Source organism: Balearica regulorum, chromosome 1 (assembly GCF_011004875.1).
Source record: "Balearica regulorum gibbericeps isolate bBalReg1 chromosome 1, bBalReg1.pri, whole genome shotgun sequence".
Taxonomy (NCBI): domain Eukaryota; kingdom Metazoa; phylum Chordata; class Aves; order Gruiformes; family Gruidae; genus Balearica; species Balearica regulorum.
The window spans coordinates 209166369-209288264 of record NC_046184.1 but is presented as its reverse complement, the minus strand read 5'-3'; the positions used below and the strand labels follow the sequence as shown (position 1 = coordinate 209288264).

The 121896-nt window shown below is 40.8% G+C and overlaps 1 protein-coding gene across 3 annotated transcripts; it reads right to left on the bottom strand.

Moving 5' to 3' along the window:
• Positions 1-1000: 1000 nt before the first annotated feature.
• On the bottom strand, positions 1001-111809 carry NOX4 (NADPH oxidase 4). 3 transcript variants are annotated; one of them, XM_075742490.1, is made up of 18 exons: positions 111645-111809; positions 110791-110886; positions 100861-100971; positions 99790-99874; positions 99030-99127; positions 96928-96955; positions 93721-93793; positions 89351-89431; positions 84281-84509; positions 82054-82218; positions 81842-81904; positions 63829-63889; positions 39051-39132; positions 13632-13751; positions 10138-10246; positions 9501-9569; positions 7343-7443; positions 1001-1622 (listed from the first exon to the last, which is right to left on the bottom strand). In XM_075742490.1, exons 1-18 carry the CDS (start codon positions 111699-111701, stop codon positions 1502-1504), a joined length of 1749 nt encoding a protein of 582 aa, XP_075598605.1. In that variant the 5' UTR covers positions 111702-111809; the 3' UTR covers positions 1001-1501. The 3 variants fall into 3 exon arrangements, with proteins under 3 accessions (XP_075598605.1, XP_075598608.1, XP_075598607.1); XM_075742493.1 differs by having other exon boundaries at positions 100861-100967; positions 111645-111786; XM_075742492.1 differs by lacking the exon at positions 89351-89431.
• Between the last annotated feature and the right edge of the window lie 10087 nt (positions 111810-121896).

The window sequence follows — 121896 nt, the reverse complement described above, 5'->3', positions numbered from 1 at the left end:
TCCCAAGCTTCTGCTGGAGATTAAGGGCCAAGTTTTCAGCAAGTGGAAAGTGATGCTGCTCTATTAAGATGCACTAGAAGGATGCCTATCTATGGCAGCTAAGTGTGTGACTCCTGCTTAAATGTCCTCTTCTCAGCAAAACGAGGTAAAGGGGGTAAAGAAGAAATAAAAGGAGTTGGACTGGCTATCAGATGGAGGAAAAAAATAGTTGCTCCTCAGAACCCAAAAGTTTTAAAGTGCCTGTTTCAACCTCTAGCCCTCCATGGCAACTATGAGCAGACTGGAAAATGGCTGTGGAGACAAGAAGGGAAGGAGAGCTTCAATTTGGATGTTTCAGATCCTCCCCTTTGGAACGTACTGAAACCACACTGCAGCTCCTGCAAGGTTTCAACAAAGAGTCACAGTAATGAGGGATTTGTTCTTACTCTGCTGTAGACCTGGCCTGATCCTGCTTTTAGTGACATCAGTGCAATCAAGTGTGACTCCAGGGAAAGTACCCAACAGATCACAGTCAACCAAACATACTCTGGAACCTCTAAAACTGGATTTCAACCTGTTGCGTTGCAAAATAATTGGTAAGAGCATCTGAAAGCTTGAAGTATTTGACATTCAAGGCATGTGAGTGCAGAATGAGTGCAACTTCCACGTCGAGTGTGTGGTGTAATAAAACACCATATCCTGTCTGCTCCTGTTAATCGCTTTTCTTGGTCCATCTTTCTGGCTGCATAAATCACACTTATTTTGCAAACTTACTGAATGCTGAATTGATGCAAGACAGAGAGTTCTCCACATGCGGGTGTTTGCTTGTCAGAAGGCTGTGATTTACATCACGGCGGAGTCTGCCCACAGGTACTACACAGTTGTGCTCACTTTTCCATAGGTTAACTTACATCTTTCCTCATATTCCACCCTCTCTTCCATTCAGGGTGGGAATATTTACATCTGTTACAGAAGTAGACTAGCAAGAGTAACACTCTACATTTTAAATACAGAATCCCAATTCTGCAATGTATAAAATCTTTAATATGGAGTGTTTCCACCCTAAAGCCATGAGATTTGTATACCAACAAAAGCAATAGGTCTTTGTAATACACAGTATTTTGTCATTTGGATTAATCTGGGGTTTGATTTACTGATCCAGCTTCAGAGGACTGAAGTGGAAGAAGTTTAAACATTCCGCAGATTCTTCTTTCATCAGCTTTTAAAGCAACTGTGTCTCTCCCTAGCTTCTGTGCTTTTTAATTAACAGAAGCAACTCCGAAGAATCATCGGTGACACAACTATTGTGCGAGTGCATTTGGCTTTGAGCATAAGCACTTATTATTTGTTGGTATACTGCTGCATCCATCATTTTCCAAAGTCTTAAATAATCATAAATAAGAAAATATGTGCTATTCTTTGGTACATTTCTGTCTGTTTAAACCACAGATGAACTTTTAAGTTGTACAAACAAAAAATTGCACTTTTATCTTCCAGAGAGCCTTGCTAGTCCAACAGACTTTCAGCTGAAGGATTCTTTATTATACTCAAACCTTGTCCCGTAAGAGTTGCTGCTGTTGCTCAGTTTATGAAGTATCTTAGAGATTTTGTTTGGTCCACAACAGAAAACTCCAATGGTCTTCCTGTTTAAAAAAAAAAAAAAAAAAAAAAAAAAAAAGTTATGACATTGCAGATAGATAAACAGTAACTTCTAATGATAGACACAACTGGATTCTGGCCTCACTATATTATACATAAGCCAACTACACATAGATTTTAAGGTGAGAACAGCTCACTACATCACCTAGTTAGTATAAATAGTTAGTATTACTGAAGCCACCAGATCTCTCCCAAGTATCCCCACAATAAGTCCTATTACTTACTTGACTAAGACAACTCTTAGAAAACAACACCTCATCTTAGTCTCAACACACCAAGTAATGAAAAATTACTGCTTCCCACTCTAATTTTTCCATGATTAATCACTTTTTTTTTTGGTTAAAAATGTGTCTCACTGTAACGACTTCATTAGTGTAACTCGTGATTTACACCGGCAGGAGATCTAGTCACTAACGGTGATTCGCTACACTAATGAAAACAAAGCACTACTAACCCATGATTATTTCTGGCAGGAACAGAATAACTTTACTGCTGTAGCTTCACATTAGCATGCAATCTTTCCTTCAGCAGCTGTATCAGAAAGCCTTATAAAAAGCCAAACACTGAATATGATCCTTGTTCATCACCCACAGCTATCAGCCCGGGTTCATTAGTTAACCTGACTTTCGTACCACTCCACCGACAACAGCGCTTTGATCTCTGGTCACCTTAAACCCAGGCTTTAAGTCAGACTTAGGGTCATACAGCACCTAAGGGCTCAGAACAGTAAGCCAGCATCAGAACAGAGCACATCCACAACACGGGGACTGAAGCACTCATGATATTCATCATCTCCCTTTTTTTGAAAGATGAGGAGAAGGGGAAGGAAGGAGCAGGGAAAGAGTATGTGGTGCTGTCTCTTCTGTATCATGAAAATAAAATTTCTTATCTTCCTGCTGAAATTGTGCCACTATAGAGAATGATCTTAAAGATTGACTGGGATGGAGAGAGGGCACTCAAGAGGGGACGTGGCTCTAACTGTTGTGATCTACAGCACTCACCAAGAGGCTGGAGACTTGACTTCTGGTCCCTGCCTCCAGGACTGCTTCAGTATTTTATCCAGTAACTATTTAATATAAAATATCTTAGCACATGCAGGATAATCAAATGGACAGTTCAAAGCTGCCTGGGTATGTGTTTGGTGAGAGAAGGGAACTAACACATATGAGAAGAAATCTCTGATGCATACGGTCAAGTGCATGTGCCAGATGTTAGGCAGCAGCTCACACAGCATGGCAGCACACGCTGTACCTCTGCACAGCACTGGCGTGGCATAACTGAGGACTCAAACATCAAAAAGCATCACAAAGTTATGCAGGTAACTGCAACAGTGTCCTTGTGCAGGCATCTAACAACATCGACATCATTAATTGCCTTCAGTTACATCACATCACATATCAATCCATAGCAAGTATTTGTAACTGTGCTGGTTTGGGCTGGGATAGAGTCAGTTTTCTTCATCCTAGGCCTATGGGGCTGCGTTTTGGATTTGTGCTGAAAACAGTGTTGATGACACAGGGTTGTTTTAGTGACTGCTGAGCAGTGCTCAGACAGAGCCAAGGCCTTTTCCGCTTCTCACCCCACCCCACCAGTGAGTAGGCTGGGGGTGCACGAGTTGGGAGGGGACACAGCTGGGACAGCTGACCCCAACCAACCAAAGGGATATTCCATACCATATGACGTCATGCTCAGCCTATAAAGCTGGGGGAAGAAGGAGGAAGGGGGGGGACATTTGGAGCGATGGTGTCTGTCTTCCCAAGTAACCATTACACGTGACGGAGCCCTGCTTTCCTGGAGATGGCTGAACACCTGCCTGCCCATGGGAAGTGGGGAATGAATTCCTTGGTTTGCTTTGCTTGCGTGCACGGCTTTTGCTTTACCTATTAAACTGTCTTTATCTCAACTGACGAGTTTTCTCACTTTCATTCTTCCAATTCTCTCCCCCATCCCACCGGGAGGGAGGGGGTGAGCGGCTGTGTGCTGTGTGGGGCTCAGTTGTTGGCTGGGGTTAAACCATGACAATAACTCGTAATTTTCTCACCCTTATGTATATCTATTAAACTTTCCTATCCTGGCAGTATTCCTTTTAATGGTAAGGGCTGTTGTGTTGGTAGCTGGATTTGCAGAAATAATGAGAACACTATTGCTTGTTGCTCTCAAGTAAGATTCCTCAGCACTTGCAGAACCTGAACACCATCTTATCTTTGCACAGTGGAGAAAAATGGTACATGAGCTGCCAGCAAGAATCTGTCTTCTACTGTGTATTTAATTGACAGAATTAATGTTGTTGGGTTTTTTATTAGTCTAATTAGTACAGACAACTGATAAATAAAACCCAAAGAGTTCGTCTGTCTCTTTCCCTTTCATTACATATATATAGCCCTCAAAGCACAGACATGTCTAAGAAGCATATACTGCCAATGTGCTCCCATCCCAGCAACATTCTCCCAAGGTACACAGAATTTTTGGCTAGAAAACAGAATCACAGAAAGGTTAAATGATTTGCCTAAGGTCACACAAGAGACCTAAGAAGATCTCCTAAAACCCAGCTGAGCCACTGCCCTGTGTGGTGAGCCAGCGGCTCTTAAACTTCCTTCCTGGGATACCCACCACCAGCACCTATTCTGGACACCCTTCCACGTACCACTCACCTCCCATGGTTCACACCCTACCATCTTCCCTCAGCTATCCCCCCACTTCCCTGCTGGCAGATACCTTCCTCCCTGCCTCACTTGGCTCCTGCCTGGTTGCTGTGATATGAGCAGGCAGAAGGCTGAAAGCAGCTACTACACCCAGCAACACACTACTACCCTGAGCTGATGGGCTTTAATTGAGTATCTCTTGTTTAGGTCAATGGCTCACCTTTTATCCTGCACAGATGAAAACAGGCAGCTAGGTATTGCTGAGGCTAATGCCTGAAAATCTTTTAAATACTACTAACATGTTTACAGTTAGGGAAACTGTGTTATAGGCCATTCTTTGTAATAATTATAAACATTGAGATAGGATTTTACTCATTCAGAGCACTAAGCAAATAGCTCCTCAGTGTTCCTATGGGATGAGTAGGTCAGCACGTATTCTTATATCCATTTTATGAACAGCGAGAGGTGAGGGAGAAGTGAAATATTTTGCTACCTAGAGAGAACAGAGTCAGGACTTGAAATGTTCCAGTTTTAAATCCCACATTCATTCCTAGAGGGAGGTTCCTCCTTTACGGTACATGAGAAATGTATCATGGTGCTCCATGCCTTTCTCTCCTACAGATAGTCATGTCTTTTTCTAGGTCAGTCTCCATCTGGAAAAAAGCACGTGTCTATGTGACCTAAGCAAAACTGAGAAAGCGTGGCAGCCAAGGCATGGTGTAAGCTTCTCATCCAGGAGACAGCTGAACAGAAACAAAGCTGCTGCTCCCCAAAGAGAGCGCATGAAAAACAAGACCAATAATTTATTATATAAACTGTCCCAGTGCACATCCTTGGGGCTGCCGGTGTCATATAAAATATCAACAGTAGATGGCACGCGTCTGCTCCTATTAGTCCAGAAGAAAGAATCAGGAACCTGATGCTGGGTTGTCCCATGTCACACTCGGAAGGTCTGGCAAAGCTCAGACACTTACAAATGCACTTTGCTTATTTGGGACCCAAACAGCAACAACAGCCACAATTCACAAACCACAAACCACAAACCAATCAGATGGCTAAACCGAGGAGAGGTTTGCCAGCTGCGTGTTTATTTATGTGCAGCTTTTACTAAAATCATAAGATAAAAAGTGGAAAATATCTTGGCTGCCCATAAACAAGCCCAAGGGGATTGCAAATACATGTGAAAGCCTGAACACTGGCACCAGATGTTGGAAACAACTTTGTTGCTCTGCTTTGTTTTGGGTTTTTTGTTGGGTTTTTTTGGGTCTCCATATTGTAGCAGGGTTGTTTAGGTGGAAAGTTACTCAGAAATAAGAACTGAAATAAAGTTAGTAGGAGATCAGGAAAGTGGGCTATAGAGAAAAATGGAAGTTCCCGTCTCATCCTGGGAAACAGGGAGAGTATTATTTACCTACAACAGTTAAGTTTCTGTGGGATAGCTGAGTTACAGGTTGCACTACTGTCTATCATGTAACATGTAACTATGTCTGTAGATATAGACTTGTATCTATAAACCTGGATAAAGTGGTGACAAAGGGTGAGGAAGCCTACATCTTAGCAACTGCAGGATAATCAAAAGAGTCTGAACATTATTTAGGTACTAAAAGATACCTTTTTTGGAAATGGTGGCACAATTTAAAGACCTGATGTGGAAATGCAGAGGAAATGGTACTTGAAGTCTAATTAGGAGTAATGTGATGGAAAGCAGCACAAAAGAAAAAGCAAGCATGACTACCACTATAGCTTCATCTATATTATGTGCACTTAGAGCCATGCAAGGAAGTGGCAAAAACCTCATCATTTTCATCTTTTAAAACTGGATTCACACAGTTAAACAAAAAAGACATTAGAATGGAGCATAAAAGGTCAACAAGTCCTCTATGCAGAGGAGTCTAAGCCACAGAGTCAACTTGCTTCTTTGACCTGTTTCCCTTTCTTTCCCATGATTCTTTACTACAAAACCAACCCTTCTCTAAGTGATACCCATTTGCACAGCGTGAGAATCCTACTAGGGATGTGTCTCTGTAGCAGCCTTTGGGGCATCCTGGCAAGGCACTCTGTCTACAACACCCTCTAGGACCTGAACCCAAGATACATACTGCCAGCAGCTTACACTTACTAGTGCTCAATATTTCTCAAGAGGCAGGGCTCAGTGTCCCCTAGTCATATCCAGCCTCAGAAGAGAAGCGTCAATAAACCATGTGCAGATGTTCACTTTGCAAGTGCAACAGAGGACAAAAAGTTCTTGAGGGAACATTCTGCAGGTGACCATGAGAGCACCTCTCAACCTGGTGCACCCAGATTACTATCAACAGCTACTGAAGGTGGTTTGCTACCACCCTGCTGACTTTGCCAGAAGTGGATTAGGGAAGATTCACACAATTCATTCTACCAGATCAGCTTTTGAGGCATTAAACTGCCAGTGGAGCGTAAAACATTCAACCAACAAAGCTGGATCTGGACAAAGACATTCCATAGTCTAATTGCGTATCCTTGGTTTACAACTTCTTGTTTCAGACCATACTACTTGCCTAGCACAGTAAAAAGGCATTGCCAGGTCTTAACAAAAAATGGAAAAGTGCCAGGAATCTCAAAAGACAATATATCCTCAGAATAAAGACAATGCAGGACAGTCAGATTCTTCCTTGTGCATTCTGTTTATAAACCAGCACTATAAATCATGAAAATTATAGCAGATGACAACAATTTTAAAAAATGCAACTTTATATATAAAACCAGCATATATTGCAAGCAAGATATTGCCACGGACAAAAACATATGCAATCTCTGTGCAGTGAGATGGAAATCTATTACTTTTATTTTCTGGGCCACTGAACATCCTAGCTGCATGAAAAGATGAACTGTTCCGAGTGTAAAAAAAAAAAAGCGTCAGTATGTACAGGCTATCTCTCACAGCAAAATATTACCTAATTTCAACATCAGTAGCTTAAACATTATGCTCTAAGATAAACCTCAAAAATATTTTCATGTAAACATAGCTGGAAACAGATAGTATCCCCACCGTTCAAACTGTGGCATCCTTCAAGCAGACTGGTACTTACCGCCGGTTACACTTCGCTATTTCATCAAAAAGAAGTTTCCACCGGGGTCGTCCAATCAAAAGCCTTGAGTTTAAAGCCTGATATTTTTCACCAATTATTTTCTGCAAGAAACAAAAAATTGCATTCTGCCTGATTTGCAAATTGCCTCATATCACCCAGGGCTCCCATTTCCAACATTGGCTGACTTACCATATCGCTGAGGTGTAAAACCTGAGCACAAGTATCAGACAGTTGTGATTAAAACTGCAGCCATTTCATGCACCAATACCTCCACCAATGGCTCTCCTTGGTGTTCGTTATACATTGTTCCTCATGCAGCTGCTCATTAATCTCCCCATTACTTTTAAACCAACTCATTTAAGCCATAAAACAATAACCACACTCCTATTATTCATTCCCTCATTGGCTTTTAATGCTAAGTTAAAAGAAACACTACTTATGCAAAAATCATATTTCTGTCTGAAGTCTTTTTTTTAACTTTGTACAAGTAACTATTAAGATGACTACATCTGAAAAAGTAACAAGGCAAATTTTACATTTCTCCCTGAGAGTAGTTTGCCAGCTGTTTTGAGCTGCTGTAACAGCAGAAAGCAGCCAAAACTGCTCCCCAGATGGATCCCAACCCCTTCCAGCAGTGCTAACTCACCAGAATTTTGATAAGGTCAAATGCCCTTCCATGGCAGGGCATTCCCTTTCTCTGGTTTTCTGTCCTAATGTGATAGAAAGGCAGAGAGAAGTTTCATCTTATCTAGGTTCCCACATTCTCTCCACTGCTGAATGACCTGAGCCATTGCTCGTACCAGTGCCAACACAGAGCCTTGGCTAACTCATCCTCCGTTGGCCTTTTGTATTCAAGAGGCATTTGCTGAAGGACGGGCTTGGGTCCCTGTTGTCACACAGGCATGCTACTTCTGAGCAAAGGGAGCATGAAGTGAAAATGCCCTAATTTTGGTAGTAGTCAGCACTTTGGACTAACATCAGTGAACACAGAAGCTGTATGGCAATGGAGAGTTGACTTTGACTCCCCCTGGAGAAATCACGAGGTATGGTTCATGCCAGTTTTGTTCAGTAGCCACAAAAGAAAAGTAACCTTAAAGAAAGACTTTAAACAAAGTTGACTTAAATAAATTCAGTAGCTGCTTGATACACAGTATTAGAAAACTTGCTTTGAATTGTCTATTATTACAATCTTGCTGTGTCATTGCAATGCATTCCTGTTTCGGGTTTTAATTTTAACCTAGCAATTACATACCAGGCTCATCAATTAGGTGTTTTCAAGCAGCCCATTCCAATCGACATATGTCATCCAGGCATTAAATCTGTGGAGTACTGTTCATAACTACCGTAGCTATCACATCATTTAGACTATTGGATAGTGTTCCTACCAGAGCTGTGACTGTTATGCTATCTCCACCTGGTACCAGGCACATCAAAATCCTTTGGGCATGGTTTCTCACTGCATTTCATGTTTTGTAGTAATTGTTAGGCTTGGTTCTGGGCCCACTGCAGTCAATGGAAAGCTTCCAGACGCAGTGGGGTAAAGAATCAGGCCTAGGCTCCTGTGCTAAATAATGTAAAATGAAGATTGTAAGCGTAAATAGCTATGGGAGATGCCAAGAGTTGGGGAACTGGCCCAGCTTTGGGGTTGCTAATACATGGCAATCGACAGTTCAGTATAATTTCCAGTCTCATACATCAAGAAATTTGTAACTTTTGTGTGTATTTGAAGTAAAAAAATAATAAAAAAATTAAAAATAGCTAGTTTCTCTCAAAATATTAATTTGAAAAGAGGATTTGAGCTTGCAAGCTCCTAGTCTTATTCTATTTTGATTCTTAGCCCAGAAATGATGCAGATTTCCCATCGAACACGGCCAACTGTCTGGTCTGTGGCCTGGCCTGGAAGAACCTCTTTCCTAGAAAAGGAAGATATGGATTTTTGCCCACATCTAATCAAGTTAAGGCTACTAGACTAGATTCTCTTAACGCTGTGGGGATGGACTTGCTCTCTTGCCCTAGTAATGAATCAGTCATTTGAGTTTATGGCCTCATTTCCTGTTTTTACCATCTGCAGTAATTCCCTTTTGCCTTTGACTGACAGTTTGCATTGTCTACTACTCCAACGTCTAGTTCGGTTTACAAACAGCATTTAGCCACGTACCTGTATTCCATCTGTTTGACTGAGGTACAGCTGGATATTTATATAGTCTGGTCGATTCTCCTGCCAAAGCTGGGAGGATGATAAAAACAGCTAGTGAAATAATATCCCTTCTCTTAATGTAAGCGTAAAGTCACTTCTGCCTACTATCCCGAGGGACATGGGTTTCAGCATCAGTGAAGTAAGCTTTTTAATGAAGAAGATACGCTTGCATAGCACCCCTTTGTGCACTCCAGAATGTTGTGCATCATGCTGTTTACAAAATATTATTTTAGGAAGCTACGCTGCTTTTAAAATCCACTTGAAATTCTAAGTTCCCCTCCGTTCTCAATCTGTCTACTGGCCAAATGGCTAAAGGCCACTCAGACTCCCCAACCTGCATGTTCTTCTTCCATCTCATAAATTTCACAGATAAATGTACAGACTACTCTGTGCAATGAAATACCAGTGAGAGATACTCAAACTGTTTTGTGCAGCTACAAGCACAAAAGGAGTCTGGGTCAGGTAGCCCAAGGAGAGGTGCTGCTGAAGCTCGCTTGCTTTGGGTACGGCTGCCTTTCTCTATAGCATGCCAGTTACGTGGTGTGGACATACCCTGCATTTATTAAGCTGTCAGTATCCCTCCAGAAACACCCATTACCTTGTTATGCAACGTACAGAGCAGATCTGCAAACCAGCGGAAAGATTCAATGTCCCTGCACACCCAAATGAAGTAGAGTCTTCTGAGCTTGTAGCATTTCCAGCCGTCACTTGAAAATAAAACGTTTGCATAATCAAAAATTATCATTTAAAAAGGAAACATTAATTAAGATGCTTTATATTCATTAGCAGAAATGTGAGTTTCCATTAGAAGCCAACTGCTAAGTTGTTCTTCATCCTATGACACATCAGACACTGAAATGACCAACACAACCCATTAGGCTGATCCTGAGAATATTAAATCTCTAGCACAGAGCTAACAGCCTTCACAGATACTGTTTCTGCATTAGGAAGTTGTCAGCTATACAGATGATTTTGGTTGCAAATATGGATTCGTGCATCATCATCAAAATTTTATTTCAAAGCAAATCAGACATTCTAAGTTCAAGTGTATTATGTCAATTCTTTATTAGGTTTACAAAGCGACCCCTAAGAGAAAAATATTGACAAATGCAATAATGTCAGGACTTAATTCTGCCTTTATATGTGAAAGGCTCTGGTTGATTATAATTAATACTCCAGCAAAATCACAAAGACTAAATCAAATCAGAGCGCCATTGTGTTAGGGAACTGTGTGATATATTACAGTCCTCAGAAAATGCTGGTGGGGAAAATGCAGTCATCGGCAGATTCTGGCATTGCATTTAGAAAAACAGGACTCTCGTGTCAGATTTTTAATGCAAATAAAACACAAATATAGCACAAAGGAAGGATTGGAATGAACTGGGACAAAACAGAAATGAAAAAAATCCTGATGATTAATGAGTTCAAACAAAGCACAAATATCTAGGAAATGTCGTCTTAGCTGGCCAAAGCTGTTTTCTGTTGTTCTGATTACTGAAATAGCCACTGCACAGATTGTTTCCTCCTTTTCCTCCCAAAATAATTTTCAGATAAAGAAGGCTACAGTCAAACGCTAGTCCCTGGAGCCAACCCCAGTAGAAAAGTTTCATGATACATCTCACCATATCCGTTGTGCATTATTTCAAAGTCCAGGGTTGCTGGCATATCCATCAAGGTTATTGTACTAACAGATCTACATAAGTGATGGCTCCAACCACCATCTTGCCTCAACATACCCCTAAGTCTCACTGCAAATCTGAGGAGGAAGGATGGAGACATTCTCAGCAGCTTGCAGGGGCTGAGAACTCACCTTCTGTGTAACCTACCCACAGAGAGAAAAAAAGTGCTTTAAGACTCGAGAGTACAGTGTCTTTCAAGTCCTGATTTCAGCTTTTTTATTTGTAAACTGTTGACCCGCAGAGTAGGATTTCCTCCATCTTTTTCCGACTGCCTATACTAAGACAAGCCCTGAGGAAGGGTCACAATCTGGTCAGATGTGACAAGATGATAAGTAGGAGCAGTAGCAAGGAAAATAAGTGCCCTTCACCATAAAAAAAGGATAAAAGAAGAGAAAAATGCAAGGCATTTTGTATTGAACTCCTGTGGCTCAGTAACAAAACACCACTCTTGGTGTTTTCATGAAACAAGTCAAGCATAGATTTAAAATAGCACCTCAGATACATATGCCAGCAGTATATATTATGCAATAAAGGTGCTATCCCCCATTACAACCAAACCCACATGTATATAACACTTCTTTTGTGTTTCTATGTTACCACTGCCAATAATATCACGCTTCTGCATGACAGCCAGTAGCTTTCCTTAATCTATTTTCTTAAAAATAGGGCATAGGGCTCAACGGTTAAGTGGAGGGAAGGGTAGGAGCAGGAATTAAATTGCGTACATGCAACAGGAACACAATTGAGCAGGAAACAAATGACTACGTTGACAGGCTTCTCATCTCCCCCAGACCTGCATGTCTGTGACAAACAGGACTGGCCCCGCTGCTCTGCAGCACTGGCATCGCAAGGCAGTTTGTGTGTTCATACCTGCCAATTTCTGCTTCTCAGCCAGGGCAAAGACAACAGGCAGAGCATCCACTAACCCGGGGCTTTGTTGATGTTTAAACACTGAGAAGGAAAGCAGGCTAAGGCTGTTACTTTCTCCCAGAATCACAGAATGATTCTCCTGTATATTGTACAGGGGAAGACTGGATACAAAGGCAGGTTATGGGATGGGCGGCTTGGAAGCCAATTTATGGCTTTATCCAGATAAATGGATATTGCAAAAGCTTTTGGACACTAACCTTCTATGGCAATGTCTGTGCAAGTTCCTACAGCCTCTGATAACACACTGGTAGAGGCAAACATCTCATTACCCGCTGCTGGCCCATCATTATGATCGGTGACATTTTTGCTAAACTCTGTCAAGGATAATCCATCACAAGGAAAATGGTCATCTCATCCACCTGGGCCCCAGGCTTTCAGCAAAACTGTACCTGTTTTTCACATTCTTTCAGGAAAAGAAAATGAAGGAGCCCAAGATGGTCTTTGAGGAGTGCAGCACTATGAGATAGGTGGGGCTGACAATTTTCAGAAGTGCTCAGCACTGTCAAATCCAGCCCAGATCAAGGACAGAGCATGCACAGCATCTAAATTCCAGGCTTTAACTTCACTTTGGAGTTAGAGCTGGCCATTGGCATGCTCATCTTCGAACAAATGCTTTAGTTATGCTTTGTAAAACCCTCCCAAAGCCAGCTAGCCTTTCAACACTTCAAGGAAGGCCTGCTGCTTTGGTTGGCTCTTTATACGGTGCCTATGAAACAGGGGTGCTTATCTGTGAATGGAGCTCTTAGAAATACTTTAGCAAACAAAAAAAAACAAAACCCCACAATAAAAAAATCAATAGCAATCATAAAAGCAAGCCTATTTCATACAGTGAAAAATTTGGTGGAAACCATGTTGCCAACGTGACAGAGAAATAAGAGGTGAAAGGTTTAGTCTGAATAGAACGTCAAATGCTTTAAATAAAAAAAAAAGCAAAACAAAAAAAAAGAAAAAGGCATACCTATAATTTAAATTTTCAAATGGAGTTAAACATCCAAATGCTATCTGAATGCAAGTCAATCCCTTTCCTTTAAAACCTTAAGCTTACACATTTACCAAAGTCAAACAGACCAGGAGAGACGGCCTGCATTTCCAGCAGAAAGACTATCACAACTTCCTAACTTTCAAAAACTCACTATCATAGTCCATAGCCTCATCTAAGCTGGGACTAGGGGAACAAGTCTAGCTGAAGGGCTGTGACCATATTAACCACAGGCTAAGCTGGTGGCAGGATATAAAGGCTAGTGACATTGCCCCAGCCCTTACGGGCACAACTCTGCCACAACTCCTTGGGTTACAGAGCCTTCATGAGATGATTTATGCTCTTCAGGGGACATCCCGGTCCCTCTCTTCTACCTCTCTCCAAGGAATCATTCATTTATGTTATGGTAATGGGAGTTTTTAAATACTCTGAAAGTCTTTCTGACACGCACTACTATAGTAAATTGGGGGGGGGGATAGCTTTAAAAGGCTTAAGCACACTTACAGCAGTGTGTTGAGTATTGATGCAAATGGTGTAACTCCAATACCTCCAGCCACACAGAGGCTGACCTCGTAGTTCAGGGATTCCTCAAAGGGACTTCCAAAAGGTCCATCCACATACAGTCTGCAAAAAAAGAAAAAAAGAACACTTTCAGAGAAAGCTTCTAAACTCAGAAAGAGGAAAAGAAAAGCGAGCTGGAATTAAAACCATACAAAGAATTTATTTCAATTTTTTATTAGTCTTGGGATGCAGAATGTGAAAATCTTTTCCCTGGAAAGGTTTATGTGGAGAGAAAAAAACGTACAGGTGGTATGAAAAACTGTTATATAAAATCTCTTGGCACATTCCATGATTATACAAGCTATTTTTTAATCAAACAAGTGGAGGTGACTAAATTATGACTGTCCTTTGTGTCTGGTATTAGAGGGCAAACAAAGTGTGGCACTTCAAACAATAACAATTCGATGGGTCATACACAGGAAGAAAAAGAGTTTGGCTAGGCCTGCCAAGGAGGTTTATCTCTTGAACATCAGAAACAGCTGAGATGGACGAAGGGTTAAAAAAAATCTCTTTCCTGGCTTCTCATAATGCTTTTCAAGGGCCTCCAGAAAAGGAAGGTGACACATATCCATCCTGCAGAAGAACAAATTAACATCTGTCTACTCCACATCCAGGCCCTTGGGAACGCGATCTACCCCAATCATACTGAATATCTGAAGAGGAGGAAAACCACTGTGTTATACCCCTTTGACTCTTACAGTCTCTTACAGACTCTTACAACAGTTCTGTGTACCTGTTTTTAAAGATCACTTAGGAGACTATTTCAGAGACCGCCAGAAAGTCAGTTGACTATAATTTAAAAATGGGCTTTTAGGCATCTTCAAAGGTTTGATCTCCAAATTTTTCCTACACTGCTGAAAGTCTCACCAAGGTCATCCATAGATAGCTCAAAATTTATGGACTGTAATTTTTCTAATAAGATTCACATAGCCCCTATTGTACCTATGGAATACCAACTGCCTATCTTAAATTCAGCAATAGATGCACCTTTAAAAACTATTATGAAGAGAACTTGAACAGTACATTTAGTCAAGGTCCATTCTGTGTATGAGTGGCTCACTGGATCAGCAGATTTTAGGTAATCTGTGAATATAGCAAACTGTGGTGGAACCAGCAGCTCAGTGACTAGATATTTACTCACTGTGAGGCTGGCTGAGATCAACCTTCGGCCTGAGTTCACAAAAAAAGCTCCAATATGTATTAGTTTTATACACACACATAATGGTACTATTACGCAACTATGCTAGGCATGCTCTACATCTAATGAAAGGGCATAAGCTTCTCCTTTATAACATCAGCCAGAGAACAAAAGGCAGAGGAGACGTCTCTTTTCGCAGACAAAGTCTCCCAACCCTCATCTGATTCTTTCCTTTTGAGGACTGGATCTTAGCCATAACTTAGTATCTCAGTCTGATTTCATTTCTTTCAGTTTTGTGGTTTGACCTTTGGCATCTTACCACTCAATACAACATCTTGTCTGGGTGTCCTTGACCAATATGGTCCTTTCTAGGAAATGTCTTCCAGACCTCTGCTATTGCTGACATCTTGATGCCTCATATGTTGGGCTCCTTATTCTACAGCGTCTTACCTAAACACAGATAAGTACCTACTTTCTGATGGATCTGGAGGCAAACAGGCTGATGCTTAACTATGCTCTGTCTAATAAACTCCTTTGGTGGCTCTTGGTGTCCTACCTGGAGAGAAAGGGAGAAGACACTGGGCCAGTGACAGCCATCATCAGAGGGCACTGGAAGTGCTGGCAGTAGATGGTTTTAATTAACCAAAATTCCTCACTGATATTCATAACTAATCAAACTGCAGCCTAAATATGCATATTCTTATTTCTGTCTTTGTATTCTGAACTCACTACAGTATACTACAAATGTTGTCTTGGAGAATCTCAAAGCTTTCAGTGTCAGGTATGTTAATACCAGCATGACGAGAATACTAAACCAACTTCACTCCTTACTTAGGACAGATAAATTCTTTTGCACAATGGGGCCAATAAAAACTTAACTGGACATGTGTATACAATATAAACAGAACTTTAAGTATCTTATCATTAAATGTTTCCCGTTACATAACGCTTTATACCCCATTTGCTTAATAAGGGTTTATTTTCCATTAATGAAACAATACCACTGCTGGCGCAGAGTGCAGCAGCAGCTGCTTTAAGAGATCGTCTACACGTTGCACTATCATTTGGCTGAGGAGGTAAAGGAGCATCTCTTATTTACATAAGCAACAGGGGAAATATAGAGAAGTAGGTCATTACTCTGAAAGAAATCTCGTCCAGGGGACATTTTGAGAGAAGTCCACGAATGTTATGGGTCTTAGATATATATGTCAACAGAGATCTAATTTCGGGATATCAATGTAGGGGAAAAAAAAAAAAAAAATTACTGGATAATGAAGACCAGCAAATGAAGCCCACTGTCATTCCTGGCATATCTCTTATACATATGTTACCCTAATCAGATCCTGCCCAGCTGGTAAAATATAGAGAACCGCTCGTAAAGGTATTAAGGGCGTAAGCACAGGCCTGAGGGAAATTCCTTGCATTCTGCACCAGCAGCAGTAACTTTCATTTGGATATACAAACTTAAAGCCACCATTTTGGGGGAAAAACACAAGCAAACAAAGAAAGCAAACTAGCAAAGCAGATTTTTCCAGAAATGACCACAGTGGATGTGACAATGGTCATATACTGTAGGGGTGCCACTTAGCAGAACTGCACTTAAGCCTACTTGAGGACTCTCTGAAGTATGTACGTATGTCTGATCTCCGAAGGGACTAAGAAATTCCTGGAAAGTCTGAGTGCCACCGAATACCACTGACATGATCAGGAGTTGAAACATGCAAAACTAGATCTGGTCACCGCAAACCAGTCAAGCAAAGTGCATAATTCCATGCCAGAAATTCAAGAAACAATCTTTAATTAAATATGTATTTTGTTCAGATTGCTCCAGTTTGTGGCCCATTAGCCCCATCTGGCCTGCAAAATATTTCTGTCTGCCCACTGCATCTTCCTCTGAGGGAGTAAGGAGCAGTTGTTAGGACAGCAAAATGCAGCGAGAGCAGCCAAGAGCCTCCTGCTGTGCCTGCATGTGGCCCAGCAGAGAACAGCCAGAAGTCACCGCTTCCAAGTGTGAGAAAGAGAAATGGGGTAAAAGCTGAAGTAATATTGCTACCGCGTTAACCCACTCCACAATACTGCCTGAAAAGACTGATTCCAAGGATGTGATCTCCCTGGAAGATTTTGTTGGATGTCATAAACAGGCAATATTTAATCCCATTAAGGGGATAATTTATAATTAAAAGAAATGTGGCTCTGATGCCTTGATGGAAGTGGTTATTTAGGAACTGATCTTTCTTTTATTCAAGTCAGTGGAAGAAAGAAACCTCCTGATGCTGTATCAAATAGGGCTGTGATGAACAGAGCAGCGATTCAGTCATGGACTTTTGCAGAGATTGTGCAACTTTCACTTCCTGTCAACATGTTCCTGCTTTCATTTGGTAGTACTGAAAAGTTCTTGCATAAAAGCAGTTCATTATTGCAAATGAAATCTCACAGCGTTCAATAAAAAGACAGACAAGCCAAGGGGGGTAAATGACTTTTTGTTTCTTGAGTTGTGCCCCAGATATATCATACTACCATGCTACGCTCTCCTATCCCCCCAGCTTTAATTTAATTAACATAAAGGAAGGGAATGGAATTTTACTAAAAGTTTAGAAATTCCCCCTTCAGGCAAACTTATTCAAATAACGAGTTGTTCTTTTCACATGTATTCATTTCTAGTCTTAGGAGTGCTCTCAGTTATTCTGGCAAAATTTCTTAGCTCACAAGCAGAAAAAAAGCTCCTCAAAGCAGAATATATCACAAAAAATAGCAGAGCACACAATTAAAAAGCATCTTACAGATAGATGGTGAACATATTTTCTATTTAAAGCACACTTACATTCTACAGCACAGTGGTAGAGAAATATTCCAGCAAGCACCAAGGCAGCTTGTTCCAGCATTGAGCAATACAAGTGCACTAACATGGGGCTGTCCCTAAACCAAGGGACACTGTCTCAGGGACACAGGCAGCTGTACTGCTTTTGAAACCCAAGTTACTATCTTCCATAAGGAGCTGCACAACGATGTGTGGAGACACCTGCCCACACCTCTGTCAGACTTGGACCTCTGTGCCATGCTTTACTGCAGGGTGTAGGTGCCCTTAAAAAAGTTTAATGCTTATGTTGTACTTCACTACCCAACTGTAAATACTGATATTACATTGTCGCTTTTTCCCCCAGGCTCTTTGGGAGCCACTGTGAGACATTATATCAGGGATATTAGTGGAATAACAGATGGGTAGGGGAGTTAATTCAAGAGCTGGTAGGAAATTTTAATTAAAGAAGTATCAGCATTTGCAAGCTGAACAAAATGCTTGGATATGAAATACTGCATAGAGCGCAGGAAGTTAAGTCCTAGTCTGACTGAAGTTTGTGGCAGAACTCTTACCAATGCCAACAGAGTAAGGATTTCACTCAGCAACATGAGATTTTATATCCTCGGAGCAGTATTCAGTTTGTTACTGAGACCCAGGTGTAAGTATCTTTGTGTGAGCACACCCAGTAAGTCCCCGATACAGTCAAAAGAGATGCAGTCAATACAGTTAATGGAGCCTAGAGAGAGTTTCCGGATGTGATCAATTGCTCTCTATGTCTACAGACTGCACTGACTCAATCAACAGGACCTTAGAGATCGGTGTCCCTCTGGAACAGCTGAAGGCCAAGCAGAATTGAAGTGGCATTAGAAACTAGCCTGAGGCATCCGAATCCAGACCCATATCTCCACTGTGAAAACAGAACCTCAGTTACTTAGCTCACACACAGACACCTACGTTTACACATCTTTGGCTGGAGCTGAATCCCGCCCCTGATATCCTATGAAAAGCCCATGTCATTGACTTCAATAGGTTTTGGATAAAGTTCTCCAAAATCAAAACAGAATCAAGTAAACAACCCTCCTCCCACACTTGTTCTTCTCTTTAACTTGTCCTACTAAAACCACAGCTCAGTACTGCCATGATGGATGCAGTCCGAGAACTCCAAGGAACCGACTGTCTGATGGCTGCAACCGTCTCCTTACACTCTTCTGCTGCTGTAACTCTTATGCACCAGAGATTCCATCACCTCCCTCCGATAACCCACAACACCACCCTCCACCCCCATGTGATAAATATTCAAACAAGTGCCTTCATGTTCCTCCCACACTGCCCTTCATGCCTGGGAAGAAATCTCTGTAAACATCTGCAGAGCTATTTCATTATCTCCCTTCAAATTCCTTCTTAAGACTCCTTTTTCCTCTAATATCTAAAAAACCAATAAACCACAAGTTGACAGTAATTAGGCTGCCAACGTGCTCACCGTAGCTCAGTCATATTCTGGCCCAGTACTGTCTCACTGTTTCCTTGAATTTTGCTGTCTAATTGTATCCGTCTGTTATCTCCTGTTCTTTTAGTTTAGGTTGGTTTGGCCAGGACAGTCCCTGTGCTGTGTGACTGTGCGTATCAGGTTGGCTTCCTGATGCATGACTGGTTCTTCAGGGCACTAGGATAATACAGATGAATAAAGAATTACTGGAAACAATCCAAATCTGAAACTTATATCAAAGGCAATCTTTCATATGGTAGGCTTGCAAAAAGTAAAACTGATTGCAGAAGTGTTCCAGACCACTTTGGAGTCCAAGGCTCAATTCACAGTTTTCAATAAAAACCTAGCTACAACAAATGACATGATTTTATTTTTCAAAGAAGCTGCATTTGGTACTACTGAAGATTTTCAACTATTTTCTGCAGCAAAAATCAAGACAGTTGCTTCATCTTTTGAAGTCAACATATGACACTTCATGTCATTATTTAAACCTCAATTAGTAAGTGCACGTTCTGACACTATTTTTCCAGAAGGCTTGTGATTATTGACAGCATTTCAGTACCAATAGCCTTTTACAGACAAAGAACCACCACTGAACAAAGCACATCATCCTCCATTTGTATGGATTTCCGAAACTGCAATGGCTTTCAAGGTTTAAAAGTCTAACAAAATGTGACATCTGGCATGTGAGACCAGAGATTCCCATGTGTTCTCCTGACATTGTGAAGGATGATGTTTTCATTAAAGAAAACAGCAGCCCCTTAGATGAGTAAGCTTGCAAAACCCAGTGTGTCCAATTAACTTTATACACTGTTTTACACAAGATCGCAAAGTGTTATGATTCTAATTCAGATTTCATTAGGTATTGTCTCCTTTTTAAAGAGCCTGAGTTTAATTTCTGATTGATTACTCATATTTTTTCCTTTCAACTTCAAACATATTCCTACAGTATGTACCAGAGCTTGTAAAGTTTCCTTCTCTCTTCTACAGAAGTTGCTTCCTTCATCAGTTGGTGAAACATCCAATTATACCAATGTTGATGGCTCAAACCCCCATAAAATCAATTAGCATCAGATTTTCTTCTCATAGAAACATGCCAAGTTACCATTATTTTTAACATTCTAGAGAAGTCATTGGTTTTAGTACATCTCAGTTCCATTTATTTCTGCCTGGCTGGGCAAAACAAACCAAAATGACCCGTTCTTCAGCATGTTGTACTTTCAAGGGCCCAGCGATAACTGAAGAAGAATTTCCATTTCTACAACATCCTTAGCAAGAGAAAATATGTTGAAGGCACGATGACAAGGGCAAGAAAGCGGAAAAGCAGAGCAGGCAACTGTATTTTCATAGATAAGGTTCCTTCTGTAAACCCTGAACTGAGATCCATGGTTTTCTATGAGACACAGTACAGGTTCAAGAAGATCCCACTGGAGTAGGCCGGAACACTACAGCAGCAGAAGTTGTACAGCTACCTATGGGGAGTTGGACTTGTAACAGAGGAGTAGGGAGGATGGTGGAGGAGGAGAAAAGGAGAAAAAAAACCCCAAAACACAACTATGTGAAAACTTCAAAAAAGCATAGTGACAATTTCCACTGAAAGTGACAGAAAACAGACTTGTACAACTGACGGACACCCTTGTAAATATGACTTTTCCTTGAGCAATCTGAAGGTAATCTCTCAGACCAAGTTAATTTTCCTCAGAACTGAATAAAACTGTCTAAATACTATCTAAAGTACTCACGGAGAGCCCATACTTCTTATTTCTCATTGCTGATTATCATAGCAGAGAAGTAACAGTTTAGACCATTCACTTCATTTTAAAAGTCTGTAAAACCACTATGAGAACTACAATCAAGTACAATTACGCATTCAGACAACCTTGTTCTCTGAAAGTAGGTGTACTTTCAGAGGTGAATATACTTAATTAATACTTTATTAATTCTTCTCCATGGCAGCCTTTTTGTTGTCATTTTTATAAAATGTTTCCAAAATGTATTTCTTTGATTAAAGATCATACATGATTTAATTTTCTCATAACAAAAAATCAAATTTTCCACTTATTTCCTTACCAATTACGGTATCTATTTTGCAAAGTGCCTTGCCTCCCTGTAAACTTGTCTCCTACCAATTTTGCCTCAGCTAATAAAGTAAAACAAAAATATTTGTAATGATTGCACCACCCATTGTAACTCAACTTTTCAAAATTCAGTTTGTTACATCATTAAATGATGCTGCAGATCAGCAACCACAAGTAGGTTGAGTGTGTCGGCCATGTTTCTCCACAACTCATTCACTGGCACAGTGGTTATCTGTCCATCTCACTGCAAAGAGTATTTCTGCTTTAGAATAATCCACTTGCATATTTGAATTTTTGTATCTTTGAATATTTACAGGAAGCTTTTTCTTGCCTACACTGTTCCCTTTGGTGGTCACACATTTGCCATCTAGCAGACAGCATGCATCCTTCTCAAAAGCAGTGCTGATATTAGCACTGAGTCCTCTTCCTCACTTGGTAAATTATACTCACTAAGACAGGATATCCCACGTCGCCATGCCAGTGGAAATACCTGCAGCATCAGTATTTCAGGGTACTACGGGATACCTGAAGCAACTGAAGCATACTGAAGCATACTGATGCAACATATTAACCAGCACTGGAGGTCTGATGCAGTTCCCTCAGCCAGGGTTTGGGTATTTTCAAGGTAAATAAAAAGTCTACATGAGAGTTTAGGATTCAGGAAAGCCTGACAGGTAGTACATGTATGAGATGTAGTAGTCCCCCACCCCTGGCAGCTGCTTTGCACTTACCAATATACTTGGGGAGCATATTATACCAAAGGTCATAATATTTTTTTTTAGTAAGAGTAGACTGGAGGAAGAAGACAACCACTCTAACTAGACATCCACAATCCACACTGCCAGTAGGCTTTTCCGGTCAAGCTTCAATACACCTTAGGGCTCGGGAAAGAAAAGTTGGCTCCTACTGACAAATACCAAGAATGACAATTGCGGAAATTAAAATCCCAGCTAGGTATCTGCAGAAATAAAAGGGGAGGGGAGAAAAAGCTGACAAGAGTGCTGAAAGATGTAATTGGCAGTAGATCAATCCGCTCCAAAAGCAACCCTTTCAGGCCTTTTGCACTAGACTAAGTAGCGATGAAGAATTCAAAATGAAAAGAATAAGAAGAAAAAACCAAAGAAGGACAAATTGCACAACAAATTATGCAGCTGGAATGAAGTAGTCAATCCTACAATAAAATGAGATCCTCAATATATAGCAAAGCTAAGCATAAATACGCTATTTAAAATGTAATAAACCTCCAAGAAAAAATTTGTCACGTCTCATTGCTGACTCTTCTGTCTTAAGGTGTACATTTGAGTAAAAGGAAAGTGACTGAGTCCAGTCACAAGCCCATCTTTTCTCTGGAAAACTCTCTTTGTAAGGAAAGGTCTCTCACCACTTCCTTTAAGGAAGGGTGCTTGCCATGAGCTTCACATCCTATACAGGCCAGTGAATGTGCCTATAGGAGTAGGTTCCCTTCAGGACAGCTTCATGAAGCAAATAATTACTGCTCTTGGGGCTTGTAAAATATCTTTGCTTGAACTTAGCTGCCAGGGAGCCTAGAAAGAAATTCTCTAAAAATTGCTCAGACAGTTGAGGAGTGATGTCTGCAAGATAGTGCGAAGGCAACTTCAAATGGCTTCCAGATGTTCAGTGATGGTCAGACGAGCTCATTTCCTTAGGCAGACAGCCTCTTATCTGGAAGGGGATAAAGAAAATTGGCAAGGCCAAAATGGAAAGAAAGAAAGAAAGAACACCTGCCAAACGCTAGAGTAAACCATACATAGTTGCAGTAAAATGGCAGATTAAGAATGAGATCATTCAACTTGGAGCAGGAATTTCTGAAGTCAACATAAACCTATAGATGAGCCTGCATATAGATTCACAGGCAGAATCTTATCAAGCTACCAGAGAATACACTGCATTACATCATAAATGAGCTCAATCCAGCCATGATCATTTTGACCTCTTCATTGTTTTTCTCTGAATATGGTCCAACTTCTTATTTCAAGTTCTGGTTTTTAGAGAGAATGAATCATTATTGTCTGCAGTGTTGCAATTTCAGTCCTGCCAAGGCTCTATATAATGGCATCATTATTCATAGGTGATGGTGTAATTATTATTACCTTTCTAGGCATGCAAAGATGCCTCTGTACAGCACTCCAGCTTCTTGGGTTATTCAAAATGAAGAATTTTTCATACCTAGATTTTTTTAATTCCTTCAAGTTCTTGCCTTTCTATGTGCTGTAAGAGTATCCATGATAACAGAGAGAGTCTTATTTTTTACATTTCTATGAGTTTTAAGAAGCTGCGAGAGAAAAGATGAACCCGAACAAGAGAGATGAGCAAGCGACTTGGTGAGAGACAGAAAAGAGAGAGAAAGGACTGGTGTTTAAGTACTTCAGATATATAATTCCGCTCACTACCCTTCTACCCTTACTTTTCATAAATATCCTGAGGGTTACAGCCCACTGGGTGCGAAACACTGCTGTAGGGCAAGGTGACTGTAAGGCACCGAAAGGAACAGAGGCTGGGTATCAGAGCAGAACAGATCTGGCACAGCGTCAGGGTCTAACCCAAAGGGACTTTTGCTCTATGTCCAATACTGGTTCCTATTGACCAGGCATCCTGAAGTTGCTCTGTGAATATACAGAGAAACCACACTGCGTATGACGGGTCTCATCGCTCTAGAGAGACACAGTAAATCCAACTCATGAGACTTCTTGTATAAAATCAGTGTCCTGCAGCTCCACACTGGTCAGGCTGATCCCCGTCGTGTTCGTTGTCATTGTGAAATGCAGATCACAGGACTGCGCCCCAGGTCTAACCTCAAATGCCAGTTTTGACGGGGCAGAGAGGAAGAGAAGCCCTCCCTTTTAATCCCGTCTCCTTCATGCTGATCCACTGTCATTTCCCGAATGTCATTTACATCCTCACCTATGCTCTTCCTTTTGGTGAAAACAGGTAGCAACACCTTCTCAGACCCCTCCATAGTATTGCGAATCCTTAATTCAACAGGTTTAATACTCTGATACACGCAGACAAAAGGCTGTTATAAAGTGCTAAGTATGGTCCCAGCATTTCCCTCCCAGCCAGCCCCATGTCACTGTTTCTTCTTTGATGATGATAATGTCTCTCTTGGTGAATTGTCTGACAGTTCTGCTATTCCAACTCATCTTCCTTTTCTTCCACCCACCTCCTGAATATTGCCAGATCATTCAGAAATTTCAATCCATCTGCTCTGAAATACACTATCCTCCCTGACCCACTACCATTCAAGGATTTAATTAACTTGGTGTTTACATCTCCCTCCTTGTCATTTATTACTTGATACATTGAAAAGAACAAATCCCAAGATGAATTGCTGCGCATTTGATACCTCACCCCTTTTAAAACTGTCTACTTAGCAACTATTTGCTGCTTGCCACCTGTCAGCACTGACTTTTTTAATTTTTATTTTTTTTAATACACTGTGCTGTATTCTTATTTAGACAATACTCTGCTAAATTCTCTATGGGGAAAAAAAATAATCTGATTCCAGGAAAAATCAAATGGCAAAAATGCCACTGAATTCCACAATACCAGGATTTAGTTCTGCAGGACTGAAAGGTATATTGTCAAACAGATATCCACTATACAAGCGGATATATATACCAAATCACTTTTTACTATTTATCCTACTGTGGTACCTATATTTGCAAGTAAACACACGAGAACATGGGCAGTACATGATGGATGAAATCCCAGTTCTCTAGATTTTGTGTACCTACCAAACCTTATTTTTTTAAGAGCTCACTCTGTATCCATCAGCTGTGATCAGTGGTTTGGGTGTTCCACATACCATGTACTTACTTTCTATTTAAAAGTTCCCTTAACAATTGTACTTTAAACAAATTCTAAAGTAAAAATTGGACTGACAGGTGAATACTTTCTGGTTGTTCCTTTATGAGATTCTGAAAACTGCATTTTTGTTTTTCCTAATGATTGCACTCATCAACCATTCGCTAAAGCACCACCACACGTTTCTAATGTTATTACTGCTACATCTGTTGTGGGAGTGCTCAAAGGTCCCGAACCAAAAGGTACTTTCCCCCTTGGAGTAGGAACTTTACAAAGAGCACAAAGAGGAAGGATGAATGCTCAGGTGCTGTGCTGGGATCCAGCCCGCTCTCTGCCATACCTTCCTTAAGAGAACATGAGCAAGTCAGTTTGACACCGTGTGAGAGCGTTTACCTGTTACACAGGAACAGTTATAGTTCTCAAACATAGGAGAGCATTGCAACAATGACTTCATTAAAAGGCTATAAGGCCCACAGATACAACTATAATGGTGGTCATAAACACCATCAATATATGGATCACAGTCCTTAATGAGCAAATAAAAGGAAGGATAACATTACACAAAGGAGTGTTTCCAGAGATATATTGTTTTATGGTTTAATCTGTCTAACTGATGGCTTTTATCCACAGACCTGCCTGATATACAGTTTAAAAAAGGGTAAGCAATAGCATCATATCTCATTGGAGAAGTCTTGCCAAGACAAACAAGTGAAAGAAAGGGTAAAGATGACTGTGGATAAGGGCACCAGCGCTATTATTTCCTGGTTAATTCTATTTCATCAGTTTGTTTAACCTTACATGACAGTGTTCAAATATTGGCTGCACAGGATTTTTTTTTACCACCAGTGACCCAATGATAATAAAACCATACATGATTCAGAAGCATTTTTGATATTTTTTTCCTGTAAAGAAGTTTTATGGTGCAATGTCCCTTGAACTTTCATTCATCCTCCAAGGGATCTTCAACTCCAGAGAAAAACAGACCGCCAGACTCAGCAAAATAAAGACACCCTGTGATGAACTACATATTTCACTCAAGACTCGTCTCCTCGGACACGATAAGAAGGATAGAACAGGGGAAGAAGCCAAATTTAATTGGCTCTTAATTGCCAAAACATTTCCACATGATGCAGACCGTATTGGGTTTGCATGGCAAGGTTTTCTGGGGGTGGTGGTGGGGCAGCTACAGAGGTAGCTTCTGTGAGAAGCTGCCAGAAGCTTCCCCTATGTCCAACAGAGCCAATGCCAGCCGGCTCCAAGACGGACCCACCGCTGGGCAAGGCCAAGCCCATCAGTGATAGTGGTAGTGCTTCTGGGGTAACAGAGTTCAGAAGGGGGAAAAAAAAAAAACACCAAGAGCAATTGCAGCCAGAGAGAGGAGTGAGAAGCTGTGAGAGGAACAACTCTGCAGACAGTGAAGAAGGAGGGGCAGGAGGTGCTCCAGGCACCAGAGAATAGATTCCCCTGCAGCCCCTGGAGAAGACCATGGTGAGGCAGGCTGTCAACCTGCAGCCCATGGAGGATAATACTGGAGCAGATATCCACCTGCAGCCCATGGAGGACCCCACACCAGAGCAGCTGGAGGCACCTGAAGGAGGCTGTGACCCCGTGGGAAGCCTGTGCTGGAGCAGGTTTGCTGGCAGAACTTGTGACCCCGTGGGGGACCCACGCTGGAGCAGTCTGCTCCATGGAAGGAATCCACACTGGAGCAGTTGGTGAAGAACTGCAGCCCATGGGAAGGACTCATGTTGGAGAAATCCATGGAGGACTGTCTCCCATGAGAGGGACCCCACACTGGAGCAGGGGCAGAGTGTGAGGAGTCCTCCCCCTGAGGAGGAAGGAGCGGCAGAGACACCGTGTGATGAACTGACCACAACCCCCATTCCCCGTCCCCCTGTGCCACTGAGGGGGGAGGAGGGAGAGAAATGGGGAGTGAAGTTGGGCCTGGGAAGAAGGGAGGGGCGGGGGGAAGGGGTTTTAAGATTTGGTTTTATATCTCATCACTCGACTCTGATTTGATTGGTAAGAAATGAAATCAATTTTCCCCAAGTCAAGTCTGTTTTGCCCGTGACAGTAACTGGTGAGTGATCTCTCCCTGCCCTTATCTCGACCCAGGAGCCTTTAATTATGTTTCCTCTCCCCTGCCCAGCTGAGGAGGGCAGTGACAGAGCGGCTTTGGGGGGCACCTGCACCTGACCTGTGGTCAGCCCACCACACAGATGCTATTCACTGGTGCCACAATCTGAGCGCAGGGCAAAATAACTAACAACAAAGTTAATCCAGTGAGGGGGGTTCATCCTACCATGTGTAGCTGGCCTAGCCAATGCAGAGATAAATGGATTTCCTAACCTCCAGTGATGCTCTTTAGAGTTGCGTGCAGCCAACCTGCTCTATTTTGCTATGAAATTACTTGAGAGAGCAAGCTCAAATTTTGATAACCACTGTTTGCACCAATCCCTTAAAGTGGATTCCTTAACTGTAGTGCAAATCTGCACGAAGAAGAAAAGTTGACCATCAACCACTGCACAGCTAGTTACCGCCTTCTAATAATGTGAAGGCAAAATGCATATAGACACACACAAAAATGCATTCCAACAGCAAAGCACTGCTGCAGATGGGGCAGTGAAAGCTAGGAAAGTTCCCCATCTCAGAAGTGCTCCTTGTGCTGACTCGGAAAGAGGGAAGTCCCCGTGGGACAGCACTTCTGCTGCACTTAGAGCTTGAAATTAGATGCTCAAGTGCATGCTTATGGCACCATGGGTGAAAGCAGCCTTGGAGACGCCAGACTCACAGCCTGCTTTCTCCTGGGGACACAGTGATCCACAAATAAATTAGCAAGACACTCCTTAAACCCTCCTCCCCAACACAAGACAGAAGGAGCTCAAGTTGTCCATCAGTACCACCATCACCTGCCTGTCAGAGAACTGCAGTGCCCAGAGGCTCTCATTACAATCAGAGCCCTGTGCAGCTGAACAAGCTCCGTTTATTTTGCTCTGCTGATCCCGTAAGGTAAACCTGTTCTTTTGAATTAAGGTATCTTTCTCCATGTAATGTGTGGACTGTGCACAAACCAGAAAGCTACATCTGTCTTTTCTTCCTCCCTGCTCTCGTTCCCTCCCTCCATCCTCCCAATCAGACCACACAATATTCGCCATCACTGCTCCCTTCCAAGCCGTTCGGAAACCAAACTTAAGAGAGTTTTTGTTTCAGTTCACCAGCAAGTTTGACATATGTGAGCTGAAGCAAAATTTCATGTCCTCTCCTTGAAACAAAACTGAGCCGACAGAGATGCTGGCACGTAATGATTGCCCTTCACAGAAAGTTTGTTCTTTCTGGAGGGGAAGCGGCATAGCGTTTCACTCGGATAGAACTGAAATATGTAAACAAGGACTTTTAAACTCTTCGGACCAGCTGTGATCCTTCAGGACAGCAGCCCCTGCCCTCCCCACTCGGAAACACTGGCAGAGCCAGTGAATTGACTACTGTATCACCCTAACTAATGGATTTTGGTACTTTCTAGTCCTTCTTGCAGCTTATACTAAAAAATTATGGAAAGCCTGAGTTCGGTTCACAACTCTGCCAGATTTTATCTTATACCAGCTTGAACAAAGTGCCAGTTTCCCAGATTTGAGCAAAGTGAGTGGGATCTCTCCAACAGACTTCAAACTCTTACTGATGGTGCAATTAGTTGAAATCCTAGAACAGCTTCCCTTGAAAACTGTAGGGGCAGGAGATACTTTTGGTATATTATTTAGACCACAGAGTTTCATTGTCACAGTGCCCAAATGCCCAGAACAGCACGCTTATGACTCCTTCACAAAATAACATTACATCTATGTGATTTGCCTCATCCAAGTTGAAAATACATCTGGAGATGAAGCACAAGAAAATGTATGGCCCAGTTCTGCCACCATTTCTTTGGCCTTGCTCTGGTAATAATAGTACCATGCAACGGAAACATTGTCACCAACCACTTTCATTGCTCTATTTTCTCTAACAGCATAAAAAGTATGGCACCAAAAATAAACTACAAAGAGCTTTCAAAGTCTTTTGAGAGGGGATGCAAATACTTTTATTTTGGAGAAAACACTGGAAATAAATGCCCGCATTTCAAATATTGTTTAGGAAGCTTCAGCTATCCATTCAAAAATGACAATTTAATCTATTTTAAGACCTTCAGAATTGGTTTAGCAGAGGGAAATCAATATAATAAAGAAATTCAATCTTTTATGATGATTTGTCTAAAAAGAGGAATTAATTATACCTTAAACATTCCAATATTAGAAATCACCAACAGTAATGTATCTAAAAAACTATTTTATGTCTTAAAGACATGGTATACAGTGAATGGAAATACAAAGGTGTAATATCCTTAGTAAAGATCACGACGCACCATGCAGAGGAAAGCAAGACCCCAGTCCTCAGAAGCGCTCAGGCATTTGGCTTTCGTTCGACACTTTTGAGTACTTTTTGAAGCCAGAGAGAATACAGAGAAAACTTACACTGACAACTGTATAGGTTGTAGTATAGGTTACCATTTCCATACTGGTCATGTGGATTTGGGGTAGGAGGACTGTCCCTGCTCCCATGTGGATTTTTGGAGCATGCAGCAATTTTGCCTTATACAAGCTCCCAGAGGAACGAGGAAAGCTCCTTGCAGAGCTTTGTTCTAAATGAGTTTCAACCACACACAAACTTAATTTAAACCTCGTATTACAAAGATACCTTGACAGCAGTGGATAATTAAGTCATAAAGTGTTACCTGAAAGCTATTAGGCTCTAAAGCCAATGATCTTAGTATCCTTTCTTTCTGGTCAGTGCCTATAACATAGCTTCTGTCATTGCTTTGGGGAGAGAAAAAATGTCACTACATACATGATACCAAGGAAAAGCACTGCTAGTCACCTCAGTTGACACATGTAATGCCTCACTTTAGGTGCAGATGCTTAGATTGGTAATTTTCTGACAAATCTGTAACCCACAAAATTTTTCTATTAAAAAAAACCAGCCAGGAACGCTGAATATCACCCAATATATTTTCACCATCCAACAACTCAGTACATATCTTTTATTCAAACAGCTTTTGTGTCATAATTTATCATCTACTTTAGTCCCTAATTCTGCTCATGAACAGCCTGAGCTAGCTGATTAGGCAACACCCAGAAAGGACTTGGCAGCCACTACCATGGGCCATCGCTGCTCTGCAGCTGCTAGCTGTCTGGCTGTTCAAAAGCACTTGTGATTCTCACAGACCACTTGATGTGGTCATAGGAGAACTTTCCTTGAGGCTAGGCTTGGGCCACTGGGTACAATTTCCCAGCACCCAACTCCCATCCCCGTGACTGATGATAATTAACAGCTGCACAAAGGTACTATAGGACGAGATGGATTTTCTGCCACTGCCAGTTTTTAAGACTTGATAGTTACTTCTGAGGTATTGTCTAGCCTAGATGCTGAGATAGCTTCCTCCATGAAATGCGGCTGACGTACATGTTTACCTGGGGATGCTCAATTCAGGGTAGTCCAGTTGGCATCTCACAGCCCAGATCTCCCATCCATTTCTCAGAAGAGACGGGGACAGCTGTTAGATTAACATGGGCCTCTTGGTACCTCTGATTAGCACCAAGATCTTAAAGCCCAACTTATTGCATGAAAAAGAAATGTGAAGTATCTCCCTCAGACATACTAAAGAGCCTGGCACTCGGAATTGAACAACTCCACCAGTGCCACCCACCGAAAGGTTGCTAAAACTGAAATCTAGGCTCATGTCCTGATGAGAACAAGTCATCCTCGCCCATTTTATGCAAAACTACATCATCATAACTGTCTCCTTTGGCTTGAAGGTTCATGCTCCCCTCTGCTCTTACACAGAACATACACCTGCTCTGCTACCCCAGGGGCAGCAGCAGTGCATGCTGTTTTCGGGGCTATAAAACGGCATGAACAGGGACGTGTGGTACAGCTCAGATATTTACCCAACAGTTTTCCTGCTTCCTCAAATCTTGTTTGGGGAAGGGCCAGAACAGCTATGAGTGTTGCTAGATTTCTGCCCTCTTAGAGACCAGGAAATATAGGTTTTGCTTATGTCTTACATGAAATATAAAGGAAGACATGGTAGGCAACTCCTTTTTCTCTCCCAGTTTCTTTCACATGTTTAGGGGTATAATATTGTCCATTTCCCCTTTATACTAGCTGGAATCTTTCTTTTCTCCCTTTTTCACCAAGACTCACTAACAAAACACCAAAGATACTGCCTCCTTTAACCGGTTCTATGAAAGACAACAGCCTCTGGGGTCCCACACTGAAAGCATGGGGTCAAAAACTAAATTGCTAATGTGCAGGTAGGCGAACAGGAAAGAATGAATGATGCTGTTCCCTTTTATCCTTAGAGTCAAGGAGGAAGTCACTACTGTCAACAACCACAACTCTTCAGCACTTCTTTCTTTCTCCTTTTCTTTTCTTCTCTTTTTCTTTTTCTTTTTCAAGAGGCTGGTGCTTGGATTTCTGTAACTATGGTGCTTGTGAAACTATTTTTTTAACTAACATAAGCCATTATTTTTAAAATTATGTTAAAACTGGATATAAGGCCAGACGGGATCATTGTAACTCTCTCTTGCATAGTGAATCAAAGAAAGAACTTCACTAAAAATTTCTGCATCAAACTACTAGAAGTTCTGTTTGAGATGTTTAAAAAAACATCCTTCAAGACATTTCATAGCCAATAACTTCCCACAGTCTCACACTGCTGCTCAGTAGTAGACAGGTATATATCAATTAAATCAACAGGCTTTATCAAGAACCGTGCTCCTGCTCCCAAATAGCAGAATGAAAACCAGCTGTAATGTTTTGTCTTATACCGTTCACTTTGAACAAAGCAATGATTTCATCTCCCAAATATTTTGAAAGGTTTAGGCATCTTTTATTTTCAGTCAGCCCTTTCCCCTTCTCAATCGGGAGTATCGCAATGCTTTGCATAAAACCGTTCATGACTGCTAATGAGCCACAACTATGCTATGATAAACAGAGCTAAGTTAAACTTGCATTCTAGATTGCTTGGTACTTAAAAGGGAATATATATGCACACAGAGCTTCAATTTTGCATGTATGTTGCTGCACAAATCTCTCAGAGGATACAGGTTTCCCCCCACCTCTCTCTACAACTGAAAGATTTGTACTGGTTTCTTCATACTTTCTCAGATTTCAGGTCGGAGCCCTGTTGAAGTTAGCAGCAAAATTCCCGTCAACTTCAAGGGGGCTGGTTCACTCCATGTTGTCAGTACTGCAACTCGAGGCCTTTGAAACACAACAAAAGTGTCTTTATGTTGCGCTAGAAGTTACTGGGGTATTGTACTGATACTCTAAACAAATATAGCCTCTGTCTCGAGGAATCTATGACCCCATTTGAGTTTAATGTGCAGTCCTAAATATTTCAAGATATTGACTTGGCCTTGTTTGACTGTCCACATGAGTCTTTGTAGGATCTGAACCCAAATAGGTAGTTACTGTCCACTTTCTTCCTGTTTTTATTATGGTTTCAACAAAATCTAGATCCAATACTTGCATTTTTAGTGACGTGATTACTCCTATAACATGATTGTTGTTTTTCATAAACAGCTACCAGCCTTTACCCCATTGCCACTGTTGTTCTTACCACTTGGTAAAAACCCCACACGACAGGAAAATGCCCTTTACCTACAGTGGAAGTTTTACTGTCATGGAGTTCAACCCCGCACTAGTCTGCAAATTCTACAGGATAACCTGATATCACTGCAAGTCACATTTAAAAAAAAAAAGAGAACAAGAAAAAAAGAATGAAAAATAAGAGACAAAAATCCCAAACAACTAAAAAAAACCTATAAACATTCTTCTCTATAAACAGTTTGAGTTTCTTTTAAATGTCATTACCGATTCCTTAAGCAGGTATCTCTTTTTTTACCAAGTAATCAAGACTCTCTGAGACTCAGGTTTTCTGGGGGTTCAGTGCTGCTGGTGAGATAGTTAGCTTCTAGCCTGCATTTTGAAATAAATCTTGGAGCATTTCAAAACCAGTAATTTTCATGCTTAATGTAGAATGCTACACAAAGCATTTAAAGTGCTTGTGTGGGCACTTCTGAAAGGCTCCTTCATTTGGCACTTTCCCATCTGACTTCAGCAATATGGGCAGGCCACATGTTTTTGCAGTGGAAAACAGGATAGATGTTATTTTAGATGAGAGAGCCAGTTGCACACAATTGAAAGCATTGCGGAAGACCTAATTTCTATTTCTGGCCTTGTCCCCAGGAGAGTTGCTCCTGGGTGACACTGGTAACTCACATCAGAGTCCCGTGCCTCAGTTTCTTCTCCGTAACAAGAGAACATCTTTTGTAAAGCACTTCACAGAAAGCCTTTTATAGGAAATCACTCCACGAAATTCTCCACCTCTTTTTAAAATTAAAAATTTCCTTGCCTTTACAATGAAGACTGCGTGAAAAGCGCATAAGTCATGATTTTCCACCTTGTTGAACACCAAGGAGGATGTTGCCTTTGTTCCTAATGTAAACTGAATTGGGTTTCTAGGGCACGATCCTGCTAGCTGCTCTCCTGCATGCTTAAATCTGGGATTCAGGGGGAATCTCAGCGGAGGCACTGTCTGAGCATCCTCACTTCCAGAAGCCACAACTCACTAGTTAGACACAAAACATTTTCCTCCCAAAAGAAAAACGTTCTCAAGACAGTTACAAATAAGATACGAGTTTTGTTACTGGGGTATTATTTATGAAATATTATCAGTTTCTTGGCTTGCCTTTCAAGCTGTAGTAAATTGGCATGGATCCATTACAGATCCATTATCATTAAAATGAGTAGCAATTGGGAACCAGATGGCACAATGGTTTAGGGCACTAACTTTCTGCTGCCTATTTGTCTAGACTACTCCATGATGAGAATTGAATAACACCATTTGGTTTTGTTTGAGCTGAAACTTTCAGCAGCTTTTCAAAGATGACCTTCAAAAATATGTATTTGAAGATTCATATATATATATAAAAAAATCAAGATCCTGTATTTCCTGGATTTTTGCGACATGAAAATGACAGCATTTTTGTGCATACACAAAAAGTCTACCTTAATTTACTAAGAATATACGCCAAAGAAAGGTTTGTAAATTTATGACTGATGGAAAGCAAATTTTTGGAATACTCTGTTATCTCATTACACCTGCTAGCTTCTAAGTTAATTTTTTTTCTCCTAAGTTCAAAACTTTGTCACTCCATTTAAATAATAAGATAGTGCTCAATTTTCATTGTCTCCTTATTTGACTACAAAGAATTGCTGTTATTTCTCTATAGGCACATTATGGAAACAGTTACTAAATATTTTCTTAAATCCTGCCCACACTGTTAAAAAGAAAAAAAAAAAAAGAAAAAATGGAAAAAAAGAAAACTTTGGCAAGGTTTTAGACAGAAAAATCAAATTATTAGAGAGAGACCTTTTAAGTAAGTCTTACTCTTCAATAAAGTTTTATTTATTTAATTTGTCGAAGAGAAGGGCAAGTTTTCAAATGACCTCTAACCTCTTGTATGGAGGTGTCATTTCAGATGGTACAGGACTCTCTTGCTTAGCAGAAAATGGTATAGTGAGATGGCAGATACTGGAAACTGAAGCTAAAAAATTTAATGTTAAACACAGGTGAAGTAATTAACAATTGAAACAAGCTGATCTAAAGGCTTGTGAATTTTCCAGTTTTTAACATCTCAATTTAAAGACTGGATGTCTTTCTAAATTCATGCTCCAGTTGAACCAGAAGCTTGCTGCAGGGATTATCAGGTAATGCTCTATGGCTTATGTTAAGCAGGGACTCAAATTAGCTGGAACATAACAGCTCCTTCTGTTCTTAAAATCTGTGAATCATCCAAGAACTTTTCCACCAAACCCACAGAAGATAAGAATGAAGACTGCAAATATTTCTGAAGGAGAAAAAAAAAAAAAAAAAGAAGCAAATAATCCATCTAAGAAACCCACATACGTATTTGAGGATTTCAGCAATATCGTGAAAATATAAAGTACAGCTCAACTCTCAAGTCATTTCTACACAGAGAAATTTGCTAAAAAGCTGTAACACCAGCATCATTTCTGGTACATCCCTCTCAAGCGTTTTTTCGTGCAGTCAGCCTCCTTCCTGCCTTTTTCACCCACCAGCCTAATTCCTCACTCTCGCACTTCTTTTATCCCTTTCCTTATCATTCCGTTCTTTTGGGGTTTGTTTTTTTTTTTTTCTTTTGACATGATCAGGCCCAGCTACAAGAGACACTTTTCTCTGGTGTTGCAAGGCAATTGCACATCCTTCCCTCGCGCGCACAGCACAGGCAGTCAGGAGTGGAGTGGAGTCAGCATCAGCGAAGAGGGCAAGCAAGGAAAGCATGAGCCTGACACCAAAGTGAGAAAAGCTCCTGCAGAAATGTGCTAAGAGCAAAACTCCAAAAAAATTTTATGAGATACAGGAGCCCTAATGCTCATTGTCAAAATAGAGTTGGGATAAGACTCATTGCAACAAGTTTAGTTTGTTGACAGGCCTGATCACGCTGGCATAACTCACCTCGGTGACTCCAGCACACTCATGGAGTGAGGGAGAGAATGAACAAGCTGCAAGTATGTCTGTGATTTGGTTCACGTGCAGAGGCACTTCCCAGGCAGGCACGCTCGGTGGCTGCTATGCACCCCAACCCATCTGGCTGCCCACAGCTGCAGGTTTATTCTTAGTTTCAGGAATGCGAATCCTCACGGACATGGCGATGGCTTCATGTCAGCTAGGAGACAGATTTTCTCCTCAAAACATCTCTCTCTGTGGATGGATGGATGGATTTTCTGCTGAGGTGGACAAGGTGGGGGGTCTAGTGATGTCTGATTTCTGCACCACACGTTTCATCCTCTGATAATCATTTGTGATATCAGAAAGACTTGCCTGGATTAGAGTGGTCAGCTAGTTCGGTAACCTGTGACTGTGCGGTGCCATATGTTTCCTTAACAAGTTCCACTGTAGACATTTATGGGAGAACATACTTCCACATTATTTCCCCAGTAACTCTAATTTTTCCAAGACACAGTTACATTGTCATGTGAGTAAAGCGTAAGATAATGCCAAGCTCCTTCTGCTCTGCAACCTTGTAAAGAAAAGTGAGAGGATGCATATTGCAGGTTGGGCTGACTGGACAGATGCTGTACCGATGTGCTGGCATAGTATTGCATCTCAGACCACGTGTGAACTGGTGCTCCTGATGCCATGCTATTTGTGGACACACAGTGATAAGTCAAGGAAGCACTGTGATATGCTGTGTGGCTTTACAAGGCTGAATTTTTGTAAGCTCTGGCCTCTCTATGATCTCTTCCATGTGTCAGACCAGGTATTTGCTCCTTGGCTAAGGCAAGTCCAGCAGAATAAACTCAGGCAAACACAAGGACCATGAAAAGATCCTGCATTTCTCCCTTCATCAACCAGGATTGCAAAGCATGTTTCTTTGACACGTTTACCCCAGCAAATCCAGAACAATGTGCATGCATAGTCTAGGAAGTTCCTTCCAATCATTCCAGCACACAGACATCTTCTCTGAGAACAAGAACATACTCAAAATTATCCTGCTGTTCCATAGGAAGGAGTTCAGGTCTTAATATAACAAATGTATAAGAACATAATTCAAGCCAGAACATCAAGGTTTCTATGTTTCAAAAATTGATGGATTACAGTTTGGTCATTTAGCCTTTAATATTTATTACTATGACTGAATACCCTGAGGGATGCTGAACATCTTCCTTTCCAGTCTCCTTCCTTTGGATATATGTCTCTTAAACACATGCAAACTTTCGTCCTTTCTACCTACTAAGCCCTGCTTAGTCAAGCTATTCATGTAAGTCATCACTAAAATTTCTCGATTTTTAATCTTCCATATTCTTAGGATTTCCTTAAGCATTACAAGCTCCAGCTTGTGCACCATGACATCTTATTAAAATGACCTTACTCCTCAGATCTTTATGTAGTATAACCAGCCATTGCTCAGCTGAAGTCAATGAAGGGTCACTGATTTGTGAGATCTGTCTGTTCATTATCTTCATTTCTGTTAACTGACCTTTCAATGAAAACGAGCATAGGGAAGGGAAAAAAATTGATATGGGAATAAGATAAAATATATTATGAAGATGAACAGGTTTTCTACCTTGCTGAACAAAAATATTTCACTTGAAAGACAACGCTTAGGGAAATTAGGACATGTCAATAGTCTTCAACCAGTTTCTAGATCACAGAGTCATACATTGGAAAAGACCTTTAAGATCATTGAGTCCAAATGTTAACCTAGCACTGCCAAGTCCACTACTAAACCATGTCCCTAAGCTATAATAAATGATAAATTTCTGTAACAAGCATAAATTTGCACCAATTAATGATGCTATAAACAGAAAGTTTTTAAGTACAAACGCAAAGTTCTCTTTCAATTAGGTGCCAAAGTTTGGCTGATTTTGTATATTAGAGGGATCAGTTAATCTTGCCAAGTAATGTGGCTGACGTATCATTTTGTGATACAAGGCCACTGTAACTTCAAATAGCAATAGAGCTCCACACTACAAGCTATTCGTTGTACGATCTTCAAAGAGCTGAAGCTTCCATTGAACAGAAGACAGCAAGCACTCATTCACTCATGAATGTGACAATGTGTACCACTGCTAGTAGACTGTACTTGCCAAGAATGCTAGCAATAAATTGAATGTAAAAATGGAAAGGCACACACCTTAGGAATGATTTACATACAGATAAGTTTGTTCTTTGAAGAAGGACAATAAACTAGTTTCTCAGACCAGTCTGACAGTGTCCATACCATAAGTGAAAACATCTAAGCCAAGCAAAGCATTCTACTACCGTGGAAAAGTAACTGTTCCAGTGCTCCAAAGGGTGAGGACAAAGGTAGTAATTCATGGAAGTCCTAGTGAAACAAATAAACCAGTCCATCAACTTAAGGTGTAAAACAGTGACAATGGATAATGCAAACAATAAAGTCAGGGGGATAAAACCCTGTCTCCCTTGAAGTCAATGCAAAATGTCACCATTTTCAGAATCAGGATTTCACCCTTGAGTGCTTCTATTTTTGAGTATTCACAGTAAGGAGGTGACTGCTTTTCAGCACTCGGCCCCTCTATTTGTTGCCTGCTCTTAAAAAAAATATTGTATTATTGGAATTTAAAAGCTGTATCTAAAACTTAGGCTTATGTATTTCAGGAACCTGCTAACAATAATAATTAAAATAAATAACTTTGCTTATTTCCATCATCATTGCTGGATTGGCTCCAGACATTCTTTCTTCCTTCTCCTCCCTCTGTCCATCCTGCTCTAGCCTTCTTTCATTGCTCATTCTGGTCATGGTTAACATGAGGACTATTTCTTTTTCTTCTTTCCCCTTCACTGCCTCTTTTCAAGACCTAGCTGAATGTGACTGTTTCTTTTACCCAATATTATAACAAGGAGCATTTATTGTTTCATTCAGGTATGTCACTTGGGAGAAGAAGTTGTGGCCAGGATACTCAATACATGCAAGACCTCCTAAACACACAACACTACTCTTTTGGTTTGCCTGTGCATATATCTCTAAAAAGGGCAGGAAAAAAGTGTGTTTTCTAGTGCTTGCAGGCTTCCAGAGGGGAGCCTGTTAAAATCCAAGGGAATCTGTCACCATGAATGATGGAATCCCACAAGACAAGAGTGAGGATTAGCCTGACAAAACATCTGCCTATGTCAACACAGCGTCAAGTGAAACAAAGCTCCACCAGACACTGATCCAGGCAACTTAACGTCTGCACTCCGCCACCACCTCCCCGCTGACAGCTGGGCACGCTTGCAAAGCACGTCTGCTTCTTCCTGACACCGCTGAAAGACTGCAAAGCTCAGCGTAAGTGTGGCTCCCTGACACCTCTGCCTTAGGACTTCACACCAAAAGCATGTAGTGCTATAAATGCTTAACTCTCCCTCACTGCAAATAGGTAAAGATTTCATTTCTCCCAAGAAGACAATCTTACTTACTTGGGATAGCGCCTCTGCTGAAAGATGGGCAGAATCTCTGTATCTTGATTTGAATGTAGAAGCAGTAAATCCCGAAATCTTTCTGTCAGGACAAAGAAAAAAAGAAGAAAAGAAAAAGAAAAAAAAAACAAACCCAGACTGTGACTCTGCGTTATAAGTTCAGGCCACAAGTAAGCAATCAGTAATATCAGTGAATTCTCTTCTCCAGCAATATTTACCAGAAGACAAAGCTAAGCGTATAGAGAATAAAATCTATATATTCATACACAACTGCTGCTAAGACTAGAAATCACTGTTTCCTATAAACTCTTTTATTAATATTTTAAAATGTCATTTTTTTTCATGCAATATATTGAATTCTAGTGGTGATTACAAGTTTCTGAGGTCTGCATACAGGTCTTCTGGGTATCATACACAGACAGCCATAAACAGTCCCTGCCTTGATAAGCTTAGTCTAAACAGAAAGGAGGAGCAAGTAAGAATTCACCAGCCACTCAAGGATTACAGTGGTCTAAACAAACATAGATTAATTAATCTAAATTAAATTGTGGTATGAGTCCTTGGGTAACTGATTCATTGATATTTTGAAGGATGGTTGGAAGACTGGATTGCTTTTTGTTCACTACTATGTATTTTTAAAACCGCATTACAGGATCATCTGTGGTAGGTAAGGTAAGGAACTTAGCTTCACCGACCACCAAGTGAAGGAAGGGGTGGTTGTGATTAGTATAGCTGCCTTTCTCTGACGCCTTTCTCTAGAGATGGTTAGACACAACACATAAGTGGGATCTGCAGGAGCTTCTATCAGCATCAATTTCTCAGTTTCTGGAAGATAGGAATCTCCTCAAAATTCACTTGATACCCAGATTCAGAGATAGAAGGGCATTTCCCACCCAAGTCAAATCCCCTTAGCACACCCTGTATGGTGCATGCTCTGTTTCCTTTTTTCCTTCATTCACTTGCTACTTTCACTTAACCACCCCTCCAGTGGCAGAGAAACCTAGGATACTGGTGATGCCTTTCCCACCTTCACATCTCCTACTCTTCCTGCAATACCTTATAACTTGCTTGAAGTTTTCAGCTACAGGTCTTATCCTTCATTTGCTATACCGTAGTTTGCAGCCTGTGTTGTGGGTAGTAGCTGCACTATGGGTTTATCTAAACTAGCTATCTTTCCCATATAAGTTTCTCATTCTGGGAACTGGACCTGAGGATAAGGGTAGTCCCCCTTCCCCTCACATCCCTGTGTACCTCAAAACAGCCTCTAACACTGGGTTTACAGATACAGAAATAAAGGGACAGAAAACCAGTGGAGAAAAAAATCTGAATCTTCCAGCTCCAAAAATGAACCGTAGCAGCTTTCTCACCTCTTACAGGTAACTATATGATGGTTTTCTTAACATTCAGTTTTATGTAACGTTATGTCTTTGTAACTAAACTTAATTTGGATACAATTCTGCTATGTAACCTCTAAAATGAAAAAACCCACCCAAACCCATAGTTCATAAATTTATAATATTTTGAAGAAAGCATAATAAATTCAGAAGAAAAACTCTCTTGTAAGGGCTCAGTTTTAAAGGTCAGTTGTCTCAGATGGTCTGATCCTGTCTTTCATCAGCTGGCTAAGATGTATTGCAAACATCTCAGAGAAGATACCAGGATCTGCCAGTGAAGAAACAAGGGCTGATACTTAGTACCTTCATTCCTTTATTTCTACACTTCTTCAGATTCCATTTTGAAAGAAATAAGCCCTTGTACCTCCAAAATTCTTATCGTATCTTCAAAATGTAACGTAGCTTTCCCTGCATCTAACCAGGACAGAGACTGGATGCGTCCAACAATAAATTTAACGCTGTAAAGATGGAAGTGAAACTCAATGAGCATCTTTCAGGGAATAGCCTGCTCATTGTCTTGACAAAACACTTGCTGTTACAGCTACTTCTTGACCTCTTCTTGACTTTTTAGGAAGACGCAGAGATTTTCTTTTTTCTCAGTCCTCTGGTACATGGCAATATGCTGTATGTGGGCAAGTCCTGTCATCCTTGAAGATGATACAATATGATCTTCAAAAGTCACAAGAACTGAAAGGCATCAGGAAGCTTTCACTGGTGCAAAATACCCAACTGTATATGTGTCAGAACAAGCATATTAACTGCCAACCCCACCTCGGGAATCTCCCAACACAACTCAAGCTACTGGAACCTTTTATAAAAAGGCTTCGTATGAACAACAACAGCTTTTATGAGTGCCTGGTGGATGAATGAGAGGAAGTTTTCAGTGGCAAACACTGAATGACAGCACTTCCGTGACTTGAGGGTTTTGACCTCCAGAACATGGTGCGTGTAACCGTGATTAAGGATGTCATAGAGTCATAGAATGGTTTGTATTGGAAGGGACCTTAAAGATCATCTAGTTCCAACCCCCCTGCCACGGGCAGGGACACCCTCCACTAGACCAGGTTGCCCAAAGCCCCATCCAACCTGGCCTTGAACACTTCCAGGGATGGGGCATCCACAACCTCTCTGGGCAACCTGTTCCAGTGCCTCTCCACCCTCAAAGTGAAGAATTTCTTCCTAGTATCTAATCTAAATCTACACTCTTATAGTTTAAAACTATTACCCCTCATCTTATCACTCCATGCCCTTATAAAAAGTCCCTCTCCAGCTTACTCATAGGCGCCCTTCAGGCACTGGAAGGCTGCTCTAAGGTCTCCCCGGAGCCTTCTCTTCTCCAGGCTGAACAACCCCAACTCTCTCAGTCTGTCTTCATAGGAGAGGTGCTCCAGCCCTCCCATCATCTTCATAGCCCTCCTCTGGACAGCTCCATGTCCTTCTTATGTTGGGGGCCCCAGAGCTGGATGCAGTACTCCAGGTGGGGTCTCACAAGAGCAGAGGGGCAGAATCACCTCCCTCGACCTGCTGGTCATGCTTCTTTTGATGCAGCCCAGGATACCATTGGCTTTCTGGGCTGCAAGCAGACATTGCCAGGTCATGTTGAGCTTCTAATCCAACACCACCCTCAAGTCCTTCTCCTTGGGGCCGCTCTCAATCCATTCTCCACCCAGCCTATAACTGTGGTTGGGATTGCCCCGACCCATGTGCAGGACATTGCACTTGGCCTTGTTGAACTTCTTGAGATTTGCACAGGCCCACCTGTCAAGCCTGTCAAGGTCCCTCTGGATGGCATCCCTTCTCTCTACTGTGTCAACTATGCCACACAACTTGGTGTCGTCAGCGAACTTGCTGAGGGTGCACTCGATGTTATCTTTGGGGTGGCCTGATTTATTTATTTTTTAGAGCCTATAACCAGGTGCAACAATAATGCAAAGCATGGAGAGACGTGCTTTTCATCAGTGCAATACCGTGCAACACCACATTACATGTAAGTGAGTGAGGCTGGTTTGGCAGACCTTGCAACAGGCCTGTGATTCTCTGAGAGAGACAAAACACATCGTGGGGAGGGTGCAGATCTGTCCCGCTCCATTGTTCTGCCTGAGACAGACAACACCCAGGCAGACAGCCATATTCCATCTCTAACCGCTACTCCGTGACTCTTTTTCTTGTGCCGCTGCCCTTTCCCATTGATCCAGGCCACCTGGCTGCACTCCAGGACTCAATTCAACAAGCCGTGATCTTGAAAATATTTTGAATAGTAATGTGACAGGGCTGGCCAGTACTAGAGTGAAAGCAGCCAAGTTATGGCATCTGAAATTGGCCCAAACAGCTTCACTACTGGATCTTGTTTTAGTTAAAGTCAACTTTTATTTTTTTCCCCATGCTATGGCAAATTTCCCAGGCAGATGTATTTTCTTTTCACCATATGACTTTACTCATTTTTCCATGGCAACACTTAGCTATATGGTAGCGTTCCACCTCATCTCACATACATCCTACGACTTCCTCCAGCACACGTAGCCTCCACGTCCTGTAAATCCTCTTAAGGGAAATGGCACACTGAACAGAAGCCTTTAGGATTAATTTGTCCCATAGGACCATTATGTACACGCTTCACCCTTCAGGTCTATAATATTCTCCTATTCCACGTATTCGTGCACAGTACAAAAGTCACACTGGTGCAAATGACACTATTGACTTTAAGGACTATCCAGCAAAGTGATGAGGGAGGTGATGAGAGCTTTGGCAGCTACTGACAGAACACAGGTAATTTTAGTGCTCTTACAAAAGTGCCTGTCAGAAGCCTAATGCTTGACAAAGGTTTTCAAATTGCAAGAAAAAAAATCACAATGATACCTTCAAAGGGGGTGAATATTTAAAAAAAAAAATTTTTTCTTCTAAACAATGCTACAACAACAAATGAAAGACTTGGGAAGTGATGAAACTAATAACTAGAGCAATTTTACATTATTTTGATTTGCAATCACTACTTGATCAACAGAACCAAACCAAGTCACAATCTTATCATTACTTGGATCATTTTAGAGAGACATCTCCCAAAATTGAGTCTTTTCCATCACTTCTTATAGTTTAGTATCTAAAATATGATGCTTTTCGGCTAGGTGTTGGTCTGGTTTGTTAACGAAACATGAATAACATTTACTTAACCAAGTGTTAAAAGGCTTACTTCTGAAAATCTGCAATTATCTTCTCTGCCCCTCATTCTATCCATGCAATCTGCATTAGTTTAAGTCTGTACTAGCTAGTCTCTCAGTGAGTTTTTACATTGTTCTGAGCTCAAGTATGTCATTGATTGTTTTGTCACTCTGCTGAGTGTGACACTGCAGACATCGTCTGATGTCTGACTCTCTCATAAGTCTACCCACGGGACGAAGTTCTCACAGACAGCACAAATGGTTGAATAGTCACTTCTTATGCTCAAACTTATCTTTTCAACAGGCTGAGTGTCTCCACTTCCTCCTGGCTTTCAAGTATATGGTTCCTTCCAAATCCTTGATCAGTGAGAAGTCATCAGTTGAATTTAGGCAGTCTCACTGGGATCATGTACGTTCAGCTAAATGTGTAGCATAGTTACCTGTGATGACTAGGGGATTGTAATAACACAAGCTTATGCCCTGTCCTCTTAAATCAGGAAGGTTGTAGACTACAAAGGAGAAGAGAAAGTTTGTCATGGATAGCTTTAGAGATTTAATCTGTCCTCTTACATAAATCTCTCTTCCCTATCTCTCATCTGATTCTTCTTCCCTCTTTTTTCACCCTTTATTCCTCTTTCCCCCTCCCAGCTCAACATATTCACATGTTAGCTACCAGAATCTCAGTATAAATGCCCACTAACATCTTTATAATACCTGTTCTGACAAACCAATTACTAATTTACACGGACAGAAGTATGCATATCAAGAGAGACTTTTCCCTTTAAAATATTGAGATATATGTCATTGTCATCCTCAAGTAAGAATGGGTTAATGCTCGGTATAGTGAGTAAATGGTAATGCCAGAAAAACATGAGGAAGAATGGGTGCATGCTCTGAAGCCCACTCAAAGTGGTTAGCAATCAAGTTTCCTTTTTTCCAGGATATGCTATTAGAGAGATGGAAAGAGAGACAAAAGGAAATCTTATTATAATAGAACCACAGAATCACAGAATCTTAAGGTCGGAAAAGACCTCTAAGATCATCAAGTCCAATCATCAACCCAACATCACCATGCCTACCTAAACCATGTCCTGAAGTGCCACCTCTACAGGTTTTTTGAACACGTCCAGGGATGGTGACTCCACCACCTCTCCAGGCAGCCTGTTCCAATGGTTGATCACTCTTTTGGTGAAGACATTTTTCCTAATATTCAGTCTAAACCTGCCCTGATGCAACTTGAGGCCATTTCCTCTTCTCCTTTTGCTAGTTACTTGGGAGAAGAGACCAACACCCACCTGGATACAACCTCCTTTCAGGGAGTTGTAGAGAGCGAGAAGGTCTCCCCTCAGCCTCCTCTTCTCCAGGCTGAACAACCCCAGTTCCCTCAGCTGCTCCTCATCAGATTTGTGCTCTAGACCCTTCACCAGCTTCATTGCCCTTCTCTGGACACACTCCAGCACCTCAATGCCCTTCTTGTAGTGAGGGGCCCAAAACTGAACACAGTACTTGAGGTGTGGCCTCACCAGGGCCGAGTACAGGGGGACCATCACTTCCTTGGTCCTGCTGGCCACACTATTGCTGATACAAGCCAGGATGCTGTTGGCTGTGTTAGCCACCTGGGCACACTGCTGGCTCATGTTCAGTCGGCTGCCAACCATAAATAATTTAATGTCTGGTGCTCTGAAAGCAAAGAAAAATATTTTGCATAGAAGATCCTTGTGTATTAAAAAAAACATTATTATTCACCCACTGTAAAGAGAGATACTATGGCACAGCGAGCACTGGCCTTGTTTTTTGAAGCTGTCGCACCCCTGAAGCTCTTACTGCTTTAGCACTTCAAAGATGATGCCAAAATGTCACACACTGTAGTTGTGTCAGGTTTGACTTTAAAAGTCAGGTCTTGGGATTCTTGTGTCCTTGCTCCTTCTTGTTATAAAATACTTTACAGAAAACAACAGCAAGTCACTCTATTGAGTTCCAAGGGTCTTGAGAAATCAAATTCCTGCTCTTTCAGAGTTTGATGGGTCTGTACCTATGAGGCCGTAGCAGTATATAACTGAAGTCTGAGATACTACTGCTTTATTAATCCCAACCACCTTTTGCCCAGCAGCGTCAGACTACTCTGAACCTCTAATAAAAACAGGTTGAATTGCATACAATCAACTCAATTAAGAACACCGTAAAACTAGTAATAATTGCTTTTTATAGGATAAGGATTTTTTATATGAGTTTTATGGATTATTTTTTACATCAAGGTTCATAAGAATAAACACAACTGTGATTAGAAAGTAATCAGACAATGGGAGTTATAAAGTTATAACTCATCAGTTATAAAGTACAGAACACTGTGGTCCAGAAGCCTAGCTGTCTACCAAAAAGTCTTCTCTAATGCGTTTGGGTATTTTGCAATCATGTTTCTGTAATTACCTGTAGCACTTCTGCATTCATTGAGACACAAATCTCAGTTCCATCTTTCACCACATGGCCACTTGCAAGCCCCGCAATTTCAAACTAAAAAAAACCTGCCTGGTTTTATGCAAAATGCAGACTGGTCTGGAGTAACTTCTGTGTCTTTAATTGCTCCTCAGCACCTTGCTATAATTTAAAAAATAAAATAAAAATTTAAGTGAGCTTTCTTAAAAATGCAACAACTTTTAAAAGGATTTGAGACCCACTAATCTGACTTGTTTTCAAGCTCTGTAAATTTGGAAATGCTGTCATAAGTGGTTCCTTGGTGCCCTGTAAAAAGAAAAGGCATGTAGGAAGAAATCTTTGCCAGTTAAAGGCTATAGAACTATGATGAGCAACAAGATGGTACAAAACTGAAATGTCCAATATTTTAGTTTGACCTGTGGCTTATTAACGGCCAAAGTTTCTGAAGTTAAGGAAGTGTCACTCCTCTTGAAGAGTCAGTGCTACAAATATTCTCCATCACATTAAAAGGGGAGGAAACAAAACAATGATCAGGTAATGTTGATGAGCTAAAGGTTCCAAAATTATTACATCATAAGCCTTGGAATTCCCCTAAAACATACATATTTTGCTGATACAAAGAGACAGGCTTTTTGCCCAGCTTGACCTTCCAAGATTCTCAGTCCATTAAGCCTCACAGAGTTTAATTCTCCTGATCAGTCATCTGAAAGACTAATTAGAGCCCATCATTTACACAGCTACTAAAAAAAAAATTAAAAGCTAGTAAAAAGCCAGAAAGTTGAAAATTATATAAAACTCCCTGCTGTTTATATTTATTTAAGGGAAACGGAGAAGCTTTTACAAAAAGGCAACTGGTCTCTTCATTTTCTAGTCTAGGTGAATAAACAGTGATCATCCTCCTGTTCAACATTTTCTTTTACAGGATTTTAGTTTATTTAAGCCGAAGGGAAAAACTAAGGAAATCAACTAATCATTACACAGCTCAGCAGTGAACCTTCCAGTCACTCCGGGCCTGCAGAACAGTCCTCCTTTCTTTGGAGAAGGGCTCTGTACGCCCTGCTTTCCCTCCTAACCTGCACTGGCTTCCTAAAAAGTAGTCAGCTCCTTCTCTTTCTCTAGCTGTGTGCTTACCAGCTGGAAATCATTCTCCCTCCCTGATTCTGGCATCAGCACATCCTTTCCCTGCTGGAACTCTAGGTGCTTGCTTATGTTTTTAAAATGTTCCACCTACTATGTCAAAATTAGCTTGGACAGATTTATATCTAACTAGACCTCCCTCATTTACACTATAATCACACATATTGCATGATTTATGTGCGTATACCCACATGTTAGCCAATGTAGAAACACAGTAAAAGGCAGTTCTTGTACAAGGAACCTTAAAAGTTCGGTAGACAAATGATGGGAAGGAAAAAGCATCACTTGCTTTGTTTCAAAACAGGGAGGGGAGCAGCTAGACTGCTGGAGTTCAAAACCAATGGCTTAATCAAGAAACTTCTTTTTTTCTCAGAGGTCCTTAATACACTGAAGACTATTTCTGCCATAACAGTAGAGTTCATTCCACAACTCGACACTTACAAAGTGCAACAGTAAAACAGGGTTTTAGAAACAACAAAAAATGGTAACTTTTACTTGAAAAAATTATCTCTATAAATACATGCTCTAAAGCAAATGTTATTTATGTAGATTTTTTCAGCACTGAGTTCTACAATTGCTCCCTTTGGCCATGAAGGGCCGTACTTTGCTGTTTGAACTCTCCATGAGGCAATGCAGGGAGGCTCAACTACCATTTTCTTCACTTGTGGCGCGCCTTCCTTTTTCACAACATGCTGGAAGAAATGATGAGGACTTTTTGGTTTTAAGGTAAAGTTGCGACACTTCATCTAAAAAGTCCTTACATTCACAAAAAAAAAAAAAAAAAAAGAAACATATTACACAAGGAGGGGGATGCAACTGGTTCTCTCTTTGTAACTTGTAATCTGATATAGAAACCAGAGAAAGCCCAACCTTTCAAAAGCTACATGGGATTTTAACACTGAAATGGAGCTACTATTCAGCTGTGCAATTACTGCAATACTATCCAGCACTGCAAAGCTCCAGAGGGCATGCCCTTAAAAAGCTGAGCAAAGGCACAATTCGTCAGGCTGTACTGATTCACACCAAGGGCCCCCCTACCCCAGTATCTTGCTTCACATGCAGACACCTATGGAAGAATCAGTGCAGGGCAAGTCCCTCCTGCTGGCACTTTCCCAGCCTCCAACCGTTTCTATCTCAGCGGATCTCCTGAGATGGTTTGTCCATTAAGAAATGCCTTGAATTCTCTTTAAAGTACTTGCCCAGTCCCCCATGTACACCTCTTAATCTATCCCACATCCTCTGACAAGGAGTTCCATGTGTCCCTTACCTACTACGTGAAGATCCATCATCTTATGTTTGCTCTGAAATAGCGTCTTACTGACTGTGTTTGATGGCCAAAAGTTCTAATATTGGCAGAAACCATTAATAATCAAGGCCCTACCCACTCACTCTTCCAGTGTTATGCATGATTTTGTAAACCACTGCTATATTCCCTTAAATTATCTCTTTTCCAGGCTAAAGAGTCCCTCCATACTCAGTTGTCTCATGTCTGGAAGCCTTTCCATGCTTTTGATCATCTTTGTCATTCCTTTCTGAACACTGTCCAGTATCCTGTCTGAGAGATGACGACCAGACCTGCACGCAGGATTCAAGTCCTGGGAGCACCACAGAAATACCCAGCTGCACAGTGACCTCCTCTGCTTTATTCTCTATTCTTCTCCTAATAACTTTTTATTGCTGCTGAGCACAGAGCTGACGTCTTCATGGAAATAATTATCATGACTCCAAAGTGTTATTCTTGGGCTGTCACGGTCACATCATCTCCAGCCATGTGTATTAGTTTGTCACCAAATATATCAAACATCAGTATGTACCCACATGCGTACATGCACTGGTATTTTTAGCCAGGTCTATAAATAGGTTCGTAACTGTAATATATTTTATACATTTGAACAAGCTACAAGAACGTTTCATTAAACATATTTAAATGGCAGCCACAAAATAATGGCGTTAATCCCATCCAAGGCTAAAATTCTGTATCATAACAAAACCACCACCAGTCATTGGGAACTCATTCGTGGGCTTTTGTCTATTTGTATTTGGTCTCAGTTTGCTCCCATAAGCATGGGATCATTTCACGCTCCTACTAATACAGACACAGCTTCATTATTACACTCAAATACGTGAATAAATTACTGTATAATAACTTTGCAGAATCTCAGAATAGTTGAGGGTGGAAGGGCTCTCTGGCTATTGTCTAGTTAATCCCCTTGCTCTGAACAGGGTCAGCAAGAATAGGTTGCTCCTGGCCATGTTCAGTTGGGTTTTCAATATCTCCAGGGATGGAGACTCCACAACCTCCCTGAGAAACCTGTTCCTGTGCCTTGACCACCCTCCAAGTGGAAAAGTTTTTTCTTACAAAGAATTTCCTGTATTTCACATTGCACCCACTGCCTCTTGTTCTGTCACTGAGAAGAGTCTGGCTCTGTCTGCTTTACTCGCTGTGGCAGATGCACCCGCTCCGACAAAGCCCATGGGAAAACCTTCCCGCCACAGTTTGAATTATGCCCGCAGGGCATTGGCAGTTTCAGTTCAGAGGAGACAAAGCTGAGGTCTTTGGCCAATAGGGACCTACGTGACCATATACGACCACAGGTCAGATTCGAATTGGGTATAAATGGAGTCCCGCGAGGGGGGCCATCTTGAGTTGGTCTCCCTCAGGGCAGCGGGTCTGCAGTCGGAGGCTCTCCCCGTGGGTTGGGATGCCACCTGCGGTTCATCTTCTGTACAGATTGAGAGACCTCATCTTACACGGGTGAGTGATTTTGTGTATTTTGGGTCATCAACCATAAACCTTAGGAGCTCTTAAGTCGGTGGTGTAGTACTAATTTCCCGACCAACATCCTGAACCTGTTAATGTCTGTTGGAGCCAGAGTGGTTTCAGTTAGAACAAAACTTAGCTTTTCCCCTTCCATCTTATAAAATAAATACTTTTTTGTTTGATTGTTTGTTAACTGGACTGGCCTAGTTTGGGTGGTTCCGTGACACTCCCTCCCAGGTAAAAGCAGATAGGACAAAAGATTTTGGGGGGAACAATCACATGCCATGAGACTTGGATTCAAGATCTAATGAACCTTTCCTTGTGCAACATAAGGAGCAATTTAAGGCTGATAAGATTATATTTTACCTTCAGCCATTGTTTTTGGGGGTAGGTGATGCACAAAATGCTTTGCATACCCAAAAACACACAACAGGCCAGCCTTGTACAAAGCACTCCTACACCAGAACAGGAGGGAAACACTGGCAGATTTTGGCCTAGCGAAAAAGGATGCACCTATAGAGACTTCACTGCCAAGCACGTTCCACTTCTTTGTGCCAGGTCCTTTCTTAAAAGTCACTAACTGATATAATCAGCAGGTCTGCTTATAGGGAAAAAATAACAATATCAATGTTTTGGGCTGTTTCCACTGATTGCCACCTTTGGATAAAACTGCAAACCCACATCTGTTTGAGGAGAGGGACACAGCAGGTTAGGAGGAACTCCCAGAGCTGATAAACACGCAGGCAAATCAAGACGCTGCCCTGCCACAGGCTTCGTACATGCTGGGCAGGTGAGATGCTGGCTTCTCTTAGTTGGGACAGGGATGGAAGTGGAACAGAAAACGCCAAGGAAAAAAAAGAGTTCGTAAAAGGGAACGGGAGTTTCCATGTTAATGCACACTCGCTCCCTGCCTTGTAATATAAGGTAGCAATGAGACTGCCCAGCCCTCGTCCTTCCAACTGCAGCTGTGAATGATGCTGCTAATCACTGAGGCTTAACTGATGTTAGTAAGGTCACGAAGCATGACTTTTACTTCCTCACAGCTAAGTTATATGAATACCTACACTGAAGGCGCTAAGTTGTTCGGAGAGTCCGTGCTGAGGGCCAGAGGAAGAGCTGAAATATGCCGAATATGCTCAGACAAAACAGCGCTGATAGATTCTCCCTGTGGGAGAAATGCCTGTCCAGCCAACCACTTAGCTAAAATAAAATGCTAGAAATAACAGTAACAAGTCTCCAAATAAGAAACAAAGGAAGAAATAGGGTATTAAGGGACTCCATTTATATATAAAAATCCTTTCTTCTGTGTTTGCAGCTGCCTGTGTCTTTCAGAGAACATATACAAATCCTTCTCTAAAAGCACTCCTAGCACTAGCTGCGCTGAAGCATAACACAGGATAAAGTGATCAGAGCTCAGCTGGATCCTATTTTCTATATAAATTTTGCTAGTCAACTGGGGATGATCCATCCAAAAATGCACACATTTTTCCAAAGAGCTAATCATATCCTAAGCTCCATCTCTTATAACATCTCTCAAAGGGCAATATCAAAACCTTAGCAGGAAATCATTTGAATGACTGGCAAATGAAATGAGTCATTAGATACTATTTTTCTCTTTTTTTTTTGATTGGTGATAAAAAGTAGTGCACATGAGTGTATCAAGAAATGTATCAAAAGTTTGGTTTAATTTCACCCTGCTGTGAGCAATTCTGTTATTTCTTCTTACATCTGAATTAGAGAAGTCATTCTTGAGAACTTAAGCCAGCCCACTTCCTGAATATAAGCTGCTATATACAACCTAATCTGGGCAGTTTTCATTTACTCTTAATTAATAATTTCTTAAAAATACATATGTTTGCTGACTTAGCACTAGCTCTCCGTAAAATATGCCACAGGATTTTCTACCGGATTGTCATCTCCATCTTTCAACTATCATGATGTTATGAATGTAAAGAAATACTAAACAGACGTCTTTAAATGACAGAAAGCCTGTTAGTACTCAAGTCAACAGAAAAAGTATTCCCAGTATTCTTGAATGGAAGAGAAAAGCTTGAAAACATTATTGTGTAATACTACATTGATAATTATTTTCCAGAACAAAGAACCAGTGGTTTAACATGATTTAGATCACACAGATCCTCACATTATTTTAAGGAAATGGTTTGGCATGTACTTTTCTGAAAAAGTGATTTTGCCAATTCTTATCACTATAAGCTGTCATTAGACATCTATCTTTTGATTCTTTTTAGTCACGACCTGGCATATAGCAATGCATCGATGTACCATCACAAATCCAGTAATACAAAATGGCACAGAAATGATAAAAAACCTCTTCATGTAGAAATGGCACATGCTGGTACATATGTGTTGAGAATTATGGGAGACTTTTGAAGAAATATTATTTCTAAACAAATTTTTTGAATAATGAAATGCTGCTTTATTTGGAAACTGCACTGAGAAACTTTCATTTGCCATGCTTGTTAATAATTAGCGCACAATTAGCATAATCCCCTCAACCCATTAAAAAAATGCAAACATCAAATAACAGAAATTATAAAAATGTCTTCCTTTAATTATAAATTTTGCCTTTTTCAAACCACTCACGGCTAAGCTCAAGAGACACTCAGCTAACACAGTGTTAGTGAAATCCTTGAGGGAAAGCCCTGTGCCATCAGGCTGGCACCAGCCACTTGGCAAAGCACAGCAAACCATCACAGCTTCGTCTTTGAAAACACACGTGGGTGTCTCTGGCATTTTCCTTGAGGATATGGCACTTACAGAGTGCTTAATGAGTAAGGGAATATGTTAAATTTATGGGAAGATACAGTCCTTAGAACTGCTTATCGCAATGAAGAGCACAAACTGCCCACTGATTTATTTTCATTTCACATAACACGAGGAGGCTTCTCGGAGGCTGTAGGTGTGCTAGTTATCACCGACAGTAAAGTAAAATCATCACAGCAGCCACTTCAGCAAAACTCAAAATAACCAATAATCTCTGCAACTCCTCCTCTCCCCAAAATCCCCCTTCAACACTGAAAAATGTGTCAACAACCCTCGGTAAATGCCACCCTCCACTGAGTCCCGCCTTGTCCGACACACATAAAAACACAAATGCGCCCATTTGGATCCACAGACCTTCTCCCCAGCAGAGAAGCATTCTCTCTTACTCATGATTGTGGTATTTACTACAGCATAACTTAAATTTTTCTGGTTCCAGGTAAGTGACAAAGCTAAGCAGTCATCCACTGTTTATCAGCTTCTACATACAGAACAGGGTCCCTTCAAATTACTAAAAACACAGTGAAGCACTGTCCAGATTTTAATCTCTACAGAGGGTCAAACCTTTTCAATCAAAATGTTGTTTAGATAGGAGATTTTAAGAGAAAAAAAATTTAAAACCACACCCAAATGCTTTAAAGTCAAGGGATGTATGTGGGCACATACATATAAATAAAATGCAGCACTTCATATAAGTCAGAGTGGAGGTTTCTCACGTGCTCATCTCTTTTCCCAGTTCGAGTTGCCAGCCGGACTGTATCTGCCATGGTGCAAGTGTTTTCCAGGAGAGAGAGACCATGGCATATTACAGCAAAGAGACCCTAAACTGGGACCCCAGCCAAGAGAAGTTAAAGAAAGCTGGAGACATACAAATCCTAAGAGGCAGTGGGGAGAGCATTTACTAGTGATATTTTTGGCTTTCAGACAGTATTTTTCACCATATGATTTTTTTGAGAGATAAATAATATTGCTCATGGAAAAGGTAAATCTTTTTTAAAAAAAAAAACAAAAAACGGAGGGACAGATCTTCTATTCATTTATTATGAGTGATAAAATTGCCTATTTCTCAAGGAAAAAATGCTTTAAAAAGTAACAGGGAATGTTATTTCATTCCCTGCTCTTTGTTTTGACTTTGCTGCCTCTTTGTCAAACCTGCTGAAGGCACTGCATGCCTGAAAGACTGCCTGTTTTTTCCAGCTGTTTCAGCTGATCTAATAAAAGATATTTACCTCTCCTTATAAAATTTGCCTCTCATGGAACATTATTTCATTACAGTGTACTTTGGTCTAATCTGCTACAAATGTCACAAACTATATAAATAAGAAGTATCATGAGATCCTTTTTGAAACAAGTTTTATCCCCATTCTGAACAAAAAGCACTTTAAATAAAGAAGAAAAAGAGGAAGAGCAAGAACATGCCTGAGCTGCGGAAATGTGGGTTATAATGTCAGTGAAACCAAATACAGGCTGCACCCTGCCCATCAGCTGCTGCACTTCATACCAAAGTGCCGTTTATGACTGATGGGGCAGACTCCACTCCGCGTACCACAACGCGCCAGGCAGCAATCCCATTCACATTTTGGAAAGTGATTTCCAGCCTATGAATTCCCTCCTACAGTTTCTCCTCACAGCACTTTAGTTAATACTGAGCTAATCGAGTCATTTATCTTAATAAGAAATGCCACGTTCAGCAGGTAGCAACTGCCATTTCAAAATTTTGCTCAAATTTCGGACGCACTAGCAATTAATTTACCTTGCCGCAAAGATAAATAGAGTATTTAAGGCATTTCTGCCTCGCCACCTTCTGAAATTTCAAAACCTGATAAAAAGAAAAAAATTGGGGTTTAATTAGAAATTAATTTAGTGGATTGACCCTCACAAAAGGACGCCTTTATATTAAAAAATAGATTACACTGGCAGTCTGACTCAATTTCCATTAGGAACTTGCCCCCACACCTGTGTTCTGCACTGAGGTATCCACTCTTTTGAAGCATGGGACCACAAGGTTTATAGTCGAGTACAGAGCTGTGATTAGCACGCAGTTTCATGTGTGATTTAAGTTTGCATAAAATGCGTAGCCATAAACATTTTAAATTAAACTTTTCTATTCTGTTTATAGCAGATACCTAAATACCTATTTTGACAAGTTGTGGAAACCTGCTCTTGGCCCTTTGTCACGACCTGGTGCGTTCAGTGCAAGTTCTGAGGTTTGGTTTTGTTTGGTTTGTTTATTTACAGGAAGAAGTAACACTTTCAGGCTGCCACACACTTCCTCCCCCCAGGAATCCTGTTTGGCAGTCAATAACTACAGAGTTGGTTGGTGGCAGATTTTTATTGATAATGTTTATGATTTCAGGGGACAGATCTCCAGGAGAGGACTGGGAGAGAGAAGAGCTGTGGCTGCAAGATGCCCCTCAAAAATACTTGGATCACAGACTGGCTATATTTCCTCATGGTGAAACCCAAATTCTCCAGCTAGTGCTTGATGCATTGGAGAAACAATGCATATACAAAAGTCAAGGGACTGGATGGAGCAACAGGAAGGTGCATGTGGTACATGAATGCAAAGCTGAAAAAATCTGCATACTATTTCAACCCCCAGTTTTTGTTTTGGCTTACATTAACTTCTATCTAGAAATTATTCTAAGAAATTCTAAAGCATTATGCGGGATTTGGGAGCACATAAAGATAACTGTCCCTTCTGGTCATAAAGTTTATAAATATCAACAGTTCCTAGAGAAGTTTTTCCTATTTTTTTTTTAATGTTCCAAATTTGAAATACATTTTCCCTAATCAAGTACAGCATTTTTACAATCCGTTAGAAAATGATCCCAAAAAGAAAACGTTCAAATCTACTTTTAAGATATTTTAACTAGCAATTGTTAGTTAAACTGTGGTAACTCATAATTCCAAGTCTGAATTGTGTCTGCTTTTTTCTTCTGTCCTTGAGGAAGAAGTTTCAATGAACTGGGAACAAAACAAGATGTTTTGGTAAGGATTCTTCAGCAAAACTTGAGTGGCATCTAGGGGTGTCCACTATTGTCCCCAGGGAAGTGCAGGCATGCATGAAGAGCTGGCATGTTGATGTGAACTCTCCCATTTCTCTAGAAACCATTACACACCTGAGCTTGTTAAAGGTGCTCACACAAAGGAACCAGAAAGTCCAGCCAGCCTTTATATATTCATAGAATCATAGAATGGTTTGGGTAAAAGACCATCTAGTTCCAACCCCCCTGCCATGGGCAGGGACACCCTCCACTAGACCAGGTTGCCCAAAGCCCCATCCAACCTGGCCTTGAACACTGCCAGGGATGGGGCCTCCACAGCTTCTCTGGGCAACCTGTTCCAGTGCCTCACCACACTAATCTAAATCAATCCTCCTTCAGCTTGAACCCATTACCCCTTGTCCTGTCACTACACTCCCTGATTAACAGTCCTTCACCACCTTTCCTGTAAGGCCCCTTCAGGTACTGGAGGGCTGTTATAAGGTCTCCTCGCAGCCTTCTCTTCTCCAGGCTGAACAACCCCAACTCTCTCAGCCTGTCCTCTGCCTGAAGCAGTTGTGTAGCTCTGCACAGAAACTACCACAAGAATGAGACTTCCCTAAGCATCCCTAAGCAAAGATTAACAGAAAAATGGTGAAACTAAGCAAAAATTTGCTTCCCTAAGCAAAGATTAACAGACGGTAAAACACAGTGAAAATGCCAAAACATAGGCAACACCAGAACAGCAACTTTGTCTTCTTAAATAGGCAAACACAGCATATAAATAGCTATTACAAAACCAGAAATTTGCCTGGCAGTCCACTTAAATACATGTCCTAGAGCTTTTCTACCTTGTGACTCGACTTTCAAAGTAGAGAGTAGCTTTCTTCTTTTTTTCACTACATTCATTTAGATCCCATCAGCTGCTACATGTTAATGTGCTCCACAGGTTTCATTCCTGTAGTTCATAAGGGTACTGAAAACATCCAAGGCACGGCAAGGAATCCTTCAACCTTGTATCCTTGGATCAGTTCTTAGCTACAACAACATCTGCACATCCTGTGCATATTATATTGAAGGATAAAAATAATTTAAGTCATTCAGCCTTGTCATTTTCTATAATCATTACATGATTAAAAAGACGATGGGATATGCAAAAAGGTGGAATTTTACAAATAACATAGGAGAAAATTCCCTTCAAGGCAACGTTCTCACCTAAAAAATCTTTGTTCTCTGTAGAGGTAAAACTCATTATCTGTTCAAATCAGAGTTGATTCAAGTTATGCTGGTTTTGGTACTAAATCAGCTGGAGTTCAACTCCAGTCAGCTGGAGTTTACTAATGTAAAACAAGCCAAATCTGGAGCCAAAAATTCAGATGTGTTCACCTTCAGCATTAATTCTTTAATCAGAGGAAAGGGGCTTGCAGCATTGACCCAGTAAACTAAATCTTTTCTCCTTCTTTTTCTCCATTCTCTTAATCCTGCCTTTTATTGAGCTTGTTTGCAGTCATAAATGTAATAATTAATTAATGTTAATGGCAATGAAGAATAAAACTAGTATTCCTTACGGCACACTTCGGCTAATTATATTGTTAAGGTATTTAAACCTCCCAGTAATGTAACAGTATTACTTTCATTACTAATGTCAAATTATATAAAAAGAAACACAATTAAAACCTTTTTAGCACTCAATTCTGATATCTTCCTCAGAAGTGTAAGTAGGATTCACTGACAGTGTAAGAATTGGTAGTCATAAAATCTAACAGGGGAAAATAACACCTATCCCATCTCTGTCTTCTGCTTCCAAAACCACACATTGATTTTGCTGGAACAACCGACAGTACAACGTCATGAACGCCTTTACACCCTGCCAGGAATCTCCTGGAATAATTAAACGCAACAAAATACATGTTACCATGGAATGAAAAAGGCCCAAATCAAACAGAGGTTGAGGTAACAGCAAAAGAGTTGACCAACTGTTCATCACCAGTGACTAGATATTTTTAAAGAAACTCAGTAGCAGTGATAGTGATCCTGGGACAACCTCGTCACATCCTGAGGGAACACTTCATGGTGTTATTATTCCTACTTGTCAACTTCTGCTTCACACATTCCTCCAGTCTGAATCAAGATCTACTAAGAATATAGTAGATACTGACTGAATGATCCACTACTTCAATATCTCTAAAACTCTCCCCGGGGTTACTGAAAATAAAATATTGTTTCTCTGCTAGCTCCTACGCGTGCTGATACATTCCAGCTAAGCACAGCAACACACAGAGAGCCTCGGGATGCTTCAGGTATTCTCTAAACCAGGAGCTGCAAGGGCTTAACAAGGTCACGTAGACACTCCTGAACAATTTGACAAACTCTCCCAGCCCAGCAAGTTTGGATCATTCTTCCCTCAGAGTCACTCAAAAGGTATACTTATTTTCTTCTGGAAAGCATGCAAAAAACTCTTAGTCAGCCTCCAAAACCCCAAACAACTGCCTTAAAATTTTTTGTCTGTTTAAAAATAAGAAATCTGGGGTGGTACTCTTTGCTGTCTCAGGTTTTAGCCCATAGGGAATTAAACAAGATCCATGCTTTCATACATTTGCCATGTTCTGGAAAGTTGTTGCCTTTAACTGAAAAATGTGGGGTTTTTTTCCCCTGAAACTTTCTGCTCCGGATCTGTACCTTCCAGAAAAAAAAAGGACTATGACAATATCTGACAAAAAATTCCCATCATACCACATCAGATTCAAAATAAGGTAGTCAGTACCTAAATAACCTAGTGATCATGTATATCCTTATCTCTAGCAGGAAGAATTAAGCAAAGATACCTATTTTCTGACGAGACCTAGAGTTTACTAGGGTGATGCAGATTGGTACCCCATGATCTGTTCTGGCTTTAGCTGGAGAGTTCCCACACACATCAATACCTCCTGCTGCCTATAGTAACCTATAGGACAGAAGTCTCAGATTCAACGGGTCGTATTAGATACCATGCTGCTCAGAATAGTGGACAGGCCTTGCAAACATCTCTAGGATCACATGCAACTACACAGCAGGATGATCTCATGACAAGATAAAAATTACTGTAAAGCGCAGAATAGCAGCAGTGTTTTAAACATGGTCTCACATCAATTTGTACCAGCAACACAGTGGAACTTAACAGCAATGTTTTATTGCCTTAAGGCATGCAGTTCACCTTAAGACCTCTGAGTGCTGTGTATTTGTTTTACAAAAAAACATGCTGCATGGCTTCAGAAGTCTGTTATTTTGGCATCATCAATATCACTTTCTGTCTCGCACTCTGAAGTCTGTCTAGTGAATGAGACACATCGTCTTGATACACTGCCATGGGTTTTTTTCACTGCTGTCAAGTGGTTGGACACGAGGCATGGCCCGTGGCCTCTCTTTTTCCCTCTGGAGGTGCCAGATGAAATGTCAGCTTTAAAACTAAACAAGCAGTAGTACTTGAGGCAGCAGCAAGGACAGAGGAAGCATAAGGCTGATAGATGACAACGCTGAGGACAAACTAGACAGTGAGACAAAAACAACCCTTCAAAACACTCTTCTGTAAATACTGAGCCAACAATTTTTTCAAAGCTGAAGGAGAAACAGGTGACCACAGAGATATGAGAAAAGCAGAACAGAACAGGTGTTTAGAGGGGAGGCTAGTAACAAGATCAGCTTATTAGGTAATCCATGGATCTCACAGCTCTGATCTGCGCACGTGTTACTGCAGGAACTTCAGTGTTACTGTAGGGTTTGAAGTTGTCACCCACCAGCTCACCTGCAGTAACTGCCAGGCAGCTGCAGAGGACAACACGCTGACTTAGCTCTGAGCCACAGGGCTAACGCAACCTGCAGGGCTTCGCGTTTGCAATTACCACAGATCAGCCACTGCAAATTCTCTGTAACTTGCATGTCTAAGTCACGACAGGCTAACTACACTGTGGTCTACAGCCATAGGTACCACCCCTGTAATATGACAAAATAATTGCAGTAATAGTACAAACCACCACGATGCCACAAAATGTTTTCTTAATACAATGGGTGCAGACTTGAGTCACATGTCAGCACAAAGACAGTAATTACATTATCACAAAACATTCTTTAGGGAGGTCTATAAAAGCTGTTCCACTATTCACTATACCCAGTGCACATGACAAAAGATGGAAAAATGTATTCGGTTTGTGTGGCAAGGTTTTGATAGCAGGGGGGCTACAGGGGTGGCTTCTGTGAGAAGCTGCTAGAAGCTTCCCCCATGTCCAACAGAGCCAATGCCAGCCAGCTCCAAGACAGACCCACCGCTGGCCAAGGCCGAGCCTGTCAGTGATGGTGCTAGTGCTTCTGGGGTAACAGAGTTCAGAAGGGGGGAAAAAAAACCCAAAAACCAACACCACCAGGAGAAATTGCAGCTAGAGACAGAAGTGAGAAGATGTGAGAGGAACAACTCTGCAGACACCAAGGTCAGTGCAGAAGGAGGGGCAGGAGGTGCTCCAGGCGCTGGAGCAGAGATTCCCCTGCAGCCCCTGGAGAAGACCATGGTGAGGCAGGCTGTCCCCCTGCAGCTCATGGAGGAAGGATGACGGTGGAGCAGATATCCATCTGTAGCCCATGGAGGACCCCACACCAGAGCAGCTGGAGGCACCTGAAGGAGGCTGTGACCCCGTGGGAAACCCGTGTTGGAGCAGGCTCCTGGCAGGACCTGTGGCCCCATGGAGAGAGGAGCCCACGCCAGAGCAGGTTTGCTGACAGGACTTGTGACCCCGTGGGGGACCCACGCTGGAGCAGTCTGTTCCTGAAGGTCTGCACCCCGTGGGAGAGACCCACGCTGGAGCAGTTGGTGAAGAACTGCAGCCCATGGGAAGGACTCATGTTGGAGAAGTCCATGGAGGACTGTCTCCCGTGAGAGGGACCCCACACTGGAGCAGGGGCAGAGTGTGAGGAGTCCTCCCCCTGAGGAGGAAGGAGAGGCAGAGACACCATGTGATGAACTGACCACAACCCCCATTCCCCGTCCCCCTGTGCCGCTGAGGGGGAGGAGGGAGAGAAATGAGGAGTGAAGTTGGGCCTGGGATGAAGGGAGGGGCAGGGGGAGGTGTTTTAAGATTTGGGTTTATATCTCATTACCCTACTCTGATTTGCTTGGTTACAGATTCAATTAATTTTTCCCCAAATCAAGTCTGTTTTACCCGTGACAGTACCAGGTGAGTGATCTCTCCCTGCCCTTATCTCGACCCAGGAGCCTTTCATTATATTTCCTCTCCCCTGCCCAGCTGAGGAGGGCAGTGACAGAGCGGCTTTGGGGGGCACCTGGCCTCCAGCCTGGGTCAGCCCACCACAAAAAATCACATTAGGAACCTTTACATGGGAAAAATCACAACTAATTGTCAATTAAGTAACTACCTCTAAGGTAGTGAGATATATATATATCTTTACAATGAATGAAGAGAAAAAGGCATGCTTGGGGCCTTGCTCGTCTTATCCTAAACTAGACACATAAACAGGTCAGAGGTCTGCAGAGGGAGCCAGGTGAAAGTATCTGCTACACAGGCACCTGAGAGCACGTTACAGCAGTAACAGTGCCCGTGTGTCTCCGTTTTCTGTGATGATCATGAAAGCTAAGCACAGTACAGTTACACCACCATGACACAGATGAGAAATGAAAGAGCTCAGATTTGTACTGGAGATTTATCTAAAGGATGCCACTGCCTACCTAATGGGAGGGGATGTTGTGCCTTTATCCAAATCTGCTTCTCAGAAGGGTAGGTTTTCAGCTGCTCTAAGCCATTTGATTTCAATGGAGCAAGAAATACATCACTTAGGGGTCTGGATTGCTGTTTGGTTTGCAAAGGTCTCAGAGCTACCGTTTCTGAGGTTTCTTCCACTCTTACCTACTTTTTCTGTCCGATGTTTTTCATTATTCAAATCATTGCTTTAAAAAGAAAATAAGAGTATTGCCTGAAAATCTACTAAATATCTTCTCCTATGCAAAAAATTATTTCTAAAGTGACTGCCTTTTTCAGAAGCCGCATCTTGCAGCTTCTTCTATTGGATATCTAAAATGATATGTAGTGGGATATTACCAATAAATGACTTTCCATTAACAGCAGCTTCTCATTAGAAGCTGATAATTCTATTACCCCTTATCTTTCCTCTTGACATGCAGTTGCTTTCCCAACCTACAAAACGAAGTCACTAAGGCCACGAGGTATTCTATTAAATTTTTAGAATATAAGACTCAGTACCAGAGATTTGACCCAAAACATAACTTGTAGAATTGGTTTGCCAGCAATGTGTATCCCCCATCAAGTCCTTAAAGCTAATGGCAGGAAATTGTTCCTTCACCACATCTCCCAGGTGCAGGCAGCAGAAGCTGAAGCCAGTGAGAGGAGAAATGTCTCAAACTAACCGGTTCTTCTCTGCACTTCACAACCTATCTGCACTCTTCTTGCATCCTTTTAAATTTAGGCTTGTAATTGAGTTCTCCGAAATAAATTGTTAACTCTCTTTGGTGTCAGGCATAAACTGTCAGGAATGTGAAAATACGATACAAAAGAGAATTTTAATAAATAGGATAAATGCTGAGAGAATAGGTCGTGAGCAGAGCTCAAATGACAGTATGTCGCATAAAAACTCCTCCAGCCCAATATCCTGTCTGTAGAAGCGGCCATTAAAGCACGCTTAAGAAAGATTATAAGGAACATGGCAAATATAATAATCCTTCCTCAAACAGTCAGCGGATTAGAGACCATTAATTGTCACAGGGCTTAAGGGACCAAGTGAGAACAGGGCTCCGTGGTACAGATGTGGCATAAAGAGTTGGGTAAACTGCCTGCTTCTCGACAGCACATTCGACCCCGGGGAGAGATAGCCCTGTTAGCAAAACTAATACAACAAATGGTCTCTGTTATGTGACAGTGTCCTGAATCTCATACAGTCCTACCTCTCAGTGGAGAATACAGATACTGAGTTGGGAGAATAACATTTAAATGCTAATAGAGAGCAATTCATGCCACAGAGACAATCAGAAAACTTCAAAGATGCCACTTATTTTGGAAAACTCATTTAGCTACTATTTCTCCACCTCACTTGTCCCAATCACCTAGTGTCCTCTCCCAGGTAGGAATGAAGCTTAACAACAAAAGAGCCATCATACTGGGGCAGACCAGAAGCTAATTAGGCCCATAATCTGCCTCTGTCTGGCCAACATCCTATACTTCAAGCAAGAACAGAAAATCAGAGTGATTGTGGAGCACAGGTGCATATGGCATTGCCCTCCCAATCTTTGCCTATTAAAGTTTCAGCAACTTCCACAGCCAAGTATGCAGCCAGACCAACAAGTTCAACAGATATTCATGGACTTATTCTCCCTGAATTGGTCTAATCCCTTTTAGGGTGACAAGCTCATTTGATTCAGTTCCACAAACACACAAGCCGATACAAATTAACATGGAAAACATTTCTTCATGAGAAATGAACAAGATGGTGTTGTGTATTTGTCTTCCTTACAAGGAAATGCTATGCTACAGAAGAAGAAAGCCAGCCGCCAAGGAATAACGACAACTATCACTTGAGTATACAACTGTCACAGGGAGCAGCAAATTACCATTCTCCTCCGCGGGGAATCCTGGCTTACACCCCTGGTCTGGAGGACATTCAGGGAGCAATGGAAGAGCATGGAAGAACATGAAAGCAACCTGTAATCTCAATGTACCATAGGCGTTAATTAACCTGGCAGCCATCCAAACTGCTGGCATAAAAAACCGCTTATCTGGGAGCTGCACATTTCAGCATTTCTGCAGACCCTACTCCGCACACAGGCACGGCACTGCACAGGGGCAGCAGGGTACCGAAAAACAAGAAAAAAGAGGCAAAAACGGAGGAACACTGAACATTACTGCATTGCAATCATAAGATCTGTTAGTAGCTGGAAAAACATGTTATTTGAAGAAAAGTAGATCTGAATAAAGCAGAGGCTGCATCAGGAATGTAATAAAAACAACTCTGGGAGAACAAGCATGAACAATCTCTAGTGAGAATACACCACAATCAAGGTACAATCATGCTGAAGCCAGAAAGGGGTAACAGTTCAAGTAAAGGTATTTGTCTCGGAAAAGGAATTGTTTTTCTACATACCTGTCCAGTCTCCTACTACTTTAAGGTGGACCCCAAACGTTGCTTTGGTATCTGTAGGGCACTAAAAATATTAAATATATTAAGGACTACTTCTGAGTAACAAGAAAATAACAAAATGCATTCAAAGTACAGTTGTTAAGACAGAATCCAGTGTAAATAGGTCATTCCTGAGCAGCCGTATCAGCAGCTATACCCTTTAAAAAGCAAGTCTAGCATCAGTTCAGGAAGCCAAGCATAGCTAGTCTCCACGCAGCCTTAACCCTTTCTTCTGGTCGCAGAGTAGTTTGGAATGGGCTTCTCTGGGAGTGTGGTTTGGAACAGCCACTTCACTAAGCATTACTCAGCAATGATACCAACTGGAGATACAACAGTACAGAAATACTCCCTCTACTATTGACAGTTCTCAGTCAAAATCAGGAACTGCCCCATCAGTTCTATATCAAGGCATTGAATAGACTTCTGGTTCTTGAATGTCAGGGCAGACGTTTTCAAGCTGATCATTCTCACACAAGTGACGCTTTCTTCTAAATGCAATCTGAGATTTTGCTGCACTTCAGAGAGCTTAGAGTTTGCAGAGGAAAAACACTAGATTGCGTGGCCTATCATAAAAATCACTTTGCAGCCACCATTCTCTCTCTCTGCACCTATGCCCTTACCTCAGGTCTGTTTACTTGTGACTATCAACACAGGAACGGTATTATTTACAGTCTTATCCACACCATGGTATCTAAAAACCTCCAAGCAAGCCATGTTAAAGGTCTAAGGAGCCCCCTCAGTTTCATTCCTTGTTAGCTACAGGGAGATTTCAAATGCACTGTCTGGACAGCTTTTGCAGGTACACCAAATGATTTCACACTTAAACAAGACAACTATTCCTCAAGAAAAGATTCTTCACTTCCCTTCTATAAATCACTGTCATTGGTTTATTTATGATAGAAAATATTACTACTGAGTTTTGATGCCTTTCTTAGAACCTGTTAACGATTGATCCAAGCTCCATCATGAGTCCAACACCCAACAGATGACACTCCTGTCTCTCTACTGCTACAGACAAATATGAGTTCTGAGGAGAGGGCTTAAATTCAAGGAACGCATCTATATTATAAATAAAAGAGGCCCAGATAGTGAATCCAAGCACCAAATACTCAAACATCCACCACACTTGTGAGGACACTTCTTGGCTCTGTTCTGGACCATTGCCATTAGCGTTCCCAAGATAACCTGTTGTGGAGGGGAAACCACTGGCCTCAGGGCTGAGGATCAGTTCCTATCCGTTCCTTATTTAGCAGTAGACACAGATAAAAGTATTCTCTACATCTTGGCAAACCTAGAACAGGGAATACAATGTTCTGGCTAATCATTCCATTTTCCTAAAGGGGAAGAGCATTCTTGTTAAGAGTACTGATTACTAGACAGACTCACATTTAAATCACTGTCATCTTTCAAGTTTTCCTATAAAAATTTGGTACAGAAACTTAGAATTATTTCAGCAAGTCTTAGCCTTCAAACAAATGGCATCAAGGGAGGGATGCAGTCAAACCTCACACAATGAGGCCAGTATTTGCTGTAGCTAGCTGCAATGTCTTCCAAAAAAAATATCAAAAACAATTCTCCATATAAAAGTAGGTAAGCAGCCTCTTGGCCAGAAAAGATGCTTATTGGCCGCAAAAAGATCTGTTCTCCTGGGAGCTTCTGTAAGAGCCTTTAGCAGAGTTCATTTTTCAGTCTGGGCTGTCCCAGGCCTCTCTGTTTCACAGGAGGTTGTGTGATTTTCTTAGTCCAACTATACACAGTCCCAGTTCAGCACATCTTCTATAAAATTGTCTGTCATTCCCTCCTTCCATTAAAGTTAACGGCAGATACCACTTGTCTCCAGCCAGAATAAGTTCAAACCTGTTATCCTTTACATTACCCTTGTGACCATCTCCTTTCTGCACTACTTTGAAAAATTATCCAATAAAAAAGAGATTTATTTCTCTTTAGACTTTAGTAAGCCTATTTTGATACCTATAACTGGTATGAGAGTTCCTCAGAGAGTTCTGGAAAAATCTTTTTGTGCTGCCAAATCTTACCAGAAGAAATATGCCCATCATCTGGGCTACACGGAGTGAATTTCCCCCAGTTCAAGAGAGAGAAAGATTGTGGATGGTCCAGCAAAGGGCCACCAACATGATGAGAGGAATGCAGAACCTGACATACAAAGAGAGGTCAAAAAGGGAATTTGCTTGTGTAATCCACAGAAGAGAAGGCTCAGGGAGATCACTATCTGCCTAAAAAAAAGTTATAGAGAAGATGAAGGTGCTCTCTTCACCACCATGCATGGTGACAGGACAAGAGAGGCACAAGTTACTTTAGGGGAAATTTCTTCTGAATATAAGAAAAATATTCTTCACCATGGAACAGATAGCCAGAGAAATAGTGCAATTTCTCTTGCTAATTCAGCTTCACAGCTCCCCGGATAACCTCATCTGTGGCCTTTGCTCCAGAAGGCTGAACCAGACAATCTCCAGACGCCTCTTCTGACGTAAGACTTTCCTATGGATCTGTAATTTTAACTTTGGAAATTGTATTTATGTTTTTACTGCACAGAACACTTATTTTACCTCTCTCATCTCTGTAAACACAATTAAGTTTCTAAATCGTGGCTTCTTCCAGACTGTTAGGGAATATATTCTAGGAGCTTAAGAAAATATTCAAAGACAGTTTTTCAGAAGTTTAATCATGAAAGTGGGTAAACTTTCCCATGTTATTAACAGATCACTGGGCATGTGTCATGAAGTGCAATGAAAATATTCTTTAACCTTCCTCATGAAATCACAGAATCGTAGGACAGCTGAGAATAGAAAGCGCCTCTGGAGACTGGCTACTTCAACCCTACTGCTCAAGCAGGGTCTGCAAGAGCAGGTGGCCCAGGACAGTGTCCAGATGTACTTTGAATGGCTCCAAGGATGGAGACTCCACAGCCTCTCTGGGCAACCTGTGCCACCCTCACAGAAAAAGTGATTTTTTTTTTTTTTCTTATGTTCAGATGGAACCTCCTATATTTCAATTTATGTTGTCCTGTCACTGGGTGCCACTGAGAAAAGTCTGGCTCTGTTTTCTTCACTCCTCCATCATACGACAGATGACAGCCTCTCCTCATATGACAGATGCTCCAGTTCCTTAATCATCTTCATGGCCCTTTGTGCTCAAATATGACAATGTGCCCATGTCTCTGTCTCTCTTGTACTGGGGAGCCCAGAATGGGACACAGAGCTCCAGATGTATCTCACCAGTACTGAGCAAAAGAAAAAGGTCACCTTCCTTGACCTGTTGGCAATGCTCTGCCTAATACAACTCAGGAGACTGTTGGCCCCCTTTGCTGCAATGGCACATTGCTGGCTCATGGTCAACTTGGTGTCCACCAGGATACCCTGGTCATTCTCTGCTGAGCTGCTTTCCAGCCAGTCAGTTCCCGTCATGCACTAGCACCTGGGGTTATTGCTCATCAGAGACAGGATTCGGCAATTCCCTCTCATGATCTTCATGAGGTTACTGTCAGCCCATTTTTCCAGTTTCTAAAGGTCCCTCAAATGGCAGCACAATCACCTAGTGTATCAACCACTCTTCCCAGCTTTGTATCACTTGCAAACCAGTACTGACCCCTGAGGTACACCACTACTGACTGGGCTCCAGCTGGTCTTTGTGCTACTGATCACAGTCCTTTCAGCCCAGGAGTTCAGCCAGTTTTCCACCTACCTCCCTGCCTATTCATCTACTCCGCACTTCATCAACTCTGTATGAGGGTTCTATGAAAAACAGCATCAAAAATCTTGTGAATTATGATGCTCTTGTCCATTTTACATATCTACGTCTCTGATCACCTATTCTACTTTTAATTTGCCATTATCTCATCTTTAAAACACTGCACAGCTAAACACTCTTTCAAGATCCTTCTTATATTCAGCTCATACTCACATTTAAACTGACATCTATTTATGTTCTATGAAGATAAGCACCAGCTGAAGCACCCTCTTGAATTGGAAATCAAGAGAATAAGCACATGAGCCTTGGTCAAATAAAGGCATATCACAGTGGCCTCAGCAATGCATGATGTCCTCTCTGCAGCTTGTGAAAAAAAACAACTAAAACTGGTTTTCAAATGTGTTTTGGCAAATAGTATTTGGATTTCCTCCTGCTCCTTTTAATTTAGGAGCCCTAAGAAAAAATCTGGTGATTATTAACTGTACTGTGGCAAGAGCTGCCTGCAGCCCCTTGTTTTTTCCCTATTGCCCAGTACACTGCCCAAGGGAAAATTGTAAAGATTAGCCAATCTTAAAATAAGAAAAAAAAAATAAAATACTTTCTCTTAGTTCCTTTTCCTTAAATAAACAATGTTTTCCAAACAGGTAAATCACTAACTTGAATAGTTTGTAATGAGAAGGGGCATTAGACACTGTTAAAGAAAAGGTCACAAGTGGTAAGTTTTTCAGCAGTTCCTTCCACATTTTGAAGAGTTAAATGAACTCCGTTTGCCACATTCATTTGATTAAAATGCTATGGTACAGAAATTATCTGTGGCAGATATGTTAATCTTATTCTAACCTCAAGCTATCTATACCTTTAAAAAGCGTACAGGTAGGAACATCTACGCTAATCAGGTTATCTGCCAGCATTTGGCCATCCTCCAAAACCAAATGAAAAACAAAGGAATTCTGTTAAATTTAATAGACCTGTGCAGATTTACACCCCCGGAGAAACCAAACTATGTTCTTAGCATTGGAAAGTTGGTAGATTTCTTCAGAGCTATTAATCACTTGTGAGCAAGTTTACAATGCCTATTTTTATTTTATTTTTGTATGTATTTTCACATTCAAAGCAGTGAGAATAGTATTTTATATGCAGATAAAACTTTTGGAATACAGATTATTCTAAATCTTGATGAAAAAACACCTTTCAATATAGTTTTTTTTTTTTTTTCAAGCTAACTTGAAATAAAAATGCAAATTATCTCTTGGGGAATTTGCAACAATCCCTGGAGAAATTTACGCTTATAAACCACCAAATTAATTACACTCACCAGTAGCTGTAGCTCTACTATTTATCTCTATGCTGAGATAAAATATAGATGATAATTTTTAATAATCTTAATAATTTATTTAATGTTTAATGCACTACTAGATTAATACATACATGAAATGTATTTTATTTATCAGTTTTACATTGTGAACACGATTCTCAGTTGTCTTCTATGCCTTGCTTTTATATGAACACCAAGTGAGTGAACTGTTAGATCATAGTGGTAACGCTTTACGCCTGCTTTATATTGGTATAAAAAATCTACTGAAGGCAATGAGCAGTGGAGAAATCTGTGAGTATGAGCGCACAACATATAGCAAATGAAAACTATGTTATCAGCATCTGTGTTTGCAGCAAAAAATACCCCAAATATTTAACATCATTAGTATCTATTCCCAGTCAATAATCCTGCCCTGAACAAGAAACAGGACAAATCCTATTAAAGTAATTTTAATGGTATTAAATTCTGCTGAAATACTATAAAACACTCTTTTTAGACCTTGGGGTGCAGCGATTCAAGGTGAGTCAACAGCAGCAAACTAGCAAGAAAATCGATTATTAATTTCAGTTAATTCCTGAAAAGTTTCCAGTTCTTCTGTACATCTCTATCATAAGAATTGCAAGACTCTTTAGAGAGATGTTAGGTTTTGATTACGTCACTGTCTCGGAAGCGGTGATGCATACACCAGCATAAAACTGCAGAATATCTATTACCAGAAAAAAGGAGATGAAAGGGATGCCCAAGCTATTTATTCCCATGTGGCTCTGCAAATAAAGCTCCTTACAAATTCCGGGGGAAATACCGCTCCCAAGCTGATGCACCACAGTGAACACCAACTTCTGTGTTAGGTGGCCTGAATAGTGCCCAAAGGTGCACAGAAAATCTGTGCCACAGCTGGAAGAACAAAGCGAAACCTCATCTTAGCCTGATTTTCGGGAACTAAAAAGCTCATTGCGGTTTGTTTAAATAAAGGGAAACTCCTTCAAAGAAGGCTTTCACTTTTGGGAAAAAAGCCACAGTATGATCCTAATATGGATTTGCAGATATCCTGGCAGGGACTGTAAACACCGCTGAGCCCCTGCTCTGCTTCCAGGCCTCTGCCTGCCTGCCAGCATGAACCAGCTGCACCACGAGCCCCCACCATCACCCCATCCTTGCTCCAGACTCAGACAAACCCTTACACAGGTCAAGAAGAGCACGTTAAAGACAGCACATTAGGGAAAGAGGCAGAATTGGTGGGGAGGGGAAGAGAAGAACTAAACCCAACCAACTTATTTTCCCTCCTATACAGGGGAAAAAAAATAAAAAGGCTTTCAACTTGGTCAACTGACAAGAAAATGTGAACCTTGGAAGCTCAGTAAGCTGTAGCTTGTCTGGTTTCATACAGAACTGATATAAACATTCCTAAAATGATTCATCCCAACATTAGAAAATGAAGAGGAGTGATGACAAACACAGGCATGCTATATAAAGGTAGCCAAAAAATAGTAGCTAGACTTTAGTCTGACTCACAGGAGGTGAACTCTGTTGCACTGGGCTACCCGTGTTTTAACTAATGAATCCCATAAGAAGCAAATTTCAGAGGAAAAAAACTTGATCTTTTAAACACATCTCTGCCTGAAAGGCTATGAGATACCCTAAAATGGCTCTGTGTATTTTTCTGTTTCGTGTTACTTCACAGATAGAATTTTGGCTAAAAGCTCTCCCTGCTAGAGCCTTGGCCTTACGGTTATCCTAATTTAACTGGCAGACATCAGCAGACATTATAACATCTCTGAATGTGGGGAAATCCTAACGACGGAACACGATTTAAGTATCAAGGGTGTCTGGATGATGAAGGCGAGACCACCATGCCTTGAATACTCATTGCTTCAGCCAGAACGCTCCCACTGCGGAGCTGACACCTTGCAAGCAGCCCAGCTGCAGAAACATATCCCAAACACTTTTCCCTTTCTCTTTCTATTCCCCTATACTCCTTGCTGTACAATTCCAAACACCTGCAGTCTAGCTAGTGGAAAAAACACACCATAACACTGCGGGATGCTCAGGATGCATCACTGGTCAGCTGCAGTGTCAAGTAGGATCATTCTGGTCATCTGGGGTCTAACTTCTGTAATATAAAACACAAACCCACACCCACTAATTCCTGTGAGTCCGTAGTTCAGCATTTGCTACTTCAGTCCCTGCAGCCTCAGTTATTAAATTACTCTCAGTGTTCAAAACAATCTTTTTTTCTTTTGGTCTCAATCTATGAGCGTTTGTTCCTTGATTTCACTCTTGCACCACAAGAAAACACAAATCTTTACTCTAATAGATGTCTTAGGATTGTAAATAGACCAATAGTTGGAAGTGTAAAATAGTGTTGAATAAAATATCTACAATGTTGAATAAATAATATAAAATTACTTTATTTGTTTTCTAGTAAGGCTGTAGTAGCCTGACCCCATAAAATTTTCCTGCTACAGATGCATTACAAAGCTACACTTCTACAGACCAGTCAGTATTTCTTCGCCTCGGCAGCTTAACCAAGGTCAAAAACTTGCTGACCACCCTTTCAGCCCAACAGACACGTTACATTTCACAGAATCACAGAATATCTCAAGTTAGAAGGGACTTATAAGGATCATCAAATCCAACTCCCTAGAACACAGTAAAAATGTCCTAGCAACATTCAGTCCATATAGTTTATGCATTTCAAGTTGCTACCTAGTGAAAAAAACAAACCACAACCTTATGGGATGCTCAGGATGCAAACTTTTGTCCCTGAAGGAGTAAAAGGCAGCAGAGCAATGTTTCTGCCCAGCGCTGCCTCTCCAAGTCCTCCAAGGGTATGCAGACACATTGTCAAGCAACGCCGTGATGAGCTGAGAAATGCATGAACAAGGAAACTGAATGGCACAAAAGGCTCCATCTTCATTATCCTTGAGAAAAAAAATAAACTATGGGCCATGTCCGGGCTCATGCTAACCCGCTTGCAGTGCTGTGAGGTGCTCGTAGAAAGAACCATCAAAGGATCGTTAGAATTTCTAGTCAGATCACCAACATGTTGAAGAACACCGTGTCCCTCCAAACTCTACAAGCACACACAGTATTTTGCCAGGCTAAAGCACAGATCCCAGCCAGTCAGCTGGTCTTCATTTTAGGGCTGGGCGCTTCATTTCCTCTAATACTTTGTCCACATGTTAATTGTATTCATGCTTAAAAAGTTGTGCTTGGTTGGTTTGGTTCAGGGTTTTGGTTTTTTTTTTTTTTCATTTCGACATTCTCCTGCACTTCCTAGACCTTTCTCTAACTTGACCTAGCAGTTAGCCTGGAAGCACTACCTCTGACGGGAGAAAACACGCTTCTCTGCTAATGTCAGTATGTGCTTGTTATATATTCTAAATTCACTTTCGTAGTATCAGGAAGAAAAAAAAGAAACAAAACAAACAAAAAACCCCCCAGAAAACAAAAAAACAAACACTTGCTCACAAAAGATCTGATGCCTTCTGTTTAAAGTATCTGCTGAAGGAGGACTCAGGATTTAGTGAATTTGAACGTAACAATTTCTGTGTTCCCTTGATCCAAAAGAGTCAAATTTGTAAGTTTAAATGAAAGTGAAGGTTTTCTTAGGGCTTTTATACAGACCCCAAAACTATTAAGCCCAAAACCAAAACAAACAAGTCTAAGGAAATACTAAAGACATCTGAAATATTAATCTATTCTATTTTTGTTTTACTTAAATTCTTTTTCAAACAGCTGCTAGATTTTCTACTTCTACGAAGAGCAGACAAGCTCTAGGGATTTCTTTAGTTTGCCAACAAGATACTTCACAATATCTGCATTTCTCTGAATGCTCTGTAAATCATCTCATAAAGACAAGTTTCACAACCATTTGCACAAGATATTTAACAAATCTTACTAGAATGTCATCATGTTAGATTTTGTTTTTATTGTATTTATCTGTCAGTATGAACTTAGCTCTTGTCCTTACATACTTTTTACTGAGGCAAACTTCCAATAATTTTTTCAATTTTTTTTATGCAGTATTTCAGAATTTGGCCCTAGGGTTTTGCTGTTGTGGATAGTTTGTTTCTCAAGTTTACAGTATGGGGCATCTGTTTCTCCATCATCTCCAGCTCTGCTCCTTGCGCAGTACAAAATTTCTTGCTTAAAAGAAGCTCAGAGCTAAAACTTCACTGCTAGACTGTTAATACCTTCACTGATTTTAAATGAACTCTGGCTTATCCAGGGATAAAGACAACGCTGGCTCTACAAAAAACTGTTTTTCTTTTACAAAAGCAGATGTGTTACTTGTGACATTGTTTATACTCATGTATTAGATATCAGAAATATCAACATATTTCAACATATTACTATTTAACGGTTGGACTTCATGATCTTTAAGATCTTTTCCAACCAAAATGATTCTATGATTATTTGCTGAGACTTTTCTGACAAGGCATCAAGCCCAAAAATGTAAATGTACAGGTCAGGGCCATCAGCTTGTAACCCCATCATGCCTAAAGCCAGATACCAAATGGACTTCAATAGAGGTGCGGAGGTAACAAGGAAAACTCAGTCTACAAAAAAACCCAGATCAAACCTAAAGTCTTAAAGGTAGAAAATGTATGAATAAGTAGTAGCTTTGAGACATTTAGGTACAGTACTATAATTTTTCATGTACATCCAGAAACTTCTTTCAGGTACTTCTACCTACTCTGAGATAATTAATAGACCTAAGAGTTTCTCTCCCTGGGGTTCAGTAATTACTACTTTATAGAATTTTTATTTGGATATTGATCCAACAATGTATTCTTCCTCAACAGTATATATTTGGATTTTGTCTGCGGATCTGAGTATCTGCATATGCAAACGTCCTCCTCCTTCCTCAAAACTCAGCATTGACTTATTAAAAAAACGCACACATGCTGTCTCCCTAACTGGCTACGTGCTGTAAATGTGATGGCAAAGATTTGACCATCCACATATATGAGCAGAGACTTCTTTACTTACTCATACAGAACTGTATGGGGAAGAGAAGGGAAGGAAGGAAGACGTCGCACTACAAATCCTCTTGATGTGATCTGCTTCAAATTAACCATCTGCACAAAAAGGTGGAGAGCCAGCAAAAGAGCAGAAGTTCTTGGAGCTTTTTATTACCAGACTCTTCCAGCTTCTACTTCAATGGGATTTAAAAGCAGATTTGTTATGTAGCACTTAAGTAGGGGAGGTCAGAGTACATTGTAACACAGTAGAAAATTTCTAGTCTCAAAGAAAGTTTCAAACTACCTGTTGCAGGTAGTTAATCTCTGCTGACCTGCTACCAGAACTAGGATCTAGACATCGAATGAAGAGCCAAAACTCTTTGGAGGATCTGAAGAAGTAGCCACATCTGCTAATATAAAGCAGATATTTCATAAAGTCTGGGAGTCTGAAGGCTGGGATTTTTGCTTTGGGTTCTTTGTTTTGGTTTTATTTTTTGTTTTATATGTGCCACTTCCATGCCATCCGCCTCTATTAGCTCTATGTTGTAAAACTACTAATCAGTGGGTAAGCAAAGTACATCTTAAACAGAGAGACAGAGAAAGCTCAGCAAGAGTTTACACAAGTTACCCATGTCTGACTATCAACAAGAGTATCTTGGGATACATAGATGTGTTAATTAAAAAAAAGTCACTGAAGGACAATTTCTATGCCAAAATGGTATTATCTGAAAAGACAACGCCAAGCTCAGGATATATATATTTCCTAGAACAACAAACGAGGTCCTGGACAGCTTTATAGATATAAGTAAAGTACAAAGACACTGTTCACAAGAGCAGAAGAGGTGGTACTCTTTCTCCATTGAGAGTCACCTTCTTAAAATATAGATTAACAGCTCCATATTAAGCCTTTTATCTTAATAGCAGGTGACTTTTTAATTGTTTCCAAAAGGGATTCTGGATGCCTAAAGGGGAACTGCAGGAGTGGAGGGGGCATCCTACCAACAGTACTGGGTCAGGAAGAATGATGGAGAAAGGAATGAAACCTCTATGTAAAATCAGTCAGTGAAGGTTGACCTATACAGACCAGGCAATGCTTTTTCTCTGCCTGAAGAGCCTGAGCTTAGTGGGCTAAATTTATTGTTTCATTGCTTCCAACAAAACGATGTCCCGAATCTCAGAGAAATTCAACATGGATTATTTGCCTGAGTGACTTCAATGAAGAAAGGAATTGTGGTTGGGTCACTGAAATCACTAGACAAGAACCACAGAGTGCAGAATTCAGCTCCCAGAAACTCCCAAAGCCTCCCTCCTCTCCAGCACCCACAGCATCTGAGGGGGGATTCCCAGGGACTAACTCTAGCACCTTCTCCAGTCAATGCAGTCATGTGATTCAGACAATTTAAGGCTTGGCTTCTGTCCTGAAAGTCTCTTGGAAGAGTCTCTCGCCCTCATACTACAGAAGTACGGATTAGCCAAAAGCACTCCCCTTTTTCTGTTTTGCACAACAAGAGTGCCAGTCTAGAGGAGATGTTGTCTCAGTGTGTACATATAATGCATAAAACTCTGATGTCTCATGTCTCGGGTGCTAAAGTAATACTACAGATATCTGTTATGGTGAAGTGTGAAAATATCCGAGAAGATCATTTATTATACACACACGCAATTGTCAGAAATAAAAGAGGACAGTCTCTTGAGAACCAACATTTTAGCTGAAAAAAAAAATAGATAAATTACTATTCCAAATAGCAGATCTATGTTGTTGCCATAAAACAAAACTTAACGAAGCTTTTCCATCAGCAGTTCAACTTCAGCAAAGAGGATACTGCAAACTGACTCAATTCAATCACTACGGCACCCGCTATGCTTTCCTCCACAGCCACCACTGTAAAAGGCAGCAGTAAAGAAGCTTTGATGAAGGACTCAGTTCTCTACCGCATGTACCATCGGGACTAATTTTCTTTTCTCCTCAAAGGTGGTACTTCTGGTTTAGATGGTACTCACTGAAAAAACAGTTTTGAACAGTTTGCACTGATCCTTGCATGCATCAGAAGGATTTTAAACTTTAAGCTATTCAGCCAGCAGTTTAAGTGAGCTCTGAATTCACGCTACAACAGCGGAACATTATCTTCTATCTTTGTGCAACATAGATTTCAGTTCCAAGGGGAAACAGGGGCATGACAGCAGATTGTGACAACCAAAACTGTCACAAATTTGAGGTAACAGACTGTTTGATCCTGTATTTGTGGATGTTGTTGCAGAGCCGAAGTTTTCAAACCTCAGATCTGAGCCACCTCCAAATTTAGAAGAATTTGTCTCTTGGTCTTGTCCTTATTTCAAGGTCTGTCACAATCTAAGTTCCACATGAAGTGATGTAATTGTTTCCTACCTTCTTTTGCCACAAGCAAATCAACACTACTAAAACAATAAGGTTACCAAGCTTTATGAGGTGCTGGGAGCAGACACCAGCCTTTGGGTAGCCAAGCTGTCGAACTGCAGCTTGTGAGAGTTCGTGGCTTGCATTGACTCTGTAGTAGATTCAGCAGAGGCCACATGAAAAGACCCAGCACATCTTCTGAAGCACTTAACATCTGCAAAACACAAGGCCATTTGCACTAGGCTTACTGCCAATTGCTTCATGCCAATGCAAGAAATTCCAAAAACAGAGCATTCAAGGTGACTTCTCTTGTAAGACACTAATATATATTCTAAACAGGAACCTACTTCTGAAGTCATTCATTAGCAAAAAAAAGGAAGTACACAGCTGTACATGGTCAGTACTATGGTTTCATGCCGCTGCAAATAATCAGTAGTGTGGTTAAGGCTCTGGAAAGAGGGGGAACTCAATACTAATGGAAAATGTAAGATGGAGATGGAAAGAAAGCCAGTGCTACCATAAACTGCAAGCCTGAGTCTCTCCTTGTTCGTAATGAAGTCAGAGGAAACAAACACTTTCCAAAATGTAAAATAAAAATTACAAAAAGGAAGAATCTCCATAAACTATTTTTTTTTCTTAGTTTTGATAAGAGGTGGCAGCTTTGTATACTAAAGAAAGTGGAAGCAATGTTTTGGATATTTAAACTGTAATGAAGGACCATCCTCTCTACTAGAAATTGGAGCTATTGCTGACGTTTGTTTGCTTTTCCAAGGTCTTTAAAGATTGCTATAGACAATGACATTCCAGAACAGATGAGTTCCACACTTTCTTCCACAGACGTGTAAAGAAATGTCAGTCTTGGGAAGCATAGCACTAAAAAGAAGTTTTCTGATGTTTCTTTGGATGGTCTGATCTCCAGACCATATGGTGCACTTGGTCTGAAAGACAGATCTCCTTAAAAGAGTTCATCAAGTGGAAACACACAGAAATCATTTGTCCCTTTACAAACCCTCAACTAAAATATTAATTTACAGAAAACATTTCTCCCCACTACGGATCAAATATCTTGGCGCTGACTGTATTCTGCTCGGATTCAGTTGTAAGATGCAATACTATCCTATTGAAAGTAAGTAAAGGGAGTACAGTACTGAAAGTGTTACACAGCATATAACAGTTGTGTGCAGCTGTGTACAGAAACCAGTGAAAGAAGCACAGTAAAACACGTTAAAAAGAAAGCATTTTGTCAAAGTGAAATCAAAGACAATGGAGATATGAAGCCAACACAAAGCTAGCAGTCCACTATGAACTACCTACAACTGGCCAGCAGGTCACTTGCAGGAATCTCAGATGTTGAGTCAACCCTTCATGACCATTCCCAGCCTTTCCAATGGATAACAAAAGTCAAGGAGTCACACTAGTGAATAAAAACAGTGGAAGCACGCTTCAAAAATGGAGTTAAAAAGTGCTAGCTTCCACACTGATCATGAGAGAAAACTGGGATCTCCAAGTGCCTGAACTTCAGAGTGTACAGGTGACATTGCCAGCAAGTCAAGGGATGCAATGCCTCCCCTTTATTCAGCACTGGTGAGGCCACACCTGGAGCACTACATCCAGTTCTGGGCTCCTCAGTACAAGACACATGGACATACTGGGGAGAGTCCAACCAAGGGCCATAAAGATGCTTAGGGGTCTGGAGCATCTCTCCTACGAGGACAGGCTGAGACAGCTTGGTCTGTTCAGCATGGAAAAGGCATAAGGGGACCTTATCAATGTATATAAATACTTGCAGGGAGGGCTCAAAGAAGATGCAGCCAGGCTCTTTTCAGTGGTGTCCAGAGACAGGACCAGAGGCAATGGGCACAAACTGAAACACAAGATGCTCCCTCTGAACATCAGGAAACACTTTTTTACTGTGAGGGTGAGGGAGCACTGGCACAGGTTGCCCAGGGAGACTGTGGAGTCTCCATCCGTGGAGATACTAAAAAAACATCTGGACATGGTCCTGGGCTACTGGCTCTGGGTGGCCCTGCTTGAGCAGAGGGGTTGGACAGGATGATCTCCAGAGGTCCCTTTCAATTTCAACCGTTCTGTGATTCTGTGACATGAAGCCTTTGACAGCAGAGCCAGGTCACCAGTTAGCAAAGGAGCCAGACTGGCAGCTCCCAGTTCAAAGCAACATGGATTTTGCTTCTCCAAGTTCCCGTGCGAATTTTGCACCAATGACTTCTGCTCGTTCCTTCCATCAGCAGGGGGAAGAACACTTTCAATTGACAGAAAGGAAAAGAAAATAAACTCCACTCCACGCATTTCTGAACAATGCTTACCTCTTCATGCTCATTTGGTTACAATTCAGAGCTCCCTCTGACTCCAAGTGAAACACATGGGAGCTTTGCCAGAGTGCGATGGGAGTAGGCTCAGGCCCTTTACACAACCTCGCAGTGTTTTCCTCCACCCCGGCATTATGTAAGAAACTGAGCTAAACTGTAAATATTACACAACCTCAAAAAGGGAAGGGACTAGTAAAATATCTGCATGACTCCTTCACGCTGACTCACCCCTTCCTTTCCGCTTTTGCTTGCAGTCCTCACTTAAAGATATGCCTGAACCGGTCACTTCTTGTCTTTTAAGCATACTCCAGGCACCGTGAGATGTTTCATCAGCTTAGACAGGACATCACACGGAGCCTAAGCAGGACAGCAGCGCCAGGAAGAAGGCTGCAGCCTTCCCCCCCAGCTCTGCTGCAGTCATGGCTGCGCCGCGCTCACAGCGTCCGAAACCCCCCGCGCCCCTCATGCTGCTCTCACTGTGCCCCTGAGCCCCGTGTTCCTATGCCAGCCTAGAAAAATAACCCAGGGATTATCACCCAACAAAAGGAGCCGCAGTAGTGTTCCGGCTTGCTTGGTAAGGACAAGTAGGTCAGATGGCAGCAGAAAAAATACCAAGTGAAGCTATAGGCTACACACTCTATAAGCACAGTCCCATATCTGGCATCATATTAAACAACAACAAGAAGAAAGCTTTCTAAGCAGGACAGCAGCCCAAGGCATATTCTATGACCTAGAAAGACATCTGGAAATGACTGTCCCCTGCTTAGGCTGGGCAAAAACACTGTCATAAACCTAGACATTTCAAATCCTCATTATGCCGTAAAACAGCCATTTACCCCACAGCAGCATTTCTCCAGCACAGTTAAGGTTCTACTGAAGTATGTTCGTGGCAATAAAAATGAAGCTCAGTAACTCAGTGGTAACTTCCTGTCTTGTAATAGTTAGAACACCTACGCAATCTTGAAGGATTTGCTGTTATGCTGAATGATATTACTGTACTTTAAAGTGTAAAGTATTGAGCATGAACAGAAATTGCCCGGTCTAGTACTACATACTTAAAATGTAATGCATCGTGCATGAGTGGGAATTGCTGGTTCTAGTGTTACATATTTAATACGTGACTGTAAAAACTACACAAGTTGTAATTTATCAACCAGACTTGTATATATATACACACAGAAATGTACTGCACGTTATCTGAATATAAATAAGTTATATTCACTAAGAAAATCCAGGCTTGCAACAAGAGATCTATTTTTCATAGCTCCTTGATCTTTTTCTTGTGCAAAAATCATCTTTCATAACGTGTTATTATAGTATGCCATTTTAAATACTGGTTGAAATCCTCAACTCATGCAAAGAATCTGACTTCAATAAAACACCCTATTCAACTTCAACCTATGATCTAAGCTGGTAGGTCCATGTCAGCAATCTCTTTTCTGATAAAAACTCTCATCATAACAAATAATTTTTGTCAAAGACTACTGAACCCAGGCCTAGTATCCTTTCATGACATTACTTCTGGAAATTACAATCACATGATCCATTGTTCTAACAGTGTCCTAATATAAGAAGAGTAAATCTTTGTAACAGTCACATAGTTTCCAAACTGTGCAATTACTACTAATGATCAAATTATTACCATTATTTTAATTTCCACCAAGACAGACAGTCAGAAATCAAAACATGATGTTTTGAGATTAATGTTTAAAAAAAGTGTGTCCACTGGTGCAGAACAGGTGTAACTTTATTAAATATAGCGATGCTCTTTACACTCATTTGGCCCTAGCAATCTCAGACACGTTAAGTTCTTTAAATTTATTTTCTGATTACTAAACTGATAAAAAATATAAATAAATATTGATTGAACCATTTTGCACAAAGAAGCCAGCTACCATTCTATCAATACTGCAATGCACATCATTTTTCAGCATTGCATATCTAGTTATCTTCACGCACTGTAGAGAATAAAGCCTTAAAAATTGCCTACTGGAGTTAACAACAGATAAATAACAAATGCCTCTGCTTTCCACCAGTTAAGTGAATAGCCAGGAAAACTTTGCAAAAATAAGGCTATGCAAGGGCCAATATTTCTTCATCGAGCTATACAGAAGCAGCTTCCTTTAAGGGAGATTCACTCCCAGATTTACAGCGAAGAATTTATTTTGGATGGAATTTAATGTGGGTTCCCTTGTGATGGTACCTACCTGCCGGCTCAGCATATAGATAAATAAATTTAAAAAAAAAAAAAAACAAAAACAAAAAACCCACACAAACACACCCAACCACAACAAAACACCCCACAAAACCAAAGAGCTGGGATTGAACATGACCTGGTTGTACCCTCTAAATCTCATGTAACATTAAAACATCTCAGCTGGTCCATAGCCCTAGGTACAATTCAGTGGGGATAAAGTATCAGTTATCAGTCCAAAGAAAAGAACGAAACATGAATATTCATTTCCATGGTCTTCTTTTAGAAGAATATCAGTTTCAGGCAATCCTAAATTATTCCCTTTGGAAGGAAAAGGCTGCCACTAATATCCAACCTTAGACTCTCCTTTTTGTAACATAGCCAGTGCAGTACAGTGATTTTCTGGTAGCATCTCTGCACTACTAGCAGGTCTAGACTAGCAGGTCTCTGCACTACTCACGTCCGGAGAACTTCAGATATGTTTATATACAATTTTACTTTATTCCAGTCTGTCTCCAGGGGATCCAGTTCCCATTCCAGACCCATTGAGCTGAGTAAGTAATAATCCCAGCGTTCTATGATTTCACTGGTATACCGCTTTAAGTCATCAATATATCTCTCAATATAAAAATAAAGTAGATGACTATTTTAGAATTATTTTTTTTTTTTTTTAAACATGGTGTTTTTCTAACTTTGGAAAAGGCAGTTGTAGGAATGTCTTTTCACTGATGACAGAAAATTTATTACAATTTGTGCTTATTCTGCATTAAGTCTACAAAAGCAGCTGAAATGTTTCTTTAGGAAACGATCAAAATCACATGGAATTTATTTATTTATTTACTATTGTTTTTCACTTATGGAAGACAGAAAAAAGTTCCCATTATCATTTTCTCAACAGTGAAGAAAATTAAATATGTATTCAGTACTGTCATACATAATAATCATTCCATTTCATATTCATTGGTACCCTCATAAATGAAACATAAGCTCTTCTGGAGGGAATTTTCACCTTGAAGGAAATAAAGACCATTTGCTTACCAAATATAAATAAAAGGGAAAGTACAGGGAAAAAAAAAAAATCATATTTCTTACCATTGTAAGGGTGAATGGATGGCTTTCCAGTGCGGACACTCTTGGACAGTGTAGAATAACATACTGAAACAAAATCAGACAGAGAAAATAAAATGATAGAAAAGATATGTCGACAATATTCAGTGATGGGTTAGTAGATGCAAAGTGAAAGTCATCCCTATCGACAATGCTACATGAACAGCAGTGATTTTTTTAGGGACATATTAACTCACCTGACCAGGCCTTGCTTTAAAGTCATCTTTCACCATCCTTACTTCAAGAACATTGGAGGGATGGCTTATCACCGAAGTTATTGTGACCAGTTTATTGCTGCGGATGTAGCGGTACAGCCTTTCCACACAGTACAAGCACAGAGGTCCAGAAATCCAAAACCAGGTCTATGGGAGAACAAAAACATGATACCTTGAGGACTTTTCATTTTATGTTATGTTTTCTAATTTCAAAACTACCCGAGTGCTTGCAGGACCTCATTTCACATCTATTGCGGAACAGCGTCTTGGTCACAAGTAACATCCACATCTCTATGTGCAGAAATCCAAGCGTGTTATGGAGTCTTAATCAGTCTAACTGGCATCCACAAGCACAAACAATTTCAATCATAAAACTCATCAGGAACAAAATGCTAATGACCTCATTTTCAACCACGTTACTCCGGTTTTATGTAGTTAGATAGCAACTGTTTTCAACAGTGAATGACACAGGACATACACTATTTCAAAACCTAACAGACCACAGTACTATAAAACTGGTTAACCTTTATGGCAAAATGCTTTCTGGCTTACAATATTATTTGACTATTACCTTCTTTTAATCATCTCAGGTATAAGCAAAAAATTAAGAAAGAAGCCATTCCTGTGCTATAGAATTTATGTTTATATTAAATTAACATAAAACCATATACAAGAGAGAGAAATGGGCACTTTTAAATCACGAGTCATTTGTCCCTGTGAAAGATGTGTATATGCTAGATAAATAATGCCGCGGAAACGCCCATTTCTGTGCTCTGGTTGTACAGGCAGCTCTGAGTGACTACCTCAGATGGAGACATTTGCAGCTGCTCAGCTAAATCCCATCCTAAGAGTCAATTACTAACAGCTTATGGCAGAGCTAACTACTACTAATTCCACATCTGCTCAGTCATTCAAGCCATGGCACTGAAGCGCCCTCGGCCCTCATCCATCTTCCCTTCCCAATTTTTGAAGTTACACATCAGCATCTCTCGCAACTAGCAGAGTATTTAATTTCCTCAAGCACCTCTGGCCTTAAAAACTTCAGTAGCTCACGAGACCTAAGGCTTTTTTTTTTTTTTTTTTTTTAAATTGGTATCACTGAGTGCATAAAACACTCCCAAATCCAAAAAAGTCCTAAAATAATGTTACCAGAGAACACTGAATGGCCATTTCTTTCTATGGCTCTTCTCTTCCCATAAACGGCTCTAAAGTGGACATCTTAAGCCCCAAAGATGACTGTTTGATATCCCGTGGGTCCTATGGAGCCAGATATACATTGATGCTTGTAATTCAGCACTATTGCCACAATAAAATATAAATCTGAAGAACTTTGTTGGAGGACTTCAATGCAGAATTGACTGTTTCTTACTATAATTACAGGCTCCATAGTAAAATGGGTTCCCACTGCAGCTAGTGAGGGACATATGTGTTCTGCAGAAAACAATTACAATAAGAAACTCCTGTGAGGTCTGTTAGGGGACCACCTTGAATGGTGGGTCTTGGACTTGTGAACTCCGCATTCCCAAACTTCCTCAGGCTACTTGCCAATACAGCCCAGCTCATCTTTTCTCAAAAGAAAAGAGAAAATTTGGATGAAGAAAAAGCTGCTGCCACAAAACATAAAGAAACAAAAGGAAAACGGAAAACAGAAGAAAAGGCTTTTCTATCCCCACTGTCATCATACTCATTTACCCATGCCACACATAAAACAAGCCTGTCTGCAAACAACAGGCTATATAAAGCCAAACCACAACCAACTGAAACCCAGAAATGAGTATTAGGACTTGCATCCGCATAGTAAAAAAGAGAATAAATGGAGTTTGATTATTTCAATTAACCACTGCTGCACAATGCTTACAAAGGGACCTTATGAATATGTTATATAAATGTTTGCTCTGAAGTGCTACGCTGCAATTTAAAGTCACATTTATAGCAAGACCAATACATCTCTTACCATGTTGTACAAAAAAAGACCATTACAGCCAATCTCTTGACATTTTTCCACCCTATTCTATGCACCACATTGTAATGCAGTTCAAGGTTTAATACAGATTGTTTTTTCCCCACCAAATCTTTGAATGCCTGAAAAGGTTTTAATAACATTTTCCATTATTAAAACATCTGGTCTGGAAAAGCAATAATTAGTGGTTATGGCTGACTGAAAGACTTGGCATGGCTTGTAATACCTGAAACGTCGGATCATACAGACCTCTGGGAAGTGTGACTGGAACTTGGGTTCCTCGGAACAAATTCTCATAAAGTTATTTTGTACAAAGGGTTCTGGTATTGATAAGTCCTCTGGGAAAGGCTCAGTAGTATAGTCAGGAAACGTCTCTTCAAAAGCCTTTGGCACTGTCATATTCTCTCGGAGTGTTTTGTTAGGATTAAAGCAACCAGGAGGGTGTTCCTCTAAGTTGGTCTGGTACTTGAGCACTCCCCTATAGGAAAAAGCAAACAGCAAAGACACTGAAGCAAAAATCAAGCTACTTATCTTAATTCGGAGAGGTTTTAGAAAGCAGTCACAAGGCTCATCTTCTGTAAGATTTTTTTATTCCATTTGCTTTCAGGACTTTCCATGAGATCAATGCTTTGCAACAATAGAGCCCTCCGTCACTAGAGGCAAGGTTTCACTTTTCCAGCTCACTTGGCACTCCCCCACTGAACAGCCTCAAGCTTAATACTGCTTGAAAGGGGGAGATATTGTGGGTGCCTTGAAAAAACCCTAAATAATCACATTTCCAGTTCAATCACACCCAGGCTGTTTTACCTCATCCTCCCTACAGCCAGCAAGTCCCATTTTTTAAGGCAATCTGTAGCAGAAGTGGCCAAAGTTGCGAAATCATAAACTACAGGAATGTTCCCACTACTTGGTGTTTATCAGGTTTGCACACAAGGGTATAATTTGCTCCTTTGAATATCATCTTGTCAAATAGATAGAAGGAAAAATAAAGTCCTGTGTGATAGCCAAGAAACCTTTCTTGCAAATTATTTTTTGGGGTCCATGCTTGCTTTTTAAGCTAAAGTTAAATTTATAATAAAATGAAGTGAAAACTTTGCAGCTAGAACCTGTGAAGAAAGAAGTGGAAACCTGAGACACTCTGGGATATCTCAACACATGAATGAATCATTGAAAACAGGGAAGAACTGATAATACCAGTAATAAAATTCCTTGGAAGTACTACTTGCCTCCAAATCTGGATTTGATGACAGTAAAACCACAAGGAGGAATATTTGAAAAAACAAAGGGCTAAATGACAGCTGTAGAGGAGAGTGCTGGGTGGGAAATAAGGCGTGCTGACACAATGTCTGGTGAGACATGCCCTCTGAGCGCTAGGCCATGTGGTGAAGGCTCACCTCAAGTATACGATCAAACGTAAGGACATAGGCACCCCTCTCTTCTCCCCACCGTACACACAGCAGCAGCAGCGAGAGTTTAATTCAGAAGAGAGAGAAGTAGGATATCTGCAATATTCCCAACTTAAATGGATTCCAAGAGGCTACTGGCAACCTTCCCTCCTGAAAAGCAGTTCTGACAGCTAGTAACAAGCTTCCCGCATGATCCAGTGAATAATGTGCAGCTTGGAAGTTAAACCTACTCTCTCTAAACTCCATGTCTGACCCTGGAAGAGCCACCTGGGAAGCGTCCGTGTGCCTACACCCATGCTTCTGCATGTACTTATCTGCCCAATCATGCCTATCGCTCGCATCTGGCATCACTGTTGGTTATCACATATTTGCGAAGTGGCAGATACCCCTAGCCTTATGCTAGTTCCCTGCTCCATAAATATTACGGTGCCTCACGGATTTAGCTGGAAGTCACAGCACAGGCAATATTTTTTCAATCAACTTTGTGTGCATGCCTGCCAGCTGCTCTTACAGCTTCTCTGTTCTCAGAACATCCCAAAAGAGGATTCAAAGTTTTCCCTGAGACATGAATAGCTGAACTGCAAACATCAGCATCCCTTCCAGTTCAAACTATTACAAACATGCTAACTGAGTGGTAAACTGGGATGACAAAGCTGCCTGTTAACAGCAGCTGCAATGACTCCCATTTCTGAAGCTGTCAAGGAAAGGCAAGCTGTCTTACACACCCAAGATCAGATCCCAGAAAGGTTGAGTTCTGCACAACTTTAAGGAGCCTAAGATATATCCTCACGTATTTATTTGGTACAACACTTGAATACATTAAAATTGATATGTGGATATATGTGGATATCAGTAAGTAGGAGACAGGCATCTTCAGCAAACAAAAACGGAAGAGACAAAAAGGGCAAGTCATATGAAGTGTCTTACTGGCTGAGCAACACAGCATGCAGTCTATTTGCATGGGCATACATCAACCTCTGCCCCAATTTTCCACCCCCAAACTAGAGACAACATACACTTCTGACTAGAGCTGGAAAATATCTATCACTGTGTCTTGACGGATTTATGACGATCGTAGAATCATAGAATCACAGAATGGTTCAGGTTGGAAGGGACCTCAAAGATCATCCAGTTCCAACCCCCTCTGCCATGGGCAGGGACACCCTCCACTAGACCACGTTGCCCAAAGCCCCATCCAACCTGGCCTTGAACACTTCCAGGGAGGGGGCATCCACAGCTTCTCTGGGCAACCTGTTCCAGTGCCTCACCACCCTCACAGAGAAGAATATGTAATCTAAATCTCCCCTCTTTCAGTTTATAGCCATTACCCCTTGTCCTATAACTCCACGCCTTTGTAAACAGTCCCTCTCCATCTTTCCTGTAGGCCCCTTCAGGTACTGGAAGGCTACTCTAAGGTCTCCCCGGAGCCTTCTCTTCTCCAGGCTGAACAACCCCAACTGTCTCAGCCTGTCTTCAGCTGAGCTAGAGGTCAATGGTTCTCAATGTTTTTATAGGGAACTACACTGCTCCTATCTTCTCATCCATCTTCCACTTCTCAACTCAAGGTGAGTTGCTTGAGGGGTCTCCTACAGGTCAATGTGTGGGTGGAATCTTAAGAATTTTCAGCCTTCAGAAGATAAATCCTTGCATAACTCTAGTGAGTTGTATTCTCAGCTCCTGTGAGCTAGCATAACCCACTTAACTCCATAATAGTGCCAAATTTGGATCCGCTGAGGATTGGGGTCCAAATGTTCCTTATGTTTTATAGCCCCTTATATTGGTAATAGAAACATCAAGCTTCTGTTTTTACATAAACTATTTTTTTGTTGTTGCTATTACTGGCTTAAAAAAATAGATAAATTAATGTAGATATGCACCAAGCCTTCAGCCACTAAAATATTTGAAAGCCACATCGCAAGAAGTACAAGAGCAACAAAAGTCTTTAAGGATAATTCCCTGAAAGATTCTCCTCTCCTTTAGGGTAGGGATAAAAGAATAAACCAATAGCATATGACAGATGAATTGTGTCACTTTACATACCACTAAGAAGTACTTGGCTAACCTGAAGAAGAGGATACTATAAGAATATACCCATAATAGTTTGAAACAAAACAAGAATCCAGGAATTCTGTGGAAATATTCAAAAGGAGAGACTCCCAAGACAGGTAAATCCTCACCCAATCTGCCTGCACAGTCCAGGCACAGGAAATGCCTTGCTCTGTAGAGTAACTGGCCATGCCTCTGCAAACGTCTGAGACGTGCTATGTAGGAGTTACTTGGGCAGCTACGCGTGGGTGTCTAAGCTTCCTTTATTCTCAGAAGAGATGTTCTAATTAGTGTCACCAATGGAGCCCAGAAATCAATCCAGCTCACTTGAATGTAGACCTTTGTAGCAGCAGGTTCGCTGAAGCATTCTCGAAGCTCCACTGATTGTATTTATTAGAACTCATTAGACTATAATGGGAAACAGACGTTTAGAAAACATGTAGAGACCTACATTTAGATATCTTAAACTTGAACTGACTCCCACTCTCCATGAGTCATTCTTCTCCCACTTTTAACTGACACTTAGTTTTTTTAGATTCACACTGAAAGGTTTTCCAATTCAGTATTAAGGAGGTTATGTACAAGATGACTGTTTAATGCTTGGTGTATTCCTGCAGCCTCGGTTTGCAAACTACTCCAACTAGACTTCTTGCTTCATGAAGTGGCAACGTGGTTAGGAAGACAATGGGCAAACGATAATACAGGGAAGGAGATGAATTAAACTGGACATGAAAAATACTCTGAAGGCAATCACTGGAACAGATTGCCTGGGGAGGTTAGAGAATCTCAGTCACCAGATGTTTTCAAGAAGTTAGACAAACACCTGTCAAGAATAATTTAGCAAAAGTTCATCCTGCCCCAGGATGGGGAGAACAGGTTAGATCCATCTTCCCCAGACATGAACAAAAGCTATGCCACAGGAAAAAAAACAAAAACAGAAAACCCACACCAAAAAAATCCAACCGAACAAAAAAACCCCACAGAGAACTGGAATTGTGTCCAGGAGTTTAAATTGTTTTGAACTCATTATTTCAACTCACCAGACCTCAAGCTGTGTTTGTTTTGTTCAAAAACATATTCCTACCGTGATCTTGCTAGGCCTAATTACCTTTCACTGTTTACTTTAAGCAGCGGTGCTCAGTGTCACACAGACATTCCAGCACCCCATGTTTCAGTACGTGTTTGATGACATGGAGAAACAAACCTCATTCAAACACACCTTTCCTTTCCTAGACCAATCTCTGCACCCACATCCACAAAGGAAACTTCGGAGGCGTGAACAGACCAGATTTTCACACCAACTTGTGGAAGCTGCTTTACCTTGCGGTAGAGCTGGGCTTGTTTGTGCCAGATACAGACCTGACCATCAGCTTCATGGCATGTGAACACTGGTCTCATGTTTGTGAAAACAAGAGGAAAATACTTGTAAATAGTATCATAGCAATTAGAAAGAGATAATTAGGGAGAGGCCATTCCTTCCCTCTCCTTAGGAGTCAAGGGGAAGGTAAAGAAGAAAAAGAAAGGGATGAGCAACTTTACTTCACATCCTCTTCTCAGATAGCCAGATAAGAGGGGGCAGAAAAGAAACAGTACTGTTTTCTTGATGTACCACTAGAAACTGGTAAAATGGACAAGGAATAAACTTAAGTGAAGAACTTTGTGCTAGCTGGCTGTAGTAACACACAATTCTCCAACCTACAGACTGAACATTATTTAAATAATAACCTGTTGAAAAACTGATGAGCATAGCATCTTGTCAAGAAGCTAGCCCACTGTGCACAAGCAAGCTCAAGAAAGGCAGTAGTCAAGGGTACTGCTCTTTCTGGTTGTTCTTCAGGAAAAGGGACAGTGTTTTCCATTTACTTACCCAGAAACATGCAGCATCAGCAGCATATAGAAGACAAAGAAAAGGTTGTGTGTATACCAGAAGATGTCATAGTTTGAAACCCTGAAAAGAATAAACCATGGTTCAATGCTGTTTCACTCAGATGAAATCACTGCTAATTAAAAGCAGATCTGTGCATAGGACATCATTATACACCACGTAGTCATGTAGGATAGTCAAAGCCCAGTATGTACTCCTACAGGCACACTGTACTTGCAAGCAATTAAGTGTTGAGAAGAACGGATGACTGGCACAGAAGAGCTGAGAAAGAGAGATGAAGGAACAGAAGTACAGAGCTTGCTGAAGAACTCTTTCTAAATTGGAGGCTTCACTGCTTTCATAGATCCTCCTTAGTCCCTATCAGATCCATATAGCTAGAATAGTTCTTCAGTCTCCAGGCTCAAAACTCAACCTCTTTACAACGACCTCCTCCTTGCCTTCTCCCTGTCCCAATACAGGGCTGTGGTGTTTAATGTGTCACTAATGATACAACATACAAACAGGTAGTGTAGACAGCAGCAGACGGGCTGGTGGGAAAGGTAAAAAACTTGTGAGGGTATGGAGTAGAAGGACATACAGGAGGAAAGGGAACTAGAGCAAGGAGGCAGCAAGAGGACAGGTAGGAGGATTTTCAGGGCAGGAGGCCACATAGCGTGGGGCTCTAGGACTGATGGTCTTGGGAGGAACAAGAAGAACATTACCACTGTGAGGATATCCTTTCATCAGTAATTTGTTAGGTAACGTAAAAAGAACCAAGACCAAAGAAAATACTCATCTGGAACTGTTTTCTGTTCAGCCTGTTTGTTTTTTCTTGAGTAAAACAGTCACCAAAACCCAACAACAACCAAATGATTGAGAAAATACTCTACTTCACAGCACACAAACACACCTCTCACACTACACAGCATGGTAGGAGTCCCTTCCAAAACCAAAAGATCTACCCCCAATTCATAAGCCAAAACAACTATTAAATAAAACCAGCCTTAACTCTGAGAACACGGTTTAAGAAGCTACTCCTCCAACATAGCTAACTTTTTTCAGAATTTTTTCCCCTCCTACGGCCTTTTACATAAACAGCAAACTACCCTTCAATACATCTGAAACATACACTGCATTTGTTTCTGTCGATACAAGACTTAGTTGTTTCCTTTCTCAAGACAGAAAAATAATTTTGATATTCCGAGGGCCACCAAATACCCAAGCAAGGGCAGTTCTAAGGAATCCAGCAACAGCAAGGGGCTCCGAAACCCTCACTTCATTCTGCCACCCTTCCCTCATTCAGCACCATGCTAACACTTTTTCCTCCCTGAGGCTGCTCAAACCATTCCCAACTACCCACACCCTGGTAGGCATTTCCATGCAGTCACTCAGCAGTATCTGCAAGGAGTTGTGGGAGTGAACATCAGTAAGATGAAAGTAAAGGATGATGATGTGATGAGTGGAAGCACAATAAGAAGGCACAAGGAAAATAACATTTACCCCCAGACCCAAAACAGGTCTTGGAGCTCTGGTTTAATCTGGTTATCTTGCTACAATACCAAAAGCCGCACAGTGAATTCATTTGTATTGGATCTTTGAGCACTTCTTTTCAGAAAGCACCAATTTTGCAAAATTTCAGTGATGGAAAGTCAATCCCAGCTTCTGACGTGTTGTTTTCAATAGCGAATTATTATTACTAATAAAATTACTGTGAACTTCTTGTCCAAACATACCTAAATGTCAGCTTCCAGCCAGCTGAGCATTTTATTCTTCTTTCAGCATTCCTGCAGATACCTCTACTATAAAATCCTGTTTCCTCACATGTATCAAGTTCCCCTAAATGTAATCAAGTCCTCTCAACTTCACCTCCTTAAACTAAGGAGAACCTTAAACCTCTTACCATGAAGCATATTTTCCAACATTTCAATAACTCTGTATTTCTTACTTGTATCCTTCTTCAACTGTGCGTCCTACAGATACATACAGTATTCCAATACACTCAATAATCCCCCTACTGCTACATGTACTTCTTATAGTTCTTCAGAGCATTTATTACTTTATCTTCTTCTTAGGGCTTTGAATAGACATTATTCACAGAATGAATGCATTTCTAGGGAACTCAAAGTCCTGAAAATTTGAGATCAAGTTGAATATTTAATTTTGGTTAATCTACTTCAGAATTTTTCAGGTGAAGACCTGCAAGAGTTAGTTTACTGAGAAATGTAAGGAGAAACTGTCATGCTTTAGAAGGGATACAGTAAGCAGCACAGTTTTGGAAAAATATTTTTAACCCTGTTACAGCTAGTTTTGAAAAGGAAGATATATATGGTAGTTAAAAGATGAAATCGAAGACTGGAATATTCAGTTCCAAGAAGAGATGGCACTGGAGCAGCTTATATTTTAATGTTCCTTTAAATATATGATTTCCAAAGTCACTAGTAATTGTGTTCCATAGAAATAGTCTTGAACAACATTCATTTGAAAGTTAGCAGAAATGTCAGCATTTATTCACAGGATTTATTTTATTTTCTAATAATTTTATAACGCTTCCAACAAACAACTACTGAACAAAAAAACATTGGTCTAATTCTTACGTGTGACACAGCAAAAATTCAGAAAATTTTTCAAACAATATTCACTTTCTCCCTTTAAAATATGAGCAGCTAATTCGATCCTCCTAATACTTATTCACACAGCTTACTGAACAAGTGAAGGCAAGAAAATAGCAGGATAATCATGCATAGAAAAATTTCAGGAAGAACACACCAAGGAAGAAATGATTAAGCAGGTCAGTGTGCAAGAGCAGGTTAGGGCTGAAATCCAAGAGAGTATAATAGTCTCTGAAATACTTTAAGAAAAGCCCAGTTTCTGATAGGCAGTGAACATTTACAATTCATTTTCCTAAGACTATAGCATGAGCTTAGCCGTCATAAGGCACTTGAGAATCCACAGGGAAAGAGATTAAAAAGGGACAGAACGATGCACATGGAAGCTTGTTTCCTTAGAAAAACACACCGTAAAGACAAACGAGCCATAAGCCTGAGGGAGAAGCCAGGATAAAATTTCTGAATAAGAATTATTACTAGAGTAACAAGAGATACAGATCATCTCTTAAGGGCTTCGATTCTGCTAACTAGATGGCAGAAAGACGGGAAAGCACTTGCACTTACAGTAATTGAAGAAGGAAATAACAAGCATGTAACTTGGAAAGATGGAAACCTTTGCTGCATGACCTGCAAAATTATTATTTCCAAGAATATGTTTGCAACTACTTATATTTTCCTAAGTTTCCCAATCAAGTTCTGTTCTTTTTTATGAATTTATCATGGCCTTGGAGAAAACAGGACTTTGTTCTGGCTCAGTGCTGCACAGTGAAGTAATTGTTTCATTTTTCCATCTTCCCAAAACTGGCTTTCTTTTGCACGTAGAGCCATCTGTGTGGACTATGTAATGTGCAGCCATGTCTGACACCTTGTGCAGCAGTCTTTCCCTGTACTTTGGTAGCCTACAGTGCCTCACAAAGGTCTCAACCTTGCAAGTATCTTTGTCTACAAAAAATGCACAAGTATTTGCTGAACTACTTTCTTGAACCAGCACCTGATAACACTGCTACTCAGGAAAGAAATTAGTTCAACAAAGTTGAAAACCACGTATCTAGCTCACATCAGTGGAGCACCATTAATGTTTGAAGACATGGTATTAAAATAGCCTTCAGCGTCTGCTGAATTGAGATGATGTATTTACATAATCAGCCTTTGAATTCACCAGAGACTGCTATAAAAATCAAGGGTAGGTTGGTTTGGTTTTTTTATATGCTTCAATTGCAGAATCCAAGCCTTAAAAAGGCCACAACATTCTACCTAAGAATGTTCTACCTAAGTAGCACAATTCTGTTTCAGTTTGCTTCATTGCTGGTTTTTTTTGTTGCTGGTTTTTTTTTTTTTTTTTACAGTTTGTTGTTACAATTAATTGGTGAAAAATAATAAAGATATCATCTTACTTTACTTCCAGTGGACTTAATTTATGCATTGGACAGAACTTTTCATATGCTTAGTTTACTGCCTCTCTGTGTGAACACAAAAAAAAGAACTATTTGAATTTTTAACAGTCTAGATTTTTAACTGAGCACATTCCTCAAACAATAATGTTCTCTGAAAGCAATTTAATCAGGTTTTGTAATTTTTTTAATACAAAATTCACTGTGCTATTTTACCTGCAAGCTAGTAAAGAAAGGGCAAGAAAACTGGTATTTTTAACACTTATTTAAATACTTCTTGCCTCATATTGCATTTACTCTTCATTCCCTCTAATCAGTATGAGAGTATAATTACTCAAATGGCATTTTTCAGCATAATGATCAGATAGTGTCTTACCTGATGGCATATGTAGAAGCTGTACACATTAGGAATAATACTAACACCATAATGACTCCAGTCAGACCTGGAACTAAAACAAACATAAGGTAACTTACATTTGAACTGTGAAGAGGTATATCTGTCTCCTATGACCTTTTAGGAGTGGAATTTATTAGACATACAAATCATGATTCAATCAAACTCTTGTATGTGTTTATCTCTTGAACACAATTCATGTATCAAACGAGACAGGAAAGCAGAGCTGTTGTGTTATTTCCCACCTTCCCAGAGGAAACTGCCCTTTTCCTTGCATTTCACTATGCATCACTAATTTCCTGTTAGTCTTCGCTCCTGTAATCATTTGCTCACGACATTTGTCTCTAAGCAGGTAACCAAGAACAAATCCTGTCCATTTGGTTATTTGTAAGACTGACTGCACAAGTTTCTGTATCTCTTTTTTATTCCAAACCCTAAACTCTGTTGAACACGACAATTAAAAACCTGGTCAGAGACAGAATTTCAAGCAAATCAATTTCTATGCAAGCTGTTACTACAATTGTTTGCCAACCCATTTCATCCTGGAATGAGAAAGAGCCTGAAATTACTCTCCATGGCATTGTATCATGCTTGAAATTGTTGCCTGTAGAGCAAGGTCTGTGAGAGTGATCTACAGCCAGCATTTGAGAAGGAAAGGTTAAAAACATTAAGGATTGGACTCATCTGTTCAAATGCAGACTTGTATCAGAAGTAGTCTATCCTTGGCTCTTTTTTAAGTCAAAGGAGAGAAACAAGTATTTCTACAGCATGATTCATCTCATTCTGCCGTTGAATTCTGCCCATAAAGTACAGAAAATCATCAGCCTAAAGATAGATTAGAAAAATCCCAACCAAAGTTGCTATTTTTTCTGAGACCTTATCTTCAAAATTGCCACCCAAGGAATTAAGAATCTGAATTAAGAACCTAAAATCCATGAAGCATTACATCAAAACCTTTTACCTCTCGAAGAATGATAGTTTTTAAGCATAGTCTCTGGTCACCCTAACAGCCATGTGTTTGGGTTTAAAAAAGCCAGTCAGGCTAATTACCAAGCACAAAGCTAAATAAGTGCTGGTTTAGTGTCAGAATATAAGCGTCTCAACCAGCTTTCATGGACGTAAATGACAAACCCACAGATTTTAACAGTCCAGGATCTTTTAAAGGATCACATCCTAATGATAAGAATGAGCTCATATTTAAATAATTTATTGTGATTTTAGACTCTTTAGCAATAAAGAGACAATTCCAAATCTTATCTTTTTATAAACTTCTCAATATCTGCTTGCTGAAAAGTCCGATATCCAAAATCTGATAATTCCCAATCACTCCTCAGTTTTACAAACTGTAGAAAAAATCCTGGTCCTACAATCAATGGAAGTTTTGTCATGGACTCCATAAGAAACATAATTTCACTCCTTCATGGAAAGGTTACAATTAAAAGCAGTTGTGATAAAAAAAAATGTGCATTCTTTCCATTGCCGCCTCCTTCATTTCTTCTACCTTAATCTAATTTGATATGTAGTGTGCCATCAGTCTCCCCTCTGACACAAATACTTCCAATCCAATTGCAGTACAGCACTTGACCCAGCTTGTCACTCAAGCCACAGATCACCTTTTACATCCAGTTCTTAAATTCTCTTCTCCATCAAACTGCAAACATGAAATCACTCACAACCTTGCTCCAATTCATGAGCCCATTTTTAGTGTTTCCCCTCCTCCTTGTCTCTCTTTTCCTCCACTAACTATAATCTTGAATACTTGTTCCTCCCACAGTTAGCCTCACACCCTCATACAAGGAGGTTCTCTCCTGGACTGATCTGACCAACCATCACACTATAAATCCTTCCAACTCCTTCTCTTCACTGTTAAAAATAATAATAATCAGCCAATAAATCTAGTTCTGAACTGTTTGGGAAAAGACTATTTTTTTTGCATATTTGTACAGCTCCCAGTGCAGCAAAATCTTGGTCCCTGTCTGGGCACTCCTTCAGCACAAGTAAGTGTTAGTTACCAGTCATTAGGATGAGGAGCGATCTGAGCAATTTTAAATTACAGATGACTTAGAATCATTGCTTTTTGCAACAGTGTGCTCAAACTTTTGAGAATGCAATATTTTCCTGGCTGTCAGCGGGTAAAAGGAGTTCCACCTTGCAGGTCCTCTGCTCAACTAGAGAGGTCTCAAGGTGTCCCCAGAAGTTGGGACAATATTTGATGGGGCCTCTACACTGATTCTCCACCCGAAGTCCTTCTCCTTCATCCAAGATATTAAATATAACCCTTAGCTGCTTGTTCTGATTCTTCCTCTGCATCTTTAACTCCCTCCTCCATCAGCTACCCTCTTTTAAGCCCCCACCACTGATTCATGAACTACACCAGTTACCCAACCTATTTCCAGTTGGCAGTTAACTCATACCTCAATTTCTATCATCTCACTTTCTCATTTCCTCAACTCCCAACTGATCCAAACCTTGCTTGCGGTATTGGAAAGCCCTTTCCCACAGACTGCTAATTCTAGTAAACGTATTGGAATTGACAGGTCTAGAAACCCACTTACTGCTGTCCAGACTGATTCCTTTGGACATTGCCCTAAATGCTACCAAGTTGGGATTTTTGCATTTCATCTAAATAAAGGTGAAAGAGAGTTGATATCAGAAAGGACCTTTACCTGCTCATGAAGCACTACAGCTTGGGCTTGTGCTTACCCTTCCATACCCAAACACTGTTCTGTTCTAAATTCTTGCACCAAAATGGTCTTTACTTATTTATTCTTTGAGTGCTGAAGCCTGATTCCCATGTAACAGTTTAGATGGCTCTGAAATCAAACCAACCCTTAAAATAAACCAGCTGAAGCAAGAACAACACTTTTTGTTGTGTTTCTTTTTCTAGAAATTGGATCATTTAGGAATTTGATTTTAATATTATGCAGAATCTCTGTTTGATGATTTTCCACTGACTCATCTGTACAACAACAGCTTTGAAGATGCTGCTCATCCTACTACAGGGCTTATGTAACTTCTCCCTCCTGACTACTGGATAAGCAAACCCAGGTTATATTAACACAAATAACACATCTCAACCTAGCTGAGGTACGACAAATGGAGCATGCGAACACAGGATCAAAATGTTTCTTCTGGAGAGTGATGATGAGAGGCAGCAAACTTTATTGTTCAGTTTTGCAACAGACTTACCAGTAGCAAAAAGCAGTTTCCTTGGGTCCTGGAAAACAGACAGGCAAAAAAAAATAATAACCAACATATATGATTTTATATCCCTATTAATAATGTAGCAATAATAAGTAGCTCGTAAAGCTCACGCACTTGATGGCATAAACAATCCCTAAATCTGGATGCAGGAATGGATGTGGTATGTCGTAGCAGTTTACACTGACTGCAATTCAACATACACTAATGCTTTAGTCTTTGTATTTCCCCAGTGAAGACAATTCTGATCTGTTGTGAAAAACTGGGATCCTGATAATTTTACAGCTAATTATTTTTTTGAAAGCCTAACTTTACTCAGTTACCTCATAGCTTTGGGAGGACAGAGGGGAGCAGAAGAGAGGGAGATTTTGAATTTAAATGAAAGACAAGCGGCGAGCATTTTACTGCCGGTTACATCACCAAGAGATTTGCAGTGGACTCCAGTGAAGCAGGACTGAACACAAAGGAGCTGATAATACAAGGCCAGATGTTCCTGTGACCTTCACCACATGTGAAGGGATGAGGGGATACGTCAACCACACAGGAAACTGCTTCACTCCCCCCGAGTCCTACGCCTCATGAGGTTTTATTTTCACTTGGGAGAAAAAACTATTATTTTCTTTTTTTTTTTAACTTGCAGTAAAATGCAATGAGGGGAAGTGAGCAGCTTTCACACAGGTCAGGAAAAATGAAGCATCCCTCTCCCTGACCTTGTCTGCATCCAAATGTGTGCACACCCATGTACAGAAGATGACAATAGCATCCAGACTGCCCACCACAGTTAAAAAACAGGTTTAAGTGGAATCCCAGCACAAAGGTTCAAGAGCTACTACAGTACCTAAAATCCGTGAGGTTTTGATCCTACAGTTACTAAAAAACTTGTGGTATTATCTCCATTTTCTATTGCAAAATTTCTGAGGTTGCTTAGTACACGCTGCCATGCACACCGTGGCACGTTCTTGCCTGAGGCAAGTTCCTGTTAATGTTCCTGATGAGACTAAGTCTCTTAGACCACTCCCAACACATGCAGACACTTGAGTTCAATCCAGAACTGCAGCACAGTAGTTGGTGTTGGCATGTCTGTCTGCCATAGAATAGCTTGGTGATTAGATCATTCACCCAGGGAATGGAAGACCTTGGTTGTTGGTCCTTATGAGCCTGGGCTGAGTCAAGCTCTACTTTTCCAGGAAAGGACGCAGCTGGGATAGGGTCATTCTAAATCTTTCCTAATGAAGCTGGTAGAAAAGAAATGCAGACTTGAGACTAGCATGAATGTAAACAAGAGAGAACTTGATTGCAACCCAAAGAAGAGAGTCCTGGACTCTGGTCTTACTCGTATGATGTGCAAACATCTCTTCCGTGCCAAATGCGCAAGCAAGCACCTGGAGGAGGGACTAGGACTGTGGTACGGCTTCAAGAGATCTGCACCACAGCCAGAGAAGTCATGCAAACAAAGTATTTCCTAAGCAGAAACCAGATTCCAGCCCAGTTCATGCAGATAACCAATTCCACTCTTAGCATATATACTACAGTTCCCACTGCAGTTTAAAAATGCAAAATCACTCTCAAATCTCACTCGTCAAGTCCCCAGTATATGTCACATACCATTATACTCTAAATATTGCAAATGCAGAATGTATTTTCCCAAAACAGCAGAAGCGTCTCCATCAGGCCCACCCAAGGAGCAGAGAAAAGCAGAAGAAGAATAGAATAGACTATTTCAGTTGGAAGGGACCTACAACAATCATCTAGTCCAACTGACTGACCAATTCAGGGCTGACCAAAAGTTAAAGCATGTTGTAGAGAAGCAGAACAGGGCACAAGGTGAAAGGACTTGATGACAGCATTCTCCACCTCACAACCCAATAGGTCTGAATCCTGCTGGCTTAAACAAAGCGCTTAATACATGCTTTGTCAAGAGAAAGAAATAAAATCCACATCAATCCACATGACAGTGAGTTTTCAAACACACAAAATCAGCAGCACTGTATAGATCATAGGATGGATTGTGCAAAGGAACTGGATATACAAATAATCATGTATTTAAATTACACACTTATAAGCAAAATATAAAAGGACAGCTGGCTCACCTCACCGCGATAGTTCGCTGCATTTAGTGACAGAAAGTCTTCATTGTAGTTCTCAGAGAAGTTAAGAGCGTTCACCAGATGAGCAGCAACATGTAAGACTGGAAAAAAAAAACAAAAAACAAACCCCGAAACAACAGGGTAAAGCTGAGATCCATAACATGAGGTAGATGTTCCCCTGAAGTAATGAGAAGTGGCTACCCAGATGCCAAGCCATAATCACATCACCAGCACGAGAAGCATCAGGGACTAAGAAATTGTTTTTCTATCTATAACTATCAGGTTATAGATAATTCATGGCAGAAAGCTGTATGTATTTTCAGGGGTTTTTAACACTACAGCAATCATTTCCGTACTGCATTGCTCCAGCTGGGAGACAACATTCAAAGGTGTCCACCAAAGAATGTTGTTTCTTCAGTGAAATGGGTATTTGCTTCCACTGCTCCGTTTTCTGCAGATAAGCCTGTAGCACCCTGCTTCTTCACTCAAATTCCTCAGGCACAATCGAAGGTCATTTATAACAGCAGATTTTGACCTGACCTCATATACTTGTCCTTTTAGAAACTGGAATTTTAAGGAAAAGCTAGGAAAAGGAAAAGAAAAAATAACCCAAAACCCTAACACATCTGAGAAAGCATTCACAATTTAAGGCAGGGAAGCACAGAGCAAGACTACCCCCAAATGTACTGTACAAGAAAAACCACAAAGTATTGCTTCAATGTGTTTCCCAAACGAGCTACTGCTCAGCACAGTAAGATCTCACCTGAAAAGATGCATATTGTAACGCCGCATGTCACATGGAAAGTTTTACTTTTATCTAGCAGCCTTCTGGTTTTCCTGCTGGCAACCTAATAAGAGAAGAATTCAAGCAATCTCTCTTCTAAAACAAAGCAAAGAAAGAAAAAATACTAACAGCAACTGAAGCAATATAACAGCACCTTCAGCTTTTACTAGGTTTAACACCCTTGCAAGCACAGTACCTAGATTTAAAAACTACAGGACTATGTCAATGAGTCAATTTTGAGGTCTTAATGAAGAAATTACAGTTGGATCTGTGTTACGTAGATGTCAAGAGCACATAAAGTAATATCCCCTCTGGCCTTAAAATTTAGAATTCCAGCACTAATGGTTGCTCTTTAGTGAGCAGGATCAGAGGGAAATGTATATTTGCATGCATATATGCATCTATAAGCATCAAATCTTACAGGTACTGTCACATGATGATTAGAACTCATAGGTTCAACTTGCAACCATCTAGAAAACACAAATGTTCCTCAAAGGCATTACTTATATTTCTGTCAAAGCAACTGTCAAAATCACAAATGAGAAACTATTGTTTACTGAATACTGGTGCAGAAAACAAACCCTCATAGCTTTGCCAGATCTATTTTTTCTCCCATGATAACAAATATATCAGGTTGGGTATTTTTATTTAAAGCTCTGTCATCTCCAGTAGGACACTTCTGGTCATGCAGAGACAAAGTTTTTTGCTCTGTTGAACTCTACTAGGAAGCAATAGAGAGGACACATATGTCTTACACCAGAGTTGGGAAAGAAGGAGGAGATTTCATCTGGTTACATTTCCGCAGCAAGTTTCTGTCCTCAAAAAAGCCTTCAAGAAGCCTTCCTCATAACAGGTCCAATCAAACCAGACAATGACAGTCAAGGAACTGTCTTCAAAGGGGTCATGAATCTAGGCTGAATGATACTTGCACCATGCAAGAACATACCGTATAATAAGCAAGGATATAACAGACTTTTTCCTATTACTTTTAGCCTAAAACAGAGACCGGGGCCCTCTTCTCAACTGCTGCATTCTGAGGACAGTACTTACCTTCTGAGATCCTCGCAGGAAAGCCAAGAGAACACGACACATTGGTAGAAGGACCAGGCAGCAGTTGAGATTGAGGACAGATGCCGAAGCTCTGCTAACACACAACCCTAGCTGAACAAATATAGCAAGAGTTAGATTATAGGGAGAAAAAAGACACTCTAATGGTTCAGGTGTCAATATTCAACCTCATTTTCTTTGCTGTGAACCCCAACGGTTCCCATGCTCTTGACTAACCAGAACAGTAGAGTCTGATGATGTGTTACACATACTGGAAAAACCATGGTACATGTGGCATTCTATCCTGTTCTCTGAGGGAAAGAGCTCTCACCTTTGCATCAAAAAAATATTCAGAATTAATTCTGTCAGCAATAATGTCAGTAAATGACAACTTTATACTGAAAGAACCAATATCCTCATTGGTGCTCAAAGCCACATGGAACAAAACACATCTGAGACAACAGTAAGTGTCCACTAAGAAACTACCTGAAAGTTTCAGACATAATTAAATAAGAGAGAGAGATAAATACTATGAAGAACCTAGTCAGACACTTAAGTGTAGCAATTTTCTGGTAAACAACCCAGAAAAAGATGCAAAAAAAATAAATTGATGCAATTAAACTGAAATTATAATATTGTTTCAAGGACTGTTACGGAATTGTCACAGAACTCCTCATCCATTCACGCTATGCATTGTCATAGGTGGACCTAAAGAAAGTAGGTTTTCTTCATTGTAACTATTCAATAGCTGGGAACTGTAATGAAATCTAATTTCATTAATGCTTTCACTGATATATTTGGAACTTACATATTTAGAACAAAAACACTTGTCAAGTAAACGAACAAAGCACACATTAATGTCATAACCCTGTATTTTTTAATCTTATTATATTCTCTCATTCATTTATGATTTTTTAAAAAGTTAGCAAAATGCCATTGTTCTCCTAGTTATTAGGTTGAATTACCATTTTACTAGCTTATATAAAAGATGCTTTTAGACTGTCAACAGATTTCTGGAAGGATATTTCTTACAATGCAAGTTTTTCAACTCCTGAAGAAATTAATAAAAACTATTATAATATTATAAGATAAGTCAAACACCACAGAGGTATGTGAATGATTTGAACAAGTATATATTATCTAATGAAAATTACTAAAGATTTATTACTTTTTCCAAAACTTTATGTAAAAAAAAAAAGAGAACATTTATTTCTCAGTTATGAATATAATAAATGTTTCACTGATGAATATGTCTTTCTTATCAAGAAGAAACAAAATTGGAAAGAAACCAAGAGGTTTTATTTATGTGGAAATTTATTTTTTTTTTTTACAAAAATTATTAGAAAAGCATTGTAATTTCAAAATTTGTATTGCTATTGGGTGGGTTTTTTTACAGTCTTACCTACATGTCACAGAAATGGATAAATATGTAAACAAGTAAAAATAAACAAAATAACTGGACTTCAGCACATCTAGGAAGATCCCAAGCACAACAGCATGACAGGAGCTTTTCAGTACTGTAGAAGGCCAGAACGGCCTGCTCGCACAGCTAGTAACACCCACGTACCCCACCTTCTCTGCACTATGTCTGGGCTCAAAACCTGGAGGCAAACAGAAGGTAAAGATGTTCAATCTACCTGATGCATCAAGCTCTCCACCTAAATCCGGTTTCTCTTCTGGCTACTTTACATGATTTAGACAGACCTGAGTGCTAGGGACCTCCTCACCAGACATTACCAACAAAGCATTCACAAGGGCACCTTCTCTCCAAAGTTGCTCATGAGACGTATGAGCAATTATCCCACAAAACATGCTCTACCTTGTTCTCTGCCACGTAAATGTGGGATCCCTGGCAAACATCCCAGGAGCAGATCTCATGAAAGTTACACTGAGAGGGGCACTTACAACAGAGACATCTCTAACCTACAGAACTATAGAACATAAGACTAGAATGAACCACTAGTACAAAAAAATATGAATCAGCTATGATGAGTAGAAAAAGCTACCATACTAACCTTTGTGTTTTTCCATGCCACTATTTAACAAATAGTAAATGTTTGTTCATAATGCGATTACTATAAAGAATGCCCTTATATGAATTCTAATTCAATGCTATCAGCATCTGTTCAAAGAATTAAAAAAAAAAAAAAAGTGAAGGAAACTACTTCTCCAAATATGCAGTGCACTTGTAGGAAAGTGTGATTCAAATAGTTTCACCAATGGTTCATTTAAGGTTTTATTCTGAAGAAATAAAGTTGGGCAATGCTTGCTGCAACAAGCCCATCACCAATTTGGAAACAATAGTAAAGAAATACATTTAGCAATGCTTAGAATTGCAATTCATTTCAAGACCCAGAAGAATAACAGAGTACTAAGTTTGCTCTTAACATATATCCAAAGGCTAAAAATATCCCCACAAAACTAATTATTTCCAAATGGTTTCCAAGTGGTCTCTTTCTTGACTTCCTTTGCATTGCCTGTGTGGCATGGTGACAAATTAACATAGTGTATTGTTGGATTTTTAAACAATAGTAGAATCCAAGGCAACTCACTGGTTCTAGAAGGGTATATATATCCTTATTAACTAGCTAAAAAAATGAGAGAAACATAATTCTCTTTTCTTCCTAAGATTGTCATTGTCTTAAGAAAAAAAAAAAAAGTGTTATTTATTTCATGTTAGAAGCATGCAAAATTGCTGTAGCATCAAAAAGAGAGAAAAACACACTCCCAAAATCTCTGCTGGACACTCTCTTTTTTCCACCTTTGCTGGTATCAAATCCAAGATTTTGACAACCTCCTTCTGCAGTCAGCCTACCCAGAACCACACATGCTGTTATCCCATTTCACGGAAGGGCAAAGCAGCATAGAAAAAAAAAGGATTAATTGAATTCACAGAGGAAATCTGTAGCAGGGATAGTAGAGAATTGGATCCACTATGAACTCGAATCCTAAAAACTAGGCTAGATTTTTTTTTTCTCCAGATAAGTACAAAGCAATCACTATATTTTCTTTCTCCATAACAGCAGAAAAGGGCTTCAGAGATAAAGTGGAAGAGTAAATTCTCCAGCTATCCCTGTCTGATGTTCCATCTCACAGCAATCGGGATGGATTCCTGGCTACACTACGCTCATGCAACGTGCAAAGCGGGACAGAGAAGCAGAGTCAGTTCTCGTCAGATGTTCTGTGTGCTGCAGGGGAAACGAGCTTCTCTGTAGTCAGGCAAATTATTTCAGTACTAGGTTGAGGGCTACGTAATTTACTGTGTATCACAGAATTCCCCAAAGTTCATCAGTTTTAAACACAGAGATGAACATTACCTGCAACTGGTGTGCACAGAAATATAATATTCAGAACTTGGTTGCATGAGATATTGGGAAGACTTCAACATATATTGTCCTATCTCACCTTTTAAGCTCATCTTGTAGAAAAAAAAAAAAAAAAGAAAAAAAGGAAGAATACCACAAATCCTTCCATACCTAAGAGTGGTGTGTCTCAGAGTCCCAAGCCTTCACTACATGCAAGCAACAATCCTAAACAGGTCATGGTGCAGAAGAGACATCACACTTGGATCTCTCCCTGGAGGCCTTTCTTTGAACTTTTTCGATCTTCTATGGGTTAGGGCAACTTGAAAGGTTGTGGGAAGATTCATAACCCACATGCTGCTCTGGAGACACAGGTCACAGACCACCTCCCCAAATCTGTACTGGAGCAGCTAAAGATACTTGGTTTTGTAGGTGGGACAAACTGTGCTACACAATGTGCCTCCTTTTGACTGACTTCCTTTTCTTCATAGAGTACTCCTTGTTTTGAGTTACAGAGCACAGATAATCTAAGATGAAGGACAGATCTGAATCGTACGGATAGTGATTATTCCCCCTAGGCCTGCCAAATCTGGAAATGAAACAAAAATAATTGAAGCTGCTGAAAGGAAGGAAAACAAGCTAAAAAGGAGGAAAATGCAAGGGTAGTGGAAACCTACTAGAACATGAAAAGCTTCTACAAAAATTTGACTTGGTTTCACTCCTGAATGTGGAAGGTTTCAATGCAGGACTCTAAATCCCAACCTCCTGTACTGCAAGTCTTAAAATATTTTTTTAAAGGATAAGTGGTATAATATTTTTTAATTATGCTTGAAAAAATGTATTACATCTATAATAAAAGCAAAACCCAGCAATTCTCTATGCAAAGTAATAGGAGTCTAGTTCTCTCTGTTAAATTAACTTCAGTCTTCTGCTTGCGTATATGAATCAGGACTTGGATGCAATATTAAAAAAAAAAAAAAAAAAGAGAAACATCAGGAGTGGCCAATGGCAACAACATTTTTAGTTCTTTCATGAGGTATGGGGATATGCCCTGCACTAGTTCACTTGGCATTCCTTGATTGTTTTCTTTCTCTTTCTGTCTGTATGTTTAGGTCATGTTCTCATTTTATATGCAGTCCCTTTGTGTTAGGTCTACTTTTCCTTCTGCTTAAATCAGTCATGCAATCTGAAGAAAGCAACTATCTGAATCTGGAATTCAATATTAGCTTCCAACTTATCTGATAATCTCCAAAGTATATTCACTTACAAGATTTCAGGCCAAATGTTCATCTTTATTAATTTACTAAACAGTTAAGCTGTTTATAATCCTGATCTCAGGAAATACAATTTTTAAAAAAATACTTTTGTCAGTGCTGCTGAGTTACAGATTTCTTTTTGTGCCAGGCGGAACAATACACGTGCAGACTGGAAGTGATCTCAAGCTGTCTTCTAGATTTGAGTTTTCCAGACCTACCCTTCTTCTACAGCAACATCACAAAGCGTGACAGCATTTTATGTATTTAGTACCCACAAGAGCTTGAATAGGTGATCCTAGAAGATGTAGCATGATCTAAACTCCACAAAGTTGATCATGAATCAAAGGATTCAGGGTACCAAGTACGCCCAAGAGATTCACACCACACTGCAACTGATGACCAGAGCAGGAAGTTGCTTACTGCCATATTTGAGTCACAGTCACACAGAGGTGATGCTATATCTGCTACTAAGGGCTTCCTTTACATTGAATTATTTCCCCTTATCACAACACAGCAGGTAATACAGTCTGTAAAGCCAGTCTTGCGGAGTGTAATGCAGCTATTTTGTATTTTAAGACCTGCAATCGTTGGAATACCATGGAATAACCTGTATTTTTCAACCAAAGAAACATTCTCGTCATAATTCAGTTTTGTTCTACATGGAGTACTATGCCATGATCATCTTAGAAGGAGACACAACAACATCAACAGGACTATTTGTAATGGAAGCCTACATGATAGAGTGGCAAAAATCTCAGTAATCATTTGAGATGTAGCTCTGCTAATACTTCCACTATTGATAGTTTCACAAGAAGTTCTGCAAAGGTGGAAGTTCTCCCATAAAACATAGTAATAAAGAAGTCCTTCATGGGATTACTGCCATTTGAGGAAAACAAAACCAAACCAAACCACCACCAAACAGAAGAACTATATGGTGCAAAACCCAAGTTCTTCATTGGCTCATAACTGAGAATAATCTCAGCAATGATGCTGAGCTGTGGACAGTCTAGGAAGGATAAAAGCTTTAAGGAATATATGTTTTGGCAAACAAAAAAAATCTCGAAGGTGAAGAATGCAAGAAGAGATCTGCTTCCAAATTCAAGGTGACTATCAAGATAAAGACTTGTGGATTAACACCCTCAGTCTTCACTAGGGAATCCTGCATATACACATATATATACACACACAGCTTCCACAGCAACATAAATCTATTATTAAACATTTTTGCTGCATATAACACTCTAAAGAGCAAATCCCAAATATCCTGGTTACAAGACAATTAAATAGAAAACACACGCTGCATTAAGGAAAATAAAGGGTTGAGATACAGTGCTTGGATGTGTGGGGGAAGCAGACTGCAGTGCAGTTGCATGAGGATCAATGAATGCAGAATTTGGCCTCAACTAGCAAAATCTTTATCATTACAATAAACTAGCAAGGAGAGACGTGCAAGTTACTGGAACATCTGGAACCTATTTCATGCAGTAAATAAAGATGACATAAATATGGTGTACAGTACTGCACAGAAAGAAGGCAGCAACTGTGTAGACAAAAAAGTGATGCAGCACTTTTCCTTTTCAGTCCCATTTTCAGTTACTCAATCTTTTCCCAAAGAGACTCTTCTGAGAATGCATTTTCTCCACTTTGGTGTGAAACCCAGAAGCTTATCTCTTGTATTAACATCCATTTGACTACATTAGAGTTATTTGAGCAGGGACTAGAGAGGGAATAAGGAAAGAGCGATCTTTTATGCCATGACAAAATGAGCCAAATGCTCTCTCTGTTCAAGCGGAACTCAAGCAACAAGAAGCAGGTATTTTACTTAATGCTGATAAAAGCAAGATTTGAGTTCTATAACAAGGCCAGTACTGAATTTAGGACTGCATTTGTTGGTCAGATGCAAGCAAACTTGATCAAAAAAAAAAAAATACAACCAAGCTAATGTGAAGTCTGCAAGGGAAATGAATGATCTGGACAGTATCTCTGACAGAGAACCTCCAACAATGAAGATTGTGGAGTCATGTCAAGTAATCTATCAACCTTCCTTTCTGTAATTCATGCCTTTTATATCTTGTAGTATCTATCATGAACAAGGAGATGAGAATATTCCTTTCCTGTTTGCCACATCTTTTATATGAAATCAGTGCCTGTTGTGTTCCTCACAGAGTTCTCTTTAGGCTAAACCATGCCACAATTTATTACATTTATTAAATTATGAAAAATTGATTCTTTATTTGAACCAGCAGCAATAAATGTATTCATGCGGTAGGACTACGATCTGCAGTGTTACAAGGAATTAAGTATCCAAAGGGGCAGCTAATGAAGGCAAATGTTCTGGGAAAGGGCTGACCTCCACTAGGTTCTAGTTTAATTTACACTGCCAGAGTCACATAACCACAGAATTATTCTGATTGGAAGGGACCTTGGGATGTCTCTCTTCCAACCTCCTGGTCTAAGCAGGTTCAACACCAAACTCAGACTAAATTTGCTCAGGGTTTTGCCCAATTAGTTTTTGAAAACCTCCAGGGATACCGATTCCACAGGGAAGAGTTCATGGTCTCATCAACAGGACTCAAACTGAGCAAAGAGGTGACGTTTGACACAACATACATTTACCCACTAAATTTTGTATCACAGAGCGGGCTGATTGCCCCCCTCAAGGCACATCAGTGCCTTTGACTTCACTCTTTGCACTTCCAGGACACCACTGTGCTCTTAGTGCCTTTCTACAGGTGTAGAATTAAGGATCAGAAAGATTGTCATTGAAAGACTGAGTGAGAGTTAGGTACCTAAGTAATTTTAAAATCCTGTGCTAAGTATCTTGTTCAAGGCTGCAGAGGATGCAATCGGCAAAGAATAAGACTGAGCCTCCTTCTTCTGTAGGATGCTGAAGGAAAGCGAACCACTTCAGTAACCACTGAATGAAAGACTAACCTCATTCCTTCTTCTTCACATCAGAAAGAAAAGGCACGGCATGAAAATGTGGCAGAGTTGAATATATTCAGGATACTCAGTCCAAGATGAAATTTCGTATCACAATCTGATTTCTTACAGCAACTCTTCTTGTTCTCCATTCTGTTACTTGGCAAACAATAAAATTACCTCTGGTAAATCTTTCAGTGCTGCAAGTGCAGAAGGTCTTAAGGAGATTCTAGGCTATCACAGCATACAAAGAGAGAAAAGAAAACTCCTTAGCAGACCTCACTGAAAAACAAGAGAAATTTATTCAAAAAAATGCCATTATTTTGCCATTTTTGTTAACTGGCTAGAAAAAGGAATCCATTTTCATTAAAGTATCTTTTCAAAAGTTCATTCTGTTAAGACAAAAAAAATCATCAGCTGTTAAATTATAAATGAAGAATTTTCATCTAAATCTCAAAATCTTCAAACATCAAGAAATGGCACACAGAGCACTGCAAGCCACTCACCCCTGTATGGAACAGAGAGGAGACTGGTTATGCAGATGGGCCGTGGGCCAGTGGCTGCACAAACCAATACAGAAAAAGAAGAGGAGCAATAATCCCCGTGAAAGGTAGCAGCAGCTGTATGATGGATACGCTTACTGTTTCCTGAAGAGACTAAAATTGGGTTCAGCATTCTCAACCCTTGCAAAATAATCTGTACGATTTATATGCACATATACAAATTATTGAAGAGAAGGGAGAAAGCTCACTTTGGGGTCTAAGGATTATATTTAAACAAATTTAAAAAGTGAATTGTCAGAATGTGTTACAGTCTTTAATATTTTCAAAATTTTTAAATCAGTTTCAGAACTTTGATCAAAAGTATCTTTTAGGCTTAGCTCTTCACTTTCTTCCTCACTTTAGAAAGCCTCGAAACCTCTTTGGTATTTTTTCCCCACAGTTGGGGACACAGTTAGGCAAATTCAAAAGCATGGCCTCCTGGTACTCATCTCCTAACCAAGACAAGGAATCTGCTGCTTGAATCATCTCACAGGTTCTGAACTCATTATATTACTTTGTAGGTGTCTTTCATTTTGAGATGTAAGAAAACCAAGAAAAAACACCAGACGATGAGCTGGTACAAGGCAGACGAGTCTCCTGAACTGAAAGGAACTTTGCTGATGGATACCAGCTGACAATCTGGCCCAAAATGTTGACTCAAGAACATTTGCTTTATAAACAACCCACTTGCTCCGCCAAGGAACAAACAAGAGTTTTCAAATGGATGCACTGGGCTGCAAGGCCATTAGAGATTATGGTAAAGTTAAACATGTTTTTATGCTTTTTCTGTCAAGAAAGTCATTATCATGAAGGATTTAATTTATTAAATTTATTATTTAATTATTTTCTTTTTGCACTACCTTGCTAAGATTCATTTCTTGAACACATCTGAGTCAGCCGTAAGAAAAAAAAAAAGAAAAAAGTGTATCGGGTCAACTTAATTTCAAGCAAGTTCACAAAAGCTTATGGCACTGGCTAGCTATGGCAATGATATCAACCTTATGAAACAAATATATTCTGGATCTACCAAAGATAAAACCCAGAGGCTCTACAGCAGGTTAGGACATGCCTTAACCCCATGTCAACTTTCCACTGAAATCCATTCCTGAGTATGACAGTGTTGCAAAGCATCATGTTATTCATCCACTTTATCCTGGATTCTCAAATTCTGAGCAGCCTTAGAGCATTTGCCAGAAAATTGTTAAGCCTTAACCTATCCCTTTAGATAGAAGTAATTTCAAATAACTACAATGTGTAGCTATGGATCACTTCACAGGACAGACTAGTGTCTCACTTCCCAGATTAACGTTTTGGGTCCTTCTTTTGGTGGTGGTCGATGTTACCCTTGCTAAATCAAAACAGTCAAATCTTCATTAAACCATTCAGATTCCAAGAATTTGTTATTAGAAAACAAAACTAAAATTATATAGATGACAATGATTTACACAGAACAGAGGATCTATGAGGACGACAAAGACTAAACAGAACTAAGACTTAGCAAAAGAATGCCTTCAGCAAATATGCATCACAATAACTGGATTAGAAAGAATTTGCCAGCACGAGCCCATAAGCTTGGCAAATGTTTTGATGACAAGAAGTGACAAAAAACCCCATCTGTTGAGCATGTTTGCATTCCTATGAGCCCTTCTGCAGCTGGCAACACCGGGAGGGAGGAAAAGCGGGGGAAGACTAAGTGTCCCACACTTGACTGGCTCTTTTTCTTCTCACTGTTCACTTTCTACTCCTAAACAACTGTCAACAGTATCCCAGTAATTTCCTACTTGATTTTTCCCCACTTTGCAGAGTTAACAGGTAGTTTGTATCATCCTTGATTAGCAAATGCATTCTGCCTCTTTCCCATCTCCCAGCATCCCAATTTCCAGGGCAAAATGTAATGTCCGGGTCACTCACCCCTAACATCTGATGTAAATAATAATACTGCAGCCCTTGATAATAGAGCAGGAAGGTCTTCCAGAAGAACCATGCATTGAGGGAGAGCCAGAAAAACTAAAATGAAACAGAAACAAGAGATTGTAAGTGAAAGTTACACGTGCAAACTCCTCAGTGTTAATTTCATTCATAAAACTCACAGGCATGCAGTTTCATAAACACATGTAAATGGAACGGGAAAACAAACTTCAAGCATTTAGCATAAAATATTTTAAAAAATTACAAGGAATAGCCCCTATGTGAGAAATTACCGCTTTCATTGAACTTCACAAAACTTTACCTTTGTGACTTCAGACTCCTGAGAGCTGGCAAAGCCCTCCACATACAAAACGCTACTCCAAATCAAGTTATGCATTGAGTTAAAGAACAAAAATTAGCAACAAAGAGACAAAGGCAGGAAAAACTTGACCTCCAAGAAGATACATCCTTCCCCCCAAACTTTCCCAGACAGGACCTAACAAAGAGCAAACAACGTGTGCCGAGCCCCGGCCGGACACGGACGCCTGCATTGTCCCCGGGCCACGGGCACACGCGTGTTCCTCTGCCAGCCGCACACCGGCACGGAGCACATCGCGACCACCCGTGCGCCGACATCTCTAACGGCGTCCCGCCCCGGGCACCTCACGCCGAGCACGGCTGGCATCTCCTGCAGCACCGTGCCGGGGGGAGCCCGCAAACCGCCCCGACCCCGGGGCTCCCCGGTGCCCCGCCGAGCCGGCCGCCACCCAGGCCGGCCCCAGCACGGTCCCCCCCCCTCCCCGAGCCTCCCCTGCAGGTCAGCCCCGCCGAGGGGACCCCCGGCGGCAGCCCCCTACCAGAAAGAGGTGTTTGCTCCCCTCATTGGCCAGCCAGCTCCTCCAAAACAGAGCCATGGTGCGGGACGGCTGCGGGGCAGGACCCAGGGGGGTGGGGGGCGACAGACAGCCGGCCGGGCGAGCCCTCCTTTTCAGCCGGGCTGAGCCGGTCCTCCCCTCTCCCCACCCCTCACCCCCCGCCCTGTCTTCCGGCCGCCGGGGCGTTACGCTCCGGCCCCGCCGGGCTCCAACCCTCCCTCCCCGGGGCTCCGCCGCGGCGCCCCGGCCCGCTGCGGCCACCGGGCGCTGCCCCTTTGTCTGCCGCCGGCCGGCCGCCCTCCCTTCGTGCGCCGCGCTGCCCGAGGGGCTCCCCCGGGACCCGCCGCGGAGCCGGGCGGAGGCGCCGGGGGGTTCGGCAGGGGCCACCCCCGGAGGGCTCTGGGTCGCCAGCGCCTCTGCTCCGGAGCGGTGTGGCCGGGTCCTCGCGTCCCGTCCCGTCCCGTCCCCCCCCCTCCACACACACACCTGGAAAAGTGCGTTTCCCCACGGGAGAAACCCGTTCGTGGGGTTGTTCCCTGCCCCAGCTCCTCGCCACCCCGTGCTGAAATGTGATACAAAAAGCAGGAGGTGGTGGGGGAGCAGCCGTGCATGGAACCGTACTGCAATTCGGGGGGGAAACAAAGAGACTGTCCAGGAAACTACTGCTGGGCTGCACATGAGGTCCTCGAAAGCTGGGAAGGGCCGATTGTGCTATGAGGAGTTCAATCCTGCTCCGTCAGGTGTCCCTGGGGGCACTGGAGGAGGGTCCTGAGCCCGGCACAGAGCAACCGAGTGTGCAGGCACAGCGGGTGCGTAATCGTACCACAGCCACAAGAAAGGGTGCTGTGGGCACATCCATAGTGTCCTGAGTTCTGGTTGCTACACTTTACAACCAATCTGCTTTTTGTTGTGGTCTTCATGTGTGATTTGGGTTTGGTGGTTTTGTGTTGGGTTTTTTTTTGAAGGGGCAGTTGCACCTGATACTGATTTTTATATTAAGAGAAAGCTTTTTTTTAAAAAAAAAAAAAAAAAAACCAAACACAAACCCCGTTGCTAGCAGCTTTTAAATACAACACCCTCATGAGTCACCAGGGGAGCTTCCACTCTCAACCAGACATCGTGGTGCATGCGGCTGCTCCTTGAGATAGCAGCAGCAATGACAGCTGGCTGCGGAGCAAGGCTGCTTTTCTGGGAGATGCCAAGTCCAAGGAGCAGTGCCAGGAAGTCCCATCCAGTCCAGCTTAAGCTGGCTGTCTTTCTCTTACGACTCAAAAAGTTGCCATTTGTTGTGTTCCTCATGAGCTACTTACCAAGGGTCCAGAGAAAATTGGGAGGAAGGTAAGTGCCATTGTTCTCCAGTTCCATATGGACTGGAGGTTCCAGATGGAGGGAGTGTCTGACCCATATGTGGCCCTAAGCGCAAAGAGTATGAGTAGGGCATGGCTCCTGTCAAACTCAGTTGCGGGTATTTTGGCTGCGGCAGGAGCCCTGTCTCAGAAAGCAGCAGGATTTCTGCGCCTGTATGAGGTGCCAGGTGAAGCTTGGGAACAGCAGGACAGAGGATTATGGCTATTTTATATCATCAAATGACACTAAAAGCAGAACTAGTGAAAGGGAAAATCCATATTTGGAATTTAAAACTCAGCAGAACCATAGTTCGACACCAAAGCAGCTCTAACAGCAGGAGGAATAGTATAGTTTATTTATCTTTTTTTGCTGTTTCCATTCACTTCCTCATTTCTGTTGGAATGTAAAGAGAGATGGAAGCTGCTTACAGAGAACCAGATGATGAAACTTCTCTAGACAAGCATGTCAAAGCTCGAATGACAGAAAATACAACTTGTAGGATATGTCATGCCTAATAACATGGGGCCTTGGCCAAAGCTGAAGCTGCAGCAAGCACAAACAAAACCAAAATAATTTGCCCATGCCATATGCTGTACTTCAAAATACCCTTAGAAATGTCTGTGAAAAATCAGTTTATGCAGGATTTGACTGCCCGCTCACACGAAGCTGATGACTCATGAGCCAGCGACTGTACTTCACTGCCCACTTACCAAGCAGCATAATACATGTGGAGTAGATGACTCATGCCTCAGTCAACATTGGATCCTATATCGTATCTAGGTACAGAGCAAGGAGTGTGTTTTTTGTAGAAAACACCCCCTTTTTCTTTCTCCCTGGAAACAACCAAGGGTTTTGAATCAGCATCCCAAGAAGAGGCTGGCAAAGACCCGTGTCACACTAACACAACTGCGTTCCTCCTCCATAGAAAAGGCTGAGTTTCCAAGTGGCTAAATCATGCTTCCCTCTGGAAGTTTTCTGTCTTTTTTTCTCTGTTTTAAACCATCCCAGACCTATATGAGCATGTGTCTTCTTGCTGAGAGCACTCAGAAGTGGCCATTGATGCTAGTTATAACCTGAATAATTAGAAAAGCTGTAACATGATTCTCAAGCATCATTTGAGCACCAGGTCATCTCTTCTCTGCCTCCTGAACATTCATCCTCCAATTACGACCATCTTTGTGCTTCGCCCCGCCAGCTGAACAGACCACTGTCAAGGCAAGCAGTCCCTCTTAGAGACCGAGCACATAAGTTCTTGGATAACATTGCTTCTACTGCATCAGCAAAGTCACCCTGACTGCACATTTGCCTTACAAGTCTACTTCCCATCAACTACACTCAAATCTACTCTCCCAGAGATTACTCAGGTACTTTACAACATTTTGCTGTAGCTAACGTTACAGGCATAGTTTAAAAGGTTTCTGGTGCCTAAATTTTGCTTATATACCTGAGTGATCCAGAGGCAAATCACCTAAACTCCTGAATGTCTCCATCTCTCAGCATATCATGATCATGCTGCAAGTTCCCGCAGTGACTGTACGTGTTGGGAGCACAACACTGTGTCCTTCAAGTCTGGGGAGCGATCCGGCCACCTCATCTTTTGCTCTGGTACAATCTAGACTTAGGCAGACAGGCTTTTAAATTCTGTCTGCATCCCTGAAGAGGTTGATCTAGCATGCCTTCTCGGAGTGCTTACCCTTAACACTGAGCTCAGGGGAGGAGAAGGAAATGTTGGCACCGATTTCATTACAGAGAACAGGAAAAGTGCAGTTTCTGCATAATAGCTGAGTGATAGCACTTACCCGACAGTGGGAGAGCTGGACCTTTCTCAAAGAACTGAAGCCATTGCATTCACATCCCAGGAAAGTTTCCTAACCACTGCCCTTCACCAGGGTCAAGGATGGAAGCAATCTCCAAGTGAGCCACTGTGCAGCCAGGAATGCAAGAGAGAGACGTTAAAGAAAATCAGAAAGGGATGCTGGCCAAGTGGTAACAGCACACATATAAGGAGGGAAGAGAATCATCTAGAAAAAGGAGATTTGGGATGCTAGTTCATGGTTTTGTTTCCGTTGTGGAACAAATTTCAAAATTCAGAATGTTCAGGAGAAAACTGCAATCATAGGACAAACCAGAAACACAAAGGTTTCCCCACAAATGAACTTCTTGTATTTCTTAGAAACATCCTCATTAAATTTAATCTACATGCTGTTTGCTTTATCATTTTTCCTATAAGTCTAGTGTCTAGTCACAACATAAGGGTAAAATAGCAATAGAAATGTATGTCACTCAAGACCTGTGCCATGTGAGTAATATCCTGTGCGATGGCATATGGCTTTTATGGCATTACATGTTCTGTCATTTCTTTCCCTTTTTTGAAAGTGGATCTTTACATTTGCTGCATACCACAAGATCAGCTTGCTTTCTTGCATGCTCCCTGATGGACTCGGAGGCTTCCCTAGGGTGAAATGCTTCTCCAGAGTTGGGTGACAGCCAAGTTGATTAATTTCAATGAAGCTGCAGTGATTCATGGTAATGTGTTATTTACTGCTGCCATAGTGTCTAGGAATGCCTGGCCCAGGCGCACACTTTACCTTACCAGAAAAGTAAAATTTATGCCCAAAGACTTCAAATGAAAAGTCAGACAACGACGGATGGAGATCTGATCCTCAATTCTCATAGACAGCACAACAGGCAGCAAGGCACGAGTGCACTGGAAGCATTAGCAGGCTGTGTTTTGCTTCTGTTGAAACTCTCTCCTAAACCAAGCCATTTAGCCACTGCTCAGCTCCATCCTACAAGCATTAAGTTCAAAAAATATGACAGGAGGTCCTACAGTATTTTGTCCTTAAATAACCTCCCACACATTCCTGTTTCAAACAAGAAAGATAGCATGACAACTCCAACACACGGCAACATCATTCATCACGAAAGAATGCAAGCACATAGCACATGGGGAAAATGTGTATTATAAATACAGCTGGAGCGCATTCCGTGACAATTTGAGAGAAATGTCAGTTATATTTATTTTTCCAACTGTTTGTAAGATTTTCTTGAACACTTATTACAGAAATGAACCACATATCTACGGATCATTAACATGCAGCATCTCGTACCTTTTAGAAGGGTTTAGGTCCCATCCACCTTCCACTGAATTTATGGGCCTTTCCTTGGTTTTACTATGAGTGGGAACCAGGCCTGAGAATAGTACAAGGGTTAAAACGTATCTTGCATTGATTTTAGAAGTTAAAGGAACTATTATATTCCCCCAAACTGGCATTCCAGAGATTCTCAACCAATTATTTCTGTATTTGGCCAATCAACTCTATTTGAGCTTGAGCAGTTCTTTTTAAAAAAAAAAAAAAAACTTGCTAGTCTTATTTTAAAACCTTTGAAGAGGGAATTAAACACAACCTACCAAGCTAAATGATCTCTTAATTCATTATTCTTTGCTTTCTTTTTTTGTGGATGCACCATATTTTTAGACTAAACAAGACTAAACCCATTTTGGGAGCACTGGCATTATCATGTATTTTGCTGTTACATGGAAATGAATCTACCCTCAGAAATCCCTTTTCTCTTCAATTTCATATAACTTACTATCAAGTTACCTTTTTTACCTTTTTCCTGGTGAACTGAATAGAATGTGCATTTAGTTCTTAATTCTTCCCTTCAAGGCAAGGTTTCCAGAGTTGGAGGGACTTTAGTAGACATTTAATCTTCCTTCTTGAGGAGGAAACCCCTTCTTTTTGTACAACAGTCCAAAACCAGGCTTACTAATATTATAGGTAGGAGTACAACTATCTTAATAGATTACAGGATATTCCTCTGCTTATATGCCAAGTTACTGTGTTTGCCAATTTAGCTACAACACTGCACTGAAGATTATTAATGCTTCCAGACCACGAATAAAAGCTATTGAACAGAGCTGGTGTGAAAAAAAAAAAGTTACTGAACAATCACACTAACACACTATCACTGAATAACAATATGCACTTGATAAAAAAATTATATCCTTCAAAGAGATGCTAGAGCTTTAGTGAAATAATTAATAACTGAGTCTTGGAACAATCCATGAAATAAGTGAAAACTGGGCAAGAAATGCTTCATATTAGCGCAGTCAGTTCTCAGGTGGAAGGGGAGAGCAGCAATAATTTATGACAAGAAATAAAACATGCTTTTACATCTCTGGTGGCTTGCATCCCAACGTGGCATAGTGCATGCTAACATTGTGCCAGGGCATCCTAATTCAGTGCCAGGACACAAAGGTCCTTGGCAAATAATCTGCAGTATCCAAGTTTCCCAGGGGGCTCATCGAAATCACATCAGTCCTGGTTAACTGAAAAATTGTAAACAATTACAGTACAAACTACAGCTCTTATAGTTTACACAGGATAGTTTACAGAAACTCTTAAAGTCTACAGTACAACATCCAACAACATGCGTATGCAAGCATCATAAATATCAACATTGAGTAAACACTCATAATTCCTCAATTCGTGGAAAACTTTTTCTCCTCGGAAGATTGTAAAGTTAAAATCATCAAGACTGCAGATCTGAGAGATTGGCACTTCTTCCACATTAGCTCTGCCAAACTGGTGTTTGCACTCTTACTACAGAGTTAGCGGGGCAGGAAAAAAATTGGAAAGACAAGGGCAAAGGCGGGCACGAAGCTAACAAAGGAGCTCTGAGGACTAAAGCTGGCTTTTATCCATGAGCAAAAAAAGTAAACTCAGGAAAGCACTTTTGATACAGCAAGATAAAAAGTGAGAAAATTTTGGTCAGATGTCTCAGATCATACTAGAAATTCCCACCTGAGGAAGAGCTCATTCTTTGTCTATTCACATTGTCACACCTCAGAATCCTCTTATGAAAGTTCCTTGGCCAACTTTATTACTCTTACCGAATCTGGGCGTATATTTCTCTTTATAAAACTTGCTCAAATCAGTCGTGTAGACTACTTCCACGGAAGTTCACTGCTGTCTCCACATTTGAGAAAGAAATTTCCATGGGAATGCGGAAGAGAGCTATTCAGGTATTTCTGCCGTAATTACTCTGTCTTAAAAGGTTTGCCTTCTGAAAGGTGCCTGTAGGCTGCATTCAGGATGTGTCTTGCTGCCTGTATGGGTAGGGAATCTGGAGTGCAATACGTGCTATTGCCAGAGGTACAAAAATCTCCAAATGCCCATATGCAGCTGTAAGGTTGCAATGGCATCAGAAAAACAAAACCAAACCCAACACATAAGCCTGGAACCTGCCAGGCCAGTGGTACAGATTTAAGGCAGAAGAGTTGAGTGTGCCACACTTACAGCAGCACTTGCCAGGGAGTTGAGCAGTAATGATAATATGGTGAAAGAGTAAGGTCTACTTAGCTTGGAGAGAAATTGAGGTATGGGATTCAGTCAGATGAAGCAACTACATTTGGCAGTAAAAGAGTAAATAATAACGAGGGAAAGCACTCTACCACTCTTTAAATAAAGGAGAACACCAGTACATGAATAAATATTTATACCCTGTTCATGATTAAATTTACCCTGAAAACTAGATGAGGTGCAGCGAAGTGCTGGAACAGCTTTCCAGTAAGAGTAGTGGGGGAAAAAAAGAACTTGTTAAATGTTAGGGCTCTACTGTTTTATGAAAAGAACTGTGTAATATCTTCCAGAGTAAGTGGAAGACTGTTAAATGATCCAGTTTCAGAAAATGTCTTCCAGTCCAAACACACCTTCCAGCAGTCATGACAACAGCCAGGGACTGCCCCCCAGGACTCCCAACAAGCAGGCGCTGTCCTGACTTCACCACTCCTTCCGTCCTTAGTAGCAGTTTTGGGGTCAGAATTGCTAAGTTATTTCTCATGGTTTATTTTCAATTTAATATTGAATATAATGTTTGTCTCTCTTTCTTTTAATTAAAAGAGTTATTCAGCCTGGAGAAGAGAAGTCTCCGGGGAGACCTTATTGCAGCCTTCCAATACCCAAAGGGGTCCTCCAAGAAAGGTAGAGAGGGACTGTTTGCAAGGGCATGGAGTGACAGGACAAGGGGTAATGGGTTTAAACTAAAAGAGGGTAGATTTACATTAGATATTAGGAAGAAATTCTTCCCTGTGAGGGTGGTGAGACACTGGAACAGGTTGCCCAGAGAGGTTGTGGATGCCCCATCCCTGGAAGTGTTCAAGGCCAGGTTGGATGGGGCTTTGGGCAACGTGGTCTAGTGGGGGGTGTCCCTGCCCGCAGCAGGGGGGTTGGAACTAGATGATCTTTGAGGTCTCTTCCAACCCAAACCATTCTATAATTCTTTGATTCTATGAAAATTGTCTTGAACTTTCTTGAGAATGCGTCTATTGTTGTCACAAATATGGGGCCCTACTCCAGAATTCAGAAATTTTTGCCAAAATAATACTTAATATTCTTACTTGGCAATTAACTGCACTGCAAATTTAACTCATATTCCCTGCCTCGTACAACTTACAGAGCCAATCCCACAATGTCAGAGGATCCCCACCCCCTGTTCAGTTCGATGAAGCCCAACGACATGTGGAACTTTCTACAGATCACGTTGCATTTAGTGCTAAGACAAGGTAAACAGTATCAGGCAAGATAGTTTAGAGAAGAAAGATTGTGGAAGTTATGGAGAAGATTATAGGGGATAGACTCAAATCTCCTATTTTATTCAATTAGGCTCTCATCCAGTAAAGGTCTTAGGCACACATTTAACTTGAAAAAAACCAAGCACTGAGGTCCAGTCTAACTTTGCTTACAGTTAAGTAAAGGGATTTGTTTGCTCGGTGAGGGCTTTCAGCACATATGTAAGCGCTTTGTGGAATCAAAGCCTTGCATAGGAATAAATGAGAAGTTACTGAAGTCCATGGAATTATGTCAGACTGGGAATGAAATATGGATGGTATTTCTCCTTGTTCTCCCCTCAGTATTCTGTGTAAGCAGAACCAGTTTTATTAGAGATAGCCATTATGACAAAGCTTGACACAAAATGCTACTGGCTTGAGAACCTTCATTTTAAATGCAATTAAAGTTTAATAACACATTTAAGTGTTATTGAATATCTAGAGCTTTATGATTTGCTTTCTTAGATAGATATGCTTGTAACTGATGCTATGACTTTTTTTTCAGACCGTGCCATTCTTTTGCAAAGTATCTAGGTAGAAAGTTAGGACAAGTCTTAGTTATCTGAAACTATTTTGGGCTTTCTTACTAGTCAGTCTTCTTGGAGAAGCTGAAGGTCTCCTCATTGTATAATAAGGACTTACATTAATGTTCTTCATTCCTCTGGAGCCACAAGCATTACATAAACCCTTGCAAATTAATGAAGCACAGTTTCTGGTGAGGCTAAAACTGAACAACCAACAGCATTGTGAAAGGTGGGTCTTGAGTTTGTGTGAGACCAATTCCACAACTGAGAAATAAATACTCCTGCGTAGCAGTCTCACCTCTCAGTTACGCAGTAAGTGAACTATTTCCACAACCATTTAATATCCCCCCAACCATGTTTTATGACAGCACTGTTCTCTTTTTCCTTATTTATGTGGTGCCTCTGAAAAATTTGCTGCAGTAACCTTTCTGTATGCAGGTCCAAACTATGTTTGCCAAAGGCCTCCCCCTGAGAGCAGTGCCACTGTGGATTATGTTAAACTGAAACTACGGGCTGTAACCAAATGCACTTCCCTCATTTCTCTCATTTAAGAGAATCATAGAAACATAGAATCATAGAATGGTTTGGGTTGGAAGGGACCTCAAAGATCATCTAGTTCCAACCCCCTGCTGCGGGCAGGGACACCCTCCACTAGACCAGGTTGCCCAAAGCCCCATCCAACCTGGCCTTGAACACTTCCAGGGATGGGGCATCCACAGCTTCTCTGGGCAACCTGTTCCAGTGTCTCACCACCCTCATAGGGAAGAATTTCTTCCTAATATCTAATGTAAATCTACCCTCTTTTAGTTTAAACCCATTACCCCTTGTCCTGTCACTCCATGCCCTTGCAAACAGTCCCTCTCTACCTTTCTTGGAGGACCCCTTTGGGTATTGGAAGGCTGCAATAAGGTCTCCCCAGAGCCCCAGAAGCATAAGAAGTCATTGAGGTGGGTCAATGAAAACGGTTGTTGAAAAGAACTATCCCTAGAAGAAAGACATGTTACTGCTCCAAAAGGCAAGTGTGCCGAGCTGAATTTATTACAGGGCAAAGTTTGCCACACGTTGATTAAGAAGAGCAAAGTTTAAATTTGCACATGAAAGTATTGCAAGCTAAAAACAAAAGAAACAAATGTAAGAAATAGAAAAGCTGGGACACCTTAAATAAGAGGATCAAGATTTGTAGCTGATTAAAAAAGCATGGAGTGCATACAAGGTAATAGTCTTTGTTACTAGATCGCTTGCTAGTAAAATCTAAACGTACATTCTTTATGAACAAACACTTTTTGCAAATACTTATTGTGTCAGGAAGTGCTTGGTTTCTTCATGCATATTTTCTTCAAACTTTTTTTCTTTCTGTAAGTCTAGGTCCACTGATTAAAAAAATAAAGGAATAGTGTAGACAATAATGACATGGTTTCTTCCATTCATGTACATTCAAAATTAATTGTTCAGTAATTCCAATTTTCATCTCAGGGAAAATATATAAGATATAACTAACTTGAAAAAAATGCTCTTGTTCCCCTAAGTAAAAATTCTTCTATCGTTATTCATTCCTTTTTGTTTAAAGTCTTGTGAACACTTTATAAACTAGAATAGATTAATAACTTCTATTTTCAATTATGCTGGGCTGTTGGAATTACAGCAGTAATTCCTCCTTACTTGGTAATTTGTTGCCTAAAAGCAGTTTTGCTCTTTAAATGTTATTAAAAAGCAAAAGTTTTTTCCTCTCACATACACAATTTGAAGCACA

Coding starts and splice junctions, on each gene's coding strand:
- NOX4 (XM_075742490.1), bottom strand. CDS start 111,701: ATGGCTCTGTTTTGGAGGAGCTGGCTGGCCAATGAGGGGAGCAAACAC. Junction 84,510..89,350: donor CTGATGCTGCATGTTTCTGG/GTAAGTAAATGG, acceptor TTTTTCCTATAG/GGGAGTGCTCAAGTACCAGA. Junction 81,905..82,053: donor TTAAAGCAAGGCCTGGTCAG/GTGAGTTAATAT, acceptor ATTTTGTTTCAG/TATGTTATTCTACACTGTCC.